This window comes from Rhineura floridana, chromosome 3, assembly GCF_030035675.1.
Source record: "Rhineura floridana isolate rRhiFlo1 chromosome 3, rRhiFlo1.hap2, whole genome shotgun sequence".
NCBI lineage: Eukaryota > Metazoa > Chordata > Lepidosauria > Squamata > Rhineuridae > Rhineura > Rhineura floridana.
This window is the reverse complement of record NC_084482.1, coordinates 20,335,854-20,473,073: the sequence shown is the minus strand read 5'-3', so window position 1 is coordinate 20,473,073 and position 137,220 is coordinate 20,335,854. Positions and strand designations below refer to the sequence as shown.

At 43.9% G+C, this 137,220-nt stretch overlaps 3 protein-coding genes and 1 long non-coding RNA gene across 15 annotated transcripts; 3 read left to right on the top strand and 1 right to left on the bottom strand.

The window, feature by feature from the left end:
• Nucleotides 1-10,580: 10,580 nt before the first annotated feature.
• On the top strand, nt 10,581-39,174 carry PRIM1 (DNA primase subunit 1). Of its 2 annotated transcripts, none has more exons than XM_061614872.1 (13): nt 10,581-10,807; nt 12,171-12,328; nt 13,117-13,223; nt 15,424-15,497; nt 16,569-16,705; nt 23,961-24,019; nt 25,180-25,289; nt 26,989-27,080; nt 29,147-29,279; nt 29,620-29,689; nt 34,721-34,812; nt 35,914-36,012; nt 37,627-39,173. In XM_061614872.1, exons 1-13 carry the CDS (start codon nt 10,621-10,623, stop codon nt 37,644-37,646), a joined length of 1,338 nt encoding a protein of 445 aa, XP_061470856.1. In that variant the 5' UTR covers nt 10,581-10,620; the 3' UTR covers nt 37,647-39,173. The 2 variants fall into 2 exon arrangements, with proteins under 2 accessions (XP_061470856.1, XP_061470857.1); XM_061614873.1 differs by lacking the exon at nt 10,581-10,807 and adding an exon at nt 10,995-11,372 and having other exon boundaries at nt 37,627-39,174.
• A 4,145-nt stretch (nt 39,175-43,319) lies between these two features.
• Nucleotides 43,320-64,732, top strand: NACA (nascent polypeptide associated complex subunit alpha). Of its 11 annotated transcripts, none has more exons than XM_061614861.1 (11): nt 43,320-43,534; nt 45,165-45,236; nt 47,833-47,949; nt 51,550-51,609; nt 52,833-56,963; nt 59,202-59,287; nt 60,383-60,460; nt 61,165-61,311; nt 61,624-61,752; nt 63,498-63,620; nt 64,611-64,732. In XM_061614861.1, exons 2-11 carry the CDS (start codon nt 45,167-45,169, stop codon nt 64,623-64,625), a joined length of 4,956 nt encoding a protein of 1,651 aa, XP_061470845.1. In that variant the 5' UTR covers nt 43,320-43,534; nt 45,165-45,166; the 3' UTR covers nt 64,626-64,732. The 11 variants fall into 11 exon arrangements, with proteins under 11 accessions (XP_061470845.1, XP_061470844.1, XP_061470848.1 ...); XM_061614860.1 differs by having other exon boundaries at nt 47,818-47,949; XM_061614865.1 differs by having other exon boundaries at nt 43,331-43,534; nt 47,818-47,949; nt 53,679-56,963.
• Nucleotides 64,733-72,991: 8,259 nt separating this feature from the next.
• LOC133379485 (uncharacterized) lies at nt 72,992-80,157 on the bottom strand. Its single transcript, XR_009761186.1, has 3 exons — nt 79,832-80,157; nt 74,273-74,419; nt 72,992-73,691 (listed from the first exon to the last, which is right to left on the bottom strand). It is a non-coding gene; the product is annotated as an uncharacterized LOC133379485 (long non-coding RNA).
• A 191-nt stretch (nt 80,158-80,348) lies between these two features.
• On the top strand, nt 80,349-100,295 carry PTGES3 (prostaglandin E synthase 3). The gene is made up of 8 exons (XM_061614859.1): nt 80,349-80,656; nt 94,342-94,455; nt 94,565-94,634; nt 95,604-95,702; nt 96,908-96,997; nt 97,180-97,242; nt 97,882-97,906; nt 99,127-100,295. Coding segments are annotated over exons 1-8 (483 nt in total). The 5' UTR covers nt 80,349-80,654; the 3' UTR covers nt 99,147-100,295.
• The last annotated feature ends 36,925 nt before the right edge of the window (nt 100,296-137,220 follow it).

The window sequence follows — 137,220 nt, the reverse complement described above, 5'->3', positions numbered from 1 at the left end:
GCTCCCAGCCTTCTTGGCCCAGGCCCAGCTTTTCATGGAGTTACGACCAGAGGCCTTCCCAGATGATAAGACCCGGGTGGGATTCTTGATTAACCTGTGCACCGGGGCCGCAGCTAGATGGGCCACGCCCCTACTCCTCGAGCGGAGCCCTGTGCTCAACGACTTAGCCACCTTCACCAGAGAACTGAAGGCTATGTTCGAGGACCCAGTCCAATCAGCTACAGCCAACCGCTGCATACGCCGGCTGCGGCAAGGCCAATGCCCCTTGGGGGAATATGTAACAGACTTTCGTTTATTACAACAAAACCTGGGCTGGAACGAAGCAGCTCTCATGGACCAATTTCAGGAGGGGTTGTCGGATGAGCTTCTGGATGAGCTAGCTAGGGTGGAGCGCCCTTGAACCCTGCATGCCCTCATATGCCTGTGTCTCCAGATTGACGGGAGGCTGGAAACCAAGCGTGCTGCCAACCGACCCCGGCCAGTCTACAGAGCATCAGCCCCAGTGGCTGGGCCCTCGGAGCCCATCGGCAAGGACCCTACACCCCCGGCAGAACCGATCCAGCTGGGAGGGGCTCGGCCACATCTCTCTGCGGCCGAAAAGCTGCTGACGCCGGCAACAGGACCTCTGCCTGTATTGCGGGGCCCCGGGACATTTTGCAGCCCAGTGTTCCGCGAAACGACCCACAGCCCCTGCCTCGGCAAATGTCCATGCCCTGGCCTTCACAGGCCCCTGAGCCGGGGCAACCTCGTGGTTCAAGGGGCCTGCCACCTCAGTTCCTCACCGCCCAAGCATCTGACCGTGTTGATTGCACTGACAGTCCCCGGAAGGGGGACCCTACAAGTACCCGCCATGCTGCACTCGGGATCCACCAGCAATTTTATGGACGTGTCCTTTGCCAAGCTCCACGGGTTCCTAGTCAACCCATTCGCCGCCCCCTCCTGGTGGAGACTATTGATGGCCGGCTTCTTGCCTCGGGCCCTGTAGTACAGGAGACAGTGCCGCTCGACGTGGCCCTGGGGGAGCACCAGGAAAGCCTCCAGTTCTACCTGGCTGCCGCACCCCACTTCCCAGTCGTGCTGGGCCTGGCGTGGCTCCAGCGGCACGACCCCATCGTCCAGTGGTCCACGGGCCGGCTGACCCTCGGATCCCCCTATTGCCAAGCCACCTGCTGGAGGCCAAAGGAGCGCATCCTGATGACCCGGGAGGCAAGCTCCGCGCTCGAGGCCTTACCGGAGCAGTACTGGGAGTTCGCGGATGTGTTTGGGAAGCAAGAGGCAGACCAGTTGCCGCCCCATCGTCCTTACGACTGTCCCATTGATCTGCTACCCGGAGCCAAGATTCCCATGGGCCGGCTTTACTCCCTGTCAGAACCCGAACTGGCAGCCCTCAGAGAGTTCCTAGACAAGAACCTGCGCCGAAGGTTCATTCGCCCTTCCCCGTCCCCTGCAGCCGCCCCGTCCTCTTTGTCAAAAAGAAATGTGGGGAACTCCAGCTGTGCAATGACTACCGCGCCCTCAACCAGATTACAGTTCGGAATCGCTACCCTTTCCCCTCATCCCAGAACTGTTAGAGCGGCTGCGGGGCGCTCGCATTTTCACCAAACTAGACCTGAGAGGGGCCTATAACCTGGTGCGTATGCGGGAGGGCGATGAGTGGAAGACGGCCTTCCGCACCCGTTATGGGCACTTTGAGTACACCGTGATGCCGTTTGGCTTGTGCAACGCCCCTGCCGTCTTCCAGCACTTCATGAACGACATCTTCCGGGACCTCCTAGACTGCTTCCTGGTGATCTACTTGGATGACATCCTGATCTACTCGCGGAACCCCTCAGAACATAAGGAGCACGTTCGAGCGGTGCTGCAGCGCCTGCGGGAGCACCGCCTCTTCGCCAAGCTCGAAAAATGCGCCTTTGACCTCATGACCATGGATTTCCTAGGCCATCGGATCTCGCCCTCGGGTATCCAGGTGGACCCCGCCAAAATTGAGACCATCCTTCACTGGGCAGCACCGCGAAGCCCCAAACATGTGCAGCGCTTCTTGGGCTTCGCCAACTATTACCGCCGGTTCATCTCCCACTTCTCCGAACTCACCACGCCCATCTCAGACCTGCTTCGAGGCAAAGAGAAGTTTGTTTGGACCGAGGCCGCTCAACAGGCCTTCCAGCGCCTCCAACACGCCTTTACATCTGAACCCATCCTCCAGCAACCCGACCCTACCCGACCTTACATAGTTGAGGCCGATGCATCTGATAAGGCAGTGGCAGCGGTCCTACTTCAGCCGGTGGGGAGCAAGCAGTCCCTGCTCCCCTGTGCGTTCCATTCCCGGAAACTCAACGCTTCGGAACAGAACTACACCATTTGGGAGAAGGAGTTACTGGCCATCAAAGTAGCTTTCGAGACCTGGCGTCATCTCCTGGAAGGGGCACGCCATCCGGTCCAGGTACAAAACCTGGAGCACCTGCAAAGCGCCCGACGGCTGAACCAACGCCAGATCCGGTGGTCCCTGTTTTTCTCCCGGTTCCAGTTCACAGTCACCTACCTCCCTGGCCGCCGAAACACCCTAGCAGACGCGCTCTCTCGCAAGCCGGAATACCGAGCCGAGCAGGTCGATCGCCCCCTTCGCCCAATCCTCCGCCCAGAGAACTTCGCCGCTACACACCAACCACAACTCCTCCTGGACCGGGTGCAGGAGCAGCAGCAAAAGGAGCCCTATGCCCTGGCCCAGCAGCGAGAGCTCCAGTCCGGGACGGCCGCCCGGGACAGCCCCTTTTCCTTGCATCAGGGCCTCTTGTACCACCGGAACCGGTTGTACGTTCCCCCGGGAGCTCTGTGGGGAGAGGTGCTCCACCTCTGCCATGACAGCCAGCCTGCAGGGCATTTTGGAACGTATAAAACCCTCCACCTGGTCCTACGGGATTTCTGGTGGCCCCGGGTCCAAGTGGACGTCAAGGACTATGTAGCGGCCTGTGATACCTGCCAGCGAGCCAAGAGCCACCCCGGCAAGCCCCCGGGGCTCCTGCTCCCACTGCCTACCCCCCCAGGGCCCTGGCGCTCGGTCTCCCTGGATTTTATCACGGACTTACCGGCCTCCCGGGGAATGACCAACATCCTCGTAGTCGTAGACCTGTTCACCAAGATGGCCCATTTCCTCCCCTGTGCCGGCCTACCCTCTGCCCCAGAAACTGCGCAACTGTTCTTGACCCAGGTTTTCCGGTTACACGGCCTCCCCGACCACCTGATCTCTGACCGAGGAGCCCAGTTCACCGCCTGGTTCTGGCAGGCCCTGTTTCGGGCCCTGCACGTCCAGATCCACTTGTCCTCCGCCCACCACCCTCAATCAGATGGACAAACAGAACGTACCAACGCCACCGTCGAACAATACCTGCGGTGTTACACCTGCTTCCAACAGGACAATTGGGTGGATCTGTTACCACTGGCGGAGTTCGTGTATAATAACTCCGTGCATGCCTCCACGCGCCAGACCCCATTCTTTGCCTCTTACGGCTACCACCCCCGGTTCTTCCCCTCAGTGCGACCCCCGTCGCTGGTCCCCGCTGCGGATGTCATGCTGCAGGAGTTGCAGGCCCTGCAGGCAGTCCTGAAGGAGCAGCTGGAGCAGGCCAAGGACGCGTATAAGCGCTTTGCTGATCGTCACCGCCAACCAGGCCCGCCGCTGAACGTAGGCGACCGGGTATGGCTCTCAACCAAATTCCTGCATTTGCAACGGCCGTCTCACAAGCTGCAGGCTCGGAACGTAGGTCCCTTCCGGATCACCCAGCAAATTAACCCGGTGGCATTCCAGCTCCAACTCCCTGCCTCCTTCCGCATTCACCCTGTCTTCCATAGATCACTGCTGACTCCCGCTCTCCCACCTCACCCCTTGGGTAGTCAACCACGCCCCCCCCACCGATACAAGTAAACGGGGAAGAGGAATTCGAAGTGGCGCAGATCCTGGACTGCCGGAGGCATCAGGGCCGCCTCCAGTACCTCATAGACTGGCAGGGGTACGGCCCTGAGGAACGTTCGTGGGAAGAGGCGACGCAGGTGCATGCCCCTCGTCTGGTCCGGCGCTTCCACCAGCGCTACCCGGATAAGCCGGGCCCCGGCGGGAGGCAGAGGGTTGGTCGTGGGGCGGTGGATGGTGTCATGGCCCCGTCAGAGGACTCCTCAGATGAGGATGACTCGGGAGTAACAGCAGCAGACCCAGGAGCAGCAGACTCAGAAGGAGACATGGAGGAGGCATGGTTAACGAGCAAAGTCAAGGAAGCTCTTAGAGGCAAAAAGTCTTCCTTCAGAAAATGGAAGTCTTGTCCAAATGAAGAAAATAAAAAAGAACATAAACTCTGGCAAAAGAAATGCAAGAAGACAATAAGGGATGCTAAAAAAGATTTTGAGGAGCACATTGCTAAGAACATAAAAACCAACAACAAAAAATTCTATAAATACATTCAAAGCAGGAGACCATCTAGGGAGACGATTGGACCCTTGGATGATAAGGAAGTCAAAGGTGTACTAAAGAACGATAAGGAGATTGCAGAGAAGCTAAATGAATTCTTTGCATCTGTCTTCACAGTGGAAGATATAGGGCAGATCCCTGAACCTGAACTAACATTTGCAGGAAGGGATTCTGAGGAACTGAGACAAATAGTGGTAACGAGAGAGGAAGTTCTAAGCTTAATGGACAATATAAAAACTGACAAATCACCGGGCCCGGATGGCATCCACCCGAGAGTTCTCAAAGAACTCAAATGTGAAATTGCTGATCTGCTAACTAAAATATGTAACTTGTCCCTTGGGTCCTCCTCCGTGCCTGAGGACTGGAAAGTGGCAAATGTAACGCCAATCTTCAAAAAGGGATCCAGAGGGGATCCCGGAAATTACAGGCCAGTTAGCTTAACTTCTGTCCCTGGAAAACTGGTAGAAAGTATTATTAAAGCTAGATTAACTAAGCACATAGAAGAACAAGCCTTGCTGAAGCAGAGCCAGCATGGCTTCTGCAAGGGAAAGTCCTGTCTCAGTAACCTATTAGAATTCTTTGAGAGTGTCAACAAGCATATAGATAGAGGTGATCCAGTGGACATAGTGTACTTAGACTTTCAAAAAGCGTTTGACAAGGTACCTCACCAAAGGCTTCTGAGGAAGCTTAGCAGTCATGGAATAAGAGGAGAGGTCCTCTTGTGGATAAGGAATTGGTTAAGAAGCAGAAAGCAGAGAGTAGGAATAAACGGACAGTTCTCCCAATGGAGGGCTGTAGAAAGTGGAGTCCCTCAAGGATCGGTACTGGGACCTGTACTTTTCAACTTGTTCATTAATGACCTAGAATTAGGAGTGAGCAGTGAAGTGGCCAAGTTTGCTGACGACACTAAATTGTTCAGGGTTGTTAAAACAAAAAGGGATTGCGAAGAGCTCCAAAAAGACCTCTCCAAACTGAGTGAATGGGCGGGAAAATGGCAAATGCAATTCAATATAAACAAGTGTAAAATTATGCATATTGGAGCAAAAAATCTTAATTTCACATATACGCTCATGGGGTCTGAACTGGCGGTGACCGACCAGGAGAGAGACCTCAGGGTTGTAGTGGACAGCACGATGAAAATGTCAACCCAGTGTGCGGCAGCTGTGAAAAAGGCAAATTCCATGCTAGCAGTAATTAGGAAAGGTATTGAAAATAAAACAGCCGATATCATAATGCCGTTGTATAAATCTATGGTGCGGCCGCATTTGGAATACTGTGTACAGTTCTGGTCGCCTCATCTCAAAAAGGATATTATAGAGTTGGAAAAGGTTCAGAAGAGGGCAACCAGAATGATCAAGGGGATGGAGCGACTCCCTTACGAGGAAAGGTTGCAGCATTTGGGGCTTTTTAGTTTAGAGAAAAGGCGGGTCAGAGGAGACATGATAGAAGTGTATAAAATTATGCATGGCATTGAGAAAGTGGATAGAGAAAAGTTCTTCTCCCTCTCTCATAATACTAGATCTCGTGGACATTCAAAGAAGCTGAATGGAAGATTCAGGACAGACAAAAGGAAGTACTTCATGAAGGACAAATTCATGAAGGACAGGGCTATCAATGGCTACTAGCCATGATGGCTGTGCTCTACCACCTTAGTCAGAGGCAGCATGCTTCTGAAAACCAGTTGCCGGAAGTCTCAGGAGGGGAGAGTGTTCTTGCACTCGGGTCCTGCTTGCGGGCTTTCCCCAGGCACCTGGTTGGCCACTGTGAGAACAGTATGCTGGACTAGATGGGCCACTGGCCTGATCCAGCAGGCTCTTCTTATGTTCTTAGGAGCCTCCTGAGAATCCAGCTCCTTCTCCCCCTCAGCTGCAGAGCACCCCAGAAACAGCAGAGTCCCTGCAGCCAGACACAGACAGTGAACAGGATACTCCCCCCTCACCTGCAGAACGTAGACAGCAGAAGGTCAGGCAGAAGAGAGGCAGGCCTGTCTCCTTAAGGCCCATATGCTGAGGACTCACACCTGCTGTCAATCTTGCTCTTTATAAGGCACACCTTGGCTGCAGCTTGTTGCTGACTGCAACGTCCGGTGTGGCTTGTGTGTTCCTAGTTTCCTGGCACCCTCTTTCGGACTGACCCCTTGGCACTTGATCCCGGACCTCTACTGACCTCACTTCTGGACTTCTGACTCGGTAAGTACGCTTCGGACAAGCCTGGCCCTTATCAGCTCCCCTCCTCCTAGACCTGGCAGATTTATGACCAGACTGCCGGCTAAGGACTTCGCTTCCCTGCCAACCACCCAGGAATTTCCAGCCCCCCACCGGCACTGCTGACACAGTGTAGAGCTGACACTCAGTATTATCTACACATGGACTGGCAGAGGCTCTTCAATTGTTTCAGACAGAAGCCTTTTCTTGCCTTACCTAAACATGCCAGGGATTGAACCTGGAGCCTTTTGCATGTAAAACATGTCCTCTCCCACTGAGCTATGGCCTTTCCCTAAAGTTTCAATGCTGATTGTTTGCATGCTCAAAACCAGGTCTGCACAACAGTCTATCAACCACGTATGATGCTCTACCAGGGGCTTGACAAACAGGAACAGCTCCCCCAGTAGGGAAGAGCCACATCAATAGTACTCCTAGCAGCAGCATCTCTGCTGCTTACTGGGAGGGGCAAGGTGGCAATAACGTTGTGGTGTACTGGCAGAAGCACTAGATTGGCTCCGCTGATGTTTCTGCACAGCCCTGACCTCACTGCCGCCTTGCCCTTCCCAGTAAGCAGTGGTGATGCTGTTGCTGGGAGACTCCTTTGAAAGCCAGTGTTGTGTAATGATTAGGATGTTGGACTATGACCTGGGAGACCTGGGTTCAAATCCCCACCCAGCCATGAAGCTCGCTGGGTGATCATGAGCCAGTCACTGTCTCTCAGCCTAACCGACCTCACAGGGTTGTTGTCAGGATAACATAGGGAGGCGAAGAGATAGAGCAGGATAAAAATCAAATAAATAAATAATATAAATCAAATAAATAAAGAGAACCATGGATAGCGCCTTGAGCACCTTTGAGGAGGAGAAGATAAATGTAAAAAATAAACAATAAATCTTCCGAACCCTAAAGGAGACTATAAAAACAGGAAGGCTGCCAAGCACCCAGAAGGCCAGGAACACATAGCTGGTGGGCTGTGTTCAGCAGGGTAGTCCGTTCGCTGTACAAGCCTGCTGTACCTTGATTTTCTGTAGCCCAGGCTGGTTGACTAGCTGTTCAGCTACAAGTTCATCCCCAGTGAGACAGTAGCGGTTAGAGCAAGAGTGTGTGGGGAAGTGTTTTCACACTCACTAAGGGCCATATTCTGTCATGGGCAGCCTTCCAGGGGCTGCATGCCAGTGGTGGGTGAAGGCAAAAGTGGGTGGATGATCAGATGTGGGTCTTACCTTTGTACAGAAGTAGGCTAGATTCCTGCCATGCAAGAGCCAGAAGTTTCCTATGCAAACATCTCTCCGTCCAGGAAAGCAAGATACATTATCACATTGCAAGGGCATCTTCTAGCCTGGCAAAATCACTTAAGACAGGCATGTAGCAGGGCTGGTGAGGAGTGTGGTCTAGGGACTCTCCTGAGGGCCAGATAGAAAGGCTTCAGGGTCACATTTGCCCTCCAGGTTTGAAGTCCCCCACTTCTGACAAGAAACAGCAGGACTCTTGCAAGCGGGGACTGTCTTCTCTTTTATCTGTTCTAAGGCACTTAGAGAATGTTAGGCAATAGCTAACCATAATATATACCCTTGAATAAAAACAAAATCAAATTAGTAGTATTCAATCAAAGCAAAAATGACAGAACACTTATCAGGCCTGGCGCTAGCAGGTTGTCAGGTTGGGCACTGGCCAAGGGCCCATGAGCCCACAGGGGCTCCTTGCCACCAGCAGCACTGGACCTGGTCACTTCTTCCCGCCACCCATCTTAGTTCTAAACCGCCCAGAGAGCTTCAGCTATGGGGCGGTATACAAATGCAATAAACAAACAAACAAACACACAAAGAAATAAATAAGTTGCTGTGGAGGCCTGCCAGTGTTACCTGGCGTGACTCGAGCAAGTGAGTGATGCGAGGCATAAGGTAGGGGCACTTGCTCGCTCACACCAGAAAGCAGCAGCAGCAGCGGCACCTCTTTCTTCTTTTGCAGAAGTGGCCAGCAGGCGAGGCAGTAAAGGATGGGTGAGAAGCAGGGAGGCTTTCGCTTAACTCCTGAGAAGAGGCACATCTGCTACTGCCACTGCTGTCTCATACAACATGAGTGAGTGCCCACCCCTTCACCTCGCATCACTCACTCAAGTTGTGCCAGGCAACAAACACCTCCCTCCTTCTCACCTCACTTTTCCTGCTTCAGAGACCTGCCACACGCTGGCAACTCCTGCAGCTAGGGATGGGTGAGAATTGCGATTCAGTTCGCATTTCAAGCAGAATTTATCACATTCGCACTTTCTGAAACAACATGAGAACTGAAACACAGCCGTCCTTTCAAAATCCGCATATATTAGAATTTTGGGATGCAGTTCGCCAACTAAACAATATTTATAAAAATGCATATATTAGGGGAAAGTGCACATAAAAATGAATACATGAGTGAAAATAACATGCAAAAAGACATGAAATGATGAGGAATGGCTTGCAAAAATGTGCACCTTTGTCAAACCTGCCTACAAAAATGTGCTTATTTGGAGAAATTTGCACTAAAACGGTGGAGAATTTTCATGAGGATTTAAAAAAAAAAATATCACAGATCGCTGCAGAAATGTAGAGAACTGAATTTAACAGGAAAAATGAGAAACTGAGAGAACCAAAACAGACTGATCTTTCCATCCCTACCTGCAGTCCACCAAGCGCAGCACGAGCGAGCAGCAGCAGACCTCCACCAGGGAGGAGTGTGCAGTGGAGAGCCCTAGAGGTGTCTGTGCAGAGGGTGGGACAGAAGAGGGTAAGAGCATGGAAATGGAAAGGGACTGCCTTCAAGTCCATCCCGACTTATGGCGGCCCTATGAATAGGGTTTTCATGGTAAGGGGCATTCAGAGGGGGTTTACCATTGCCTCCCTCTGAGGCTAGTCCTCCCCAGCTGGCTAGGGCCTGCTCAGCTTGCCACAGCTGCACAAGCCAGCCCCTTGTCTGCAACTGCCAGCTGGGGGGCAAATGGGTTCCTTGGGACTCTGCAGCTTGCCCACGGCTGCACAGGTGGCAGGGCACGTAACCCCCGAGCCACTCCCTGCGGGGGTGATCTTTAACTGGCCCTTGACACCCAGGAGACACGATTTGTGAGGCAAAAGAGAGAGGTGTTGGGGGAGGAACAAGGAAGGTTGGGGATAATAGGAGGGGTTGGAGAGAGAAAGTAAGTGTTGGTATGAGTCAGAAGGGGCTGGGGACGGAGAAAGAAAAAGTGCATGGGAGAAGAGGGACTGGGGTGTGGGAAAATGGAGGAACAGGAGGGATGAGGGATTGGTGAGATAAAGATAGGAACGAAAATGGGGGCGTGGGGCATGAGAAGAACGGGATTGATATGGGGGTGGGAGAGGCTGATGAGTAAGAAAAATGGGGGTAGGATGAAGGAAAAAAGTGGGGTAGGGAGCAGGAGTGGCTAGTGAGTGTGTGCATGAGAGAGAAAGAACAGGTGTTTGGGGTGTGAGGGTGGAAAGAGAAAGGGAGAGGTTATGGGGTAAGCAGGAAAATGAGGGGTATGGGGGTGCGAGGGAGTAAAGAGGTACAAGATGAATGGAAAAAGCTACAAGATGAATTGTTTGTTTATTTATTTATTATATGTATATCCCGCCCTTTATCCCAGTAGGAGTCCAGGGCGGCATGAATGGAGAATTAATGGAGAGTTACGGTAGGGGACGGGGTGCATAACGTGTTAAACTGATGGCGGCCGCCACGAGGCAACATCTGGGTGCCCTAGAGACAAGAGGACACTATGCCCAAGGGTCCCTAGAAACCTGGAGCCGGCCTTATCTGCAAATACATATATAACCGATCTCTCGCTCTGAGAAAAAAAAAACTACGGAAAGGTAGGGGGGAAATTAATTAACCACTGGAGGTCCTCAGAGGCCGGTGTGGAAACAAGCGGCTTTTCCCCTTCAGTTTCTCGCCCGGACTACAACTCCCACAAGCCCTGAGCCTGGCACGGTTATGACGAAAGGAGTGGCTGAGTGGCTCTTGGAGCCCTCGGGGGTGGAGCCCGATTTCTCCCGCGCATTCGCCCTCTCTTCGGACATGGCAGATTTCGAACCCAGCTGTTTGCCTGACCTGCTGCCCCTGTATTATCGCCGCATCTTCCCCTTCAGCCTTTACGGGAGGTGGCTGAGCTATGGTGACGGTGAGGGAGGAAGGGAGGAGGCGTTTGAGGACCCTGTAGACGGGGAGGGCGCTCAAAAAAGGCAGAGCGAAAGGGAAGGTCTACGGGAAGTACCGCTGGATCGCACGGCAGAGGTGGGGAGGTTATGAAAGCCCCTAATTGGACGGGGGGCGGGGCTTAGTCCCAGAGCCAGTTTTCCGTGCCAGGATTCAATCCTGGGACAAGAGTACCTCTGAGAATATGCAGAGCTCGGTTACTCGTGAAAAAAAGCACACGGACAACGACTACCCTGGTGGGGTTGGAGAGGGGATGGGCTTTGGAAGCCGACAGTATCTTGGAGACCAGTTGCAGCTAGATCTCACCCTTTGGGCACTAAGCATGACGCGGCTGAGAAAGGGCAGGATGGAGTGAAGGATAAGGGAGAAGACGCTGGATTAAGAGAAAATGGGGTTGCCAGTAAAATGCTTTACAGCAGGTTCAGGGCAGACTTCTTTAAGACTTCTGTAATTAACTTGAGGAATCCACTACTGCAAGATCTGACGGTGAAGGGTTTTAAGAAAAGGATTCAATGAATTCATGGAGGAAGGTCTGTCAACTACTGGCTAAATGGAACCTCCATGTTCAGAGGCTGTATACCTCTGAGCACCAGATGCTGGAGACAAACACGGGAGGGCTGTCACATTTATGCCATATTTGTGAGCTTCCCACAGGCAACTGGGCAGGGTGGCTGCTTATATGTCACCAAAAAGAAAAAGAAGACACAGATATGCATAACATCTGCACATGCTTATATACATCTGAAAATGCAAATTTAGAAATAATTACTATAATTGAAATGGAAATGCAATACATGTCATCATTGTGGGGACGACTGTGATCAGGTGATCTGTTGGGCTGTTCAGTCTGCTGTCTGGGTACTAAGTGCGGATGGGTAACTTCAAGTGCCCCTTCTGCTTTCCCTTCTTATGGTTCTTTATCTTTAAACTGGGATTGGACTGGACAGCCCTTCAAATAGCAGACACCTTCATACAGAGGGCTGTCCTTCAACAATTAGAGGACTGACCTTTGTATATTAGGACCCTACATCTGGCTGGCCACTGTTAAAAACAGAATGCTAGGATTGTATGGACTTGCTTTAATTATTGGCCAGGCTGACTAAGGTGTAACGATACTCAGCATTTATATGGCATGTTTTGAGTGTTCCATGTGCTTCATGTTTATTACCTTAACTTCTTACAACAGCTTTGTAAAGTAGGCCACTCTATTATCTCCCATACTGCAAAGAGGCTGAATCTTGGAGAACGGTATCTTGCCTAAGGCTTAGTCTCTTAATCACTATGCTGTACTATATAACTAGGATGTGATCTTCTGCTTCCTTTTGCAGCGTCAAAAAATTACTTCAAACGACGGGAGTTTTCATTCACGCTCCGCGATGACATCTATGTGCGGTACCAGTCTTTCAACAACCCCCAGGAATTGGAGAAAGAGATCCAGAAAATGTGTCCTTACAAAATTGACATTGGGGCTGTGTATTCCCATAGGGTATGGAATAGAATGCTATAAATCCAGGATGGAGAACCTGTGACCCTCAAATGTTGTTGGGTTACAACTCCCATCATCATCCCTGTCCACTGGCCATACTGGCTGGGGCTGATGGGAGTTGGAGTTCCAACAACATCTGAAGGGCCACAGGTTCTCCATTCCTGCTACAAAAATGATTTAGAAAGAATCTTCAACAAAGCTTGCAAGGGATAGGGTTCACTATTTCATTGACTAAACGATTCTTGGGTCATTGATCAAACGTTATTTTACTGCAACAGTAACTGGAATATGATCAGACATTATTTTACTGCGATAGTTGCAAAAACCCAAACAAGTGAACTGTTATGAAGCAATGAAATAAAATTCTTTTTTATTTATTTATTAAATTTATATCCTGCTCTTCCTTCCATCTTTTAAAAACATCTTTAAAAACAATTCTTTGAAAACATATTTAAAAACATCTTAAAAACAATTCCAACAGAGACCCAGGCTGGGATAAGGTCTCTACTTAAAAGGCTTGTTGAAAGTGGAAGGACTTCAGTAGGCACTGAAAAGACAACAGAGATGGCACCTGTCTAATATTTGAGTGAATTCCAAAGGGTAGGTGCCACAACACTATAGGGTTCGCTTCCTATGTTGTGCAGCACAGACCTCCTGTTGAGATATTATCTGCAGGAGGCCCTCATCTGCAGACCACAGTGATCGACTGGGTATATAAGGGGTAAGATGATGTATTGTAAACAATTATTATTTCTAAGTCATGTTTGTTCCCTCTCTGTTCCCTGCAGCCCATCCAGCACAACACTATACACATGGGTGCGTTCCAGGCACAGGAGAAAGAGCTGGTGTTTGACATAGATATGACGGATTATGATGATGTTAGACGATGCTGCAGGTATATTGATTACTGTTCTAGGATAGTTATTTGGGGTTAGGAAGCCATTTTGGTCGTGGGCAGGATATTGTATCTGCATGGCAAGAACAGGGAGATGTGTAGAGCATTGGTTCTCCATTAACTGATCACTCTGAGTCCTGCTCATCCCTTCTTTCTGAACTTTACAAGATGCTGCCCACGTCTATGGTTTTGTTGTTGCAACAACTACTTCCAAGTGTTGGCAGTTTCTGAGCCTTGACATCAAGTAGGAGTCGACAGTGCAATTTTCTGTAAGTCTTCTTGGAAGTCGGGCTGCGCACACACCATACGTTTAAAACACATTTAAAGCATGTTATTTCCTCCAAAGAATCTTGGGTTTTGTAGCTTACCCCTCAGAGAGTAACAACCTACAGTTCCCAAGATTCATTGGGGGAAGTAATGTACTTTAAATATATGGTGTGTACACATACAGACGTTTGGGGGATGGTGGCCTGGGAGAGGGCATTCTCTGTGGCAGCCACTAAGTTGTGGAATTCCCTCCCCACAGAGGAGCATCTGGCACCTTTACTATAGAGTTTTCAGCAAATGCTGAAGACACACCTCATTAATCTGGTCTTTGATATCTGAGATGTATTTTTTCAGGACCCATCCTATTCCTGTGAATGCAATTTGTTTTCATTGTTTTGAAATTTTAAACTGTTGTAACCCACCCTCGGACCTGCTGGTGAAGGGTGGGTAATAAATTTAATAATAATATTAATAAGTCTCATTACGTTTGATGGGGCTCACTTCCAGGTAAGTTTGTATAGGATTACAGCCTGAAGGACTCTGAAAAGCAATTTTCCTGGAGCTTGGAAGAATATTGGTAGTGCCATGCTGGGCCAGACCAAAGGTGTGTGAACCCAAGTGCTCTGCCTTCTGATGGCATGCAAGGAAGATTGCAAGTGGGCAAAATGATGAAAACCACCTTCTGTTTTGTTCCGCGCAACTAACAATTGGAAGGATGCCAGATATAAACTTTGGAGTTTTCATTCCTAGCTATCATTTATCTATATTTATTTTTAAAATTCCAAGGCTGCAAGCTGCTATACGGCGTCTAAGGCAGCTTGCAAATGAATGAAGTATTTGTTTTTCATTTCATAAAGTCATAATACCATGACATAATACCATGACGATTGGTGGGACCTTCCATCATTAATTTCTCTAATCCTTAATGAAAGAAACATAACTTTAGTTGGTCGCCATGTGCATCCTGATCTTATGCATGTTTAGCTGGAATGAAATCTCTGTGTGTTCACTGGGGCTTACTCCCAAATAAGTGTGCATGAGATTGCAGCCTGTATTGTGTAGATTAGTGAGGTATTTCATGAAAAAATACTTCCTTTTGTCCATTCTGAACCATCAGCCAAAAAATTTAATTGGATTACCTTGTACTCATTTGACCTCCAATTTTCCTTGTTTTGTCTGAGAAAGCGATTCAGCAACCTGTCTCCAGTGCTTTCTGTGGTCTGCTTTATGCACCCCAAAGGTTGCACAATATATTGCTTATAATTGCATCTTTGTGCTGAGCAGTACAGTTTCTTTTCCTAGTGCCAGAAAATGCTAGCACAAATATTTTGGGAGTGGTGTAGAACCAAACCATATCGTTGCCCACTGGGCGCAAGAACATGCAGTGTCCACTGTATGGATGGAGTTTCAAGTGATAATTGCTCCTCTTGGTCAGTGAAATAGCCTCTTCTTATATGAGCCACCCCTCTCAGGTACAGATCCTTTTCTGTAATAGTCCCAAGTCCATAGAATAGCCTCCTTGATGAAGTTCTTCAGTCCCATTTGTTGTTAGGCTTTTTTGTTTCAAAAAAATACACTGCCCACCTTGGCTGAAGTGCAAAGATCGTGACTTACTTTCCAGGTTTTTTAAACTGACATTAAGCCAGAGTTCCTAGTTTGAACATAACACAAAACTCTGGCTTAAATGCAAGTTAGGATCTTTGGCTTAATGGGAGCCAGAGTCTTTGCACACAAAGCAACGCAAGTCAGGAGGAGTGCTCAGCTCTGACACTCTTTCATGGTTTTATAAACCATGGCTTATGAAGTCTGGAACAATTGTCTGAACCAGGTCATTGTGGTTTTTATATGGTTCTGTAAGCCTCCTTGAGGTGAGAGCAGTGGAATAGAAATCATTTTTAAACTAACAGGGGATTGGGGCTTTCTGTGTCTTCAGCTCTGCAGAGATCTGTTCCAAGTGCTGGACTCTCATGACCATTGCCATCCACATCATAGACCGAGCACTCATGGGTAAGTGGCTTACAGCCATGCAGTCACTGTTGTCAGACAAATCGGCTTTTGAGGCACTTTACAGGGTAGTGTAAGCAAAAGGCAGATGAGTCCTTGTTCCAAGGAACTTCCAGCCAATAAAAAGAGGCATGGAAAGTTTCTGTAGTATAAAGTTTAAAACTAGATGCCATGCTGCAGGTTGTGGTTAAGTATGGATCCCAGATTTGAAAAGGTAGGAGGAGAGATGTGAAGGCTGGGAACATTTCAGAAAAAAAAGTCACCCAAACCCTTTTTTTTTCTGAAAAATTGGGGGGGGGGAGAATGGGTTTTTCCCCCAGGTTTTTTTTCTAGAGGTTTTTTTTGGGGGGGGGCTTCTAATCTCTAGGGGATTATTCATTGCTGTGCTTTTTCTATCCCAGCAGACTTTCAGCTATATGTAAAGGAAATGTAAAGCTGTGGTTCACTTTGCATAATGAAGTTCTAGCACTGGAATGGTTTTCTTAACAGAATATGTAATCCATCTCTCTCCAACAAGGAAAGATTCATCTTCTTAAGTTTCTAGTAAATGTGATTCCAGCCAATTTCTGTAAGCCTCCCAGTTATGGGGACTCCCTGACTTCCCTTTGCACTCTTGCCTCTGTTTCTACTATCAAGCCATGCAGCTTAATCCTTTATGCATCAGGAAAGTACTTCCTTTTCATCTGCAGACTGGTCAACAATTGCATTGTCTCCTCCCTTTGCTCTCCTCCTGTATTTTGTGCTAATGAAATACTTCTCTTATTTTTTATAGTGCTATATTTTTTCAGAGTGGGAGCTGTGAACCAAGAGGTGGCTGGTGCAAATCACTCTTTAGCTATGAGCAAAGCTATGAGCAAAGCCCTTGGACAAGCCGCTATTCTCTGACTCTGTCTCTCTCCATCCCCCAATCTGCAATATGGGGATAATAACGCTGGCCTCCCTTACAGGATTGTTTTAAGAATTGCTGTGGTAATGCATGCTATGAATGCTCACAGTGTGAAGATTTATTTATTTATTGCTTTCAAAAATGCATGTTAACTCTTGTGCTGTCTGCTCTTCCTTCTACACCTCCAGAGGACTTTGGCATCAAGCACCGTCTCTGGGTGTACTCGGGACGGAGAGGCGTTCATTGCTGGGTGTGCGATGATTCCGTCAGGAAGTGGTCTTCAAGTCTCCGCTCTGCAGCAGTTGAATATCTCTCCCTTGTGAAGGTGTGGTAACATTTTAGACTGGAAGTGTCCATTGACACTGGAGGGCAGGGAATTAACAGCCCAATTAAGCTACAATCCTGGCCTGTCATATTGAGGCATCCATCAGGAATATGGAAGGACAGGGTACAGTGATGTGACTTGAAATGATTTTTAAGTATATAAACAGAGAAACAGGAGAAAAGCCAATGACCCGTCTAGTCCAGCATGCTGTTCTGGCAGTGGCCAGCCAGGTGGTTATGGGAAGCCCACAAGCAGGACAGGAATGCAGGATTGTGACTCCCAGCAACTGGCATTTGGAGAGAGAACGCCTCCAATAACCAGAGATAGAACATAGCAACTGTGGCTAGTAGACATTTATAGCCTTATCCTCCATGAATATATCTCATTGCCTTTTAAAGCCATCCAAGTTGATGGCCATTGCTATATCTTCTAGGAACAATTCCATAGTTTAATTGTGCGCTGAGTAAAGAAGTACTTTCTTTTGTTTGTCCTGCATCTTCCAACATTCAGCTTCATTGGATGTCCATGAGTTCTAGTATTATGAGAGAGAGAGAGAGAAAAACTTTTCTCTGTTTTCTTTTCTCCACGCGTCGCCTCTATCATACCCCCCATTACTCACTTTTTTCCTGAACTAAAAAGCCCCAAATGTTGTAACCTTTCCTCAGCAGTACTGGGACCATTAGGGGAACTTCTTCAAAGTTGGATGAAAATTTCAAGGTGTGCAGAAAAGAGGTACAAGGGTTTGAAATGCTTGTCTGCATTAGCACAAATCCATAGGCTGGTTATATGTTTGCACATAGCTTGCTTACTAGATAAATGTGGCTGTTAAATAAACCTACTTTGTACCTTGGTTGTTCAAAACATTTGTAAAACGATGTTCATCAATTTTCATAGGCCTTTTCTCTCTCCTATTTCGTATAAATCATGCTTTCTTATTTAACTAAGCAATCCTGTACACCACCGGTGGGGAACCTTCGGCCCTCCAGATCATAGAATCATAGAATAGTAGAGTTGGAAGGGGCCTATAAGGCCATCTAGTCCAACCCCCTGCTCAATGCAGTAATCCTAATTGAAGCATTCCTGACAGATGGCTGTCCAGCTGCCTCTTGAATGCCTCTAGTGGAGCCCACTACCTCTCTAGGTAATTGATTCTGTTGTCATATGGCTCTAACAGTTAGGAAGTTTTTCCTGATGTCCAGTCGAAATCTGGCTTCCTGCAACTTTAGCCCATTATTCCGTGTCCTGCACTCTGGGATGATCGAGAAGCGATCCCAGCCCTTCTCTATGTGACAACCTTTCATGTACTTGAAGAGTGCTATCATATCTCCCCTCAGTCTTCTCTTCTCCAGGCTAAACATGCCCAATTCTTTCAGTCTCTCCTCATAGGGCTGTGTTTCCAGTCCCCTGATCATCCTTGTTGCCCTCCTCTGAACCTGTTCCAGTTTGTCTGAATCCTTGAAGTGCGGAGACCAGAACTGGATGCAGTATTCAAGATGAGGCCTAAACAGTACTGAATAGAGGGGAACTAATACTTTACGCGATTTGGAAGCTATACTTCTGTTAATGCAGCCTAATACAGCATTTGCCTTTTTTGCAGCCACATCACACTGTTGACTCATATTCAGCTTGTGATCCACGACAATTCCAGGATCCTTCTCACATGTCGTATTGCTGAGCCAAGTATAACTCTGCATTTGGTTTCTTTTTCCTAAGTGTAGAACTCTGCATTTATCCCTGTTGAATTTCATTCTGTTTTTTTCAGCCCAATGCTCCAGCCTATCAAGGTCCCTTTGAATTTTGTTTCTGTCTTCCACGGTATGAGCCATGCCCCCCAATTTTGTATCATCTGGAAATTTGATAAGCATGCTCTGTACCTCCTCATTCAAGTCGTTAATAAAAATGTTGAAGAGCGCTGGGGCCAGGACTGAGCCCTGTGGTACCCCATTCGTTACTTCCACCCAGTTTGAGAAGGAACCATTGATAAGCACTGCATACGATTCTGTAGCCAACTGTGGATCCTGCTGACAGATGTTCCATCCAGCCCACCTTTAGCTAGCTTGCTAATCAGAATATCATGGGGCACTTTGTCAAAAGGTTTGCTGAAGTCAAGATATATTATGTCCACAGCATTCCCACAGTCGACAAGGGAGGTTACCCAATCAAAAAATGAGATAAGATTAGTTTGGCAGGATTTGTTCTTCATAAATCCATGTTGGCTCCTAGTAATCACTGCATTGTTTTCACGGTGCTTACAGATTGACTGCTTTATAATCTGCTCCAGAGTTTTTCCAGGGATTGATGTTAGGCTGACTGGTCTAGTTCCCCAGTTCCTCCTTTTTGCCTTTTTTGAAGATAGGGACAACATTAGCTCTCCTCCAGTCATCTGGCACTTCACCAGTCCTCCATGATTTTGCAAAGATAATAGACAGCGGTTCTGAGAGTTCTTCAGCCAGTTCCTTCAATACTCTAGGATGCAGTTTATTGGGCCCTGGAGATTTGAACTTGTTCAAAGTGATTAGGTATTCCTTGACTATTCCTTAGTCTATCAATCTCAAGCTCCAATCCTGCCCCTTTTATTTCATGCTTCCCGGGAGGGTCACAGAGCCCTTTTTGGGAGAAGACTGAGCCAAAGTAGGAATTGAGCACTTCTGTCTTTTCTTTGTCGTCTGTTATCATTTTGCCATCCTCATTGAGTAGCTGTGCCACTGTTTCTTTTCTCTGTCTCTTACTATGGATGTACCTGAAGAAAGCTTTTTTGTTGCTTTTAGCATCCCTCACTAACCTCAGCTTATTCTCAGCTTTAGCCTTCCTGACACCATCCCTGCAATTCCATGATACCTGTCTGTACTCTTTCTTTGTGGTCTGGCCTTCTTTCCACTTTTCGTATGTGTCCTTTTTTGTTTTCAGGTCATCTCTAAGCTTTTTGTGAAGCCACATTGGCTTCTTCTGCTGTTCCCCCCTTTTTTCCTAGTTGGTATTGCTTGCCATTGTGCGTTTAGAATTTCCTTTTTTAGAAACTCCCACCCATCTTGGACTCCTTTTCTCCTTAGGGGCGCTTGCCATGGAACCGTACTTACAATTGTTCTGAGTTTATTAAAATCAGCTTTCCTGAAGTTCAGGGTGCGCATATGGCTACTCTCAGCTTTCGCTTCTGTTAAAATCAAGAATTCAAGTATGGTGTGGTCACTTTCCCCCAGACTTCCTATAATTTCCACTTCATCCACCAAATCATCTCTATTGGTTATGTGTGCTGGGGCTGATGGGAGTTGTAGTTCAGCAACTGTATTTCTTAGTAGACATAAGAACATAAGAAGAGCCTGCTGGATCAGGCCAGTGGCCCATCTAGTCCAGCATCCTGTTCTCACAGTGGCCAACCAGGTGCCTGGGGGAAGCCCGCAAGCAGGACCCGAGTGCAAGAACACTCTCCCCTCCTGAGACTTCCGGCAACTGGTTTTCAGAAGCATGCTGCCCCTGACTAGGGTGGCAGAGCACAGCCATCATGGCTAGTAGCCATTGATAGCCCTGTCCTCCATGAATTTGTCTAATCTTCTTTTAAAGCCGTCCAAGCTGGTGGCCATTACTGCATCTTGTGGGAGCAAATTCCATAGTTTAACTACGCACTGAGTAAAGAAGTACTTCCTTTTGTCTGTCCTGAATCTTCCAACGTTCAGCTTCTTTGAATGTCCACGAGTTCTAGTATTATGAGAGAGGGAGAAGAACTTTTCTCTATCCACTTTCTCAATGCCATGCATAATTTTATACACTTCTATCATGTCTCCTCTGACCCGCCTTTTCTCTAAACTAAAAAGCCCCAAATGCTGCAACCTTTCCTCGTAAGGGAGTCGCTCCATCCCCTTGATCATTCTGGTTGCCCTCTTCTGAACCTTTTCCAACTCTATAATATCCTTTTTGAGATGAGGCGACCAGAACTGTACACAGTATTCCAAATGCGGCCGCACCATAGATTTATACAACGGCATTATGATATCAGCTGTTTTATTTTCAATACCTTTCCTAATTATCGCTAGCATGGAATTTGCCTTTTTCACAGCTGCCGCACACTGGGTCGACATTTTCATCGTGCTGTCCACTACAACCCCCAGGTCTCTCTCCTGGTCGGTCACCGCCAGTTCAGACCCCATGAGCGTATATGTGAACTTCAGATTTTTTGCTCCAATATGCATAATTTTACACTTGTTTATATTGAATTGCATTTGCCATTTTTCCGCCCATTCACTCAGTTTGGAGAGGTCTTTTTGGAGCTCTTCGCAATCCCTTTTTGTTTTAACAACCCTGAACAATTTAGTGTCGTCAGCAAACTTGGCCACTTCACTGCTCACTCCTAATTCTAGGTCATTAATGAACAAGTTGAAAAGTACAGGTCCCAATACCGATCCTTGAGGGACTCCACTTTCTACAGCCCTCCATTGGGAGAACTGTCCGTTTATTCCTACTCTCTGCTTTCTGCTTCTTAACCAATTTCTTATCCACAAGAGGACCTCTCCTCTTATTCCATGACTGCTAAGCTTCCTCAGAAGCCTTTGGTGAGGTACCTTGTCAAACGCTTTTTGAAAGTCTAAGTACACTATGTCCACTGGATCACCTCTATCTATATGCTTGTTGACACTCTCAAAGAATTTTAATAGGTTACTGAGACAGGACTTTCCCTTGCAGAAGCCATGCTGGCTCTGCTTCAGCAAGGCTTGTTCTTCTATGTGCTTAGTTAATCTAGCTTTAATAATACTTTCTACCAGTTTTCCAGGGACAGAAGTTAAGCTAACTGGCCTGTAATTTCCGGGATCCCCTCTGGATCCCTTTTTGAAGATTGGCGTTACATTTGCCACTTTCCAGTCCTCAGGCACGGAGGAGGACCCAAGGGACAAGTTACATATTTTAGTTAGCAGATCAGCAATTTCACCTTTGAGTTCTTTGAGAACTCTCGGGTGGATGCCATCCGGGCCCGGTGATTTGTCAGTTTTTATATTGTCCATTAAGCTTAGAACTTCCTCTCTCGTTACCACTATTTGTCTCAGTTCCTCAGAATCCCTTCCTGCAAATGTTAGTTCAGGTTCAGGGATCTGCCCTATATCTTCCACTGTGAAGACAGATGCAAAGAATTCATTTAGCTTCTCTGCAATCTCCTTATCGTTCTTTAGTACACCTTTGACTTCCTTATCATCCAAGGGTCCAATCGTCTCCCTAGATGGTCTCCTGCTTTGAATGTATTTATAGAATTTTTTGTTGTTGGTTTTTATGTTCTTAGCAATGTGCTCCTCAAAATCTTTTTTAGCATCCCTTATTGTCTTCTTGCATTTCTTTTGCCAGAGTTTGTGTTCCTTTTTATTTTCTTTATTCGGACAAGACTTCCATTTTCTGAAGGAAGACTTTTTGCCTCTAAGAGCTTCCTTGACTTTGCTCGTTAACCATGCTGGCATCTTCTTGGCCCTGGCGGTACCTTTTCTGATCTGCGGTATGCACTCCAGTTGAGCTTCTAATATAGTGTTTTTAAACAACTTCCAAGCATTTTCGAGTGATGTGACCCTCTGGACTTTGTTTTTCAGCTTTCTTTTTACCAATCCCCTCATTTTTGTGAAGTTTCCTCTTTTGAAGTCAAATGTGACCGTGTTGGATTTTCTTGGCAATTGGCCATTTACATGTATGTTTAATTTAATAGCACTGTGGTCACTGCTCCCAATCGGTTCAACAACACTTACATCTCGCACCAGGTCCCGGTCCCCACTGAGGATTAAGTCCAGGGTTGCCGTCCCTCTGGTCGGTTCCATGACCAACTGGTCTAGGGAATAGTCATTTAGAATATCTAGAAACTTTGCTTCTTTGTCATGACTGGAACACATATGCAGCCAGTCTATGTCCGGGTAGTTGAAGTCACCCATTACTACCACATTTCCTAGTTTGGATGCTTCCTCAATTTCATATCTCATCTCAAGGTCTCCCTGAGCATTTTGATCAGGGGGACGATAGATCGTTCCCAGTATTAAGTCCCTCCTGGGGCATGGTATCACCACCCACAACAATTCTGTGGAGGAGACATGTATAGGATTGCACTGTTATAATCAAATGTGATCCAAAGGTAGTTGAGATTTCTAAGTACTCAGCACCATTTGATTTAGCTGCTGATACTACCTGTAAATAAAAAGCAAATTTGGGTCTTATTAAGGTGACCAGATACCAAAGAGGACAGGGCTTCATTATCTTTCATATTGGTGTGGAAGAGGGAATATTCAGCAGGTGCAGCTTTGGCCTACAAGAGTGGGAAATGCTGTACCTTCCACATTGTCCTCTTTTATACCTCTGTGAAAGGTGCTGAAGTCATCCTGTGCATTCAACATAGCCCACTGGTCTTCATCTGGTGGGCCGAGGTCTGACCTAAGGTGAGTCATAAAGGCAGTGCTACTGTCGTACAAATATATAGTAAAAAATTAATAAATTGATCCTCAAATGCATGCTTAGGTTGAAGATGGGCCCCAGGTTTGAAAAGCTTGAAGAGTACTGTCATAGCCCATATAATCGCTAAATAATCAAGTGTGGTGTTGTTGTTAAAAATATGAATGTTGTTTGAGCATTTCCTGGGTTTTACCTGTGAAGATGATGGCTGGCTGAAAGTTTAGCTCTGGTCTTCTCTAGGCTGGCGGGAGCAAAGGAACATAGGAAGATGCATTATATTGAGTCATGCCATAGGTCCATTTAACTCAGTAATTGTCTTCTCCAGGGTTTCAAGCATGAGTCTTTTCCCAGCTATACCTGGAGATGCTGGAGATTGAACCCGGGACTTTCTGCATGCAAAGCATGTACTCTGCCAGTCAGCAATGGCCCTTCCAAGGGAGGGAGTTAACTCTGATCCTGATGCTGAGCTAAGGGTTGGGTGAGCCAGCAGTGTAACTGATTACAGATGAGGAGGGATTCTGAAAAAGAGCTGTCGAGGCAGAAGACTTGGCACAAAATTCCAGTTCATTTTGTAAACCTTGTGGGAATTACTGCTGTGAATGCTATGGAGTTTCCAGCTCTAAATGGGAAGGGGGGGAGGAACCAAGCATAAACCAAATCTCATTTTTTCATATTTTTTCATGCTTTTTAGATGCATTTGTAATCCTGTTGTCTGTTTTGTGCTACTCTTACAATTGTATGGCTTCTGGCTTAATTTTTTAATTTTCATTTTTGTAAACTGTCCTGGGAATATAATTGAAAGGCAGTTAAATAAACAAACCTAGAATAAATAAATATTAATATTTCACAGGGTGGTGAAGAGACCATCAAGAAGGTGACACTCCCAGACAACATTCACCCTTTCATCAGGTCAGTTGGGGAAACAACCAGAGAATTTTTGACATGGGCTAGCATAGAGAGTTTGCACATCCTGAACTGGCTATTTAGCAACCCTTCAGTCTTAAAGCATTTGTTAAGTTGTGCTGAGAATCACTCTGGCATTAGGAGATATGGACTACATTGCATTGTGGGTATCTGATGGAGAATATGAGCAGGAACTATAGATGCAACTATCAATGAGGCTCAAGGACAGGCTTTCTTCAGTGGTATTCTGTTTCCCGCTGAGATTTGAACCACTTTTACCAGTGATCTGAGAAGAGCCCAGTCTATACTTGGAAATTTGAACCACGAGAAAGCCCTTGGGTGCTCCTAACACCATGAAAGGGGTGGGCTGCAATTAATGTAGCTCCGAGGATGATTCTTCAGACATGGAGTAGAGAAAAAACTTCCAAGGCCTGTTGAAGATTCTGCATAATGACCAGAAAATGTGCAGAATTCCCTCTGTGAACAGATTATGTATACATTCTCCCTAAGGCCTGGTGAATATGCATAATAGCTGGCTGTTATGCACACTAACTGCTAAACTTACATTACCCCAACATATATACACACATGTATAAATATTTCTGATTCTGAGGCCATACCTGCAGTCGTGTACATTGTTTTGCAGACAAGTGCTGAAATGAATGCATCATACTTATATGATCTGCACAGAACAAAGAGCTGCTTTTTTCTCCGTTTTCATCTAGTAATGTTTGTGTTGTTCTGCTACAGCTGGATGTGGCGTTTCTGCAAAATGATGCCACGTTACTTTGCACCTTTTTTCAGCAGCGCAGTTTTGCCCAATACTAGGCAGGAGCATATGAAATGCCAGTGACAAGCTGCATCTGCCAAAATTCCCTCTTCTACAGAGTATTACTTTTTTTTAATTGGAAATATTTATATGCCACGTTTCAGAGCAAAGCACAGCTTAAAAAAGATAATTAGCCTCATATATGTAAGAGGATAATTTAGCTTCATATACATAGCGGGAACACTGTGCTTCCAGATGGCTTATAGTATAGTCTATGTGCGGTGCATCTAGGCCAGGTCCTTGGTGATCTTCCTTTTTACCCATCCACCTGTGAACCATTTTGTCTATCCACCAAAGTTATTCATCTGTCTCTCTGATATTCTCCTCTCTGTTGCAGTGAATCAATAAACGTGGTAATGCGTTACTTCAAAGAATATGCACTTGTTGAGCAGGACATACTTGGAAATAAAGAAAGCTACGAAAAAGTGTTGGCTTTGGTTCCAGAGAATATCCTTTCTGAAAGGCCTAAGGAGCATAGGATGTGCCAGAGAGGAGATCTGCAACAATGCACTAGTAACATGCCCATAAAATCAGGGATGGGGAATCTGTGGCTGTCCTCATGGCCAATGGTCAGGGATGATGAAAGGTGTAGTCCAACAATATTGGGTCACAGCTTCCTCATCCCTGCCATAAATGGTCAAGTATTTGGGGGCAAAAATTGAGATAGCCCTAGGCTGCTACACCACTGGTGCTTGGGTTGATGCTGGGGTCAGGAAGTAGTTTTCTCCTGTCTGCTTTGTAGGTTTTGCAAAAACGTTTGCATCCCTGGTCGAGGCTTAAGGTTCTTTGTAGCCTGGAACCACCCACTTCCCTCATACTTTAGATGGCAGAGGGACCAATGATAGGGCTTCAGCTGCTGAGCAGAGCATATGGGCAGGCTTTTATAAAAGCGGAGTATCTGGTCTCCAACCATTTAGGGCAGCAGAGTGAGAGATGCACAAAGAGGATCAGTTGTGGCTGTAGAAAAATCCAAGGACCAAAGAGACAGCTGCACTGGACAAATAGATATGGGTCCCAACACATTTCAAGGGAAGTCTTTTATCAAGTGAAATCAAATACTTTTTTTAAAAAATTGCTTAGGACAATTTTTCACCTAAGCAGACACTTTCTGGGAACCTTATATTTGTGCTGCTGTCTTCTTTTGTTGTTCTCCACAGAATTAAGGAGCAGGACCCTGAGTTGGTAGAATGGATCATACTGCTTCAGGTTGCAAATCACAGGAGGCCTGTTTTTGAATGTTCTTACATGTGGGGGGAAAACCCAAATCTCTCTCCAAGTGGGGTGGGGGTAGAATTGCAGATAAGGGAGAAAAGGGTTCTAGGCCAGTCCTTTTCCTGCAGGGCTAGTTTTCTTCTTGCAGGGAAGGTTTTCCATAATGGAACACCTCAATATGTGACATGCAAGCAGTCTGAAATGGTGCAGTCCACCCCAAGACTTCATCTCCACTGTATTCTGCTGCAGCACACATACACCATGACTTCAGGTGTGGCTAGGGAAAGGTCTGGGAGGTAAACCAGAACAAAGCCTGTCGCTGCAAGGAAAGATTAAAGTTTCACCCCAAAGCAGACTTACTTACAAGTCTGTTGCCCGTTGAGGATCAGATTGTCTCTCTGACATCCATAATAACTAGGCTTATGTACTGGCAGCTGGGCTGATCTGCTAGTGACCTACCTGACCATTACAAATTGCAGAGAGAGAGAGACCTGCCAGGAGGCTACGTGCAGTAGATTTTGAGCACTTGTGGTTGGGGGGGAGGGTAGACCTATGGGGCACAACCCATTTACAAATTATGCGCAGCCTTTTTCAAATGAATGGGGGCAGTGCCTTATGTTAACGTATGTGTGTGAGAGAGAGGGAGAAGTGGGGGGATTTAGATTTTCTGTGTCCATGATGGCTATGTATGGTTTCCAGGATCTGAGGCAGTATCCCTCTGAATACCAGCTGCTGGGAATCACGAGTGGGGAGAGCGGTGCTGTGCTCATCCTGCCTGTGGGCTTCCCATAGGGATCTGGCTGGCCATTGTGAGAACAGGATGCTGGTCTTGATGGGCCTTTGGCCTGATCCAGCAAGGCTTTTCTTTCGTCTGTATGCCTCAGGCACCAGAATGTCTTAAGCCAAATGTGAAGCTCCTTAACAATTTGGTCACCAGTTCGAAATGAACTCCTACTGGAATTCCCTAAAAAGCTTGATTCAGTCCAGCGCTGGGAACTTTTGAAAAAAGCAGTGGACAGACACAATGTAAGTAACTGAGTTGCTTGGGGAGTGGGGCATGTATGTGAGTCAAAGGAAACTTTTGCATGAGACCCCAGGCTGCCAGCACAGGGTGATGGGGAGCAATGCAGCGTAATAAGAAGCTAAAAACGTTTCACTTCCTGGCTAAGGGTTGGAATTGACAACTGAGTTCTGAAGCAATGAGATTTTGTTCATACTGCTGGGATGGGCAGAACATTTGAATCTGGGAAACATTGTGCTTTATATTCTTGTGGGCCAGTGCACTTTGTCCATCATTCCAGAGAGGGCTGCTGTAATGTCCAGCATGGCTAGAGACCAATGCCGACTCTGTGATCTCTGGAAAGGCATCCCTTAATGTGGAAAGGCAGTGCATGCAAACCCTCTCAGTCTGGCTCTGACCTCCTTGGGTACTCCGTGCAAAGTCACAATGACAGCGCATTGGGGGCACATGCCATTCTTGGGAGGGGGAGGGGGCCTGACAAAAGTCCTACCCTGCCGCCCTCTAGAGCTTACCCTCCTGGGATACTTTCCATGTAATAGTCTAGGATTGTGGTGGGAAGAGAGTGGAAGCTAGCCGCTCCCATGTGAAGATGTTTTTATTTTCCCAAGATTTTTTAACATCTAGAGATTTTAGTACCAATTTTGTTACTCTGCTTTCATGCTGCTTTCCCCCCACCCTGCTGTTTTAACTGATTTTTAAATAATTGTTTGGGTCCCAGCTAAGGCTCCAGTGGCAGAAGTATTACATAAACAGTTCCACTAGCAGTAGCGAGATGCTGTGGCCAGCAGAAGGGGGCCAAGATTTTTTGCCAATCTGCCCTCATGTATCTAGGGATATAAGAAGGCAGCGATTTCTGTTCCAGTCTGTATCCATCACAACCAGCGCCGTTTCTGTTCCGCCACAGTTCGGTTTCCACCAAATATGTTATTCTCCATGCTAATTTACATAGTTTACATTAAATTCATAACTTACATAATTAATGAAATAATTATTTCCACACCTTTCATTTAAAGGTAAAGGAGACGTCAAAACAATGTAACAAAAAGTCATGAATTGCATATTGTTTGCGGACTTAAAAAACAACAATGTGAAGGAGCACCAGTCATATTTGCTTGACTGATCTCCTTTCCTGAACACAGACAAACATGGGAATTGCATCCATCTCCACTTCTGCGTCCACTTAATGCAGAATTCTCCAACATCCTTAGCTGTCGGTCTTCTGCTCCTTGATAACCTACTCTGGAGAGTTGGGGTATAAGGGTAGAAACACACTCACTATTCTGCCAGTTCCACCTCTCTCTTCTGAAAACAGGGATATCTGATGCTAGTTAAACCCTGCCCCTTTTTACTGTAAAGCCTGGTGGGGTCAGCTCAAGTGCATTTTTTTAAAATTCAGCTTCAAAGAGATTTCACAACTGATTGGCAGATCAACCCGTTCCCCCTCCCCAGGTGTGGCCAATGGAAATGCTTTGCTGTAGGCGACTAGTGTCCTCACAGCCTAAGAGGCAGCACAGGATGAAGAGGAGGTGAAAAACCTTCTCTGGCCCTATTCTTCAGTGGGAGCCTCTGTTAGATACCAGTTCTCCCTGCAGACAGAGAGACCCCTTCCATTCACAGAGGGCTGGTTAGGATCAAAGCATGTGCTGTTGGTTTTAGTTATAATTTCTGTTGAAAGGTGGTATGTGTATACATGATTTAAATGTCACCCACATGCCACTAGATGGCTGTCTCTGGATCCCTTTAATACAGGGATGGGGAACCTGTTCCTCCTCCATATGTTGCTGGGCTCCAACTGCCATCATCCTTGATCGTTGGCCATGATGGCTGAGGCTGATGTTCAGTTGGGAATCCAACAACATCTGGAGGGCCACAGATTCCTCACCTGTGCTGATTTAATCTTCCCCATTACAAAACTGTTTGGCATTGCAGTCATAGCAGGTGTCCTCTTGGGTGCTATTGTGGCACAACGCCTCCTCCAGGACAGTAGCCTTCCTCTAGGAAAGGGGTCACGTATGCATGCCTGCAAAAGATCTTTCAAAGTATGCTTTACCATTTCTCGCTTTCTTCCAAGAACACACTTAAGAAAACAGCGCACACTGAATCAGAGATCATGCTTCAGTACTGCTTTCCGCGGCTGGATATTAATGTTAGCAAAGGAATCAACCACTTGTTGAAGAGCCCCTTCAGCGTTCATCCCAAAACAGGTTGGTTGCATAATGCTTCAGCTTAACTTCCATTGGTCAAGATGGGAACCTAATAAGGATTTGGATGGGATTTCCATCAGTGAGTTGAAGTATCCCCATAGGCGGGCCAAGTGCACTGCATGAGCTTGGGCTACTCCTTGTCTCTGCCTAACTTACCTTTCAGGGTTGTTGTGAGGATAACATGAGATGATGATGCTTAGATTGCGCTGAGCTGTTTGGAGGCAGGGTGAAATTAAAAATGTGTCAGTCAGTAGTAGTAGTAGCAGTACATTGTTTTTTCAAAAGCATGCAGAGTTTTCTCTTTGCTGGTAATCAGAACATGCTTATTTCCCCCCTTTAGGACGTATTTCAGTTCCAGTTGACCTGAAGAAACTGGATGAATTTGATCCGTTCGCTGTTCCCACTATAAGGTATGAATGATCTGGCTTTGGGCAATGTCATTGGAGCACAGGGGCGGTGGAATGCAGCACACGCCGCCACTTGTCAAGTCTCTTGAAGCACGGAGCAGGAGCAGTCTGTTCAGTTCCGTTACATAGTTCCGGGGTAGCCAGTGTGCTGCCCTCCAGGCGTTGGTGCACTACAGCTCCCATCAGCCCCAGCCATCATTACCAACAGTGAGGAACAATGGGCACTGTAGTCAAGCAGCATCTGGAGGGCACCACTCTGGCTACTCCTGTCCTGACGTAGTTAAACCCTCCGATTACTGGGCCAGGGCTTAGGATGATAACTGCAACTTGCCTAAACAGAAGGATCCCTGTTCTCAGAGCTTTTTTTTAACCGGGGGGAGGAAACTCCTGTTCCTTATTCCTAATTTCCTATAACCCTTGCCTCTCTTCCCCTGCCACAACCCAACACTCTTCACTGTTTGTTTGATTGATTGATTTCTTACCTGCCTTTCATCATAAGGCCCTGCTACCCCCTGCAAGGCCTTGGTTCCAGCTGAAGCCAGTTGGGGCTAACAAGGAAGAAGACAACTGCCAGAGGGTGGGGAAGAGAGCTCCCCTTCATAGAAGCCACCCCTAGCCAAGGCTCCCCACCCACCCACTGTCAGGTTTCTTTTAACATGTGCCGGGGTAGGAGTAGTTGGGGGCCCGCCATTGAGGTAATATTGGGCAGGGGGCGTAATAGCGGATGGAGGCAGACTGGCCGTTACAGGGGAAGGGATATAAGACATCTTTGTGCTTGCATCCCTTCGGGTCCCGCTTCTAACCCTCAGGACACTGGTAGCTATGCTGGGAACTCCCTGGATCTTACTGTCCTGCTGATGAATGCAAGGTCAGTGACTAATAAAACCACTTTAATTCAGGACTCAATCCTGGATGAATGCGCTGACCTTGCTTGTATTACCGAAACCTGGCTAAATGACCAAGGCAGAGTAGGCTTCTTCCAGCTCTGCCCACCAGGTTTTGTGGCACTCCAGTGGCCTAGATCCAGGGGACCGGGAGGTGGGGTTGCAATTGTTTGCAGGGAATCTATCTCCCCGTCAGGTACCCTGTCCCTAACACCTCCAGCTTTGAGTGTGTGTGCCTGGCGTTGGGTCAGGGAGAGAGAGTGGGGATTCTGTTGGTGTACCGTCCACTCCACTGCCCAACAGTCTCCCTCCCTGAGCTGGTGGAGCTGGTCTCGGCATTGGTATTGAGGTTCCCCAGGCTGATTGTTTTCGGTGACTTCAACATACATGCCAAGGTTAGACTCACAGGCCCGGCTCAGGACTTCATGGCTGCCATGACAACCATGGGGCTGTCTCTATTATCATCTGGACCAACGCATGTGGCAGTACACACACTTGATCTTGTGTTCTGTTTGGGACAGGAAGAAGGTGAACTGAGGGTGGAGGGGTTCTTAGTGACTCCGTTGTCATGGACAGATCACCACCTGACAAGGTTTAGACTTTGTGCCCCTGGTAACATTTGCAGGGGTGAAGGGCCGATTAAGGTGGTCCACCCCAGGAGACTCATGGATCCAGAATGTTTCTTGAATGCTCTGGGGGATATTCCCAGCATGGCTGGCGATACTGCCGAAGCCCTGATCAATCTCTGGAATACGGAGGTGACCTGGGCGGTGGACACTATTGCTCCAAAGTGCCCTCTCCCACCAGAAAAGGCCCATAATACACCTTGGTTTACTCAAACCTTGGGCCTGATGAAACGGCAGGGATGACGGCTAGAGCAACAATGGAGAAAAACTCAGTTCGCTTCCGATCGAACACAGGCTAGAGCTCATTTTTGAGCCTATCATGTAGCAATGATAGCAGCAAAGAAAAGGCACCTCTGCCACCGTTGCGTCTGCTCAGTGTCGTCCGGTGATGCTTTTCTGGGTAGTCCAGGGTCTTTCAGGCTCTGGCCCTACATTAGACTGAGCCCTCAGTCGCTTGCTGTGACATGTTTGTGAGGCACTTTGCAGATAAAATTGCTTGCATTCGAACTGACTTGGACTCCTCATTAACTACAGGTGTGCCAGATGTCCCCGAAGCTTCCTCTTGTCATTTTTCTATGGATTCTTTTCAGCTTGTGAAGCCTGAGGATGTGGACAGGATTCTGGGAGAATCGAGGGCCACTACTTGTTCCCTTGACCCTTGCCCATCCTGGTTAATCAAATCTGCCAGAGGGGGAGTAGCTGACTGTTTTTTTTAAGGGAAGGTTCTATGCCAACATTGTTGAAGGAGGCTGTGATAAGACCTTTGTTAAAAAAAGCCTTCATTAGACCCTGCGGATCCTAACAACTTCTGCCCAGTCTCTAATCTCCCCTTTCTGGGCAAGGTGATTGAGAGGGTAGTGGCTGCTCAGCTCCAAGTTTTCCTGGATGAATCGGACCATCTAGACCCTTTTCAATCAGGCTTCAGGCCTGGCCATGGGACAGAGACTGCCTTGGTCGCCCTGCTTCATAACCTACACCGGGCATCAGACGGGGGAGTGCATCCCTGTTGTTGGTGCTGCTGGACCTCTTGGCGGCCTTCGATACGATCGACCATGGGATCCTTCTGGACCATCTAGCTGGGATGGGATTGGGAGGCATTGTTTTACGGTGGCTCCAGTCCTACCTGACAGACAGGACCCAGAAAATGGTGCTTGGAGACTACTGCTCGACCCCTGGCTGTTGGCCTGTGGGGTTCCGCAAGGTTCCATTCTGTCTCCCATGTTCTTTAACATTTATATGAAACCTCTGGGAGAGGTCATCAGGAGACTTGGGGTACAATGTCATCAATATGCTGAAGACACTCAGCTCTATCTCTCCCTACCACCTGATTGCAGGGAGGGAGTGCTCATCCTAAATCGGTGCCTGGAGGCTGTGAATGGCTGGATGTGGGCTAACAAACCGAAACTTAATCCAGACAAGACAGAAGTGTTGCTGGTCAAGGGAAAAACTGCATCAGGGACGGGGTTGCAACCTGTTCTGGATGGGGTTGCACTCCCCTTGAAGGAGCAGGTCTGCAGTTTGGGAGTCCTCCTGGATCCTGCCCTGCTACTGAATATCAGGTGGCTGCGGTAGCCTGGAGTGCTTTTGGCCAACTCAAACTGGTCTACCAGTTGCGTCCATTCCTGGAGGCAGTTGACTTGGCCACAGTGACACATGCATTGGTGACATCGAGGCTTGATTATTGTAACGCACTCTACGTGGGGCTGCCTTTGAAAACAGTTTGGAAATTGCAGTTGGTCCAAAATGCAGCAGCCAGAATATTAACTGGAGCACTGCGCAGGGAGCATATCACCCCTGTGCTTTATCGACACCACTGGCTCCCAATTTGTTTCCGGGCCCAATTCAAAGTGCTGGTTTTGACCTTTAAAGCCCTAAATGGCCTTGGACCAATGTACCTGAGGGACCCCTTACGCCCATATGTACCTGCCCGATGTTTAAGATGATCTGCCTCTGGTCTCCTCTGTGTGCCTGGAGTGAAAGAAGTTAGATTGACAGGCACGTGGGAGAGAGCTTTTTCAGCTGTGGTCCCCAAGCTTTGGAATACTCTACCCCAAGAAGTTCGCTCTGCTCCCTCCCTGTTGGTTTTCCGGAGACTTCTGAAAACGATTTTGTTCCGGAGAGCCTTTGGGAGGGACTGAAGGTAAAGCCTGACGCTGATTTTATGCCTTCTATTAAATTTTACCTTTGTAGTCCCTTTTTACCAATCCCTCTCTCTCTCTCTCTCTCTCTCTCTCTCTCTCTCTCTCTCTCTCTCTCTCTCTCTCTCTCTCTCTCTCTCTCTCTCTCTCTCTCTCTCTCTGTGTGTGTGTGTGTGTTGTAATTGTATTTTATGTATTGTAATTTATTTTAATGTTTTTGTGATTTTACTGTTTACAATTTTATTATGTACATGTTTGATTTTATTTTTGTAAGCTGCCCTGAGTGCCCTATTATAGGGTAGAAGGGCGGGATAGAAATATTTTAAATAAATAAATAAGGTCCTGGGATGGGTTACAGCAATATAAAAATTCAATATTAAAATGTGTGAAAGCAATTTATTATGAATCTCCCTTGATTTTTGTGCAGCTCAGAGCTGGGGAACCTGTGGCCCTCTAGATGTTGTTGGATTCCAACTCCCATCACTCACAGACAGCCAATGATCAGGCATGATGATGGGAGTGGTAGTCCAACAATATCTGGAGGGCCACAGCTTCTCCATTCTTGGTGCAGCCTGATCACAGGCACTAGTGAGCTTAGGAGTGCTTAACTCTGCATAGGACTGAGCTGTTTAAAGAATTCCACCCTATAATCCTGAAGGCATTTGTGATTTGTTAATGTATTTTATTGGAAGTTGTAACTGCTGCTTTTTGTAAATTGTATTGTTTTTATTGATGTACTTTTATATTTGTGTTTTTTGTAAGCCGCCTTGAGGGCCTTTTGGCCAAAAGGCGGGGTAGAAATAAACAACACCAACAACAAGGTGGATCTGAGGAAATAATGCTTCCAGGAAATAATGCTTCCGGGAGACTTCGACATTCGTAAAGAGAAATGCAACGATATTTTAAAAATCCTAAACTGAAAGATCAAAGCTTAACATTAGCTTCTGAATTTTAACATCCCAGGCTGCAAAAATGCCTATTCCCGACTTCCAAATCCAAGCACATTTTCTTTTTTAAAAAAACTTTTATCAACGTTTTCCTAAGAAATGCCTCCTTCCACATCAGGCGGTATATAAATTTAATAAATAAATAAATAAATCGTAGTTGGAAGACCCTTTTCCAGGTGTCCCCACCACTGGAGTCAGGTGGGTTGATTCCAGCTGCAATGCCCCATTCACAGCATCTTCTCCCCAGGGAGGCTTCTCTGGCGCCTCCTTTACTGTCTTTTCAGTGCTGTGTGCTGCCTCCCCAGAACCTGGGTTTTGTTTTCGTTTTTACCAAATGTATCCAGTATAATTAGCGTGTGCTAATGTTGTCAAGCATTATAATGATTTAGTGATACCTTCCAAATCTTGTGAGATTCCCACTGTTTCTTTTTTGTTTTAGCCACCTCTGTCACGAGCTGGACACGATTAGCAACAACAAGGGTGATGCAAAGGAAAATGAAGGAGAGCCAGAATGCTCTCGGAGGAGCAGAGGTGAGTGGAAAGACAGCATGAGATCTTGAGAAGTCTTTGCCTGCTTTCAATGCTGTTCTTTGTTGTCCTCACGGATGTGTGTGTTCCACGGGGGTGTGTGAGAGAGGAATTAAAAGGCTGTACCAATAACAACTGAATTCTGCAATGGGATGCAGTGGAGCTAATTAGCGTTACATAGAGAATTATGCAAAACAGGAGATGCTAATTAAGAGCTAGGAGTCATGCAGGGCACTGAAGCCCTACCTGCAATCTCTGAAACTGTGGGGAATTCAGCAGGTCTGCTTGCCAGGAAGGAACTGCAGCCTGCCCCGTGAAAAGGCAGGCTGGAATGAGAGTGCTTTCCCCAACAGTCACTGGGCAATTATGTAGCCCTGTAATGAGCTTGCTCCCACCCCTCAGGTAACATCTCACACACATTGAGGGCCAAACCAGACATGTGCATGTTGATAGCCTAGGTTTGGCTATAAAGTGGAATGGCGGGATTAACTTTTAACACTGAACGGAGCACAGATGGAAAAGATGTGAGCGACTCTCGCAGCACCTTACCTTCTTGCATTCTGCTACTTTAAAACTTTTTCTACATGCTGGCTCATTTCCAGAATGGGTTGTGGGGGGGAAATATCTTAAAGCAGCAGCACGCAAGAAGGTCAAGTGGGGGAGAAGACTGGTTTTGCTCCCACCTCTAGGCCCTTCTGTTTCATGTTAAAAGTTAATCACCCTCTCTACTTTATAGCCAAACCAGTGACTGTGTGTTTATAAAACACATGCTCATCTGGTTTGGCCTTCAGCCTTCAGAAGTGGGCTCTTCACAAAAAAGATCTTCTAATGCAGAAAGCTGGAGCTTTCAGGGGCTGACACTTCACAGTTTTCTGTTACAACACAGCTGGGGAAACCTGTGGCCTTGCAGTTGTTTTGGGCTACATCTCCCATCATCCCTGATAATTGGCCATACTGGTTTAGGGCTGATGGGAGTTGGAGTCCAGCAACATCTGGAGGCCCACCGGTTCCCTCAGATCTGTTTTACAGTGATTTAGTTAAGCGTGGAAAATGAAACAGCTTGACAATATACTTTGTTTGTTTCCCTCCCTGATTCTTTTATAGACTACAAGAAAACCAGCCTGGCTCCATATGTGAAAGTCTTTGAACAGTTCCTGGAGGAAATGGAAAAATCTGACATAAAGGAACGTCTCAAGGCTAGTGGTAAGAAGTTGAGTCAGAAAGAGGATGTTGGCTTGAGCTGCCTGTAACAGTTCCCAAATGTTGGTTGCCCCTGTTGGTTTAATCAGTCTAGGGACTTGGGGAGGGTCTTAGACTCTACTTTTTTGAGAGCAGGGTCCCATCTGGGTCCCTATGTCTCCAGTGTCCTACAAGCCAATCGACATGAAAGGGGAGCATGTTAGCCACTGAGAAGAATCTTCTAACATGCTTCCTTGACCTTTCCTGCTGATTGGAACCAATCAGAGTGAAAGGAGGTGAGTCAGCCACTAAAAAGACTCTTCTCAGTAGCTGTCTCCTTTCATGCTGATTGGCTCCTAGGGATGTCTGTTGTTGAGGAAGAAGGCATTCACAAGGATTTCATTCTCAACCCAGCAGCAAAACAAAATAATGGGAGGACGATAATGAAGGGATCCTGCACTTCTGAATTTGCCACTACACTGCTGAGTTTAATAGGAGACCCACAAGTACTTGGCTTTACAAGGTGTTTTTATTTACAGAACATCTCCATTTTACAGAACAAATGTACGGCAGCTCCATTGCATCCCTTGTTTTGACATTTGATCTGGTTGTTCTCGTATGTCTTGATTTGGAGTTTGGCTCATTTTGCTCTGTGACTTAAACATATGGTAAAACCACACATAAGAAACATGGGTCTTACCACCCAAAACAGCTGCCCTGTGTCCCTCCACCCCACCCTGATGTGGTACAACTTCCCTTGATGCCACTGCATGGTCCTTCTCTGCTTCACATGATTGGCTGCAGCTAGCAGAGGACAGGGAAGTCACACAGCACAGTGATGTCAAGGTAGCAAGGAAGATTGTATTGCATGCTACAGAGCAGGGAACTCAGCATGGGGCTATTTTGGGTAACAGCACTGTACTTTCATTTGTTTTTTCTTTAAGGACCCAGGCATACCTTTGTCATCATCATTGTGTCAGGATTACAGTTTATTTCCCTAATCATCCTGGTTCTTTTTTTATCTACTGCAAAAAAATAAAAATAAAAAATCCATCGTTGCTCAAAATCCAGAACCATTGTACAAAGCCAACTTAATGTAGATGTTTGTTTCTGTAAACATTCCAATGGGGTGTGTGTGTGATTAGTGACGTGTTCCTCTCCTTCCATTTGTCACCTTTTCCCCATGGCCACCTAAAGTTCTGGAATACCAAGTGTAACTTAAAAAAAAAAAAGCATGCAGAGCTGTCATTCCAGCATGCATGCTCGTACAGCAGGATTTCACTGGCTGGAGTAGAAAAGAGGAAAGGGAAGGGTGTGACTTGTAGGAACTGAGCTCTCCATCTGAACACATCTCATCACTAGTGTGGAAGGGAAAGAACGCAATCCTGTTTCAAAAAAGAATGAATGAATATGATGGTGTGGACAGTCAGTTGCAGTTTTGCAATGGAAAAGATTTTTTGGGAGGGGGAAACTGCGAATAACTCACTATAAAAGTGGAAGGGCCCTAATAGTGTGTACTCCCACCCTTCCAGGCTGATTCCTGGGACAGAATTTTTCCCATCCAGCCATATAAAGTGTTGAACGACATATTGGATACTTTCATACTGTGCCTTAACAGAGTTTCTTTCCCCTTTTTAGACATGCAGCTGGATTTCTGAAGGTTGTTGGACTTTTGATGTGCTGTAACTATGACTCTTTCATGCAGCCAGATAGCTGTGATCATCTACTGTGGAACTTTCTAAAGGCTGTTTATTTTAACATCTTAGAAGGAATTTCTTTCATGTTATCCTTTTAGGTTTTCTTTATATTTAAAGCTCTGTTGTCTTATAGATAATTAAATTTTCATAATTAAATTTTTCAAAAGACACACAAACATTGTTAGTTTGCTTACAGTCTGAAATGGAGAGGAAAACCAATTCCAGTTTGCAAAAATTCTCTTGGGTGGTTGCACAGAGTCAGAAGGTCACTTCCAGATGACTGTTTGTGGGGAGGTTAGATGACACTGGCTACTTATTGAACATCTGTTCTGATTTGTTTTTCAGGGAGGTTAAATAACTTTGCGACAAGCAATTGCTATCCCTTCCAATTTGGGGGCAGGGGGGAAGGAAGAAGCTTTATTGCACAAGAGCACCAAAACAACTTTTAATAGCACAGCTTGAATTTGCATGTGACTGAATTCTATCCTCAAAATAGCTACACTCTAGAAGCTTCCAGGGTGCTTCCACACTAGGCAGTTAGTTTGGAATTGCCACACTTTCTTCACTGGGGTGTAATCATTGTTAATCAGGGGGCAAAATCGGGGCCCATACCCATCATACCAAATTCTGGCCTATGCATCAACCTTCACTTGATCATTCAATCCTGCCTGGTTCAGTTGACTCAGCAGCAACCCAGTGCTCTCCTCTGTCCACTTCATGCCATAGTTGCTATGTGTGTAGGCCTAACATGGAATGAATTAACAGTCGTCATAACCCTGGCCACTGCCCAGCAAGTACTTAACAGAGTGGTGAAGCCACATCTGCAGCCATGCTGCTCAGGTCAGAAGGGGCAGGGTAGGCAGATTGCTGTCCCATCCTGGAGCTGGTCCAACGATTGGGCCTGATGCTGTCATGTGATGGCCGTGGGGCCAGCTTGGGATCCAACAGATGCTGGGCCAACAGCCCCACCCACAGAATGCAACACTTGGGCAGAAGAGGGAGTTCTGCGTTGATGGAGTGGTGCTGAGGGCAGCATGGCTGGGTGCAGGGATACCTCTACCCAATCCAAACCTCCCCCACCAGCCTGACGCAAAGAGGGTTTTGGACTGCTGTTCACAGGGCGTACATACAGCAGCAGCATCCATCAGTATTATCCTCTGTTTTTGCAGGGGCTGTGTCTTTTCTCAGACTGCAGAAAACCTGACTTTTTTTTAGATAAATGGAACAGTAGCACAATCTCTGCAGGTGTGAAGAGCTTAGTGTTACGCTTCTGTCTTTCTGAGATGCGAAGTATGGTTTCAACATGTGCAGTGAACATTCATTATAACTTTTTCTGATTGGTTTCATGTTACTGCTCTTCTTTTCATATATCTTTTATCTTTAAATTCACGCTAAAATGCTAAATGTGTGCACAATAGTACTTAACCGAAATAATTTTGTTAGTTTAAGAATTGGTTTTTATTATTATTATTGTTATAATGTATTAAAGAAAATTGCTACCTTTCCAGTCACCACTTCAGCAGTGATTGTTTCTTTTTTTTCCCTAATGCACATTTCTAATCCAAAACTAACATTCACTAATAGGCAAAAAAATCCTAGCGGTTTAAGAACATACCTATAGCCAACAGATATTTCTATCAAATTTTTTAAAGTGGGGAAATTGTGCAGCTGTAGTGAATGCACCAGGGGAGCAGGAGACCTGACCTCCTCTCTGAGATATTGGACTCCCCTACAAATTTGTAAGAATGCAAACACAATATGGGTTGGCAGGGCCGGCGTAATACGGTAAGCAAGGTAAGCATGGCAGGAGGGCGCCACGCTTGAGGGGCGTCAAAGGTACTCTAAGCCCAGGAAAAAAATTAAAAACGCCTAGAAAATATAGTAATAAATTACTACAAAATGTATATTTAAAATCCGCTACAATTTCTAGCCCTGCAGGACCCCAAGCATGGAGACGCTAGCCGAACAGCAGCCCTGCCACTGGCTCGCAGCATTTTCCCAGCTGCTGGGCGCCCCTACAATGCAGCTGGAGGATACAGCCCCTCCCCTCTGCCCCATGCTTCAGTCCCAGGGAGGAGCCTGGGAAATGTAGTCTCGTTCTGGCGATTGACCAGAGGGCTCTCCCTCCCTACACGAAGGAGAGGGAAAGGGGAGCAGAGGAACCACCCACACAGTCCTGACCTGCTATTAATAAAACTAGACCAGTGTTGATTACGGGCATCACGAGATCGGATCCGATCAAGGCAAGACAGGCATGCCAGCGCTGTGACCGAACACTGCTCTTGTTCTTTTTTAAGCAAGTCCTCTTAATTCAAAGGTAGGAATCTTGGCATGACAAAATAGACAAAGGCCTACAGGGTCCAAGATGAGGGTGGATGACCCCTGCTTTGTCTCCTGCTTAAGTGCAGAAGAAATAAGTAGAGCTGAGCTCCCCTTGCCCCCAATCTCTCTCTGTACACAAATAAGATGCCCAGATCACACAACTGGGCGAGTGAATGAGACCTTTACACTTCACAGCTGTTTAGGGCTCATTCTGGAAGCAAAACTAATCACCATTCCCCAGGAATGGACAGGATCAAATGGTTCCTTGGGACTCTGCAGCTTGCCCACGGCTGCACAGGTGGCAGGGCACGTAACCCCCGAGCCACTCACTGTGGGGGTGATCTTTAGCTGGCCCTTGACACCCAGGAGACACAAGTGGGGATTTGAGCTCACAGACTCTGGGCTCCCAGCCATGCTTTAGCACAAATTATTTTTTACAGACAAATAAAAGGGTGCCCGGGGGGGGGGGTAAAGGTGTTGCTCAGTTCAACTGATCCTTCCCCATCCATCATGGGCAGAACATGGCAAGGTATGAGTATGAAGAAAGCACAATACCTCCAGTATGAGAGAATCACTTGCAATTCTTCTTAAAGCGTACAGTGAAAGAGTGGTTATTATTTAACACTAAGATCTGCCCAGTGACTGCAAGCTCCTTTGCTATTAGCAAGTGTTTTTTTATAAGCCCTGGTGTACAAATGCAATCAAGGACAGATAGTGGTCACCACTGGCACAGGAATGATTTGAAAACCCAGTTCTGCATGTGAAATAGCTCCTTCCATGATTCTGGAAGTTTTTAATGCAACATTTGCAAAGTGGGGTAAAGATTCCTATGTATAAAATAGTGAGTAGGAAACAGGAACCTCCTCCTAAAGAGCAGCAGACTCATGGTATAAACTATGGGGGAACACAGCCTCTTTTTAAGGAGCTGTTTCTAGATGGAGGAGATGGAACTAGGTTAGATTTGCTAATGGTCTGATTTGGGCACAGGATCAAATTACAGCCTGGTAATCCATATGCTAGCATCAAATATTAGTATGATTAGTGCTATTGTTTTTACATTTATATCCCACCTTTCCTCTGGGGAGCTAAAGATGGTGTATATGGATCTTCCCCTTTGTAGCTTATCCTCACAATAACCCTGTGAGGGAGGTTAGGCTGAGAGATGGTGACAGGCCCGAGGTCACCCCAGTGAGCTTCCTGTCTGTGTGGGGATTTGGACCCTGATCTCCCAGGTTCTAGCCTGACAACACTAACCACTGCACCATACTTCCCCTTACAATATGTGGTTAATTCTTACCATATGTGGTAAATAATGCTAAATGTGGTGGGTTGTTTTTGTTTGTTTGTTTTTACAAGGGCTACACCCCAAGATTTGGTAAATAAGTGGTAGACTTGGAACCATCACCTAGTTCCCAAAATAACTGAAATTTAGAGATTTCTCGTGAAATTGCTGTCAGTCCTGTTAATACGTTCTTGCATGGGATGTTGATTGGGACATTCAAAACAAATATATCAAAGCATATGTATAACATTCAATTCTCATTTTAGTGTATTACCTGTAAGATGATATCTAGGAAGAATATGTACCCACTTTTTCAAGAGAAAGATTGTAGGAAATTCTTATGTTTACAGAAAGGATCCAATAAAACATGTCTTCAGCCATTACAAAGTTTTAACAAGTTCTCATTTTTTTTATTGCAGAGAAGCATGCACACCTTTTGCCAAAATTTCACTTCCAGAGTTTTGTTGTATCCCTCAGGTGCAAGCAGCACCAACACTGTTAGAGTTTGGGTGCCAGGTAAAAACATGACCATTCACTCATGCATTTGGTTAGAGTGGTGATCTTCACGAGGGTGATGGAGCAATGTTGTTAGTACACTTTTTTTTTACCTTAAGTTGCATTTACATTAACTATTGTTTTATTGTATTGTTTTAATATTTGTTTCCCACTCTGGGATTGTGTAAACAATGAAGAGCAGGTTATAAATAAATAAAGCCCTTTATTAACAAACAGACATACAGAAATATTGATAAAATGAATAGGGTGTTATGGTTAAAATTGTGATTGCACTCATAACTGTGCAGTTGCTGAAGTCTGCCACCTCTTTTTCCAACTTTTGTGCTATAAAGCCTTTCCAGGAAATCATGTTCGCCATTATTCACCATATCTATAGTAAGAATTTGCTGTTTTTGGAGCTGTGGCATCTTTACTCAGGGTATACAGCCACAAGTGGCAACAGTAACGGAAGGTTTCATTCAGAAGCATTTAAAGCATCCTCCTGCTCAGTGGCCATGAGGTAAGAAACAGTGGAGGCCCACGAAGAATATGCAAGCCTCAACAGCTGTCCTGAACATAGGAAACTGCCTAATAGAGTCAGAACATTGGTCCATCTACCTCAGTATTGTCTACTTTGACTGGCAGGAGCTCTCCCAGGGATTGAACCTGGCACCTTCTGCAAGCCAGATGCTTTACCTCTGAACTACAGTCCTCCCCCTTCAAGAAAATAAATTCCACAGATATAGCTGTCTTTGATGTCAAAACAAGAGTCCCGGAACAGGATAAATCTAAACTGACATTGGAAATTGTTTTGTCAGTACAGCAAGTAACTGTTTTACTTTTGGTGTTTATACTTTCCTTGTATTGCTAATTTATCACCAAGGTCTGATACTTGGGAATGGATCCATGTGTGCTCTACTGTATTTTGGGGGTTCTTTTTGTAAAACACATTCTCTCAAGGATAGTTTCCAGAGTGGAAATCACACCAGATTTGTGGGCTGCCAGGATTATCCAAACAGCATTTCCTGCCTTCGTCCTTGGTCTATCCTGGTGCCAGCTCTCAACCACCACCTACTAGGCAGCAGAGTCCACTGAGGATTTCTGGAGACAAACGAGTGGTATCAAGCAGCTAGGATTTTCTCAGCCCACAAAGAAGGCAGGTCTTTCCTTCTGGGCAGTTTCTAGGAAGCAGCTCCAAACTGGCTCTCAGAGCAGCTTACCAAAACAAAAACAAAAACCAGTTCTACGATGGTTCCTGCCCTCAGGGCCACAATCTAAAAAAGATGTGACACACGAAGAAAAAGGAAGAGGAGGGAGGAGGAAAAAAGGAAGCTCAAGCACAAACTGTTAAAAGTTACAGCAAATGTCAACGACGGTTCTGACTGTCTTCCCTTTCCCCACACAAGACACATTTAGTGCCACACAATGTGCCACACAAGACACATTTAGTAAAGAAGAATCGCTGGATTAGAATATCCGTTTTGTGCAGTCAATTATTACAGGTCCTTGTGCTTTTTCTTCCCATGTTACTGTAGCTTTTGCTACTGCTACTGCTACTATGAGAGACGTGCAGCTCTCGTAACATCTCCCAGCGCGAAGACAACGAGTAAGTAAAACTAGCAGCAGCGCCTCCGCCGCATGGAAGAGCCCCGTTGGGACCCGGAAGTCGCCCTAGCTTGCACCGGAAGTCGCCCTCCCTTCCCTCTCGCTGTCTTTCTGCCTCCATCTTGCGTCCGGCTCGTCTAGTACGGTAAGTTTCGTCGTTCGTATCCGCCGCCATCCGTCTCGGGACACGGTCAAACTTGGCTGGTGGGAAGTTGCCGAAGCTGAGAAGGGCTTGGGCCGGTCAAGGGGATGAGGCACTGGCGGGCGGGTCGAGCCGGGACTCTGGAACCAAGCGACGGTCTCGCAAATAGGCGTCTTGGGCCAATTAGCCTCGAGTTGTAGGGCCTCAGCAGGGCCTTGGAAAAGGCCTTCGGGTTAAAGGGAAACGGTGGCTAGGAGCCCTGCCAGGGAGGACCAGTGGGCTTCGGGGAAAGGGAGAGGCAAGGGGAACAGAAGTAGGTTTGGAGGGAGACTCAACTCTTCTGACGTTCCCTGACTGGGCAGGCGTGTGTCTCTTCCCTTCCATGAGCGCTGTTGTTAGAAGTAAAAGGGCATTCGGCTCCGTTGGGATTGGGCCTTGCCCTCGAAGTATAGGGATTGACGCCCGGACAATCCTGTACCAAATCTGCCACCTCGTCGGCCAACCTTGAAAGGGGCGTACGTAGGACAACACGATTTGCCAGGAGAGTAAAAGCGGGGTCTTGCCTCCTCTTTACTATGTTGTCAAAACAGTCTTCTAGGAAATTAGTTGCTGACTAGGGTTCTAGTCACCTGGGGGTGGGGTAAGAGTTGAAAAGTAAAAGTTACAGAAAGAATGGTAGTGTTTGATTGGTGGCAGTGTTGGGACATGGTCTTAATACTTAGTGAAATGAAGGGAGTTGAGGTTTATTCCACCATTCAGTTAGTTATTTCTGGTGGGCTGACAAGGAATGGATGTTATGGCTGGGAGAAGGTGCAGCAGTGTGAGGGAATTCATGCAATAGATCTCACTGTGCATTTATTTGGGTCCATGAAAGGTTGTAGTGGTGGAGTTGTAGTAAAGCAAGCAAGAACCTTGCCGGATCAGACCAAAGGCCTATCTAAACCAGTGTTCTGTTTCCAGTAGTAGCCAATTAGATGTTCCTGGGTATACTGTATACTGCAATTGGAGATGATTGTTTAATCTCTAATCAGGGATAATAGTATTTAATTGCCCCCCCCAATGAGACACATCTTGGGTTTGTTCTAAGTTTAGTCACTGTTTTATCCTTTCACAGCATGCCATATTCCCAATCTTGCTTGTCCTACAACTTGGTTAGGTGACGGTAGAGGTTGTGAATCAAAGCTTTGGTAAATATTCAGTGACATAAGTGGTTCAGTGATGCTGGAGCTAGACAGCTGTACCAACTCTTGCAGTTGTATCAATAGTTTGTACACTGGTCACATTTAGATTAACTTGTGGTCCTTCATTTTCTGTTTATTGTTCAGTGGAGATGCTCTTTTATCCATTCAGTAGGGAAATGAGGACAAGCTAAAGTTTACAAGAGAGAAAGGTTCTAAATACTTAAAACTTCTACTTGAATGTATGTATAAACATTTTTCAGCATGACTACCTTGAGCAAATTGTACCTGGCAGCAATGTTCATTCTCTAGGAAGTGATTCAGCTTGTTTACATGTAGCTTGCCTAGATATTCTGATTGTAGAGAAGCAATATTTTTGTTAAATATCCTGCAATTCTTTTACACTAGTTCTGTAGGGAAAAATGACTGAACTTTACTTTCCTCCCTTCTCCCAGAAATGCCTGGTGAAGCCACAGAAACTGTTCCAGCGACGGAACAAGAGCTGCCACAGCCTCAGGCTGAAACAGGTTAGTGGCTTTGGATGATTAATACATATTCAGAAAGGATCCTGAAACTCGTCCAGTCAGCTAGTTTAACAGAGGAGGTAAAACTAGGTGGGAAACTAGAGCACACATATAATTGAGGGCTAGTGTAGCATAGTGCCTGAGAGACTGAGGCTGCAATCCTATACACTTACCTGCTGGGAAAAAGTCCCTTTGAACTCAGGGCTTACCTCTGTGTAGGCATGAATAGCAATGCACTGTTAAAGAGGACATGAGTAAGTTGCATTGTAAAAGCCACTGTTTCATCTTGCCTTTGCCATGAGCTTTCAGAGTAGCCCTAGAGAAGCCACTGTCTTTCAGCTATCCATCTGCACTATGTGAATAATAACGCATGCCTACCTTACAGTGTTGTTGTAAGGATTATTGAACTAATGCGTGGGATAAATAAATGTTCTATATAATGTTAATTTTGACTTCGAGAGGTTGAGATAAATATTTTGAGATGATTGGCCTCTTCTGCCTTTACTAAGTTTGCTCTCCTCCAAGTCGGATGAGTTGCATGGTCTCTGTCTGGAACATGGTAGTAGCATGCTTGAAGTGAATTGCAAGCTGGATAAACACTGCTATCTAGCTTTGTTTTGGAGGTTTTCAAGTACAATATGTTAAAAATACTAACTAAGCTTCTGGTTTTTTGTGTGAGTTAACATGGTGTGATTACCAAATGAAACACTAGAGAAATGTGGCCCTTAACCTAGGTCAAATGCTTGATACTTGTTTTCTTTTTGGCCTTTGTGCTAGAGTAAACAGTGCTTGTTTTAGAGGATCTGTACATGAATCATTTCCCAGTCATTCTCCCATGTTAACAAATGATGTGTAAGATTTCTTCAGGAAGAAGGAGACAGACGGCTTAATAAGAAAAGGATGCAGCCTCATCATATTCCTAAACCTGTGTGACAGCCAGGAATTGGACTGTGTGGCTTATGATAAATCCATAATTACTAAGTAGCTCTTAGGTTTCTTTTTACAAATTGGTGGTGGCTACTATTTAAGGTAGGATAGGCTGTGACTCTGGCGTGACTGCGAAACTTCGTAAGGGGCAAACCCTTTGATCTCCGAAATGTTAAAACTTTAAATCTGCTTGACAAGTAGATAATTTGCTAATCCACTCACTGACTCTGCCTGTCTTAAGCACAGAGCAGGGAAGCACATTGCCTTGTTACTTGAAGCCAAAATGTTACAACACAATTTGGTATTTAACAAGCATCCTGCACTTGGCCTAAACATACAGCTGATAAAATGTATTGGCTGTGAGAGTGCCTCGTTCTAGTGGAGTAGAATTATGAACTGTTACAGCTTTTAAAAATCTGATTGTATGCTGAAGTGTGTGTGCATGTGTGTGTGCACGTGCGTGCATGCACGCACGCACATACTTCTTACCTGGAGCCTACTAACTTTCAACCCTCCCTGTATATTATGTTTCCAGTTGTCTGTCTTGAAGGTGTCATGGATGCTAGTTTAGCTGAGAACCACATCTCCTTGTTTGCTACATTTCTGCCTTGAAGCTTAGGGGACACTGCATGACTTTGTGACTGGGTCTGTCCTACACACACCTACGCATGGGGATGCTGTATACTGCATGACTGGTAAATGGAAAGATTTCTTCTAAGGGCTGTGTGAGTTTCCCTTAGAGAGGAACCACAGAGTTTGTTTGGATAATCAAATGATGCTGTATAGAATAGAGCAGTGTTTCTCTAAGGCAAGCAGCAAATTAAGCAAAGTCTACATTGGTTTTCAGCTTTTCTTCTGTCCCAGTAGATGGCTATGCCAAGGCATTGTTCCAACACCCCTGTTGCAGAGAAGAGATGGCTGCAAGTGCCAGTGTAGATATTGGCAAAGTGTGATACTCTAGGTAGAGTTCTGTGAGGAGATGACTGGGGCATAGCAAATAGATTTTGCTTTGCTTCAGTCAAGCTTTGCTGCTGGTTCTTCCTTGGATATAAGAAGTGGCAAAACACACAGCAACTCTGGCAGAGCCACCCACACTGAACCTGGAAGCAAGTTAGGAGGGGACAGAAGAGCACTGGCACTATCAGTTCCAAATCCAGGGCACCTGTCCACTCTTGTTCAGACTTACCACAATCTGGTGCACGGGGTGCTGTCATGGGACCTGGCTGCCATTGAGGTATAAACTGAAGATTGTTTGCTGTTTCCTCTCCCTGTGGTAGCTACATTTTAAAAATGATCCTCTATTGACTTCTATCTGTTTCATCCTATAGTGAGGTGGTTGCATGCATGATCACTGTAACACTATAAACTTGACCCAGATTTTTTGTGTTATGGTTTTAGTGTGATGACACTTATTTCTGATGATGGCTAGGGAGGATAACTTCTGTTGTCTGATTGTTCTCCAAAGCAGAAGATTGCTCCTATAATGCTTGATATGTGAGGGCTTGCTCTTAGTCCTAGTGCCATTTGTCTCTGGACTACTGGAGATAACGTGCATCTTTCCCCATGTTTGGATGCTATTGATCGTTAACCACCTCATGTGACATGTGCAGGCTGTTGGGTTTCCTGAGTGGTATCTGAACAGTTGACACTATTTCAGTAACTCTACCCCCAGTTCCTGGGGCCCCCATGGAAGTGATGCGGACAGCTGAGGAGTCCGAACCAGCTGCCACCAAGAATCCTGAGGTGGCAGGCAAGGGTTCTCAGGCTGGGACTGCTCTGGAGCCTTCAGGTAGGTTTCAAGTTAAAACAGCAAAATGGGGTTGAAATGACTTCATTTTAATTTTTTAAAAATGAAATAATACAATGAAATCAGGGCTCCAGAAGTGCCAGCTCTGTTTAAACTGAGATCTTGTTTGCTGCCGTTTAAAGAACTCAGAAAAAATGCATAGCTGGAACATAAATTTCTGCTGATTAAATACAAGAATTGCTGTTGGCCAGTATGGTATGTGGGTCTGTTACCTTGTTTAAAAAGGTGTTTTCGGGATTTGCTTCAGATGTCCCTGGGTGTAGTACTTGAGGCATATAATTTATAGGAGACCTACTAGAAATGTCACAACTCAGTGATTCCAAGTTTCAGATAAATTGAGCTGTAAGGAGAGAAAGCAGCCATAAAGGTTAAACATAATCCTTAAAATGACTATTAGTTTGAATGGCTATACTTTCATGGTACCCTTTTAGGCTTGCTCCTCTTTTTACCTAAAATGTCACAGTTTAATTTTGAGAAATGCTTCAGCTTTCTTAGCATGAAGCTTTTAACTTCCTGGCTGTATCTAGATCTTTCCCCTTCTTTGTGCAGCTGGAGGTGTGTGTGTGTTATCTGTGCTTTAAATTCTTTTGCTTTACCACCTTATACCTTGTTTTCCAATTACTGTCCAAGAACTGGTGCACAGCAATGGGCAGCTGGAGACCATGCACTCCTTAAAGTGCACAGTTGAATAGCCAACACAGAGTATATTGTATGGGGATTTCTTTGCCTTCTGTTCAATACTGCCTACTAGAAACAGGAGCAAGAATCTGCAATTCAGGGTTGTTCAGTAGCTCATTCATTGAAGCCAGTTCTTTCAATTGAGTGGAGGCTTCTAGCATTCTTACTGGAAAATCTGGAAATAGGGGAGCTCTTTGGGGAAGGGCCGTAGCTCAGTGGTAGAGCTTCTGCTTTGCATGCAGAAGATCCCAGGTTCAATGCCTGGCATCTTTAGGTAGGGCTGCGACAGACTCCTGTCTCAAACCCTCGAGAGCCACTGCCAGTCAGTAGACAGTACTGAGCTAGATGGATCAATAGACCGACTCAGTATATTCTTCTATGTTTTTCAAGCACAACTGATGTGAATTTTAATATACAGTTGATAGAACTTTCCTAGCTTGCAGACCTTCTCTTTCCATACAGCAGACAGGATTAGTGTAATCTGAGCATTTGTTCAATCAGGCATTTGCATAACCCTTCTGCTGCTAAACCGCTAAGTGTCTCCCCTGCCTGCTGTAAAGTCATGCAGCCCATGATTAGAGGGAGTTATCACACTAGTAAAAGTCTTTTTTAAACTTAATTTGCCTTTACCCTAATTGCCTTAATATCCCATGCAAGTAAAGTAATGCTCAAGTTTCTACAACAAAGGCTCTTGCCATATATGGAGTGAGAAGTGCCTGATGTCCAAGCTAAATTTAGAAAGGGAAGAGGTACAAGAGATCATATCATAAACATACGTTGGATAATCGAACAGACCAAGGAATATCAGAAGGAAGCCTTTGATTGTGTAGATCATGAAAAACTATGGAATGCTTTAAAAGAAATGGGGGTGCCACAGCATCTGATTGTCCTGATGCGCAACCTATACTCTGGACAAGAGGCTACTGTAAGGACAGAATATGGAGAAACCGATTGGTTTCCCATTGGAAGGGGTGTGAGACTGGGTGTATTTTATCACCCTAGTTATTTAATCTATACGCAGAACATATCATACAGAAAGCGGGATTGGACCAAGATGGAGGTATGAAAATTGGAGAGAGAAGTATAAATAATTTAAAATATGCAGATGATACCATACTATTAGCAGAAACCAGTAATGATTTGAAACAAATTCTGAGGAAAGTTAAAGAGGAAAGCACAAAAGCAGGACTATAGCTGAAAGTCAAGAAGACTAAAATAATGACAACAGAAGATTTATGTAACTGTAAAGATGACGAGGACATTGAATTTGTCAAAGATTATCAATACCTTGGCACCGTCACTAACCAAAATGGAGACAACAGTCAAAAAGGCTAGGACTGGGGAGGGCAGCTATGAAAGAATTAGAAAAGGTCCTCAAATGCAAAGATGTATCACTGAACACTAAAGTCAAGATCATCCAGACCATGGTATTCCTGATCTCTATGCATGGATGTGAAAGTTGGACAGTGAAAATAGCAGGTAAGAGAAAAATTGACTCCTTTGAAATGTGGTATTGGAGGAGAGCTTTGTGCATATCATGGACTGTGAAAAAGACAAATAACTAGGTGTTAGAACAAATTAAACCAGAACTGCCACCAGAAGCTAAAATGATGAAATTGAGGTCATCGTACTTTGAACAAATCATGAGAAGACAGGACACTAGAAAAGACAGTGATGCTGGGAAAAACAGAAGGGAGTAGAAAAAGAGGAAGGCCAAACAAGATTGATTCCATAAAGGAAGCCACAGACCTGAACTTAAAAGATCTGAACAGGGTGGTTCATGACAGATGCTTTTGGAGGTCACTGATTCATAGGGTCACCATAAGTTGTGATGACTTGAAGGCATATAACAACAACAAATGTATGGATGTGAAAGTTGGACAGTGAAAAAAGCTGATAAGAGAAAAATCAACTCATCTGAAATGTGGTATTGGAGGAGAGCTTTGCGCATACCGTGGACTGCGAAAAAGACAAATGACTGGGTGTTAGAACAAATTAAACAAGAATTATCACTGGAAGCTAAAATGGTGAAACTGAGGTTATCATACTTTGGACACATCATGAGAAGACAGGATTCACTAGAAAAGACAATAATGCTGGGGAAAACAGCAGGGAGTAGAAAAGGAGGAAGGCCAAACAAGAGATGGATTGATTCCATAAAGGAATCCACAGACCTGAACTTACAAGATCTGAACAGGGTGGTTTATAACAGATGCTATTGGAAGTCGCTGATTCATAGGGTCGCCATAAGTCGTAATCAACTTGAAGACACATAACAACAACTAGTCTTTTTCCTACTCATCTGCTAGTGTAGCTGGGAAGGACCCTTGATCCCCTGAAAAAATATTTTCTCATGTTGCATTGCAGAGCTCACATTACAGAGAGATTTTATTTTTTCTGCCCTTATCTTATGAAGGCCAGTTCCAGTATAATGCAAGTAGTCTTCATGTTCATATTTAAATTGCAAGGTTATAAGATCTCATGCAGTCAAACACCAATGTGGCCCACACTGGGCTCTTTTTGCTGTATGATCTTGCTGAGCAATGTAGTTCTGCCTTCATTTAAATCAATTCTCATCAGTGCAGATGTTTCTAGTGCAACTACCTATTCTGTCTGCATGTGCATTTAAGATTGGTTAATCTGCCATTTAAGGCTTTGATGGAACAACGTTTTGAGCAACTGATGCTATGAACATTTAGGTGGATGCCAGCAGTGTAAGTTGAACCTTAATTCAGGACTTGTCTAGGTTTGAATTATGCCAAGCTTGAAGTGGAAGGCAACTTAGTTTGGGAGTGGGCAGCTCACAATAGATCTAATTGTTTTCACCAAACCAAGACAATAGATTGTTCTGGTCCCTTGTTTATTGTTTTGCTCTTTAATAACCTATTGCTCTTGCTCATTTAGCTCCTGGTGCTCCTGAAGCGCCTGCAGCCTGTTTTTCTCAGCCTCCTATTCGAGCATCAGGTATTTGCTCTTATACCCTGTGCGTGCCTTCTTAACAATGTTTTGCTGTGCTGTGCTGATGCAGGTATATTAACCATAGCATTTAGCAAGGTGGGTTTGGTGATTGTAGACACCAAGGAGTTAAAGTCCAAGCTTCTGAGTAGTAGGTTGTATCCAATGCCAGTCCTACTCTGAATAGGACTAGCATTAGCTAGACCCCTCTGTTCTTAGCTCTTCCGTTGACATAGTTAGATTATATACAATTTACTGTATGGAGTGCCAACTTCCCCCTGGGGTTGGCAAAGTCCATGAGTAAGATGAGGAGATGATGAATTGATCCACAACCTAGATGATCAGAGCTGAGGGTTTGACTTTATGCTATGGACTTCTGCTGTTGGTGGGTTTTCAAAATTGGTGTAAAAAGTTCTGGGTACTTTTCATTGTTGTTCCAGTGGCTATTTGAATAACTTGGTGGGATTTTGTGTTTGCTGGGATGAACTTTCCAAGTGCCAGGGGATCACTTCTCTTGGTATGCCTGCAGCTCATTGTTAACAGTTTACCTGCAATCCAGCGGCTACACTTGGAAATTGTCATGTGACTTGTTTGAAGATCTTTGATCACACCTGCTTATACTTTGGCTGAACCTCAGGATAGGTGGCAAACTATGCCTCCAAACTTTGTTTCTGTAGCCAGATTAACTTGGTAGCAGCTTTTGCCATTATACATGGAACCTATACTGCAAAGCAATTTTCAAACAATGGCAGACTGACATTTTACTGTTCTGGTCAATCCTATGCATCTGGACACAACATGGAGGGTTAAATGCCACTGTTTTAAACATTGCAGCTTGTTTCCTGAACTAGCTGTTTTCTCATCTAGAATTAAGTTATATTGATAGCATGTGTTAAGGAAGATATCTGGAAAATTGAGTTGGGATGTGTTGTAAGAGATCCCGTGGGAGTGGTGACAACTAGGTTGAGCTTATCTGTGCACTGTGACATGTTTTCCGGTAGCTTGATCCTGCACATGTCCTCTAGAGGAGCATTGGCTCTGTGGGAAGAGTTACAGAGACGTGACTGATGGGGGTGGGGGCATATAAATGTGATGTTTTTCTGACAGCAGCTATAGCAATTTCTACCCCACAGGTAACTGAGCTGCATTTCTATATGGGTGGCTGTAGATAATTCATTTTTTCTTCCCCCTGTTTTTCTTTTCATTATTGATTCACTTTTTCTCTCCTTTAGCTGCTGTTTCTGGCTCCTCTGTATCTAGCACTGCTCACCCTTCCTCTCCATCCCATGATGCTGGCTTGCCCTTTGCTGGACTCTGTCCTTTCAGTACTCCATTGGCACCTACTGGCCTTGCTGCCTCACCTGGGCAGCTTTTCTCCTTTGTGGCTACTCCCTCCTCTGTCTCCCGAGAATCACTCTCTCCTGGCCCTACCCTGTCTCCTAGTGTTCCAGCTGTGGTGGCCCAGATTCCTTCCTCTCCTCTGAAGCCTCCAGATGTGGCTGATTCTGCACAAACAGTTACCCCCTCATCTCCAAGCACTGCATTAGGGTCTGTGGCTTCTCCCCGATCCCCAATAATTTCCTCTGGGTCTTTTAGTTCAGCTCTTCCAGCCTCCCTTGCAGGCCCAGCGCTGACAGCGTCTGCAGCCCCCATTTCTCAGTTGCCATCATGTCCTCCTGTTCCAGCTCCTTTCATTCTCCCAGTCGCCCCTGTTTCTCATCCTCTGGTCCCAGGTCCCACTGTTCTCCCTGTTATACCAAGCACTTTTCACATTCCTCTCAGCTCTCCTGTTGGTCCCACGGCCCCTGCCACTGCTCCTGCCCCTGTGGCCCCAACCTCTGCTCCTTCTCCTGGTCCAGTTTCTGTAGTTGCTTCTCCCACATCACCGTTACCTGTTCTTAGCCCTGTAACCCCTTCTCTGATTCCTGGTACTCCTGTGACCCCTGCTCCTGGCCAAGTGGCTTCACCTCCTGTGCTCTCTCCCCACGTGGCTAAATCTCATAGCACTGTGGTCCCACCTGCTTCTCCTACACTCAAGAATTCTGTTACAGCATCTCTTTCTCCTCTACCCCTTGCAGTGACTACTCACAGCTCTGCAGCCTCTCCAGTGCCAGCATCTAGTCCTGTGGTTCCTCCAGGGTCTCCTGTGGGATCTGCTTGCCACCCTATGACTCTTCCTTTGGCATCTGTTCCTGGCCCTGTAGCACCTGCTTCCTGCCCCTTGGCCTCTGTGATGTGCCCTGGTACTCCTCCTGTGTCCCCAGCAGGGCCAGATCCTATACAGTTGATACCTGCAGCAGCACCCATGAAACCTGCTTCTAGCCCTGTGGCTCCTGCTTTAGCACCTGTTTCCAGCCCTGTGGCTGTTCCTGTGGCTCCTGCAGGGCCATCTGTGAAACCTGCTTCTGCTTCAGCACTTGTTGCTGGCCCTGTAGCCACAATAGGATCTGCTTCTTGTCCTGTACAATCAGTTTCTAAGTCTGTTGCTCCTGTTTTGGCATCTGTTTCTGGCACTATATCCCCACCTGTGTCACAAGGAGTACCTGCTCCTATACTATTGGCACCTGCAGTACCACCTGTGAAACCTACTTCTCCTGCATCTACTTCTGACTCTCTAACTCCAAAAGTGCCTGTTCCCCAACCTGTGACTTCTGGCTCTGTGCCTCCAGCAGGGTCTGCTCCTGGATCATGGGCCCCTGCTTTGCCACCTGTGAAACCCCCTCCTGGCCATGTAACTCCAACAAGACCTGCTTCTAGTTCTGTGGCTCTTCCTTTGGCACCTATATCTGGACCTGTAACTCCTTCTGTGGCCCCAGTTGGGGTCACTCCTAAACCACTGGCCCCCGCAGTGCCTCCCGATTCTCTTTTGGCACCTACTGCTGCCCCTGTGGCACCTTCATCCCAACCTTTGGCTTCTCCCTCTGGCCCTGTGACCCTACCAGGACCTGCTTCTAGTCCTGTGCCTCTTTCTTTGGCACCTTCTGGATTTGTAACCCCACCTGTCGTTACAGCCGAGGTTGCTTCTCAGCCCCTGGCCCCTGGCCCGCCATCAGTGAAACCTGCTTCTCCTCCAACACCTGCACCTCACTCTCTAACCCCAGCAGCAGGACCTGTCTTCCAGCCTGTGGCCCCAGCAGGGCCTGCTTCTAATCCTGTGGCTCCTCCTTTGGCACCTCCTTGTGGATCTGTAACCCCTCCTATTGACCCAGCCGGGTCTGCTCCTAGAGCACTGGCCCCTGGGGTGCCACCTGTGAAACCTGTCTCTCCTTCGTTTCCTCCTGTTAGCTCTGTGGCCCCAGCAGGGGTGCCTTCTAGTCCTGTGGCAGCTGCTGCCCAACCTATGGCTCCTCTAGCAGCCATTTCTGGCTCCCTAGCCTCTCCTGTGGCTGCAACAGTACCTGCACCTAAACAAGTGGCACCTACAGCTCCACCTGGGATATCTACTTCTTGCTCTGTGGCTTCTCATCCCATGGCTCCTCTTTTGGCACCTGTCTCTGTTCCTGGGGTTCCTCCTTCCTGCCCCTTGGCATCTGCAGTGGCACCTGTGAAACCTCCTTCTTTGGCACCTACATCTAGTCCTGTGGCCACAGCAGAGCCTGCTTCTAGTCCATTGGCACCTGCTTCTGGACCTGTAGCCCTTCCTGTGGCTCCCACAGGGGTCGCTCCTAGATCACTGGCCCCCACAGGACCACCTGTGAAACCTGCTTCTGCCCCTGTGGCACCCCCGTCCCAGCCTGTGGCTCCTCCTTTGGCACCCGCCTCTGGGCCTCTGGCACCTTCTGTAGTACCAACAGTGGCTGCTTCTAAGCCAGTGGCCCCCATGGGGCCACCTGTGAAACCTGCTTCTGTCCCTGTGGCTCCTCCATCCCAGCCTGTTGGTCCTCCTCTGGAACCTGCATCTGGGCCTCAGGCATCTCCTTTGGTCCCAGCAGGGGTTGCTTGTAAGCCAGTGGCCCCCACAGGGCCACCTGTGAAACCTGCTTCTGCCGCTGTGGCTCCTCCTTTGGTACCTGCCCCTGAGCCTCTGGCGCCTTCTGTGGTCCCAGCAGGGGTTGCTTCTAAGCCAGTGGCCCCCACAAGGCCACCTATAAAGCCACTTCCTGCCCTTGTGGCTCCTCCATCCCAGCCTGTGGCTCCTCCTTTGGCACCCGCCTCTGGGCCTCTGGCACCTTGTGTGGTACCAACAGTGACTGCTTCTAAGCCAGTGGCCCCCATGGGGCCACCTGTGGAACCTGCTTCTGCCCCTGTGGCTTCTCCTTTGGCACCCACCACTGGGCCTCTGGCACCTTGTGTGGTACCAACAGTGGCTGCTTCTAAGCCAGTGGTTTCTCCTTTGGCACCTTCCCCTGGGCCTCTGGCGCCTTCTGTGGTCCCAGCAGGGGTTGCTTCTAAGCCAGTGGCCCCCACAGGACCACCTGTAGAACCTCCTTCTGCCCCTGTGGCTCCTCCGTCCCAGCCTCTGGCCCCTCCTTTGGCGCCTGCCTCTGGGACTCTGACACCTCCTTTGGTCCCAGCAGGGGCTGCTTCTAAGCCAGTGGCACCTGCAGTGCCACTTGTGACACCTGTTCCTCCTCTGGCACCTACATCTGTCCCCATAACCCCTCCTGCGGCCCCAGCAGTGCCTGCTTCCAGCCCTGTACCCCCTACAGTTCCTTCTTTGGCCTCCGCAGTTTTCCCTGCAGATTCTGCAGCTGGCCCCAAGGGATCTTCAGTAGCATCTTCTAAGCCTCCTGTTGTTTCTGCTTCTGGCCCAGTAGCCTCCCCAACGTCACCTGTCATCTCTCCTCCTGGCTCTGTGGCCATTACTTCCCCATTGGCTGTTTCCACATCATCTGCAGCCTCAGCCTCGGCTCCTTCTCTTCCCCCGGTGACCCCTAGCCCTGCCCCCAGATCCCCAGCTGTCCCTGTTGGCTCTGCTGCCTTGACCTTGGATGCATCACAGGTCCCTGTCACCTCTGTTGGGGATAAGGTGCCTCCACGAAAAACAGTATCTTTGCCTCTTGCACCTGCAGATCGTTCTGTTTCTGCCACAGCTGTAAGCAGTCTCCCTCAGCCTGCTTCCCCTCCTACATCCTCTATAAAAAAGCTAACTCCCTCTGCTGTGCTTTCTAAGCCATCACCAGCTTCACCTGCATCTGGTCTAGCATCTGAAGTGCCACCCAAACCCCCCACCCCTGTCTCTGCTGTCACTGAAGACGACGAGTTGCCACCTTTGATCCCTCCAGAGGCGCCTGCTGGGGAGCCGCCTCTGCAGCCAGTCCTGGTGGATTTCTCTCCTAAACCAGCTGCGGCCCTTGCTGAGGCCCCAGCAACTGCTCCTCTTCCTCCTCCTGCCAAACAACCTGCCCTGAAGAATGACAAGGGTATTTGCCTCCTTAGTTTGCTGTGTGCATGGATATCACAGACTGATCACTGAATACTAACCTGTCTGTACAGGCAAGGGTCCCCAAGTCTCCCTGCTTTGTGTGTTAGCCTAGAAAAGTAGTATTTAGAAGTGAATCTAACATAGCCAAAGTAAGTCCAGGCCGAGCTATAACCAGGTATAGCCAGAGCCAATTGAAAATTCCTTTCATGTGAGAAATCAAGATGTATGCAGTAAGAATATATGTTACAAATGAGAGTCTGTTGACATGCTGAGCATGTTGTGAATGTCTTCTAGAAGGTGTGACATCAATGTTACCTTGGCTGAATAGCACTAATCTAGAAATACTAATCACAGCTTTGTGTTCTGTAGCACTGCTTCCCTCTCAGTCCGCTGTCTCCAATTCTGGTACTTGGCGTGTGATTAGATATCCAGTACATCTTGTTAATTATAAGTGCTTTAAGTGTGATGTTCATAGATTCAGCATGTGATGCCAACTCTGCGTTATGTAATGTTTTATCCTGGCTCTGGAAGAAACTGCAATCTAATGTCCACTCTTATTGTGCATTGTCTGTAGTTATTCTTGCAACTAGAAGGACACAGAAATATCATTTTTTACATTTGGAGTAGGTTCTCTGTTTAATATATCTTTAATAGAGAACCTACTGCAAATGTAAAGAATTGTTTTTTTACTGCAAAGGTAAAAAAATCAATCTACATAAGACCAAAAATAAGTATGTGGTTCAGTTTAGCTACCAGTCACTTCAGTGTAGTCTGGCGCATATGCAACTACTGAGAAAGGTATTGGGGGTTTGCATAAGCTGGAATTATGTGATGAGTTCATTGGCAAGTGAGAGTGTAGTAGCACTTGTTCCATGAAAAGTGTGGCCTAGATATATTCCATACCTTTCATAGGTGTTGATCAATCACATTTGTTCCCTCCCACTTGCATCACAATCATTTGCATGCTGTAGCAAACAGGCATGTGAGCCAGCAGTCCACTAAGACATGGAAGAATAATATGCTGCATCCAGAAATATTGGTCCAATGGGGGGATTGGTGGTTCTCTTTCAAAGAGGCAGTGATGAGCTTCGTTAGGGTCTTGAGGTGAAGTCACTTACAGAACTGAGCTTTTAAGCTCTGTGCCATTTCATTATTTTGAAAAGGTAAGGAAATAGCAACATGCAATTGAGTCCTTACAAACTGTCTTCCCTCTTTTATAATGTCTCAATTCAAATGTGATGAACCCTTACCAGGAATATGCCATGGCTCCTTTGCTTCCATCTCCCCCTCCCTCCCCATCTTGTGGATCCTCCTTCCATGGTTTGTGATAACCAGTTTGCCATGACTCTCTGTGAACTATGGGTTTGCAGACCTGTCATTTGGAAACTATGCTGGCTAGTACTAGGTGTAGCTAGCCAAACTTGGGCATGATGGCAAACTGTGATCACAAACTATGGAAGGGAACGAGATAACACCATGTGATGGGGAAGAGGAGGGAGTATGTAAGTCTGAAACACATTCAGTATCTCCAGATCAATGTCTGAATGGAGCCAGGGCTAAGCTGCCACTTTTCCTACATGCAGAGGTGCTGTCCCAGTCCTGAGAATGCAAGCAAGTCCCTGCTCCCAGGAACTTTTTTCTTTCTGGTACTTTCGTGCTGTGCATCTAATATTAACTTGCCTAGACTATCCACACTTTCCCAGATGTTTGCTTTTAAATGGAACTCAAAAGATTTTTTTTAATCATTTTACCTAACCTCTCTCTTCATGCACACATACTCATCACCAGTAAGCAACTGAATGCAGTGACTTGTCCATTTTAACAACCTCAAAGAAATATTTGTCTGAATTGATCTTTGAAAAAGAGCAAGATTTTATATACGCTGGGTTGCAGCCAAAGCTGAGCAAAACCCAGAGCACCTGTCAGTTGCTGCACAAATTGAAACTACTGTTACATAAAGCACTGCCATTCCAACATTATTTGTTCTCTGTAGATTGCATTCTTTCCATGTCATTTGCTTTGCTACCTGTGTTGGGAGTAAATTTCTCTACCACTAGATAATTCTGAAGTATTTTTTTTTGTATTGATAAGGGTTTTTTTATGAGCATTGTCACACTAAAGGAGAGATAGATTCTGCATGACCCAGTGGCAAAGCCATTCGTGTTTTGCTTGGGCTTGCCTGCCACACCTAGCTGAAGCAAACTGAGGAAAAAATTACGCATATTTGTTTCGGTAGGGTCTGGGACAGAATCCGACAGTGATGAATCAGTGCCAGAACTTGAAGAGCAGGACTCTACGCAGGCCACAACACAGCAGGCACAGGTGAGAAGGCTCTGGGAAGAAGCAGGTGATAATGGGTTGTATTTAATTGGCATTGTGAATAGGGCTACAGAACACTAATCTTGGAGAAATTATCCCTAAACCCAAAAAAACTCAGGTCAGGATGCCCAGTATACCATTTACAATGTATGCTTGTTCAACCACATGCACTCTAACTAGCATCTTGGTCCTAGGATGGTTTTGCATCCACACCACTGTGTTTAATGCCCAATAGGTAGTAAGCATGGGGTCTGAAATTCTGTGCTAAAAACCCCACGTTTGAAAGTACAAAGAAGCAAATTCCATAACAAACTCTAAAAATTGTAAAATGTACACTTTTAACAGCTTTCAGATTCTTCAGAATAGTGAAAGGCTGGAGCAAATTTGCCATGATGAAAAAGCTCCAAAGTCTACAGTTCATAACAGCCTTAAGATTTTAGGGGGCATTTTGTAGACTGAATTAGATAGACCAGACTAAGAGCCAAGCCTTTCAAGTCCTACTGGGACAAAGAAACGAACAGTGACTGTTCTTTCATATTTTGAAAGTATAAAAGCAAGCAGTTACTTGAATCTGTCACTGAACTAAGCTGGCTTTCAAATCCTTAATATATGGATGAACAGCTATTGATATGAGACTTGTGGGGTTTTCTATTGTTTCCAGACTTCTCTCTTGTGATATCCCCCTCCCCATAATGTTTTGCTTAATAACCAGCTGAGGAAAACGTCAAAGTTTTCTCACTACATTGTGACACCTTCGTTGATCCTAATAAGGATATTGCTTTTCTGTGAAAGTCATGGTACAGCCACTAAGATCACCTCTCTGCATGCTCTTGTGGTCCTTACTTGGCAGTTAGATGTACTTCAGTGTTTAAAGTCATGCTAAAACTTGGGACTGGAGTCATTCTTTTGGCATGCCTTGCAAATCCGTCTCTGCTTGGTTTTGAAGAACTTCTAGTATAAATATGCATGTGCATATAGAGCAGTTCTCTCTTGTTCCCATTATAGAAGGAGGCACGCTAAATCTTGAGTGAGAAAATATATGTTTGGGGCCTTTTTGGTGGGGTTCCTTTTACCCATTTTGAGTCTTTTCACTTGTAGCTTGCAGCAGCAGCTGAAATAGATGAAGAACCAGTTAGCAAAGCAAAACAGAGCCGGAGTGAAAAGAAAGCACGGAAGGTAAGACAAAGTTGATGGAAATAACTGATTAACACAATTCCTGATGTTTTGCTGATTCAGCTAGGAGAGGGCAATAGCTACTCAAACCTTTTGTCCCAAAATATTTTATGCATACTCCTTTGAGCAAATTACTTGGGATAGTCTTCCAGGGCTTATTTTACTGCAACCAGCAAAGGGATTGATCTCTACGCCCATTTTCTCTTTGTGAAACGGCAATCTTCAGTTTACCAAAGCAGTTGAAGGGGAGAGGTAATCCAGAACAAGTTGCATAGTTGAGTATGGGCCCATTCTTCAGGGATTTCCCCCCACTCTGCTCAAGAATGTCATAAAGCAACAGGTAAGTTCCAAAAACAAGCTTGTGTCAAGCTCCCCACCCAAACACACACACACACACACAGAGAAGTTTTATTTTGACTAAGAAAAGCCAAGCTCGGCTCTGTTTCTGTAATCCTATCCTCATTTTACCGAACAAGCTGATGAGAATTCGTGACACTGATAGAAACAGACTGTAGTTCTGGGCCTTCTTCTTGGGAAATGGCTCTGAAAGTTTCTTTGCATTAGTCAAATGAGAAAAAGTGCATCCTGTACTACTGAGGTAGTTGTAACACTGTTAGTAATACCCTTTATAAATAAACGAGCCAAGCTGAGCTCATATGCTCATTGTCTTACCTCCCCCTCCCCCCAAATCTCCTTTTGTTTTTAAGGCAATGTCCAAGCTTGGCCTTCGTCAGGTCACAGGTGTAACCAGGGTTACTATCCGGAAATCCAAGAACATCCTGTTTGTCATCACCAAACCAGATGTCTACAAAAGTCCTGCATCAGATACCTATATAGTATTCGGTGAAGCAAAGGTGAGCTAAGCTCAGGGATGCCAGGCAGGGGAGCCATGGCCATCCATTTTTGCAGCAACATATGATTTAGACTTTTGGGGCTTACACTTTGAAAAAGGGAACAGCTATGTTAATGCAGTTTTCCTACCACTCTGGAGGTGTGGAGTCTAAAATTTCATTGATGGTGCGGGAGAGGAAGTCTATCTGCTGGAAAAGCTGTAGTCCTAGTCAGTAGTTCTTGTGGAGGCTTCTCTTCTGTTTTGTCTTGCTCATCATTAGTTTCTTCAGTTGTAACAGCTTCACTGACCTCTTTTCCTCACCCATCTCTACCAGATTGAAGATCTCTCACAACAAGCACAGCTAGCGGCTGCTGAGAAATTCAAAGTGCAAGGAGAAGCTGTTTCAAACATTCAGGAAAACACACAGACTCCCACTGTACAAGAGGAGAGTGAAGAAGAGGAGGTATGCCACACACTTTGTGTATGTGTCTAGCAATTCAGGCGTTGAGACTGACAGTCATAGCCAACTCATAGTTGCTGGTCTTTTTAATGTCTGTCATGGTACCTGAGACAAGAGTATTCTCCCCTGCTGGTTGGGAATCACTTGGTTTCAGACAGAGGGGATGGGATTAGTACATTCTCCCAGGTTATTCTTCAGGTGGGAGTGCAGGATACAGCTCGGTGCTCCTTCATGTGGTCTCATTGTTCTCACTTGCTCCTGTTGGGCAGCCTGCACCAACCAACCAACATCCTGCCCACTCTTGTGAGCTTCCATTGTACCCCCAAGTGTATACCACACAGAAGGTATGCTTCATTCCAGTTTTTGTCCACTTTTTAAGTACCTCAGTGGCCTGCTTTACACATAATACTAAGTCATGGTTTGTTTAACAAACCATGGCTTATTTCTCCAAGGGTTGGTTTGTTTTCCATCTTTATTTAGTTTATAATACACCCTTTACCCCAAAGGAGCCCAAGGCAGCAAACACATCTATAATAAAAATACAATTAAAAATAAAATAAAAACATTTTTGAAACATTTTAAAAATGTAAAAACAGTGTCTTATGCCTTTGTAGCCTGATGAGTGCCTGAAGTGCAATGGTCAAACAAACAATGGTTAACGAGGAGGGGTTCTGGGTTCACACATAATGGCAAGCCATACCTAAGATTCATAAGCCAACAACAAACCAAAAGTTCAAATTGTGATTTGTTTGCAGGAAAGAAACCATAGTTTAGCCTCTGGGCAGGGTTCTTCTAATGCTAAGTCATGGTTTAATAAACCATTGTTCATAATGCTATCCCTGATTTAATAAATCATAGCTTAGCATGATGTGCGAACCAGCCCGGTAGGTAACCAGCACATACCCAACTTATTCTTACTTGACCTGCAGTCAGAGAGTTGTTATGCTCCCAGCTCTTCCTTGCCAGCATCCCATCTTCCTGGTTGAATTTGGGGAGGGGGACCTGAGCTCATTCCGAGGTGAATAAACTCCTAGGTTCCTCTCCTTCTCCCTCAAATTATTGTACTTGGTGCCACATTTAGAAATAATAGAGCCAGCTGTTATCTCATTACAGATACTGACAGGGAGGAGTGATGACTCAGTGGATGCATTTTCGATGCAGCCATCCATTCCATTAGCAGTCATGCATGCCTTACAGAACACTAGTGACTATAATTGTACTTGGGCTGGGCTTGGAACACCTCTTGTGGAATGAGCTGGCATACATTTAGCTGGCTAACAAGCAGGAACAACTGTCAGAAGTAATTCTTTACCATTCCAAATTTGCATTTTATTGGCAGTGTGACTGACATTGCTCATTTCAGTTCAGGCAGCCCACTAATCTGTCGCTGCTAAGGAGATGGAAATGAGCAACAGACCCTGGTGTAGGCAGACACAGAACTGAGCCCAGGCCACGGTGTGGTGTTAAAACTCTGAGCGTGTGTAGAGAGCATGTTCACTTGCCCGTCCTGTTTTCATCTCTCCTTTCTTGCCATTCAAGAATTGAGAGCAGGTGAGTTCTTCAAGCTCACCAGGGAGTCTGTGGCAATAATTTGGGGTTCATTGTACCTTCTCTCCTTTGTGGTAGGGAGCTATTATGGCTATTGTAAAACCTTTGGAATGGAACTTAAGGATCCATGCCATTTCTCTCCTGCTTGGCAGAAAGAGGCTTGGAACAGCTGTACTGAGAGATAATTTCTTCCTATCCAGGTTGACGAGACTGGTGTTGAGGTGAAAGACATTGAGCTAGTGATGTCCCAAGCGAATGTTTCCCGTGCAAAAGCCGTCCGCGCCCTGAAGAATAACAGTAATGATATTGTAAATGCTATTATGGTAAGTTCCTGGTTGAGTGCTGTTTGTTACAGGACCCCTGGACCCAGAGCTTGGAGAACAGTTGTTGAAAATTTCATGGACATTTTTATGCCACTATTTCACTGGATTTATCAACTTGTTGGAAAGGCGTTGTTTTCTGTCTGTTGCCCCACTACTTCTGCTTTTCATCAGTGACCTACAGCATGTAACTACCTCTCAGTATTGAAAAGGTGCATGGAAATGTCGGGTGCTGTACAATACATTTTAATACCCATGTTTTCAAGTGTATCCAAACTTAGCTTAATATTTACTAACTGATTGATTGCAAGAATATAGATTTGGCCAACTGCCCCTGTACAAGTGGCATTCACTATGAAACATCCTTTTTAGTGGTATTTGTATATTCTATCTTGAGAGCGGGTTATATATTGAAAGATGTCATATCAGCAACTGATCATAGGCTTTTGTATGTGATTGGTAATGGTACACAAAACTGTTGTAGAGGAGTGTCAGAGCAAATGTATTTAGGTATACACTTCACACAGATTTAATTACCATGGTTTAGCAGTGTAAAAATACTGAAAAGTGTCTTACTGGTCTCCCAGCAGAACAACAGTTCCCAAGATTCCAGGGGGCAGGGAGAATCTTCTGAGTTAAACCACCTGAAGCTTCTAATGAAGATACAGCTAGAGTGTTTCCTTGGGGGACAGATAAATGCATCAGTGCTCAGTGTTATATCCTAGGCAACTACTTGGGAACCAGGCACTGTTTTTTTTGTCCTCATCTGATTGCTTTATCTGGCAGCTAGGGTTATGCTTTCTGTGTTCCTCATCTGCTCTATCTCGCATCACAGGCAGACATAACAGTAGCCCCCCAAGGTCATTTGGCTATGCAGGGTAGATAAACAGGCTGCCTAGTTTGCAGTGGCAAAGTTGCCATCAATTCCACATCCCATTACCTAGGGGTAAACAGAGAAAGTTTCTAATTCCCTTTTTTTCTGTTTCTTTCCAGGAATTGACGATGTAGCCACCTAGGAAGGGGAACTTTTTGATTGTTTCAGAGGAGAGTAAATTGCAACTGAATTAAATTTGTACTATTTCTATCAATTAATAAAAGTTGTGGTTTAAAAGGTTTCACACATCTTTATGGTTTCAACAGCACATTAGATTAAATTCCTAGTGGGAGGAAGGGCGAGATATAAATTTAATAAATAATATTCACTAGAAAAATTACTTGTGGTTGATGATCCTAGTCTCATCAGCTGCCATTACTTTCACCTATTTACTGAAAATATTTTACTAATTCTTTTTTTTTTTTAAGTTTGCTGACCAGCTGTGATGCCAGAAAACTTGGGCTTGGTGTGAATAGCCCTTTATTAAACACAGTATGTGTTGTTCTGTTTTCTAGCTCTGAAAAGTTGAAGCTGTCATATCTAGTGTTTGTAGTTTAGAAATTTCCTGTTTTAATGGTGTCAGTTCAGGCACTCGTGCTGGGGAGAATTGGGTAACACTGTGCAAGGAACAGTTTGTCCTGTTTCACTGAGCCAAAGAACAACTTCTGCCATTATTTCAGAGGTTTGGGTTGGTGTAATCCCCCTTAGCTAGTGCTACCTCATATTTGGGCTCCTGCCATTGCTTATCATTTATTAATGTACAGCCAGAGTTCGTGGACACAGACCCATTACAAACAGTACAATAACGGTATGTTTAGAATATTTGTTTTTGTTAGGAAGTTTGGTGCATAGCACTACTATGTAAACATAGCCTATTTTTCTTATTCATTTATTTATGCAGAATTAACTGGTGGAGAGTGGAGTTTTGGGAGAACTAAAAATATTTCCTGAGAGGGAAAGCACCTGGGAAAAGAAGGGTAACGAAGCTCCTCTCCACATGCCCTAACCTTCCCTTTGTTTAAGATTGCAACCTCCCAAGGCTTCTTCTGATTTAAAAAATTAATTTAAAATAATCAATGTAAATGTGTGCATGAGAAAACGGGACAAGACAATGTGAGAGTCACCATCTATGATGGAAAAGCATGTTGCCAAGAGATCAGTTCAAAATCGGCAGCATTGCCTCCAGCCCCAAAATAGTTGCCCCTTACAATTTAATCCTAACAGTGATTAAATGAAGACTGCAGGACCTGTAATACATTAGTTCTTAACATTTGTTTGGGTCACAGACACCTTTGAGAATCTGATGAAAGCTATGGAACCCCATGAATAAATACAAGTTATTGGAAATTGGGAGGGGGTTGTGCCAGGTTCATAGACTCCCTTGAAGCCCATCCATGGACCCCCAGTTAAGAACCCCTACTGTAGAGGTTGAGTAAATATGCATAATTCATCTTATATTGTGTAATTGTATTTGAACTATTTGCATCATTCTAGTTTTGCTAGTCAGACAAAGCTATGCAGGATGCTACCCACACATCTTTGAAGTATATTGTTGCAGCCGTAAGGGCTAGAAATGTGTTTTTCCTTTCGTTTAATAAAAGTGGAGAGGTCAGAAAAATGAATTCTGCACACAGAATCACATTCTCTGCTCATACCAAATAACTGTGTACACACAGCTCTGGTTAACAACCTGTATTGTACTGTTTCATTTTTCTGCAAAGTGCAGAATATGCAAGAGTTAAAAGAGTCGGAGAGGGTTCAGGACACCTAGCATTGTAGCCTTAAAGATTAAGGAAATTCCTATCTTGCTGATTTGCCAAGAGTTTATATACTAAAAACTATTAGATAATTGTAAACGTGGAATATATCATTTTATACATTGTTATTAAATTTATTTTTGCCTTGCCTTTTGGCCAAAAGTCCTCAAGGCGGCTTACAAGAAAATAAGCACAAGCATAAAAATACATCAATGAAGGCAATACAATTTACAATTAAGGTGACAAAATACAATATGTCTCTGGCTGATCCCCAGCACAACATGCTACATTTTGCAAAACTGATTTAATGACTAATTTTAGGGGACATAAGGGCAAACGTAGCAACCTTGTGCATTATTTTTCTCCATCAGATAATAATTTTCTTAACATTTTCAGAAGAGTACAAGAATAAATGTCATGAGTTTCTTTCCAAAACCTTTCCTAAGGGAGGGATGTAGAGTAATATGATACATTATACTACAAGTGAGGCCTGCAAGCAAAGCACTATGGCGTGCTTCTGTTTAGTGTGCCAGTCAGCCACGCCTTCTTTAAGATACTCTGTTACATTCTTTTCCAGTTTTCTGCTCTCCTCCCCCCCCCTAATGGACTTGGAGTTTGGACTGGCTCTTTAGTTTTCCCTCCCCCCAAAATTCTATTGGAAGCCTTGGGATTCCTACTAAATACAGTGTTCTGCAGTTCTATGACAAATACATAAATGGCAACTTTCAGGAGGTTTGTTAGTACTTCCCATGAAACATGCGGAAGGCAGCATTTGAAAATGCAGAGAAATAATTCCTGAGAACAGATGCATAAAGAAATAGAATTGACTGAAATTTGATTTAATAAAGGGGCAAAGCTGAGACTTCTTATCCTGAATGGGACACGTAGTTCTAAAATCAAATTCCTTTTAAAAACCTTCAGCATTTAATTCATTTATTGCAGTACAGTACATATCTGTGTGTGTTATGTGCCTTCAAGTTGCTTATGACTGATGGCAACCCTATGAATCAGCGACCTCCAATAGCATTTGTTATAAACCACCCTGTTCACATCTTGTAAGTTCAGGTCTGTGGCTTCCTTTATGGAATCAATCCATCTCTTGTTAGGCCTTCCTCTTTTTCTACCCCCTTCTGTTTTTCCCAACATTGTCTTTTCTACCGAATCCTGTCTTCTCATTATGTGTCCAAAGTATGATAACCTGAGTTTCATCATTTTAGCTTCTAGTGATAGGTCTGGTTTAATTTGTTCTAACACCCAATTATTTGTCTTTTTTGCAGTCCATGGTATGCACAAAGCTCTCCTCTAACACCACATTTCAAATGAGTTGATTTTTCTCTTACCTGCTATTTTCACTGTCCAACTTTCACATCCATGCATACAGATCAGAAATACTATGGTCTGGATGATCTTGACTTTGGTGTTTGGTGATGCATCTTTGCATTTGAGGACCTTTTCTAGTTCTCTCATAGCTGCCCTCCCCAGTCCTAGCCCTCTTCTGATTTCTTGACTATTGTCTCCATTTTGGTTAATGACGGTGCCAAGGTATCGATAATCCTTGACAAGTTCAATGTCCTCATTGTCAACTGTAAAGTTACACAAATCTTCTGTTGTCATTACTTTAGTCTTTTTGATTAACTGTAGTCCTGCGTTTGTGCTTTCCTCTTTAACTTTCAACAGCATTCGTTTCAAATCGTTACTGGTTTCTCCTAGTAGTATGATATTGTCAGCATATCTTAAATTACTGATATTTCTCCCTCCAATTTTCACACCTCCATCTTGGTCTATTCCTGCTTTTCATATGATATGTTCTACATACAGATTAAGTAGTGTGATAAAATACACCCGTCTCGCACCCTTTCCAATGGGGAACCAATTGGTTTTTCCATGTTCTGTCCTTTCAGCAGTCTCTTGTCCCGAGTATAGGTTGCACATCAGAACAATCAGATGCTGTGGCACCCCCATTTCTTTTAAAGCATTCCATAGTTTTTCATGATCTACACAATCAAAAGCTTTGCTATAATCGATAAAGCACAGGGTGATTTCCTTCTGAAATTCCTTGCTCTGTTCCATTATCCAATATATGTTTGCGATATGATCTCTGGCACCTCTTCCCTTTCTAAATCCAGCTTGGACATTTGCATTTCTCGCTCCATATATGGCAAGAGCCTTTGTTGTAGAATCTTGAGCATTACTTTGCATGGGATATTAAGGCAATAGTTTGATCATTACTGCATTTCCTGGGATCCCCTTTCTTTGTAATTGGGATGTATATTGAACACTTCCAGTCTGTGGGCCATTGTTTAGTTTTCCATATTTCTTGACACATTTTTGTCAAAATGTGGACAGATTCAGTCTGTGTTAACTTGTAGCAACTCCATTGGTATGCCATCTATTCCTGGTGATTTGTTTCTTCCAAGTATTTTAAGAGCAGCTTTTACCTCACATTCTAAAATTTCTGGTTCTTCATCATACGGTTCCTCCATGAATGAATCTTTCATGCTTTTATAGAGTTCTTCAGTGTACTGCTTCCATCTTCCTTTTATCTCGGTGAGCCAGTGCGTTCCCCTGTTGATTATTCAACATCCCTACCCTTGGTTTAAGTTTCCCTTTAATTTCTCTGATCTTTTGGAATAGGGCTCTTGTTCTACCTTTTTTATTATCCTCTTCTATTTCTATACAGTAACTATTGGAGTAGTTTTGTCCCTACATACCAGTCACTGTATTGTTACATTTAGGGTTCTAGCCATGTTTCTCTCTACTTTTGCTTTTGCTTTCCTTCTATCTTTAACCATCTTAGCTTTTGTCAAAGTCATCCATTGAGGTCTTTCTTGTTTTTAATTAGAGGTATTGTCTTTTTGCATTCTTCCCTGATAATGTCTCTGACTTCAATCCATAGTTCTTCTTTTTCTCTATCAACTAAGTTTAAAGCCTCAAATCTGTTCCTTATTTTTGACCTTTATATTCTTCTGGGGTGTTCTTTAAATTGTATTTTGGCATTATGATTGCTTTGTTGTTGTTCTATATCTTTACGCTGATTTTCGATATTACCAGTTCATGATCTGTATGACAGTCTCTCCTAGACTTGTTTTTGCTGAAAGTATGGAACTTCTCCATCTTCTGCTACCAATTGTATAATCAATTTGATTCCTATATTGACCATTTGGTGATATCCATGTGTAGTTATCTTTTCAGTTGCTCAAAAAATGGTTGCCAGAAACAAATCATTGGCTTCACAGAATTCAATGTTTTTCTCCTGCTTCATTTGTCTCATAAGCCCCATTTCCCCACAATTCCTAGTTCTTCTCTGTTCCCTACTTTTGCATTCCAGTCCATGATTATCAGAACATCTTGTTTTGATGTGTGATCAATTGCTATACTTCTGCCTAAAATCTCTCCACTTCCCTCTTCTTCTGTGTTTGCTGTTGGAGCTGAAACTTTGATGATGGTTATGTTAACAGGTTTCCCGTTAAATCTCATTGATATCACTCGCTCAGACCTTGAGTTATAGCTCGCAATTGCATTTGTTACTTCACTGCTCACTATTAAAGCAACCCCATTTCTTAATTTATCATTTCCTGCATAAAATATTTTGTAGTTGCCTCATTAAGTGTCCCACCCATTTTAATTCACTCACGCCAAGTACTGTAATGTTGAAACATTCCATTTCTTGCTTGATATCTACTCAGAAGCAAGTCCTATTGAGGTCAATTGTGTAAGTGGTTATAGGATTGCAGCCTAAGTGTAGATGGGACTAAACTGCCCTTCCTAGATGGAGCAAAATTTAACATTGCATAAATAGTTGGAAAAGCTTGAAGCCAAATGGCACTCCCAAGAATGATGCTGGCTGAACTGTTTTCCGAAGAGTTTGAAGTCATTGTGCACCTTCAGTGTTGTGGTAAACAAGGTAAACCTGATTTTAGTATAATTCAGGAGAAAGCATTTCTAGATCTCTTAAGAAGGGTGCCCCATACGTCATAGAGGTAAAGATGAGAACCACATTGTCCCTCGTGTAATCAAGGAAAATACTAATGGTCTTGAAGGTCCATGCTGGGTTAGATCCAGAGAACCATGAGCTGAAGGAAAATAGCTGCCAGTCCTTGTTCCACAGACGCTTGTGCAAGATTTCACACAATGCTTACACTGGCATAAGAGGTCATGCAAGTAGAACATGATTGGATTTAGCTTCACTTTTCTTACTCTAGTTCTGAGATGTAAAATAGCTCTTCTGCGAGAAAGGAAAGTGGAAGAATCTTTCGATCCAGCCCAGTATTATGTAAAAATAGAGTAGAAAATGAACAGACAACACTCCACACCCTAAAAGGCGGTAACAGTATTAACAGGTTTATCATGAAGATCTCCGATTCTAAATTCAGTAGAGGAGTAAGTATTTTTAATCAAAATCAGCAACCCCTTATCAAAGTTAGTATTTGGCTATAACAGAGCTTTGACATAATGGAACATCATGGGATTTTTCAGAACCCTTGTTGCAGCAAAATCAAGGAAGCATCTTGTGCCACCTTAAAGACCAATGAAGTTATTGTGGCTGTCCACAAGGATGCACGCCACAATAAATGCGCTAAGTTTTTAAGGTATCACAAGATGCAATGTTAATTTTAATAACAGGATCCTTAGAAGCTCTTCATACTTGAAAGGATCCTAACAGCCCGTTCTTAAGAACAAGGCAAATCATTGCAAAGTTGCCTGCCATCAGAATAACACAATCCACTTTTATGATCTAAATTTCAAATCAGACACCATCTAATTTCTCCCATTTACCACTCTAAAGTTGTTTAAACCAGTAGTGGCTTACCTGTGGTACTCCAGATTTTTTTGGACTCCCCATCTGCCCCAGCCAGCATGCCCAATGTCAGGAATGTTGGGAGTTCTAAACCAACAGCCGAGAGCCACAGGTAAAAGTGTTCTTCCATGTAGCCAAGGAAGTTAAAAGCTTACCAGAAATGTGGAGATAGAGCTGATCAAGCATTGAACCATAAACCCCAATTCCCTGGATACTAATGGGATTGTGTCATTCCTAGCATGTCCCTTACTGACCTGGAAGCTGGATTAACATATATGTAAAGGGAATGTAAACTGAGTGGTTAATGTGCGTATAACTGGCCATTGTGAATATTCATCAGACCTCATGTAGAATGTGCACATTAAACTTACATGAAGAGGAAACTGCGCATTTCCTGACCAATATTATATAAGCCTTGGGAAATGTGCATATATCCACTGAACTTTTTAGATTGTCTGACTATTATGCATAATCTCCTCTCCATAAACCTTAGGGAATATGCGTATCTCGACTGAATTTTGTACATACTCCAGCCGACATGCATAATCCACAACAGGCTTTGAATGTGGATATCTAGGCTGAATCCAAGGAAGTTCACTTGGTGTCTTTTTGGTGCCAAGCAGACCTTTTTAGTAGACTATGATTTTAATGTAAATTTTTATATTTTGATACTGGAGTTTTACATTTGTACAGGAATCTGCACCGCCACTGCTGTTTTTCAGTTATAAATTGATGTAATTTATGTCTTCGTGCTTTTAAATGGTACACTATTCTAAAACTTTCAGCTGAAGAGCAGTTTTTAAAACCCTTGCTTAAACAAACAATGTTACGGAATCTATCCAACGTGTCCTACACCCACATTACCTGCTTTGTCACAGACCACAAAATATGATATTCAGGGGTGTATCCCCAAAACGTCTGTGTGAGACCCAAGAACTTCTGCAGGGCACCACATAATTCACATTTGTAGCATGTTCTACTGCAATAAACGTTATGATTCACACATGTAATGTGCATTGCATACCAATACAACACACCTCTGAGCTAATTAGCTGTATGTCTGGCAGCTTAGTGGGGGGTGTTGTTTTTTCCAAAGGCTACTACAGTTTCAGCAGTCTTTGGGAGAATTACATTCTCAAAAGCTAGTGGGCTGCTTCGACCATTACCTAACACATAGTATGAAGGGGGAGGCTGATCTTATCTCTGCATAGTTGCTTGAGTCCTTGTGCTTTCCTCTCTCCTAAGCTGAGGTGCAAAGAGCCCTCACATGGCTGATGGGTGGCAATGCTCATGCTTGGCTCCCTCCCTTGACACCCATGGGTGTAGGTAGGGATCATAGAGCAGTACAGTTAGAAGGGGCCTATAAGCCCATTGAGTCCATGGAAGGATCTGTCAATGTTGGTGCTCCATTTCTCATTATTCCAATAATAAATTTAGTTCTCCACATTTCTGCAGCAATTTGTGGTTTTTTAAAAATCCTCAATGAAGCTAAATGCTCAAGCCTCTGGCAGTCTGTCCCAATGGAGTATTCTTCACAGCACATAGTTAAACTATGGAATTGGCTCCCACAGGAGGCAGCGATGGCCACCAGCTTGGATAGCTTTAAAAGATTAGACAAATTCATGGAGAATAAGGCTATTATTGGCTACTAGCCATGTTGGCTATGCTCTGCTTCCACAGTTGGAAGCAGTATTCTTCTAAATACCAGTTGCTTGGAATCCGCAGGAGTGCTCTTGTGCTCAGGTACTGCTTGGCGGCTTCCCATGGGCATCTGGTTGACCACTGTGAGAACAAAATGCTGGACAAGATGAACCACTGGCCTCATGCAGCAGGCTCTTCTTATGTTGTCAGGAGAAATTCCATACAGTTTACATGCAAAGGCAAACCGACCAAATCATACTTTCTGAAAAAATAACATAAACCAAAACCACAGCCATCCTTCAAAATTTGCCCTTCTCCAAATTGCGCAATGCACTGCTCCAGCCAAGTAATGTGCACAAAAAACACATACATGATAAAGGGTGTTATATTTAACAAATATAACACAAAAATGCATATTAGTGGAAATTGTCTTGCAAAGATGTGTACATTAGGCAAAACTGCATACAAAAATGTGTATATTAGGAGAAATCAGCACTAAAATGACAAGTGAATTTTCATGAGGGCTAAAATCACAAACTGATGTAGAAGTGTAGGGAACCGAACTTAAGACTGAGAAATGAGAAACAGAGAAACCAAAAAGGAGAAGAGGCAGTAGCTCAATGGTAGAGGGTATGTTTTGCAAGCAGAATGTTGCTGATTCAATCCCCTGCCATTTCCAGCTAAGAGGATTTTCACAGGGGCTGTCCCACACTGGAGATGGACAGCCATCTCTTGGGGATGCTCAAGCTTTGGATTTCCTCCATTGAAAAGAGGGCTGGACTAGATGACCCTACAAGCTACTCACACCCTCCCCCCAGGTCTAGGATTCAATGGAGAAGGGCTAGATGGGCCAATGGCCTGAATGTATACAGCAGCAGCATCAAACCACTGGCAGCCCATACACCACAGTGCTTCCACGTTGATGTGCCCATGTTGGATGGATCCCCGACAAAGAGCAGGTTCATGGCAGTTCTCACAGCTTGCTTTAACTTGGTACTTGCCCCCTTGGCAAAAAAAGAGAAAGGAAAAAATAATAATGCTCTTTAAAGGCAGTAAAAATAATCAAAAATGCATTTAAAAAAAACATTTTCCCTCTTCCTGCATTCTCTCAAGCCTCTGGCTGTCCATCCCAACTGAGATGTTTTCCAGGACTTCTAAGCATGCTCTGGCTTTGGCAAATCTCTCTGTGACACCCATGATGTTTAACATCCTCCCAGATTGAGCTGATAGTCAGAGAACCCTCTCCTCTCTTTGTGTATGAAGGGACAGAGGGGGTGGGGAGTTGGACTCAGTGGAAGCTTTATCTGAGTCCAGTCTCTTCCTTCAATGAAATGTGTGTTGTGAGGGAAAGGGGGGGGCAAAGGAAGAAAAATAATCCAACTCCTTCCCCAGACCCACACAATTCCTTGTAGATTTTTACCTGTTTCTCATATGTTACATCGTTTTAATCTAAGGGTGAGGGTGTAGGACCCTGTGCCCCCCACCAACCACTGGAATACTTGAGGCTGCAATCCTAATCCAACTAAGCTGGGAGTAAACCCCACTGCCAAGGAAGGGGCAGGGCTACAGGTCAGAGGAAAAGTACCTTAAGGCAAGAAGGCTTTTTGTACATAGTTCCCAGATAATTCATTGGCTATTTCTGCTCACCAGCTCTTCAGCAAAGATGAAGAGTGCTACAAACGACAGGAATCACATCTGCGTCTCTTCCACATCTAGTGTGGCACAAAATTTGCTAGAATGTGCAGACACAAAAAGAAAATGGGCAAAAAACATTTAAAAGTGCAGCAAATTCTTTTTCTGCAATTAGTATACTGGGGCAGCCCTCTTGAGCTAATAAAAATGTCAAAGTGGCACTCAGCAATTTAGAGTTATGCACTCCTGGCCTACACAAGGCATCAAATTAACCCTAAAATGTCATGAGCCTGACTATAAACTCAGGAAAAATAAAATGCACAACACAGGAAAAGGAGATGGCGAGATGTTTATCTGTCAAAAAGGTTAACATAGTAGATATTACAAATTTTTAAAACCATTCTACACCCATTCTCTCTCATTTTCCCTTTTCTTTCTTCCTCTTGTTTGAAAGACAGTAACAGAGGGACATAATGGCCCATCTGGTCCACCATCCTGTTCTCACAGTGGCCAACCAGATGCCCCTATGGCAAGCCCCAAAGCAGAACCTAATCTCCTCTCTCCATGATCTCCAGTTGTGTTGTGGGAATAGTATTTGTGAATAATTGTTTGCATTTTAATTGTAATTTCTGTAAAACAATCTTAATGTACAAATACGTCACCTGGCAGCACCCATCCCATCAGGCTGCATCACAGGAAAGGAAGAGGAAGAATGTAAGGCACTCCACCAGCACAGCTGAGAGGCCAGCAACTTTTAGTGCAACCTCTCCTTGAGGTTTTCCACCAAACTAGTTGTTAGAAGGATTGGTCCCCAAGTCTGCTTATTTCCTCCTCCTCCCCAATCCGTTTCCCTTTTGTATCATGTCCTTTTAAATGGTAAGCCTCAGGGTAGGGATTCTCCTTTTGTAGTGATCTGTAAGACACTCTGGGAGCCTTTTTTGGTTAAAAAAAACCCCTTAAAATAAAAATAAAAAATACTTAAGCAAACTGACACGGGCCTCTTTCTGGAGAGACAGGGAAAGGGACTGCTTGTTCTGGAAGAAAAGCAAAGGCCAGGTGGATAGGAAAGGGCCAGCCTCCAAAATCTCTTGGATATGTTCAAGTTTAAATTGTGAGAACAAAACCAAACCCACTTCTGTATTTTAAGAGTATTTGCTGCAGTTACTTTTCAATAGCTCACTAGTACAGTGCCTGTTATTATGATGGGCAGTGTGAATGTGAAGGATTTGTAAATTTTAAAAGAAGTCTCAAAAGGCGTAAACAACCTCTCTAGTTACTCTGAACACCAACACACTGTACCTCCCTATATCCCTGTCGGTCAGTGAGGATCACTAAATCCAATACACTATTTCCCCTATTACACTTACTATGGTAGAAATTAAAATGGTGCAATCAGGGAGACTTCTGAGATGTGGGCTAAACCTGCTCCCTGCAAAAACACAGTAAGGACTAGAATGTTAAGTTCTCCAGAGGAAAGTGTGATCTGAAACATGGGATGGGGGCTATGTCTCTCCCTTTCACATCCCCAGCTATAAGTGGTGACCCTGTGCTGTACTCAATAAAGAGCAATGTAAGAGTGGATTTGTACTTTTCAGTTATTCTAATTTAGCTGGGACAATCATGATTTTCAGAGCTCTATTCAATCCGCATCTGGATTTCAACAAAGCAGCTGTTTCCCCCTCCTCCCTTGCCTATGATAGCTAATTCTGAAGCACAGGAAACAGGCCCCACAGAGGCCTCTCTGCTAAAGCTGTATATAAAATTCTTTTTTTATATGCTGATATCTGATATTTGCACACCAACTCTGATATTAAAACTATAATTTTTGATCACATAATCATAAGTGAAACAAGCAAATAAACTTGCATTAAACATATTATTTTAAAAGTAAGTGCTGATACCACTACCCCCACCCCTATGGACTTCCCTCCCAAACCCTCACTGCTAAATGCAAATAAATATATTTATTATTAGCTAGTTTTCTCTGCTTCTCTGAACCACCAAATTAAAGGAAAACAAGGCAGAACTGTAACTGAAGTCTGCCATGGGGAGGACAGAGGAGAGGAGCAGTTTGCGCAAGGGAACTTGGTTCTCCTTTCCACCAACTCCCTTAATTTATTGATAAATTAATAATAAATAAATTACAATGGGGAGACTGTAGATACTAATTGGTGAGCTAAAAACTCTGCCTCTGCATACATGCAGAGAACTGTTATTTCTGCTTTCAGTTTACTAACCAATCTTGGGCTAGCCACTTATTGCTGTGCCTCAGTGTTTCTTCCTCCTCTGTACAATGGGATCCACATTCTCTACAAGTATAGAAGCAGTATAGTTTGTATATGTCTATTCTATGAGTTGCCTTAGTAACCTGTAACTTGCCTTGTTTTTGACTGAAATCATATGCACATCTAAGCCCCCTTCACACATGAATCACACATGATTTGGGGCATGGGCCATGCTCTTGCCCCCACCCCCAGATTGTCCATTGACTATTTGCAATGAAGAGGCCCGTGTGTGAGCAACTGACTGCTTGCACATAGGCTTCCACGTGATCAGGACTCCCTCCCCCCCACCCAGTCCCAATCATGTGGAAGCCTTCTTCATAGCAATCAGTCCATGGCAGCACATGGATGCCTGGGAGCAAGGTTAGCAGCATGCCAATGCCAGTAATAATCACAATGCCCCTTCACAAAAGAGCCTACTTTATGGTAGCACCCCATTTGTGGAATGCCTTCCCCACTGACCCTTTTCTTATTTCTACACAAGTGTCAGCACCAGGCATGTCCATGCCCTTAAGTGTGCACATTATGGAGATTGTACTTCTGTAAACGTCTGGGCTCCTGCCAGGAGGAAGGGCAGGATATAAGTCAAATAAATGAATAAAGCAGAAGCATCTACTGAAGCCAGGCTAGGGCCTTCTCTATCGGCTTGGTGAAGATTGCCTCCAACAGCACACGGTCAAATTGAACCTTGACAGGGTTGCCAAAAACGTACTGCTGTAACTCAGTGATGGCAAAGATGATGGCCAGAGGTTCCTTCTCTATCTGTGCATAATACTATTCGGACCTGGTGAGGTCCTCTAGACATGAAGGCAATCAGCAGTTTCTGCTGTAGGAGACATGCACCTAAGCCATCTTTAGCTGTATCAGCCTGGACTTCCAATTGCAGAGCAGGGCCATAATAGTGTGGCACAAAAGCGGAGGCAATGGCCTGCTTGAGTTTATTCAAAGCTAGCTGCTGTTGTAGACCTCATTGCCACATGATACCTTTGGAAAGCAGTATCCTAACCAACACTGTCAGGCTGGATTCATTGTGAATGAACTGAGCCAAATACTGAACTGTCCTGAAGAGACACTGCAACCCCTTTTTATTATCAGGTGGGCATTTTAGTAATGGCATCCAATTTACTGTCCTCGAGCTTCATTCCATGGCTTGGGCAATGAGACCCATGTATTTCACACTATCAACCAGATATTGCATCTTGCCTTTGTTGAACTTGACACCTGTGGTGTGGGCCTGTTCAATGATTTGCGTCAGGATGATGTCTTCCCTGCAGCAGCTACAATCATATCATCTGCTATGATGCAGACACTCAGGATGTCTCCAGAACATTCAAAGTTCTTCTGAAGACCACCTCATCAGTGAACTGAAAGGGAGTGAAAACCGGACCTAGCCTCTTTTCCAGCCACGCACAGAAATAGGGCAGTTTGGAATCTGCCATCTATATACTTTGAAGTGGGTCCCTTGTGCATCTACTCAAGTTGTACACCTTTCAGTTAAACATGCATCACGGCAGGCTTCAAGAGTACAGCAGAATGGTTGCTTTATTAAACAGATGATAAACAGGACTAGCTCTAAGGCCAGCTTACACAGAACTGAACTAATAAAGGGCTGAAACACACACCACATAAATCCCACCCATTGAGTCACAGGAGGAGCAGTGGTTGCAATCAATCTCCTTTTAAACCTTTGCCATATAAAACACCCAGGTAGGATGCTAGTTTGCCCAGACTAGGTAAAAATATGTAGCTTTCTGTAGTAGTTTTAAAGATTGCTGTTTTATTTATACATTTTCTACCTTTGGTGTTGTTTTGATATGGAATTGTTACAGTATTAAATTGTATCCCACCGTGAGATTGTTCATGATGAAGGGTGGGCAAGAAATATATAAAATATAGAAATACATTTGCACACGAAGGGTGCTATATCAGAGACTAAATCCCATTGAATTCAATGGAATTTGCTTCTATGTAAACATGCTGAGATTTGCATCAGTTGTCATTGACAGCCCTTTTTATATGAACCACTATGGAAATACCTCATCATGGGCAGTATACTATTTCATTAAATAAATTTTTAAAGAACATAAGGAGAGCCCTGCTGGGTCAGAACCAAAGGCCCATGTAGACCACAATTCTGTCCCACAATGACGGCCATAAGCCTATGGGAACTCCCTAAGCATGACAGGAGCGCAATAACACTCTCCTGCTCATATTCCCCAGCAACTCGTGTTCAGTTGCATACTGCCTCCAATACTGGAAGGAGAACACAGCCACTATGGCTAGTAGACATTAAGGATGTAAAAGGATATTCTCCATTTAGCACTGTATTCATTGCATACAGCACTGTTTCCATTCTGCTGCAGTTTGTCTTCCACCAAAAACGACATTATTTGTCTCACCGTCCACTGTGACAAAATTGTTCTTATGTTACTCTACCCCATTCATTTAAATGCAAAGGAAATGCAATGCAAAAGGAAAGGAAAACATAATCCATTACATATCATTTGTGGACTGAAAATAATTCCAACACCAAATACCAATCATATTCACTGGTTTTTCGTTCCAGACATAGGATGAGTAAGTGAACATTGGCAATTTCTGCTCCCATTTTCATCAAAATTCCCCAACACCCCTAGTAGCAATTGACAGCCATAAATTTGTCTAATCCACTTTTAAAGTCATCCCAACTGGCAGCCAGGTGATAACAAATTCCATAGTTTATCTATGTGCTGTGTGAAGAAATCCTTTTGTGTGTCCTTAATCTCCCATCCTTCAATTTAACTGGCTGACCCCAAATTCCAGTATGGTAAAAACCTCTCTATCCACATTCTCTGCACCATGCATAATCTTATACACCTCTATGGTGTACCCACTTACCTTCACCTTACTTACCCTCTTTTCTAAACTAAACACCATGGGATTAAGCAAATCCGCAGAGGACAAAGCTATCAACGGCTACTAGCCATGACACCTGTGTACCATCGCTAATAACGGAGGAAGTACTTGTCTGAACGCCAGCTGCTGGGGAGCGCTAGTGGGAAAGTATTGTTGCACTAGTCTCTTTCGCCTTTCTATAGGCCTTTGGTTGGCCCCAGGGAAAATAGGATACTGGAACAAAGATGGGCCTTTGTTCTTACTCAGCGTCAACTGTTTTTTCGCAGCATATTTATGCATGGAGTGAGGTTTCTAATTTGCATTGGCGCGCATGACTACACAAAATTAGCACATACAAATTATTTCGGATTCCTCAACTTGCGCGGATTTACTTTAGGGGCTAAAATTTGTCCAATAGACAGCCTGACCCTTCTTTATTCAGAACTGTATTCAATGGGTCTTACTCCCAAAAATGCGCGCACGGCATTGTGGCCTAATTTAGAAGACGTAGTCCTGGCCAAACACCCGAGCTGGCACTGGTAACTAAGAGCACAGTTCTTTCTCTCTGGCGCATGCGCTTGAGAGTAGCTGGAAGCTTGGAAAGTCTGGAGAAAGCGAGAACATGCGCGAAAGTTAGAAGAGCGCATGCGTCGTTGCGTAGGTTGAGGCGGCGGGCGGCACTTCTGGTTGGAGGTGGAGAGTAAAAAGGTTCTAGAGAGAACGTGCGCGAAAAAGAACGCTGCGCACGCGCATTGGGAAGAAGTGTTTAAAAGCGCATGCGCAGCAGCCAAAGATGCTTTGGCTCTGACTATGCGCGCCGTTGAGGAAGGCGAAGCGGCAAGTGTGGCGGTGAGTGATGCGCATGCGTCGTTCCAGCGTCTGGCTAGAGAGAGGCTAGTGGAAGGAAGGGGGGGGTGGGCATTTTGCTGCGTCACGAGCCGCTTGGAAGCCGCCGTTGCTGGAGAAGAAGCGAGAGGGAGAGCGCGCGCGCGTGGTGCTTTGTGGGTAACAGGCCTGAGCCTTTGAGCTTGAGAAGGAGTCCCTGCCTCCGCCGCCTGCTCCTCACCTTTGCTAAGAGCCCTCCCGTCCCGCCTTCGTTTTTCCTGCCCGAGTCCTTCGGAGAGACGGAGAAAGGGAAGAGAACACGAGGAGCCGCTGCCGCCGACAACGCCGTTCGCCATGTGAGTGAGTGAGGCGGGGTGGGCTGGGCCATGAAGGGGCGAGATGGGTTTGGATAAGATTTGAGCCTGGGCAGCCGGAACACAATCGGCGCTAAACCAATTCCATCCCCTCCCCCTTCCTCACTCCTTAGTCACTGTAGGCGAAGATTGCCCGTCCCGGGGGGTGAGAGAACAGAGAAAATACGGCGTCTCTCTCCCCATGATGGTATTTAAGGAAGGAGTGGGGGGAGAAATCGGCCCTAAACGTGGTGCTTAACTTGTGCCAGGGCTCAGCGTATATTTTTCAGTGGCCCACAGAATCTTAGAAAGAAAGAAGTGAGAAAAGCGCCCCTGAGCAGGTACAGAGTGCACTTCCTTCGCCACTGAGTGGCTGCTGAGAGGCTCGGCACCACCACCATCACAGTTTGGGTATTATGCAGAAAAGCTTCTCAAATCAAGAGTGCCATTTCCAGACAGACTTGAACGATAATATTAATACATATTGCCTTTTAGAAATTAATGGGCGCCTGATGGGCCCTGCGTTAGGGAGTTAAAAGTGCTGGGAAGGTGGGAAAATTGGTTGTGTAGCATCCGGAGTTTCAGAACTGAACCATGTGCTAAGCAATACCGGGAGGAAAATGGATGCTTGCCTAGGTTGGGGGTGAACCCAGAAATTGACTTTCATTTTAGGAAGAGCTCTGAAGTGGCTTTCTTTAGGGATTCAGGGTGGGGGCAAGCCTAGGAGAGGGAAGGGCATAAAGGGAGTCAAACAGGAAGATTTGAGAGGGAAAGAAGCACATAATGTGAGATCAGGAGCTGAATATAACAGGCCTAGTTCTTTATGGGATCAAGTTGGAAGGTTGTGACGTGTTAATCTTGTACATTTAAGAATATAATACCCAATTTGGGTGCCTGGGTCATAGGCTCACTGAGAAATAAGCATAGGAAGAGTGCAGGCAGGGCTTAGGAATGGAAGTAAAGATGGGCTAAGTAATGGGCCTGTAACATGCTAAGGGAGTCATTTCACTTGAGGAATAGTGAAAATGAAAAGTTTGTGAGCAGACCTACTTACACTTGGCAACAGTTCCATGTAACCCTTTAAAGGCAGAGAGAGAGAGCGCAAACCACATGGGTAAGGGCCAGAAGCCTTTTTGTGGGCAATAACATGCTGCATTATAATTTGAAAAAATGAGAGTATATGGAGGACAATTTATAGTGTTAATTACCTTAGAATAACTTTGAATCCTCTGTGTTTTGGGCCTTCTGTCTTCCTTTAGCCCTCGAAGATGGGAGCATATCTAGTCTAGACTTCTGGTCCTGTCAGGTGTCTAAAGGAGAGCAAAAGGCTTGCACTTGTAGTCTCCCCTAACATCTTTTGGCAATAACAATTTTAATTTTGTTAAGGTGAAGTTGTCATAAGCACCTGTAATTGCTACTCAGGCTTACTAATGCTCATTTTCCTACAAATGGAGGGTACTGTTGACCTTCCTAGGTGCTCTCCAGCTTAGAATATATCTTTTTTTTCCCCCAAAGTCGTGGAGTGACAAAGTTTGTTCCAGTTTTGAGTGCGGCCTCCCATTGTGCATAGAAAAGATGTGAGGAAAAAATTCCAGGAAAAGAAATGATTTTTGAGGCAGGTGGATGATGGAAGGGGACAAACAAAAGGGTTGAAAAACACTATTCTAGGCAAAATCATTTTTAAATTAAAGGTGAAGAAATTGGCTAAACATATTGCCTGAAAGCTGTTAATAAAATAAAAATCTGTTTGCTATGGAAAAATGTGTGCACATAACTTCATCAGTCTTGAAATGGCAAAAGATGAATTGAGTAACTGAGACATTTTGTCTTGAGTGAAGATTTTTAAGTAGTCTAGAAGAAAAAGAGGATCTATTGACCAAATGACAATGCCTTGCTAACAGTGACTTACTTCACAGGTAATGACAAACCAGAAATTAAACCTTTATGCCTAAACCCTACACCGCCCTTTCCCCAAATTTTCCCGGGTTTGGTCAAGCCATAGTTTTCCCACTTTATTGGTATATCAAATAAACAGCCCCTCTAAAGATAAGTTAACCTCTCCCATAGTTGATGCTGATTGAAATCTCCTACTTATGAATGACTTTTATGTGGATCCAGAGTCCTTAACTGAAAGCAAATGAAATCATTAGCTGCTGCCACATAGTGCTGTCAAGAATACTTGTGCTGAGCAGCAATCTGAAAATGGAATGCTCTTCTGGCTTGTATGTACTTGTCACTTTAAATATACTGGTTATCTGTCCACAAAATAGTCCCCGAAGATAGCTGCTTAAACACTCTAGAAATACACAGAAAGGAAGATGGCCTGGAGTGCCCTAACATTCATCCAGTTTGGTACATGCAGTGGCTTTGCATTTCTCTCCACCCACCCCTCAGTCTTGCCTGTGCATCTTCTCCATATCTTTTGTGGCCTGCCATTACATTTTAATTGGTATTAACAACTATTAGTGTCAGCTGGAATTGCCTTGGAATCATGGCTTGAAGTGGCTTTGCAAGCCATGGTTTGAGAAAATCCTAGTTAGTTCTTACTCTGATTCTAAGCTAACACAAACTATGGTTATACCAAACCATGGTTTGGAAACTGAGAAATGGTATCTGAATTGAACCATGGACTTGAACTTGTGGTATTCTAGTAGATCTGTATAATATATTCTCTGGTAGGATCAGAATAGACATAAGTAGTTAAATCAAAATGAAATTATTTATTATTTGATTTATATTCTGCCCTTCCAGTAGGAGCCCATAAATGGTTATCCCATGTAAACTGAATGACAGTTATGGCAGGTGAGAATTTGTATATACAAAAAAGGTACTTCCATCACACTATAGTGTGACCAAGAATCTGAACATACGGCAGCAAGGGGCAGATATAAGTGTGCTCTTAAGTTCTAAAGAACAAAACTAACTGGCAGAGGCTAAAGGGCCTATAGGGAAGAGGGGAATTGCTTTGCCCTTTCCAATAAACAAGTAGGGGGATTTCCCATTGCAGTGTTGTCCTTGAGTAAAACCATTTTACTCTCTCCTATATGTGAATAGCTGCCATTTCCTCCATGGAAAAAAATGAAAGCAATACATTTGGTCATTCTGGTGTGGGGGAAATCCTGTCTCCGCTCCTGATAGTGGATAGCTCAATATCCACAAATTGGGACCACATGGGGAGAGATGCAGCTGGTCTGTATGTAGAGCTCATCCATGCTTTGTGTCCCACAAAGAGCCCTTACTATAGAGAAGAGACTGACTATGCCCCTTGCCCATCATCATTGATATTTTGCTAGCTTTAATACAATCCTGATTTGCCATTATCTTTATGGATGAGCTGATGAACTCTTCTACATGAAAGTAGCTCATCTGGGTTTGAAACTTCAAGCTCTGAAGTATTGCTGAGATGCTTCTTGTGAAGGAAGTACTCTTCTACAACAGAAAAAAATTCTCCACAAACCCTGATTTACCAATACTACACTGTCACCCTTTGCTACTTGAAGGCAACAAGCATTCCTAGCAATTTCAAGAGCAGAAACAGTCAGTGCAACAAGGTAGTGGAATAGGCAGTTTTAAGTACAGCAAGGGCTGAAATGCGGCTTCAGCACTTGCCAACAGAAGCATGTCCTGGTAAGGATATGTTAAAATGATACAGTACAGGCTTTGGGGGAAAGAACAATGAGGCTACCATGTGGACCCATAATACTCAGTGTATTATTGTGATGTGACTAAGTGCAAGTGCGGTATGGCAAGATTATGTTTATGCATGAATGTAGGTTTTGTGGGGGGAAGTGCAAATTTAGTGAGACATGTTTGTGTGCATGTGTGAACTGAGATACAGTGTACATGGCAGTGTGGTTGGAGAACCTACGAACGTAGGAAATTGCCTTGTATTACATCAGACCATTGGTTCATCTATGTCAGTATTGTCTCAGTGATTAGCAATGGTTTTGCAGGATTTCATTCAGGGTATTAGTCCTGTTTAGACATGCCAGAAATTGAACCTGAGTTCTTTTGAACACAAAAAAGTATGTGTTCTACCACTGAGTAACAGCCCTTCCACTTGTAGCTGGAAATGTGTGCATCTAACATAGGATGTGTGGCTGCACCTGTAAAGAAGTGAGAGATGTGTGGATGTGAGGAAATGGGCTGGCTTTAAGGAGCAGGTGAGACTTTAGTAGCCATCCTGCTTAGCACATAGTCGGATGCAAACCAGCTGTCCACTCATCTGAGGTTTAATTTCAGATTATCACCTGTCTTCTGTAATTTGTTTTTATGAAAGCCTGCCTAAGCCTCTGTGGATAGAGCAAGTTATAATCACAATTGAATTGAACTTACCTTGCACCAAATTCAGTTTAATTTTCTGCTTTATCCCAAAGGTTCCAGGTTGGTACTGATGTAGTGTAACAAGAAGTATAAAAATAATGAAAATATTCCCCCAATGTGCTTAGCCCCACCAAATACATAAAGAAAGAGATGCAAAATTATTGTAAACCATGCTCAGTTTTGGCCTTTGTTGGATCTCAGTAGATATGAAGCAGATATGAAGAATGTTTCCCTTACTATTTTGACTGAAATATTAAAGTAAGGTCTTGAGGATGACAAAAGTTTGTAAAACGTTTTCTAAGATTTAGAGAGCATAAGCCAAAGGCATTGCTTTATAAATCTATGGATTTTGAGTCTGAATCAAAGAACAGCTCAGGACTGCCCATCAGTGGTGGTGCTATTGTAGAGATCTGTTCAATATCTGCAGTCAGCTAGAAGAGATAGCAATACTATTTGGCTGTTTAAGCAAACTTTGGGGAATTTGTTCAAATATATAGATATAGTAGATATAGTGAGCATAACGGAGACCTGGTGGAATGGAGAAAACCAGTGGGATACGGTTATCCCTGGATATAAACTATATCGGAAGGACAGGGAAGGACGTATTGGTGGCGGAGTCGCTCTATACGTGAAAGAAGGCATTGAATCCAGCAAGCTTGAAACCCCAAAAGAGGCAGACTCCTCCACAGAATCGTTGTGGGTGGTGATACCATGCCCCAGGAGGGACTTAATACTGGGAACGATCTATCGTCCCCCTGATCAACATGCTCAGGGAGACCTTGAGATGAGATATGAAATTGAGGAAGCATCCAAACTAGGAAATGTGGTAGTAATGGGTGACTTCAACTACCCGGACATAGACTGGCTGCATATGTGTTCCAGTCATGACAAAGAAGCAAAGTTTCTAGATATTCTAAATGACTATGCCCTAGACCAGTTGGTCATGCAACCGACCAGAGGGACGGCAACCCTGGACTTAATCCTCAGTGGGGACCGGGACCTGGTGCAAGATGTAAGTGTTGTTGAACCGATTGGGAGCAGTGACCACAGTGCTATTAAATTAAACATACATGTAACTGGCCAATTGCCAAGAAAATCCAACACGGTCACATTTGACTTCAAAAGAGGAAACGTCACAAAAATGAGGGGATTGGTAAAAAGAAAGCTGAAAAACAAAGTCCAGAGGGTCACATCACTCGAAAATGCTTGGAAGTTGTTTAAAAACACTATATTAGAAGCTCAACTGGAGTGCATACCGCAGATCAGAAAAGGTACCGCCAGGGCCAAGAAGATGCCAGCATGGTTAACGAGCAAAGTCAAGGAAGCTCTTAGAGGCAAAAAGTCTTCCTTCAAAAAATGGAAGTCTTGTCCGAATGAAGAAAATAAAAAAGAACACAAACTCTGGCAAAAGAAATGCAAGAAGACAATAAGGGATGCTAAAAAAGAATTTGAGGAGCACATTGCTAAGAACATAAAAACCAACAACAAAAAATTCTATAAATACATTCAAAGCAGGAGACCATCTAGGGAGACAATTGGACCCTTGGATGATAAGGGAGTCAAAGGTGTACTAAAGAACGATAAGGAGATTGCAGAGAAGCTAAATGAATTCTTTGCATCTGTCTTCACAGTGGAAGATATAGGGCAGATCCCTGAACCTGAACTAACATTTGCAGGAAGGGATTCTGAGGAACTGAGACAAATAGTGGTAACGAGAGAGGAAGTTCTAAGCTTAATGGACAATATAAAAACTGACAAATCACCGGGCCCGGATGGCATCCACCCGAGAGTTCTCAAAGAACTCAAAGGTGAAATTGCTGATCTGCTAACTAAATTATGTAACTTGTCCCTTGGGTCCTCCTCCGTGCCTGAGGACTGGAAAGTGGCAAATGTAACGCCAATCTTCAAAAAGGGATCCAGAGGGGATCCCGGAAATTACAGGCCAGTTAGCTTAACTTCTGTCACTGGAAAACTGGTAGAAAGTATTATTAAAGCTAGATTAACTAAGCACATAGAAGAACAAGCCTTGCTGAAGCAGAGCCAGCATGGCTTCTGCAAGGGAAAGTCCTGTCTCAGTAACCTATTAGAATTCTTTGAGAGTGTCAACAAGCATATAGATAGAGGTGATCCAGTGGACATAGTGTACTTAGACTTTCAAAAAGCGTTTGACAAGGTACCTCACCAAAGGCTTCTGAGGAAGCTTAGCAGTCATGGAATAAGGGGAGAGGTCCTCTTGTGGATAAGAAATTGGTTAAGAAGCAGAAAGCAGAGAGTAGGAATAAACGGACAGTTCTCCCAATGGAGGGCTGTAGAAAGTGGAGTCCCTCAAGGATCGGTATTGGGACCTGTACTTTTCAACTTGTTCATTAATGACCTAGAATTAGGAGTGAGCAGTGAAGTGGCCAAGTTTGCTGACGACACTAAATTGTTCAGGGTTGTTAAAACAAAAAGGGATTGCGAAGAGCTCCAAAAAGACCTCTCCAAACTGAGTGAATGGGCAGAAAAATGGCAAATGCAATTCAATATAAACAAGTGTAAAATTATGCATATTGGAGCAAAAAATCTGAATTTCACATATACGCTCATGGGGTCTGAACTGGCGGTGACCGACCAGGAGAGAGACCTCGGGGTTGTGGTGGACAGCACGATGAAAATGTCGACCCAGTGTGCGGCAGCTGTGAAAAAGGCAAATTCCATGCTAGCGATAATTAGGAAAGGTATTGAAAATAAAACAGCCGATATCATAATGCCGTTGTATAAATCTATGGTGCGGCCACATTTGGAATACTGTGTACAGTTCTGGTCGCCTCATCTCAAAAAGGATATTATAGAGTTGGAAAAGGTTCAGAAGAGGGCAACCAGAATGATCAAGGGGATGGAGCGACTCCCTTACGAGGAAAGGTTGCAGCATTTGGGGCTTTTTAATTTAGAGAAAAGGCGGGTCAGAGGAGACATGATAGAAGTGTATAAAATTATGCATGGCATTGAGAAAGTGGATAGAGAAAAGTTCTTCTCCCTCTCTCATAATACTAGAACTCGTGGACATTCAAAGAAGCTGAATGTTGGAAGATTCAGGACAGACAAAAGGAAGTACTTCTTTACTCAGCGCATAGTTAAACTATGGAATTTGCTCCCACAAGATGCAGTAATGGCCACCAGCTTGGACGGCTTTAAAAGAAGATTAGACAAATTCATGAAGGACAGGGCTATCAATGGCTACTAGCCATGATGGCTGTGCTGTGCCACCCTAGTCAGAGGCAGCATGCTTCTGAAAACCAGTTGCCGGAAGCCTCAGGAGGGGAGAGTGTTCTTGCACTCGGGTCCTGCTTGCGGGCTTCCCCCAGGCACCTGGTTGGCCACTGTGAGAACAGGATGCTGGACTAGATGGGCCACTGGCCTGATCCAGCAGGCTCTTCTTATGTTCTTATGTTAAATACCAGACTGAATGTAACCCTTAGATGTAACAAGCCCTTGAGTAAGTTAGTATTTTAAAACTCCTTTGAATCTTTATGATTAGTACCCAGATATGAATGCATTAGAAAACTGAAATAATAGTTGCATCCTTAGCTCTGTAGTTGACCTGGTGCTCTTTTTGATTTGAAACTTCCAGACCTCTTCTTCAGAACACACTGCAGCAAACCGTTCTAAATAGGAGGCACTTGGAAGATGAATGAGAGCCCTCCCAGTAGAATAAAATAAAAAGCTGTCTTTTAATCATAGCATTTGGGCTAGCTGGCATTCACAGATTTAATGAAAAGTCATTCAAAGAGGAAGTTGAGGTGCAAGAATATTTGTTGCTTTTGGATAGTTCACTGTTTGATTGCAGCAGCTAACCTGTCATGCTGACTCTGTTTATGTCAAGACCACGGCAACAAACGTTGACTGTTCTGTGGCCTCAACACACACTGTTCTGTTCATCAGAACTTATTAATATGTTACAAATTTGAAATTATACGTTTCTGCTTCCTATTCAAAATATGTGGTAGTGCACAGTATCCTGGTTCCTACAAACTCAAGATCCCACATGAGCACTTTGGAAGTGGGGTCTGCCGTTCTCAGGGTTCCGTCCAATGAAGCCATTGCACAAGCAGAATATCTTTTGCTTCCACAGTGAGATGCTTCTTCCTCGGGCACACACCCCTCCAAATCTGCTCTGGGTTTCCCCCCAACCTTCTGCAGCAGATTGGGGGAGGACAGAGGGAGGGGAAGTGCCATTGGGTGAATGGCAGTCATTTTGCTCAAGCAATGACTGTTGGATTCAACCCTATGTCTAAAAACTCTTTTATTGAAGCCCCTCTTATGAAAACTGGTATCCTTATAGTAGCAGCCTTTTTTAAAGAATGTTGCCTGTATGCAAATGGCAGCAGCAGCATGAACATGGAGGAGCCAATTCTTGCAAGGAGCAGCTTTTCGTGAGTTCTGTCATGCTGTAAGTCCTCAAGCATTCTCGCATCATAAGAGCCTAAGTTTCTATAATTTAAGCATATGATCACACATATTTTTCTTGATTAGGAAGTTCCAGGTATGACTGACAAAATTAACAAATACTAAAATATATCTGACTGGAATAAGATTAATAATATTAGAAAGACAGTGTGCGGCACCTGTGAAAAAGGCAAATTCACACACACACACACACACACACACACACACACAAGAACTTGGGGGCATCCCATGAAGATGAGTGCTGGAAGATTCAGGACAGATAAAAGAAAGTATGCCTTCACAGTGCATAGTTAAGCTATAGAACCTGCTCCCAGAGGAGGCAGTGATAGCCACCAATGTGGATAACTTTAAGAGAGGATTAGACAAATTAATAATGGAGGATAGTGGTATCAAAGGCTACTAACCATGATGGCTGTGCTCTGCCTCCACAGTCGCAGGCAGTATGCTTCTGTATATCATTTGCTAGAAACTGCAGGGGGCAGAGTGCTCTTGTGCTCAGGAGGGCTGTGGAGTCGGTACGCCAAACCTTCGACTCCGACTCCTCTATTTTTCTGCTGTCCGACTCTGACTCCTCCCAGAATTGTTTCCAACTCCACAGCCCTGGAAAGGGCTGTAAATGTCTTTTTAAATTGGAAGCTCTCATAGGAGCATTTTTATCGCTGCCTGAATATGCGCTGATCTTGGCATCACAGCATTTGTCTTCATCTGGATCCTGTGTCATACACTGACACACAAAATGTTTTCCATCTTGAGTTATGGTGAAATGCTCAACTGCAGCTGACTTCATGGGAAGCTTCTTTGACATTTTGAATTTATATATTAAAAAAATTGTCAATCAAAAACTATTTTCAAGTTGGAGTCGGTACATTGCTTCCGACTCCACCCAAAATTGCTTATGACTCTGACTCCGACTCCACAGCCCTGGTGCTCAGGCACTGGCATGATCCAGCAGGCTCTTATGTTGATGCTTCCTTAAATTCTGAGATTATGGGAACGATGAACTAGATGCCTGAATCCCAACAGTAAAAACTGCTAATATTCCTGAATGCATACAGTCTTATGCTTATCAGTGTTTCATTATGAGATGACAGTTCATGCTTTCTATTTCATTTTTTTCTTGGATAACATTTTCTTTAGCTGTTCTGCTTAAACAAATGGGACTAGCACTGTTGACAGAATAAAAATAGCTAAAATTATTCACATTCTAATTTGTTAACCAGTTTGAAGCAGAATTATTGAAGCAGAATATTATGCTTTCACGCCCAGCACAGGGCCTTCTGATTAAACTCCCAGGGGTCATCATTGCTGTGCTCCACTGCAGGGTACAGGCCTCACCCATGAGTGAGGAGAAGCTCATATGAGGACAGTGCACTTTAGTATTATACAGCCACGAGAGTGGCTATATACTATAGCCAGCATGGGTTTTTCGCATTCTGCAATGTTAAATTGAAAATACCCCCCATGCCATTCTGATGCTTCCCTTAAGCTCGTTTCAGAAAAAAACCTTACAAAACTTATAGTCCTCAACTCAGAAACGCTTACTTAACAACCCTCTAAATTTGCAGGGTGATGCAGACAACAGTCAGAGAGAATCGAGAGTTCAAAGTGTAAGAAGAGAGAGGGAAAATAGACCCCTTTTGGACTTTTTTCTAGCAGAGTTCTCATAAGTGTTGAAATTAATTAAAAATCAGCTGTGTTCACTGAGTACCTATAATGCTATTACTGAACTTGCGCCATACTCTGACCTTCATCTTCTGCAGTTTAAAGTTTAAAAAATGCCTAGCTGATTTTTAATTAATTTAAGAAATTTTACCTTGAACTCAGTGATAATGTCGGGCATGCTCAGTACCAGCTGCTGGGCTTGGCTAATCGGGCCACACCCACGCCAGACCTTTATTTCACTTTAGACAGTCTTGGCTTCCCCCCAAAGAATCCTGAGAAGTGTAGTTTGTGAAGGGTACTCAGAGGAGACTCCTATACCCCTGACAAAGCTCCAGTGGCCAGAGTGGTTTACTGGGGATTGTAACTCTGTGAGGGGAACAGGGACTCGCCTAGCAACTCTCAGCACCCTTCACCAACTACACTTCCCAGGATTTTTGGGAGGACGCCATGACTGTCTAAAGTGAAATAAAGGTCTGGTTTGGATGCGGCCAGGGCAGCTTTGGTTTAAATTTGGGTGGGAGGCTACATATGCCTGCTGTGATGAAAAGCAATTATACTGTTCACAATGTTTTCCTTTTGGAAAGAAAAGGGGCTTCCTCTCTGCCCAGTGCCCATTCTTCCTTCTCCTCCCTCCTTCTTGACCCTTCCCTCACCCTTCCTTTGCCTCTCCCTCCCTATCCCCATCCCCTTCTAATGCCCTCCCCCTCCCTCCCATGGTCAGTTTTACCTATCATAAGCATGATTGCGTGGGAGTAAATCCCATTGAACTCAGTAAGCATGCAAATGATCAGACCTGCCTTTCACTCTCCTCTCCCTTCCTCCTCCTCTTCCTTCTTCCTCTTCCTCTGCCCACTCCCTCCCTCCCTCCTCCCCCCCAGTCAGTTTTACCTATCCTAAGCATGATTGTATGGGGTAAATCCCACTGAACTCAATAAACATGCAAATGATCAAACCTGCCCTCCCCTTCCTGCCTGCTCCCATCCCCCTCCTCCCCCCTGCACTTCCCCCTCCCCATCCCCAGTGGTCAGTTTCACCTATCCTAATTAGGATTGCAGGGAAGTAAATCCCACTGAACTCAATAAGCATGCAAATGATCAATCCATTCTCAGCAAACATGCACAGCATCCCATTTCTTACCTCCTGGATTAAAAAGCAGACACTAGTAGGCAAAAAACCTTGCGGTTTAAGAATGTACCTATAGCCCATAGATATTTCTATCAAACTTTAAAAAGCAGGGAAATTGGGCAGATATAGTGAATGCACCAGGGGAGCAGGAGACCTGACCTCCTCTGTGAGATATTGTACTGCCCTACAAATTTGTCAAAATGCAAATACAATTTGAGTTAGTCTTTCACAGTCTAATCCACTTCCTGTGTAGCTTGGAAGAATTTGGTAACGTGCCTCTGAGTATATGGTGAGTGGTGGCAATACCTGCAATCAGCCCAAAAAACAGAAAGAAGACATGTGCTGGTCTTGTTTTAGCTGGGAAGAAGCAACAATATTAAAACAGTTGATATAGTTCAGATAGTCATTTTAAATATGTTTGACTTCGCAATTTTAGTGAAGTTTCCTATAGGAAATCATTTTCTTTTGCTTCAGTTTCTGTGAATATGTGAAGTACAGCAACACTTTGCAACACTAAAAAAAAGCTCCAAAAACAATTGTGGAATAATGGCACTGACTGTTCTGCAGAATAGTTTCCATAATTTTCTAGGTTAGATTCTTTGTAGAAACAGTAGAACACAGGAAAGAAGCAAAGTAAGAAGAACACCAACAAACATACAAAAATGTAATTCTCCATCTTTGGAGATGGCGGGTGTTGCCACCACTCACCGTATGTTCAGAGGCACGTTAACAAATTCTTCAAAGCTACAAAGGAAGTGGATTGGACTGTGAAAGACCAACCCAAATTGTGTTTGCATTTTTACAAATTTGTGGGGCAGTACAATATCTCAGAGAGGAGGTCAGGTCTCCTGCTCCCCTGGTGCATTCACTAGAGCTGCCCAATTTCCATGCTTTTTAAAGTTTGATAGAAATATCTGTTGGCTATAGGTATGTTTTTTGCCTATCAGTGAAGAGTTTCATGATGGCTACTTAACTATCTACTTAGCACAGGTACAAAATTGTAATCACGTGTGGCAAAAGTGGTGGCTAAAGAAGTGTACTAGGAAATTAGGAACAGTTCTCCTTTGGTATTGACTGCTGTAATGCAAATCCTTAACAGAAAATTCAGGCCATAATATATTGCCTTTTCTGGAAAACTTGGTTGTGAACATGTTGGTTGATTGCTGCTGTATTTCTGAAACAAACGGTTCAGCAGCAGTTCACAAACATTTGGGTTCAGCTCCTGTTTGAATTTATCATTTCTAATTTGGTTCCTGTTCAGAAGTTCAAAAATCGAGTACTGCTCAAAAATTCTGATCAAATAAACCAAGCGTTATATTGACCTGCCTGTGACAGAACTTGCTGCCCTGAGCTCCTGCTGGGAGGAAGGGCGGAATATAAATAAAAGAATACATAAACTTCTCTTTAGGCTTCGGGGGGTTTTGGGTGACATTCTTTGATGCAGCAGCGGTTGTTCATTTCAGCTTTTCTGTTTAAACATCTACCTTTTCTTCATTTGAACGTGCTAATCTTGGACCTCCCTCCCTATTTGTGAGCATTTCACAAAGACAACAGGCACCATCTTTATGGTGCTGTTTCTGTCTTGTGTGTGATTATGCAGCTATGCTTTGATCATATAATAGAATTTAAAATGGTGTGCAAATTGCTTAGCTGTCATATTGGGAAAATGTGTTGAAATTAAAGTTACCTACAAAATAAATGTTCCCATCCAGTCAAACATCTTGCTTGCAGTGAAATCTTGTTCATGCCTACTCAAAAATAAGTCCCATTGAGTTCAGTGAGACATTTTCCTATCAAGTGAGGATAGAATTGCAGCCTTGGTTGCTAATCATAAGACAAATGGTCATTGGGAACTATCGAAAATTCCTAGGCACAAGCTGGTGGGGCGATGGGAAACTCCCTGGACACTTTTGAGACAAGTAGCTGTCTGGCTAGATTTTCCGAGTTCTGTGAATACTGTTGCAATCTTGCTTTGCTGTATATAAAGAAACATGTAGCAAAGTAGTCTAGTAGGAAAAGCTGCTAATGGTTATAAGAGCACCATTAGTACTTGATCTGTGTCACTTATTGCTTTTATGTCAAGCAGAGTGCTGCTTACCTTTTTTAAATTAATACTCCAATGATCTTTCTAGGCAGCCTGCTTCTGCGAAATGGTATGATCGAAGGGACTACGTCTTTATTGAATTTTGTGTTGAAGACAGTAAAGATGTTAATGTAAATTTTGAGAAATCCAAACTTACGTTCAGGTAAGCAAAATATCTGAAAGTTGACCATGAACAGAAATTTTGCTTCAACTCAGTCTTGTTCTCTCAAGACATTATTAAGAATAAATGTTTGTTTTTTATGTTCCTACAGTTGTCTTGGAGGAAATGATAACTTCAAGCATTTAAATGAAATTGATCTTTATAATTCAATTGATCCAAATGTAAGTTGCCTCATTGTTCTACAGCATGCTTAATTTTAGCATGTAAAAAACCATACTAGGCTATATACCTATAATTCTTGTTACCACTTAATGTGCAGTTTGATCATATTGAAGTGGTTAATAGATTGTACTGAATGCTCTGCATGTGACCTCCTGGGAAAGCTAAATACGATGTAATGCTTGATTGGGTTTGTACCCAGTAGTCAAGGTTTTGTACATAAGTGTAATTATAAACTTCTAAAAAATGGTAATTACTATTAGGGAATAGAGTACACAGATGTTTCTGTACATAGTTGCCAAATTTCTGTTGCTGTTAGTTTCAAGGCACTTAATTGAGAAGCCTATATCATTACACCTTCAGTGTTTTCCCCACACCACTGTTCCTAAATCCTTTTGGACAAAACTGCAGTGGAAGCAGGATTGCAAAGCTCACAATACCAGCAGATTTTATAACCAGTTTGACTTTGACATTATGCTTAGATTATTGAGGTAGGGGTTCTTGACAAATGTTGGGTGGCCAACTCTAGGCAGATTGAGTACTAACATATTGGATGAAAAGTTCATATAAGAAGCAGCAGTTAGTAACAGGGCTTAGTAGATAAATGTCACTGTAGTAACTACAGGGTCCTCCTGTATGCAAATGAAATCTAGTTCTCATAAACAAGGCAACAACCCTGTTTCTCATTTGTACAATTTCAGGCTACAGGTAGGGACCCATGTGACTGAATGCTCCATATTCTCCCAAAATACTTGCATGGAAGATATTCCATGCATCAAGAAAACTGGGATGTTGGCAAGAAGCCTAGTGCAAGGTTTTGAGGGGATTTTTTTGTATGGAGGAACATTCAGTCATATGTGCACTCATTGGTGCCTGAAGTGGTACAGCCTAGGAGCAAGTTCACCTCACCTGCCTTTTGAAGGAACTAGGCTATGTTTACTATGTTAAAGGTACTATATTCTTCTTTTCAGGAATCCAAACATAAAAGAACAGACAGATCTGTCTTATGTTGTTTACGAAAAGGGGAATCTGGCCAATCATGGCCACGGTTAACAAAAGAGAGGGCAAAGGTAACCCTTTATTCATGTATTCATGATAGTTGTCTAACCTCTGTGTTAGTGATTCTCAGATTTTTGAATAAGCTCCTGTTAGAAACATACTCTGCTTTCTGGGCACTATCTACCTGTTCTGCATACTTGCAGAGATTTTCACAGGCTGCCACAATGCACACTGAGGGCTGCTTTGTGTACATTCTGTGGATTTGTGACACTTATCTAATACTTGTATTAGAAGAGAACATCTCTGAGCCTCTTTCTCTCTCTGCATCTCCCAAAACAATGCACACAGAGGGTGGTGTCCAACAAACTTGTTCATCAGTGCAATGATTTCTGCTTGCGCAACAGAACATTACCCCTCCTCTCCCTGCATGCACCCTTCCCAAAACTGCTCCAGAGGGTTCATCCAAGAACAGATTTAAGTGGTGCATGGGGGGAGTGGGGAGTTCCATTGTGCTAGCAGTAATCCTTGCACAAATGAAACGAGTTAGTTGGATGCTGCCCAGAAACATAAAAAGTATAGCAGTAGACTTCCTGACTGCTTTTTCTTAAATCATGTTGGAATGAAGGTCAGTAAGGGAGCTGTTGCCTCCACAAATCCAGTGTGGATCAGTGAGGATATTCTGCTGAGTGACTGCAGCCCACCCAGTTCCTAGCTGATGATGAAGGCTCCAGTTCTGTGCTTAGACTCCCTGAAACTTTGTGCCCCTGCTCTAGAGTCTGAAAACCAAGCCTATAAATAAATAACAAAATTAAATGCTCTCTATTTTGTACAGATACAATTATCGCTTCTCCAAGTAGAGTGATAACTTCTCAAAAGGTTTTCAGTAAGCTTCCCTTAGTATAGAATACTCTTGAGGGTAGAAGAGAATGAGAAGAATGTGTTATTTCAGTTGAGGGCTTATAAGTTTTCCATATTCTTTATTAAAATGGAAATGCACTGCCTTCAAGTCGATTCCGACTTATGGTGACCCTATGAATAGGGTTTTCATGGTAAGCGGTATTCAGAGGGGGTTTAACATTGCCTCCCTCTGAGGCTGAGAGGCAGTGACTGGCCAAAGGTCACACAGTGAGCTTCATGGCTGTATGGGGATTCGAACCCTGGTCTCCCAGGTCAGAGTCCAACACCTTAACCACTACACCACACTGGCTGTCATTCTTTATTAACCCCCCCTCAAAAATATGCCTCACTTGCATGTAACCTTTTTTCATATCTGCAGCTGAATTGGCTCAGTGTTGACTTTAACAACTGGAAAGACTGGGAAGATGATTCTGATGAAGATATGTCCAATTTTGATCGCTTTTCTGAAGTAAGTGGAATATTCTACAGTTGATGACAATTTTACATAAATTATTAGGCATTGATCTTGTCTTTGCTGAGTTTTGATGGTTGACATGAAAAGGAGCCCAAATAACTATTTTTAGTTGCTTGAGTTCAAAACAAAACAAACATGACAAAGACCTCCACTGAATATTCCCTTTTGTAATTTAGATGATGAACAACATGGGAGGCGATGAAGATGTAGATTTGCCAGAAGTAGATGGAGCAGATGATGTGAGTAGCTTCCCTATAATAGGCACTGGACTCTTAGTGTCCTGGTTGAGGTTGATGTAAAAATTGACATTTGTATAATATCATTACAGTAGGGCCCCGCTTTTTGGCGTTCTGCTAATACAGCAGCTAAAATTAGAGTAAGGCCCCACTCATACGGCGCTTGTTCCACTTTTACAGTGTTTTTTTGGGTGTCGGGCACCATTTTATTGAAGGAGTTCCGCTTTTCAGCGGGTTTTGCTTTTAGGCGGGGGTCTGGAACGTAACCCGCCGTATGAGTGGGGCCCTACTGTATTTGGAAACTGTATTTTTCTATTTTTCTAACTTGTATATCCCTGTATCTAAACTCTACTTACTTTATATTTCATCTGGGAGGAGAGAACTGTGCTTAAAACATGATACTTTGAACACAGTTGCATAAATTCTTAGGCCCAGATGCTCTTTGTGTCAACATATGGCATATGTTTAACTCCATATCAAACTAAATGTAACTCCTGCTTTCAGGACAAAGACTCCAGATTTGTGGTTACTTTTCTATAGAGATCTACACAAAGGGATTTTTCAGGTTTTGTTCTATGACTGCAAACCTAGCCTGCTTTTGGAGCTGGCCTTTCTTGCTAACCTGCTGTCCTTCTGTTCTAGGATTCACCAGACAGCGATGATGAAAGTAAGTTGTCTATGCTTTATTCTGCATTTATTTGCCATACACATCCAGAAGAGTTAGGCAAAATTCTTGGCACTTCTCATAAATGTTTTACTAAGTTATGCCTCCCATACCTCACTAACATTTGCATGACAAGCAGAGATTACCAAGGGCCTACTAACCTGCTATGCTACTTGGATGGTGTAGAAGAATTTTCCCCTCAAGGTAACAAACTTTTCCTTGGGGAAAACTTTCTTTGCACTTGCATCACCATCACAAGGGGAATAGGGACAAGAAGCTCTTGACTGATGGCAGGGCATAGATTCACCTGTTGTGTTACCTACACACTTTGTCAGGAATGAAGCTGGTCGCGTTAGATCCTGTATTAGGAATGGGGTGGCTGATTCTGCACACTTATAAAGCCTGAATGACTGGGCACATGGGTGAAGTGGCAAATAACTTGCTTCCAGATTTCTAGTGTCAAGATGGTAGAGAACTTGTAAACCAAAAATTAGGAGTTGACCACTGCAATCTCATTTTGCTGCACACTATTGTGAACGCATGATCCTTGCTTCATTCTTACCCTGCAATTACAGCTTTGATGGGTTTCTTGTATAGACTGTAGTCCTAAGGTTATGTTTACCAGGAGTACCTTCAGAATTTGCCTCAGAGAGACATAAGACAATAAGGTTTCAGAATTAGCCAGAATTGTAATCTTTGCCTGTAACATAATTAAGGACCTATAAACATTAGCCTGGCTGGTTAGACAGCCTCTGTTTGGGTTCACTACAAACTCTTTTCCTTCCTCCCCTTCCCACCAATCCTTTGGCATGTGGAGGAGACACATTTTTCACTTGCACTGTGATAGAGAAAATGTAAAACATTGGGAAATGTACTGGTTAGTTTATCCAAGCAGTGTGTTCAGGGGTGGGGATATGTGTTAAACGCATACTTCTCACCAGGTATAGTAGTCCATTAACGTAACACATCTTTGGAGGTGGGCTGTTCTTGAATATGGTTAAGGTCCCATCCCCCCCCTTTTACAATAACATTTAGCGGAGACTTCCCCAACTTGTATTCTTCAGTGTTTTTGGACTACAGCTCATCCCTGACATGGTAGCTAGGACTGATGGGAGCTGTAGTTCAAAACAACTGGAGGACACCAGATGTTGGTGAAAGCTGCTTATGTACATTAGTTCTAGCACTGTACAGTATTCAATATGTTTTGTTTTAATTTTTTTCAGAAATGCCAGACCTGGAGTAAGGAAAACTGATGTCTTTTGTGGTTTAGGGAAAGAACTTCATCACAACATTTCATAATTGAGATAAGAATTCCTGAGTTGATAGCTCTAAAGGCAGAAAATGCATCCTTTAACTCATCTTCAACCTGATTTAAGCAGCTTCATTGATTATTGGTGCGTACCATTGTCAGGGCAGTCTTAAGCTACGTGAGGCAATAATGTTATGCATGAAAGGTTTTCCAAACTTCCAAAACAACCACAAACATAAACAATTGAGGTATAGGCAATCGATACAAAACAGTTGCAATAAAAGGGTTTACAACGCCTCTTTGCCTCATAAGATACTACAATGGGAAAATTCTCAATTTACATGAAGTGGTAAACATGTACTTTCCCCCTCACATTGTGGACTGCAGATAACTTTAACGTTTCAGATTTTATGCCTGGAACATAACTGGCTGAAGCAATGTTTTAATTGGCTTTCAAAATTTAAACTGGTAACATGCTGTACCTCTAGGGGTGCCTTCAGGGTATGTTCCACTAATGTTTAATGCTCTTCACTTTGTTGTATTTAATCACTAGTTAGTGTTCAAGATATCCTAGCTAAAACTAGCAACCCCTTTAAAACTTAAAATAGGTGAAGCCTGTACATTTGGTTGTTTGATCCTTAAAGCTCTTGCATCTCTTAATATGGAGGGGTAAGGGCCTGTACGTTGTTGCTTGTCAATCTGTACATTTAGACCAAATTGTATTTGCACTGTTGGTATGAAAGCGAGTGACAAAATGTTAATACACTATTGGATCTTCTTTTGGGTTTTTTTTTTTGACCAGCTTCTGATAAGCCTAAAAACCTCAATTTGTGTTCAAAGCAGTGGGGATTTTTTAATGTCTACATTATTTCTAATAAACTGTTGAAGATTCCATGGCTGTCAACTGTCTGGCTGGCTGTAACTTCATGTATTCTTACTGTTTGTTGGAATGGAATACTTAATTTCTAGTTGGAATGATAGGATGGGATTATTTCATCTGTTTGAAGGAGGAAAATTGTAATATTCCCAAGCAAGCATTTAAAAAATAAAATAGGATCTGTAAGTTGTGGGTGCACTGACAACAATTTAAAAAAATGTTGTGATTTGACTAAAATAAAAGCAAGTTTTGTCCTCCTTTAAAAACGGTGAGCTTTTGCATTTGACACTTGGTTTCTGCAATACTTTAAAAAAACCTTCTCAAGCTAAGTACGTGTGAGTGGGGTGGAATGTTTAGAGTTCACAGGAAAAGTCTTTTCATAGTACTCTAATACTGAAAAAAGTAGCATTTTCTTAAGGTGCACTTCAGTACTCCCAAGAACTTTTCACATGTACCTCCAGAGGCACACATTTGCATGCTACGTTTGGCTTTTGCAGTCAGGATCCTCAGTTTAATTGTAGCCCTTACATATGTATTTTTATGAATGCCAAATTAAGGAATTTGGAAACTAAGTTATTTAGAGGCTGTCTTCCCAACTAGATTTTTCCCTTTAATAGTGAAAGCTAGGCATGGAATGCTGTTAGACTTCATGCTCATTTCCAACTTAGCAGCTGTCTTCAAACCCTTAATGACCTAGGTTAAGTGTTAAAAAAACTGTTAAGAGACTGTTGCTTTGAGGTTGCAAATAGACATGAGGTGATTACTGGCTCATAAAAGATAAACAAGGTTTATGCCCTGAGAATGAAAGGTCAGTTCTTGTCTGCAGTCCCAGGGCAGAATGGACTCCACCAATGAGCCAACCTTGCTGAATTGCTTGCTAGAGGTACACTTCAGTTTTTAAAGGCCATCTTAGGAGTCTTATACCAAAATCAAGTCCCATCAAAAGCAGGAGTAGAACAGGGAGAGTGCCTACCTCAGTAAATCTGAATCGCTTCTTGGATTCAGAAGCATCTGATGAAGTTGATGTTGGCTTTGATATGCTGGGTGACCAACTTGCATCTGATGTGTCTCCACTTATGACAGTTCCTGAAAGACTGAAAGCTTTGTATAGAAAGTTTGGGACGGAAGGAAGGGCAGGGAGGAAGACAAAGAGCAAAATTAGAGGCTGAAGGAAGGACTGGGACAGACGGGGGTGCAGAGAAGTGAGCTTAAGGAGTAAGTTAGTAAGGTTGCAGAGAAGGAATTAAGGAGCTACTAGGAAAAGTTTAAATTTTAATAGGCTTTTCTGTGGTTAATACAGCGTTGTTCACCTTGAGTTTCTATAACTAAACGAGATTTGTTTACCCCTGGTAGAGTCAGTCCATGGGCTAACCTGCAGCACACAGAGCACGACCAGCAGCAACATGAGGCACACAAGAGCTGCGGACTGGATTATGTCAGGTCTGCACTCCTCCTTTTGTGCTTTGAAACGGCCTGTTGTGGAAGGAGACAAAACTACACCAAGACACTTTGGTGGGCTTGGATCTGCATATGTTGCACCAAAGCTAGAAGGCATCATCTCACACTTCAAACTTAGTATGCAGCATGCTTGCCAAAAAGGGTAGCTGTTGCAGCCCTTTAAGAGGTTGAATTTAAGAACACAAGTATATTGAGGCCAGGAGCCTTGAAAGTTTAGCCAGATGCCATAGTGTGCTTTCCAGCTAGGATATTGCCTCTTGCTTCCTAGCATCTAATCAATAATAATACTATCTGAACCTAGGCAGTGCCCTTTTCAGGCAGATTATAGCCTTAACTTCCAAATGTTATAAACCACTTTCTAGCCTTCTATGCTAGAAAGTGAATTCCATTATTGAACTGTACACAGGCTTGTATCATGTTCTGAAGTCATGGAATCTGATCTGGCAAAACAATTTTAGCACCCTGGGAATTTCTGCCATGTGAAAGGCATGGGTGGGGAACCTTTTTCAGCTGCATTGCCTTCTGGGGAACCTTCCCAGAGTATCATTCTAGTGGGGCCAGAGACAACTTACACACTTCTTTGCACATCGATGTGTCTATACAATTCTGTCTTCTCCTCCCCCAGTCTTCTGCTGCTCATCTTCCTTAGCTCCGCCTTGCATGGTAATTAATTTTTTTAAAATGCTGCCATTGGCACCAGTGCAAAATTTTTCAAAAAGCCTAATCCCTATATATAAGGTATGGGGGGGCATGTAGTGTGCAGGGAGGAGGGGGTTAACTTTTTTCATCCCTCCATGAAAATCCCTCACCTACCCACCCACTTGCAGCAATTAGGCTTTTTAAAAGCTTTCACTGATACCAACAGGAGCATTTTCAAAGTAATTGCTGTGTGAAGTGCTGGAGCTGAGGAGGGGAAACAAGATAAGTAAAACCTCATGTTGGAAGCCAAATTAACCGAGTATACAAAACAAACAGATCTGGATACCTTGTGACTTTTTAAAAGGGAAGGTACACCTTGATCCTAGAATCTCTGGGGAAATATTTCATCTTTAAGCCGTTCTATAATGGCGAGAGAATGTTAGTGTACACTGAGAAAAAATACTTTGGATTTGCTATCCTGGCAGCTAACTCATATTTTGAGTAGATGCCTACTTAATCAAAATCTGCACTAGGCATTGGACAGGTGGCTGTTGCTATTATGTGCCTTCAAGTCGATTACGATTTATGGCAACCCTATGAATCAGTGACCTCCGAGAGCATCTGCCATGAACCACCCTGTTCAGATCTTGTAAATTCAGGTCTGTGGCTTCCTCTATGGAATCAATCCATCTCTTGTTTGGCCTTCCTCTTTTTCTACTCCCTTCTGTTTTTTGCAGCATTACTGTCTTTTCTAGTGAATCTTCTCATTATGTGTCCAAAGTATGATAATCTCAGTTTCATCATTTTAGCTTCTAGTGGCAGTTCTGGTTTAATTTGTTCTAACACCCAATTATTTGTCTTTTTTGCAGTCCACGGCATGCACAAAGCTCTCCTCCAACACCTCATTTCAAATGAGTGGCTTTTTCTCTTAGCCGCTTTTTTCACTGTCCAACTTTCACATCCATACATAGAAATCGGGAATATCATGGTCTGGATGATCCTGACTTTAGTGTTCAGTGATACATCTTTGCATTTGAGGACCTTTTCTAGTTCTCTCATAGCTGCCCTCCCCAGTCCTAGCCTTCTTCTGATTTCTTGACTATTGTCTCCATTTTGGTTAATGACTATGCCGAGGTATTGATAATCCTTGACAAGTTCAACGTCCTCATTGTCAACTGTAAAGTTACATAAATCTTCTGTTGTCATTACTTTAGTCTTTTTGACGTTCAGCTGTAGTCCTGCTTTTGTGCTTTCCTCTTTAACTTTCATCAGCATTCGTTTCAAATCATTACTGGTTTCTGCTAATAGTATGGTATCATCTGCATATTTGAAATTAATTATACTTCTCCCTCCAATTTTCACACCTCCTTCATCTTGGTCCAGTCCTGCTTTCCGTATGATATGTTCTGTGTACAGATTAAACAAATAGGGTGATAAAATACACCCGTCTCACACCCTTTCCGATTGGGAACCAGTCGGTTTCTCCATATTCTGTCCTTACAGTAACCTCTTGTCCAGAGTATAGGTTGCACATCAGGACAATCAGATGCCATGGCACCTCCATTTCTTTTAAAGCATTCCATAGTTTTTCGTGATCTACACAGTCAAAGACTTTGCTGTAATCGATAAAGCACAGGGTGATCTTCTGAAATTCCTTACTCCGTTCCATTATCCAACGTATTTTTACGATATGATCTCTGGTGCCTCTTCCCTTTCTAAATCCAGCTTGGATGTCTTTCTTGCTCCATATATGGTAAGAGCCTTTGTTGTAGAATCTTGAGCATTACTTTACGTGCATGGGATATTAAGGCAATACTTCGATAATTACTGCATTCCCTGGGATCCCCTTTCTTTGGAATTGGGATATATATTGAATGCTTCCAGTCTGTGGGCCATTGTTTAGTTCCCCATATTTCTTGACACATTTTTGTCAAAATTTGGACTGATTCAGTCTCAGTAGCTTGTAGCAACTCTATTGGTATGCCATCTGTTCCTGGTGATTTGTTTCTTCCAAGTATTTTAAGAGCAGCTTTTACCTCACATTCTAAAATTTCTGGTTCTTCATCATATGGTTCCTCCGTGAATGAATCTGTCATCCTGTCATCTCTTTTATAGAGTTCTTCAGTGTATTGCTTCCATCTTCCTTTTATTTCATCTCAGTCAGTCAGTGTGTTCCCCTGTTGATTATTCAGCCTCCCTACTCTTGGATAAATTTCCCTTTAATTTCTCTAATCTTTTGGAATAGGGCTCTTGTTCTTCCCTTTTTGTTGTCCTCCTCTTGCAAGGATCCTCGCAAATCGCCTTAGAAGATTACCTCAGAAGACATCCTCCCTGAATCCCAAAATGGTTTCTGCCCTTCCAGGGAGACCGCAGACATGATCTTCACTGCACTACAGCTTCAAGAAAAATGCAGGGAGCAAAACCGACCTCTGTATATGGCGTTTATTGATCTGACTAAGGCCTTCGACACTGTAAATTGAACTGCTCTCTGGACCACCCTTCTGAAAATTGGATGCCCTGATAAATTTGTGAATATTTTGCGACTTCTCCATGACAACATGACGGCAACAATTTTGGACAACGGTGGCTCAAAGTGATCCATTCAAAGTGGGATCAGGCATCAAACAGGGATGTGTCATTGCTCCGACCTTATTTGCTATTTTCATTGCTATGATTCTACACCTTGTTAAGGGGAAATTTCCCACTAGTGTGGAAATCACATATCGAACAGATAGAAAGCTTTTTAAACTCAGTAGGCTGAAAGCAAAAAGTAAGGTAATTACAACCTCTGTTGTAGAGCTTCAATATGCCGATGATAATGTAATCTCTGCACATTCAGAGGAAAATCTTCAAAGTATCCTAAATGTGTTTGCAGAAGCATATGAAAAGCTTGGCCTCTCACTTAACATCAAAAAAACCAAAGTGCTTCATCAGCAGGTGCAAACCAATCCCTCTGTAGCACCTTCAATCCAGCTTAATGGTGCGACACTGGAGAATGTTGATCACTTCCCCTATCTCAGCAGCCATCTCTCTGTAAAAGCTGACATCGACGACGCTGAAATTCAGCATCGTCTGAGCTCTGTGAGTGCTGCATTCTCCCAAATGTGAAGTGTAGAGTGTTTGAGGATTGGGATATTCACAGGGAGACCAAAATGCTTATTTACAAAGCCATTGTACTACTGACCTTACTGTATGCCTGTGAAACATGGAGCATTTGTAAACGCCATTCCCAACTTCTTGAAAGATTCCACCAACGCTGCCTCCGGAAAATTCTGCAAATTACTTGGGAAGATAGGCAAACTAACGTTAGCATAGAGCTTCGGCTGTGGGGCGGTATACAAATGCAATTAAATAAATAAATAAATATTTGAAGAAGCAAAGACCACCAGTGTTAAAACAATGATCCTCCAACATCAACTTCACTGGACCAGCCATGTTGTTCGAATGCCTGATCACCGTCTTCCAAAGCAGCTACTTTACTCCCAACTTAAGGATGGAAAACGGAATATCGGTGGACAGCAAAAGAGGTTTAAAGATGTTCTTAAAGCGAATCTAAAAAAAATGTAACGTGCATCAAGAACTGGGAAGCCTTGGCCCATGAGCTTCCCAATTGGAGGTCGGCCATTATCAAAGGAGCTATGAACTTTGAAGAAGCATAAGTACAGGGCAAAAGGGACAAACGAACTAAGTGGAAGGCACGTCAAGCAAATCCTCATCGTGACCATATTCCATCTGGAAACCTATGTCCTCACTGTGGGAGGCTGTGTGGATCCAGAATTGGCCTCCACAGTCACTTACGGACCCACTGTTAAAGACCTTATGTGGAAAACAATCTTACTCAGCCACAAGTGATCGCCAATGAATGAAAATGTCCTTTTCTATTTCTGTACAATAACTATTGTAACAGTTTTCTTTGTCTCTACGTACTAGTCGCTGTATTGTTGCATTTAAGGTTCTGAGCGTGTTTCTGTCTCCTTTTGCTTTTGCTTTCCTTCTCTCTTTAACCATTTTAAGAGTTTTTTCAGTCACCCATTGAGGTCTTTCTCTCTTTTTAACTAGAGGTATTGTCTTTTTGCATTCTTCCCTGATTATGTCTCTGACTTCAGTCCATAGTTCTTCTGGTTCTCTGTCAACTAAGTTTAAAGCCTCAAATCTGTTCCTTATTTGATCTTTATATTCTTCTGGGATGTAATTTAAATTGTATTTTGGCATTATGATTGCTTTGTTCTTCTTTAGCTTTACTCTGATTTTTGATACAACCAGGTCATGATCTGTACCGCAATCTGCTCCTGGTCTTGTTTTTGCAGAAAGTATGGAACTTCTCCATCTTCTGTTTCCAATTATATAATCAATTTGATTCCTATATTGACCATCTGGTGATGTCCACATGTACAGTCATCTTTTAGGTTGCTCAAAAATAGTGTTTGCAAGGAACATATTATTGGCTTCACAGAATTCAATAAGTCTCCTGCTTCATTTCTGTCTCCCAGGCCCCATTTCCCCACAATTCCTAGTTCTTCTCTGTTCCCTACTTTTGCATTCCAGTCCCCCATGATTATCAGCACATCTTGTTTTGGTGTGTGATCAATTTCCTCTTGTACTTCTGCATAAAATCTCTCCAATTCTTCTTCTCCTGCGTTTGATGTTGGAGCGTAGACTTGGATGATGGTTATGTTAATAGGTTTCCCATTTAATCTCATTGATATCACTCGCTCAGACCTTGAGTTGTAGCTCCTAATTGCTTTTGCTACATCACTTCTCACTATTAAAGCAACCCCATTTCTTCTTGGTTTCTCATTTCCTGCATAAAATATTTTATAGTTGCCTGATTGAAAATGTCCCATTCCTGTCCATTTTAATTCACTCACCCCAAGTATTGTAATGTTGTTACATTCCATTTCTTGCTTGACAATTTCTAACTTTCCCTGGTTCATGCTTCTCACATTCCATGTTCCTATTGTGTGTGTCGTACAACTCCGGACTCTCCTTTCGCCTCTGTGCGCATCAGCCTCTGGGCTTCCTTTCGGCTTTGACCCAGCTGCGTCATTAGTCACAGCGCTATTCGTACTTGTCCTTTGTTCTTTCCCAGTATTTCGGTGAGTGCCTTCTGACCCGAGGGTCTCATCCCCCAGCACTATCTTGTGTTGCATTTTGGATACTCTGTTCATAGGGTTTTCGTGGTAAGAGATAATCAGAGGTGCTTTACCATTGCCTTCCTCTGAGTTTGGATGCATCCTAGTCTGGTGTCTCAGCTTTGACCCTTCCACCTTGGGTGCCCCTGCTAGGAGTCTAGCCTCTTGGTCTAGACTCCTGACAGCATTGCTCTCAGCTTCTTCAACACTCTCAAACTCCCTCACCACATTAAGGTGTGCATCCTAAAGGGGGGACAAATGGTTAAAGCAGGGAAAATAAAGTATAATTTGTTATGCTTACAGAAAGCCCTTTAGCATACAGAGGGCATGAACTGATTTCAGTTCTGACACAGTTAAGAATTTGGCTACAAGTTAGACAGATGTCTCATCCACGTGTAACACCAACCCAACCCAAATTGGCTAAACATGAAGAAGCAAGTGTGCTGGTGCAGTTAGAAAGCCATGGCTGTTTCATTCTGCTGCTGCTGTGCTACTAGGTTCTAAGCCACAGTTCGGCTAAGCATTGTGTGTGAACCCTGGCTTGTGGTTTGTCTTTGCTCCCTCTCCCCCAGCAAATCAGAAACAATAAGCCAATAACAAACTTCAGTAACGGTTCATCATTTGTTTGGAGCAAGACAAGCCATGAGTCCTGGTTTTTGTGTAACACTAAATGAAACCAAGGCTTGGCTCCCAGTGGCATGGCAGCAATAGGGCTAGAGGAGAAGTGGCCATGATTTTCCGACCGTGTCAACACACTTGCTCATTCACACTAAACTATACTTTCGCTTAGGGTTACATGTGAATCAGGTCAATGTGTTTGCACATAGCTGCTGAAGAGTACAATCAGGGTAAAAAAAAAGTGACAAATGCAGGCTTGAAAAACGAAATGTTTCTGATCTTGCTGAGAGTAAAGGCCTATTGTTGCTGTAAGATTTTTAACCTTTAATAGTTCTTTTAAGGTCAGCAGTAGCCAGGAGGAAGGTGACTAAGAAGGCCACTGCACTCAAATCTGTAACTTAAGAAATTTTACACTGCTTTTCTGAGATTCAGGATTGTTGTACAAGGATCCTATAAACAAAAAGAATGATTGCAGAGTTTGGGGTTTTTAGTGTGTGTGGAGGGGAAGACAATCCTTAATAAAGAAATTCAATTTTTTAAACAAATGTCCATCCCTGCATTTTAAATAAAAGCCTAGATGCAAATGGAAACTTTCAAGGAATAAGAGGCCATAATTCAGCAAGGCTCTTGGCCCCTCAGCCATTTGTTAAGTCCCCTAACCTGGTCACCAAATAATGGCTTAAATAAGCTGAGGATAAGTTAATGGCAGGCTGCTTTCTACCTTGTAGCCAGCAAGCCTTCCTGTTCTGTAAGCAAGGATCAGTATCTGCATTTTACCCTCCTGGGCTGTAGATATTTCATGGTGCTCCCCTTGACCTGTGGCAGTTCGGGGGAGGAAAAGCAGAGGATTATCCAACATCCCTTTTTGGGAAAGCAAAGGTACTCGTTTATCGTTGGTACAAACCCCCTTCTACTTACTGTATCCTTCCTCTCTTGGCAAATGGCTAAAAATTGCTTTTAAAAATACAGCTCTGAGGACCTCATGTGGTAAATTAGGGAAGAGTTGCCTTTAATAGTGGGACACTTGGGGTCGTATCTGATGCTGGTCCTACTCACAGTAGACACATTCACATTAATAGACATGACAAATTTAGGTCCATGAATTTCAACAGGCCTACTCTGAGTAAGACTAGCATTGCATACAACCCATGGTGCTTCAAAAGCTATAGCCCACCAGTTCCTAATCTTTTTTTTTTCCATGGACCACTTGAAAGGTTTTGAGGGTCTTGGACACCTTAATGATATGTTTGCCTATTGTAGCAATTGTAATTTACTTACTAATTTATATCCTGCCCTTCCTCTTGAAGGAGCCCAAGGCAGCAAACACATCAGCAAAACATTGTAACAACTAAAAGCATTCTAAAAACAATTTAAAACATTCTTCCATCCTGAATGTTGCCAGGAACAGTCTCTTTCAACCATTAAATGCCTGGATGAACAGGAATGTTTTCAAATTCTTCCTAAAAGTCAAAAATGATGGAGACAGATGCACCTTACCAGGAGTCACCACTGAAAAAACCCTGTCACAGATCAACACTTGCACTCACTGATCCGCTGGGAAGGTGCATGTGACGCCCTTCCTTGGCTCTCCCTGTCAGGTTCCTACCTGCTCGTGGTTACTGCCTGTCACTAGGCACCACCAGGGACTCCACCAGTCCGGACTGTCCTTTTTTATGGTTTCTCTCCCTGCTCTAGCATAGACCTCACTAGAGCACCACCAGTCACATCCTATAACCCGTATTCCCAGAGACTCTGCCTGAGTCTATCAGGTTACCTCTGTGACTGCGTGCTTAAGCTGTCCCAATCCCTTTGATCTATACAGAATGCATATAATCCTGGTTTGCTCTGAATACTTGTGGTGTTATTCTTCCCTTCCCCGCTGCCACCATTTGTCACTCTTCAGCCTTGGTATTTACCTTACCCTCCCTTCTGGTCTGTGAAACCCCAGCCAAGGATCAGGCCTTTGGTAAACCAAATACAGTATTTATTAAATAACAAAGATAACAAGATTACTTTATAAAGGCACATAAGCATATGGTTTCATCTATTACTATGATACTTGACTTATCATAAACTAGAACTCCCACTCTCTCTTTCTCCACACTCTCCTGACATCCACCTCTCAAACAACTCTCACAAACCCACCAAAACAACCCTCTCACGTCCTCCCCAGATTTAACTGTCATCCTTCCATTTATACTCTTCGCCATTCTCAACACTCAGCCAATCATCCAGCATTCTACTGCCCATTCACTCCCCCCTCCTCTTTCATTCCACTTACCATGTATCTCCTATACAAACAGCACTTACCATATATACACTAATACAGGAACATCACAGTGCACCCATTGTCCCAAAGCAGCTGGTAACAGCAAGAACATCCTCCAATAATAATAGATACTGGGTTATATCCAAAGGTGTCACTTAGCTGACGGTAAGGTTTCCATCAGCAGAACAGCGAAAGAAGCAACCTTTGGCAATTCCCTCTCCCCTCCCTCTGTCAGTGGCTCCATGTCCCCTAAATCTGCTGCAGAGGGTTGGGGGGGACGGGGACTCCAGAGCAGATACAGGAGGGCACAGGAGGCTGCAGAGGCAAGGCGGGATCACTGAAAATTAATTCCCTCTCCATTTTCCTAATGGTAGAATAAGGAACAACACTGTCGGATACAACCTATCAACATTTGGACTGAGTCATTTATACAACTTGAGGAACTATCATGATGATCTATATTAAGAAAGGCAGAATGGGGGAAATAATCCCATAAGGCCTTAACTCTCACATCCATGTGTGCCTGTCTTCCAGAAGGGTGAATTGATAACACTCTTAGAGAACTACCAGTAGTGGATAGAATGCCCTCTTTACTCTCCCAAGAAAGACATTTATGGTAAGAAAATTACTGTTTTCTCTGGTAGAGCAAGGAAGACATTCTAGATCCTTCGGGATATGTAAAATAGGTGTTTCATTGGGTGGGTTGTCAGGTGTAAAGGGAGTTCTCCCTGATTGAAAACTCACTGCGAGGTTCTTGCCAAAGGTTGAATCTGCAAAGGCAAACATTCACCTTGTGGTGTAGTGGTTTGTGAAGGTACAGACAGATAGCCCGTGTGGCTGCCTGATAGACCTACCCCAAAAGGCGGAACAGCCAGCCATCCCCCTTATGGAACAAACAGCCTTATTTGCCTAATGCCTCATATACCACGACAGGTGTTGTGATTATAGAGTGTCAGACTGGGACCTGGGAGACCAGGGTTCAAATTCCCACTGGGCCATGAAGCTCACTGGGTGATGTTGGGCCAGTCACTGTCTCTCAACTTAACTTACCTCACAATTGTGAGGGTAAAATCAAGGAGGGAAGCAGGTTTTATGCCACCTTGAGCTCCTTGGAGGAAAGGCGGGATATAAATAAAATGAGTAAGTCATCTTGACAGTTGGTTTAAAAACTTTTCTGAAGGAAGCCTCCTGTCAGGATTTGAACAAGGCCTCCAACTTTCTATCCTGTCTTAAAAGCACCAAAATGCCCTTCTTACATCCAGCCTCTTTTCTAATGTATTTATAACTCATCTTTCAACCGAAAGATCCCCAGGGCAGTACATAAACAATTCACTGAAATGCAACACGGCACTATCACATAAAATCCCATAAAACAGTCCAGAAGAAGAAACCAATTCTCTAAATCACTCATCTCCATAGGCCTGAAGGAAGAAATGTAACTTGTCATCTAAAAGCAGATAATGAGGGGGCAGTTGTATCGCTAGTAGGAGGAAGTGCCACATCCAGGGTGCCATAACCAGAAAAGGCCCTGCACAGATGGTGGAACTACAAACAGGGCCTCTCTTCCAAATCTTAAAGCATGGGTGGAAAGGTGCTACTTCTAATATGCCACACCTTTTCCTGTGGGTGCACAGGATTAGGGCAGATGGAGGAAACTACCACATCTTGTGATCTATAGAAAACAAAGTTAACTTGAAAAATAAATGAGGATTCTGGACTCATCACCAACTTGTTTTTTTTTTTGAAACATGCACAGCTCTGGGTTAGAAGAGAGTGCTCCCAATCTGGACACCACTTGGCTTACTTAACAGCCATAAAAGAATTGTCTTCATAGTAGTAAAAGACATAGTAAACTGAACCCTGACAAAACCGAGGTACTGTTTGTGGGAGACAAGGGAAGGTTAAGGGATTTGGACCTGGTGCTCAAAGGGGTACAACTGCCCCTAAAAGACCAGGTCCGCAGCCTCGGGGTCATTCTTGACTCCAAACTGTCCATGGAAGCTCAGGTTTCGGCTGTGAGCTGGGCAGCACTGTATCAACTCCATCTGATACGCAGGCTACGCCCCTGCCTTCCCAATCATCTACTCCCATTGGTGGCACATGCCCTGGTCTCCTCTCACCTAGACTACTGTAATGCACTCTACGTGGGGTTACCCTTGAAAACAGTCCGGAAGCTGCAACTGGTTCAGAACACGGCGGCGGGCCTGATTAAAGGCAGCCGCCGGTGAGATCACGTAACTCCAGTGCTCAAAGAGTTGCACTGGCTACCAGTTGCTTGCCAGGCCCAATTCAAAGTGTTGGTTTTGACCTTTAAATCCCTACACGGTTTCGGCCCAGCCTATCTGAAGGAGCGCCTCCAGCATTATCAGCTATGCCGCCTAACAAGATCAGCCTCAAAAGACCTTCTCTGTCCCACCAGTCAAAACAGCTAGACTGGTGAGGACCAGAGAGAGGGTTTTTTCTATTGTGGCCCCCACCCTATGGAACTCCCAAATGATCTCCGCCAGGCCCCCTCTACAATGAGTTTCCGCTGGGCCGTGAAGACCTGGCTCTTCAGGCAGGCCTTTGGGGTGGGCTAGATTTTACCATTATCGCTTTTAGATTTTAATGTTATTGTATTGGTGTGTCATTTTGTGTTATTTTGTACGTCGCCCAGAGTGGCTGGATGGCCAGCCAGATGGGCGACAAAGAAATCGAATAAATTAAATTAAATCCCCAACAGAGCATTTAGCAACCAGTTTAGGTCCCAGGCAGGGAAGTGATGGACCACAGGTGGATTAAGCAAGGCCACACCCTTCAGGAATTTATGGCATATACATGGTAGATAATTTTACTCTGTTTTTATTTTGCTTTCTAAAAATCTTACTTTAATGCTGTTGTATTCTTATATGACTTTATATTAATTTTCCCCCAATTACATTTTGTGTAAACCACCTAAACTGCAATCCTAACCATGTCTACTCAGAAGTAAGTCCTATTGAATCCATTGGCACTTACTCCCAGTAAGCGGGGTTAGTATTGCAGCCTTATTTTCATATTAAGCAGTATGTCAAGTTTATAAAGAAAGATATTCAACTAAGTCAAACTCAGAATTGACCCATTAGAATCAATGGACTTACTTTATTAATATCAACAGGTCTACTTTGGATATCGCCTAAAAAAAAGAAGAAGAAAACCTGCCTATATATTGGTGGTAGCTATAGATACATAGCCCTTTCCCCCCACACACACCCCTCCCAGGATCCTGGGGGGCTGCAGACTGTCTTCCCAGGGTACTCTTGCTTAGGCTGTTTTTGAAACCTTCCTATAGAAACTTATGGATTGAGGAAACCTCCTGTTTGGGGGTTTGTTGTCTCTTGTTGCACCATTGCACAAGACATCAGAATATCCAGCCTACCATAACTAAAGATTGTCAGCCTCCATACTTTTAACTAGCATCGGTGGCCCTCCAGATGTGGGTAGACTACAACTCCTATAATCTCTGCCCATTGGCCATGCTGGTTGGACTGATGAGTGTTGGGAGTCCAACAATATCTGGGTGCCACAGGTTCCCCTTTCCTGAACTAGAAGAAATGGGAATGAGGATGAAGGATGCTTAACCCTGGGACACTGTCTCCACTGTGCTCTTCTGACTGACAATTCCACCATCTCCAGGAACCAAGATTGTCAGGATGATTTCTGCCTCCTGAAGTTTGATCTGGATGAGCACTCTGATAATCAGTCTGGCTCTAGAATGCCCCCTTACTCTCCCAAGAGCATTTACAGAAAGAAAATGTTTTCGTGGACAGAACAGGAGAAAAACTCCCAGTGTACTTAAGTGACAATGAGAGTCCCCAGATTGTGACAACTGGCTTTTGGGTTGCCTGCAGAGTCACAGAGGGCAGATCATTAGTGAGACCTCCTGTTCTCAAGAAATTAAGAGGCAAGTCAGCTGCAGAAAAGAATGACACAACTACAGCTACAGACATATCACTCATACTGTTACATCATCTTCATCATCATCATTGTTATTAAGTCCTTCATAGAAATATAGACCAGGGTAGTTAGGCATTAAACTCTTTAAAACAGTTGATGGACATGATGGATGCAGTGAGAGCCTAGAAAGTGAAATCCCTGCACCAATCAAAGGGACTTTGAATTTGGGAACATGCCTTCTATATTACTGGCCCATAGCCTTTGTAAAAAGCATCTGTCACTACATTAGTACCTTCAGGAGCCCAAGGCAGCAGACAAACAAGCAATAAAACATCTAAAAATATACAATTCCAATACAGTCAGTCTCCAGTGCAATGATGATGTGAGGGAAGCAGTCACTTCAGCCGATAAGATTAATGAGGCCTTTGCAATATTCAGAAAAGCAAATGTTCTGATAATGGTGCCTGTTACCACTGTCATCTTCATAAAAGGAGATTTTCAGCTGTCATAGGTGGCCCTCTCTTTCACCATTCCACCAAGAGCAACGGTTGTAATATGTTTGAGAATCACTATTGTAAAAGGGACCTACAGAATTTTGCCATTTTTAAAAAATATATCCTTGATTAGAAATAGAATCTGTTTTCATCACTTGGACTGTAATTTGCTCAGCATTAATTTGTCCAACATACTGGGGTCAGTGCTGGCCAGCCAAACCACCAAAGCTGCTGTGACGCACTAGAAAATACTAACCAGACACATTTTGGAATCTGCAACTAAATTTCAAAGCTGAAGCCAACCTGGAAACCACTAGGGGGCAATCTGCACAATTGTTTGAACCAGGTCCCCCCTCCCCATTTTAAGATTTCATATTTGTGTCTTATTTCTATGTATAGTTTGAATTTTTTACTGTAAAACTGCCCAGAGAACCTTTGTTACTGGTCAGTATATAAGTAATGTAAATTAATAAAATAGGTTGCTATTTGTCAGTATTTGATTGAATGTTTCTCCAAACCAAAATAAAAACCCTTGCACTGCCATCGGGGACCTGACGTAACATATCAAGGCTCCTGTGGGGGATATGGCATTACACAAAATGAGACAGAATACAATCGTTGCTGCTGCTCTCACCACCACCCCCGCTTACCAGGAGAAGTCAGCTACGTCCTCCTAGTTTTGCTGATAAAGGCATAAGAACTCAATTTTCCTCAGTGCCAACCCTAACCCAAAGCCTAGGCTGGTATCTTGTACCAACGTACCTGGGAGTAAGCCCCATTAAACACTAAGAGCCTTACTTCTGAACTACAAATATATGCCATTGTACTGTAAATCAATACAGTTAATTCCTAATGAGTGCCTGGTCATCAGATCCTGCACAGCAGGAGACATGCCTGAGTCTCTTTGCAAAGTTTTCATATTTTGCATTTGCCATTTGGAGAGGGGATTCTTTCAATCAGCTGTACTTACTGTGTAGTAGTATTCACAGGAAATAACTTCTAGTACCTGATCTCGGACAAACCCACCACAGGAAAGATGCATTCTAGTTGCTAGGAAAGAAGAAAAAGTGCCCTAATGGGGAGGAGAAAACAGCAACTCTTTAGGACTCCAGGAACTCCTTTTGCCTGGCGTCCAAACAACTCACTTATCAACTACAGTTCTGCCTTCACTCATTGGCTAAAAACACTGATAGGTGGGAGCAGCAAGACTGGCTCATTTCACAGACATTACTGAGAAGGATACCTAGATTCATAGCTTTCTTTCTAGGAGGGCTAGAGACTTGCTTTTTAAAAAAACCAAAAGTTCAGAATCTGGGGACCGATGCCAACAAAGGCTTTCATGGGCCCTATTCCAGCTCCTGCCTTACCCACTCTCCTTGCTGTTCCCACTCTTTTCTTCCTGCTGTTCCCACTTCTTCCTCTGTGCTTTGCTGCTGTGCTACGGTGGCTGCTTTTGAATCCCAAAGGCCTGCTTTTGAGAGATCTTTCTAAGAATGCTTCCAGATGGTTGCTATTCAGTTATAGACTTGGCAAGTTCAGGTTGTGCAATTAAAGTAGAGTTAGCACCCTTGTGCAAAGAACCTGCTCCACCACCCCCTCCCCAAAAAATCAGACTTTTTGTGATAAGGAAAGTGACAGGAAAATGCACTGGAAAATGTGGGATAACAATTACATGATAGGACATCATATAACCCCCTCTGCAAACAAAAGAGATGCTCAGCAAATAGCAAGCCCCATGTAAGCCAGGGGTTCCCAAACTGGTCTCCGTGGTCCGTGGCATGTCCATATTAAATAATCATATTGATTTTTTAATTGTAGTTCTACTGCTTCTTTTATTTCTTATGTTTGTATTTTATTGTAGCACAATTTGAATTCCATAGAATGCAGTAAAAGACAATACATAAGAAATAAGAGAAACAATAAAAATACAATCAAAAATCATATAGCATCTAGCACAGCACATAACAATTGCTACATCAGGTAGAAAAATCATGATGTGATCCACCAAGACCCTCCACAATTTTCAAGGGGGCAAACGTTTGGGAACCACTGGGATCACCTCCACACAAACTTTATGAAAACAAATCAGGGTGTATGTTCAATAAACATGGCAGGTTACATCCAACAAAGTCATTCCATGAGCAGAAAGACTTCCGCTCACACAATGGAACTTCCGTTCCCTTTACATGCCGTCCCCCTGCACCCTCGCAAATCTGCTCTGGGGTTCCCCCAATCATCCGGGGCACATTTGCGGGGTGAGTTCAGGGCACAAAGAAGGAAGAGAGGGAAAGCAAGTTTCATTGCAGACGTGGAGTCGTTTCACTTACACAATGATTTCATTGCATTCAACCCAAAGTTTGGACATGACCTAAGATGCATTGATGAATACCTCTTATACAACAAAGGCTTATAATCTGGGCAGAGGGTGTGGCATCCAGGCAGTCTGTTTTTAATTTGTTTTGGGTGAAGACAGGTCTCACTTAAATGGTGTATTATTTTTTACACATGATATACTTTCGTCTTCACATTTTAAATTACATGTGTGAACATGCTCTAGGGATGTAGGGAGCATGTGCTGGTAACCAGCGTTCTCCATGATTGGCTTTTCCTTGAGTCAGGCTACATCACACTGAAGATTTCCAGAACCTTGAGAGGAGAAGACTGAGAGGAGATATGATCAAGTACTTCAAGTACTTGACTTTTCGTCATCACACAAAGGAGGGCCAGGATCTCTTCTCGATCATCTCCAAGTGCAGGACATGGAATAATGGGCTCATGTTATAGGATAACAGATTTCGGCTGAACATCGGGAAAAACGTGCTGATAAACAATGGAACCAATTACCTAGGGAGGTGGAGGGCAGCTGGACAGGTATGCTTTAAGTTGGATTCCTGCATTGAGCAGGGGGTTGGACTTGATAGCCTTATAGGCACCTTCCAACTCTACTATTTCTATTAACCAGTTTGTTTGGGTTTTATCTAAAAGAAATTGCCAATTACTATAATGAATTTGGTGAGTGTTATTTCAAACAGTTCCCACCACTTAAAATACTATGCCTGGTTTCAAGATTTGTAACTATGGTACTTTTCTGTTACAGGTTTCCTTGCATCAACTGTGCTTCTCAAACCTTCTACTATTACATATATATCCTGCCTTTTCTTCAAGGGCTTAAGCTGACATACATGGCTCCCCACCTTCTATTTTATCCTCCAACAACCCTGTGAGGTAGGTTAGGCTGAGATATAGTGACTGACCAAAGGTCACCTGGTGGCCTTCATGGGGATTTGAATCCAGGTCTCCCCAGTCCTAGTCTGACAGGCTAACCAGTACACCACACTGGCTCAGCTACTGAAAACTGTGTGGCTTCTGCCCTGAACATGTTACAATCGAAATGTTTGTTTTAACATGGGGAAGGGATTAGTAATGGCACAAAACCTAAACGACTTGCCTAAATAGTGTGTGTGTGTGTGGCAGAGGAGCAAACTGAACCCGGATCATAGAAACATAGAAGAGTTGGAAGGGACCTATAAGGCCATCAAGTCCAACCCCCTGCTCAGTGCAGGAATCCAAATCAAAGCATTCCCAACAGATCTTCATCACAAAAAAAAATCCCTGTCACCATCTCCTCTGATCACACACAACTGAAGCCAGCTCTCCCTTGATCATAATAAGTTCATTCTCTTCTTTAAAGTTTTAGGAGCACTGGCATGTTAGCCTTTTCTCCCATTATTGGCACCATTCATTCCTTTATTATGATGATTCCTGATCACATTTCTCAAAATATTGCATTCCCATTCTTCCTCAGGTGTCATCTTGTGGATGATGATTTTGTTGGAATTTATTTGTAGAAAAGTGGGATAAAAATAATTAATTAACTGCTGGGGTGTGTGTTTTTAAAGCAATATTTTGGAACATCCATGCCAGGTGTAGCACAGTCATTTCAAGTCTAGTCTATTGTCTCACCTCGTTTGGAGGTGTGGCATGTGCTTGGGTGCAATGTGTGATCATACTTCTTTTTCCATTATCTGGCTGTCATTCCATCATTGACACCATCAGACTTCTATGGAGTTGAAACTGGAGGAAGTCCAGCTACTGCATGCGCCTTCAAGGCAAAATTTAAGGGTAATTGACTAAAGGTTTCTCATATTCACCCCTGATTGAGACAAGTAGATTCAATGCCCCTGAAGTAAAAGCTTGACTATTTCACTTTTTTAAAAAAATAGGCTATGCCACGGTTGGTATTCAACACTAGTCGTACTCAGCATAGACCCATTTAAATTAACGGACATGATTAACTCAGGTTCATTAATTTCATTGGATCTATTCTGAATAGGACTTAGTTGAATACAACTCCGTGTTTGCAACCTTGACAGTGCACACAGTGCTTCTGGTGGAAAAAACAAAACTCATCCCTCCCACCCTCCATGGAATAGCAAACACAATGGTGTTATTAATATCCATATTTCCATTTTGAAAAATAGAACATCAGATAACTGTCTGTAAGTCAGTAAGACCAGGAATAAATGGACAGTTCTCATAACAGAATGAAAGAAGTGGAAGTCCCATTTTAACCTGTTCATAAATGAACTGGAGTTAGGGGTGAGCAGTGAGCTGGCCAAGTTTACTGATGACACCAGATTGTGCAGGGTAATAAACATGAAAATGAAATTGGGTGAGTGTGCAGTAAAATGTGTGGGTGTGAACAAACTGGTTCATCCAATGATGCTGAATGCTGGAAGATTTTGGACAGAAAAAAGCAAGTTCATAGTTAAATGATGAAATTTGCTCTCACAGTATATAGGTGAGTGATGGCCACCAACTTGAACTGCTTTAATATGGGTTAGACAAATTCATGGAGGATAAGGTTATCAATGGCTACTATCGATGAAGTCTATATATTGCCTCCAGTATCAGAGGTGATATGCCTCCAAATACAAGTTGCTGCGGATCACGAGTGGGGAGTGCTGCTGGACATGTCAACAGAGGGTCACCAAAGTGAAGGTGATACAAGCAGCACTTCTCCATTGCATCACGTGGAGAAGTTGTGCTCTGTTACCTGTGGACACAATGGCACTCTTGATGTTCTCTGCCTTCACTCACTGTCTGAACTGCCCCCTACTCAATTGGCCGTGAGATGATGGAGATGGTTACCTTTTTTCTTCCTTGAAAAGTACATAAAGCTGAAGGAAGAACTTCAAAGAGTTACTCTCTTTCCCATTTCCTTTTTTAGCTGTATGTGCTTTTCAAGGCTCAGATTATTTCTATTGGATCTAGATTTTACCCAGATCCCTTAGAAAAGTAAAGTGTCTGTGTGTGTGTGTCTTCAAACTATCCTAAATGTCTTCGCAGAAGCATATGGAAAGCTTGGGCTCTCACTTAATATTAAAAAAACCAAAGTGCTTCATCATCAGGTGCAAACTAGTCCCTCTGTAGCACCATCAACTCAGCTTAATGGTGTGATGTTGGGGAACGTTGATCACTTCCTCTATCTCGGCAGCCATCTCTCTGTAAAAGCTGACATCGATGCTGAAATTCAACATCGTCTGAGCTCTGCGAGTGCCGCATTCTCCCAAATGAAGTGTAGAGTGTTTGAGGATCGGGATATTCACAGGGAGACCAAAATGCTTATTTACAAAGCCATTGTACTGCCAACCTTACTGTATGCCTGTGAAACATGGACCATTTATAAACGCCACTCCCAGCTTCTTGGAAGATTCCACCAACGCTGCCTCCGGAAAATTCTGCAAATTACTTGGGAAGACAGAAGGACTAATGTTAGCATTTTGGAAGAAGCAAAGACTTCAGTGTTGAAACAATGATCCTCCAACATGTCATGGCCCCGTCAGAGGACTCATCAGACGAGGATGACTCGGGAGTAACAGCAGCAGACCCAGAAGCAGCAGACCCAGAAGGAGAAACGGAGGAAACTCCTGAGAACCGAGCTCCTTCTCCCCCTCAGCTGCAGAGCACCCCAGACACAGCTGAGGCCCTTCAGCCAGACGCAGACAGTGAACAGGTTACTCCCCCCTCACCTGCAGAACGTAGACAACAGAAGGTCAGGCAGAAGAGGGGCAGACCTGTCCACTTAAGGCCAAAACGCTGATGACTCACACCTGCTGACAAACCTGTTCCTTAAAAGTCAAACCTTGGCTTCAGCTTGTTGCTGACTACAACGTCAGGTGTGACCACTGTGTGTCTTCCTATCCCCTGAACCTTGACTTGGACTGATCTCTCGGCAAACTAGACCCGGACCTTCACTGACGTCTCTTCTGGATTTCTGGCTTGGCACGTAAGCTTTGAACGGCCTCTGCCCTTATCTTGCTTCCTCCTTGCTAGCCTGGCAGATTTATAGCCAAGCTGCCGGCTGAGGACTTACAGCCTGGCAATTACCAAGGAATCTCCAGCCCTGCCTGCACCCCCACCGACACTGCTGTCTCAGTGAAGAGCTGACACAACATCAACTCCGTTGGACCGGCCATGTTGTTCGAATGCCTAATCACCGTCTTCCAAAGCTACTTTACTCCCAGCTTAAGGATGGAAAACAGAACACTGGTGGACAGCAAAAGAAGTTTAAAGATGTTCTTAAAGCGAATCCAAAAAAATGTAACATGAACATCGAGAACTGGGAAGTCTTGGCCCATGAACGTCCCAAATGGAGGTCGGCTATTATCAAAGGGGCTGCAGACTTTGAAGAAGCATGAATACAGGACAAACGGGACAAACGAGCGAAGTGGAAGGCACATCAAGCAAATCCTCATTGTGACCATCTTCCATCTGGAAACCTATGTCCTCACTGTGGGAGGCTGTGTGGATCCAGAATTGGCCTCCACAGTCACTTACGGACCCACTGTTAGAGACCTTATCTTGGAAGACAATCTTACTCAGCCACAAGTGATCGCCAATAAATTTTGTCTTTCTGGGGTGGGGGGCTGATCTGGAGGACCATAGAGAGAAGTGACCAGAGGCAGTGGCAGCCAGGGCACTCACTTAAAAATCCAAATGTGCCCATGGGCCCCAAAAAGGTGGTAAGCCCCGCACTACAAGAAAGAAGGAACCTATTACTCCACTGTGACAACCAGCACACAAGACTGTTCCTGTACTTGCTGTGTTAATTAGCAAGAGTGAGCCTGTCACTATGTTTTTGCTTCACAAACTTGACACAGCTGATCAGGAAATGTAACAAAAGGACCTGAGGACCTGAATGTTCCTTAATGACTCCAGAATATGACAGCTATCAGAGTTGGGGGAAGAACAGAGAGAATGCAAGAAGTACTTTGGATTTGGGCAGAGACTCAGAGACAGTGCAGGCAGAAAGCTGAGGTGGAAGGTGTATCTGTAGCAGATATAACCCCCTCCACAAAAGGCAGTCATCTGGGTGGAAAGGTGGGGGGGTCTAATTTTTTGTCCTTGCACCATAGTCTCAATTCAACACCCCTCCCCCCACTGCTTGTTGTTGTTATATGCCTTCAAATTGATTATGACTTATGGCGACCCTATGAATCAGTGACCTCCAATAGCATCTGTTATAAACCACCCTGTGCAGATCTTGTAAGTTCAGGTCTGTGGCTTCTTTTGCGGAATCAATCCATCTCTTGCTTGGTCTTCCTCTTTTTCTACTCCCTTCTGTTTTTCCCAGCATTATTGTCTTTTCTAGTGAGTCATGTCTTCTCATGATGTGTCCAAAGTATGATAACCTCAGTTTCATCATTTTAGCTTCTAGTGATAGTTCTGGTTTAATTTGTTCTAACACCCAATTATTTGTCTTTTTTGCAGTCCATGGTATGCGCAAAGCTCTCCTCCAACACCATATTTCAAATGAGTTGATTTTCCTCTTATCCGCTATTATCTGCAAAAGCTAAATTTATTGGCTAAAATGTTTAAGCCCATCAATTTCCTCCTCTGTAATTATTAGTAGCTTGGGAGTGGCGAGATTTAAGTCATGGAACTGGTGCATTACTGCTTTTTTTGTGTAAGAAAAAAGACATCAAGAATTTCAAACATGGAGCTCACATGCCATGTCTAGTTTTACCCTCAGTTGAACCATCTCCAGCTGATAGAAAATTAGAGGCTGTGCCACCTGCTCTAGAAGCCTATTTACTTCCACTGTGCTCTCTTTCCTCTGTTTTCCTGTGTTGATTCACAGATTGTAAGCCCCTTGAGGCAGGGACCTATGCCCTCATACTTTTGCAATGCACCATGTTCATAGATGAAATAACAGCAACAGCACTGCCTCTCCATTGAAAGAAAGCATCACTGTTAAAATGCTGCTTAGCCTGGTATCCCTACATCTGGGGAGGCAGCTTGCTGACTGCACTTTCATTGACTTCATGTATATCGGGGTCTTTTATGAGGCAATTGACCAGACATTGAGAAGGGGAATTTTAAGTTTGCAAAGGGCCAGGCAAAACAGTTGTGGTCATTATGGGATACTTTGCAGGTGGGGGGAATTGGGCAGGGATTAAACTCAGGGGACTTAAACACCAAAGATTTATTTGTTTGTTTGTTTAATTAATTAATTAATTTTATATCATGCCCTTCCTCCCAGTACGAGCCCAGGGTAGCAAACAAAAACACTAAAAATACTCTAAAACATCCTAAAAACAGACTTTAAAATATATTAAAACAAAACATATTTTTTTTAAAAAGTTTAAAAACATATTAAAAAGCAATTCCAACACAGACACAGACTGGGATAAGGGCTCTACTTAAAAGGCTTGTTGGAGGAAGAAGAAGGTCTTCAGTAGGCACCGAAAAGATAACAGAGATGGTGTCTAATAATTAAGGGGAGGAAATTCCAAAGAGTAGGTGCCACAACGCTAAAGGTCCGCTTCTTATGTTGTGCAGAATGGGCCTCCCAATAAGATGGTATCTGCAGGAGGTCCTCACCTGCAGAGGGCAGTGATCGACAGGGTATATAAGGGGTAAGATGATCTTTCAGGTATCCTGGTCCCAAGCTGCATAGGGCTTTGTATACCAAAACCAGCACCTTGAACTTGGCCCTTTAGCTCTTGGGCAGCCAGTGCAACTCTTTCAGCAGTAGGGTGACATGTTGGCGATACCCTGCTCCACTGAGCAGTAGAGCCACTGCATTTTGCACCAACTGCAACATCCAGATCATAGAGAGCATTACAATAATCCAGCCTGGAGGTTACCACTGTATGGACAGGCTATCCCGGCCCAGAAACAGCCACAGCTGTCTTACCAGCTGAAGCTGGTAAAAGACACTCCTAGCCACTGAGGTCACCTTGGTCTCTAGCAACAAAGATGGATCCAGGAGCACCCCCAGACTCTTTCAGAGGGAATATGATCCCATCCAAAGCAGGCAACTGACCAATTATCCAAACTCAGAAACCACCAACCCACAGCACCTCTGTCTTGCTAGGATTCATAATCAGTTTATTGGCCCTCATCCAGCACACCACCAAGTCCAGGCATCGATCCAGGGCTTGCCTGGGCTCTCTTAATTCAGATGCTACAGAGAAATAGAGCTGGGTATCATCAACATACTGATGACACATCGTCCCAAATCTCCTGATGACCACTCCCAAGGGCTTCATATAGATGTTAAATAGCATTGGGAACAAGATGGTATCCTGCAGCACCCCACAGCACAACTGCCAGGGGGATGAAAGACAATCTCCCAATGCTATTATCTGAAAACGAGCCTGAAGATAGGATTGGAACCACTGTAAACAGTGCCTCCAATACCCATCTCACCAAATTGGCCAAAAAGGGTACCATGGTCAATGGTATCAAAAGCCGCTGAGAGATCAAGCAAGAATAACAAGGTCACACTCCTCCTGTCCTTCTCCCAATAAAGGGCACCCATCAGGGAGACCAAGGCTAATTCAGTCCCATAGCCAGGCCTGAACCCAGATTGGAATGGGTCAAGATAATCTGTTTCATCCAAGAGTACTTGCAATTGTCACGCTACAACCCTCTCAATCACCTTCCCTAAAAAGGGGGTATTTGCGACTGGGCAGTAGTTGTCACAAACCAGTGGGTCCAGGGTAGGATTTTTCAGGAGCAGTCGGATCACCACCTCTTTCAGGGTGGCTGGGACCACCCCCTCCCGCAACAATGCGTTGTCCACATCCTAGATCCACTTGGTCAAACTCCCTAAGCAAGCTTGAATAAGCCAAGAAGGGCAAGGGTTGGGAGGACACTATGCTGGCCACATCATCACAAACACCTTATCCACGTCATCAGGCCGTATCAACTGAAATCGATCCCAAGAAGTTGCAGCAGATGCTGCACTGGACACCTCACTGGGGACTACAGTAGATGTGGATGGGCATCAAGAGTGTTACGAAGGCGAGCAACTTTACCCTCAAAGTGCCTTGCAAACAATTCACAGTGGGCCTCCAAAGGGTCTAAAACTCAATTTCCTGGAGTTAATGTCAGAAGACCCCTGACAATACGGAAAAGCTCCACTGAACAGCTACTTGAGGATGCGATGGAGGCAGAGAAGTGGGCCTTCTTTGCCACCCTGACTGCTACACAGTAGGCACAGTTATGATGTTTTACTCATGCCCAATCAGCCTCACAGCACATCTTTCTCAATAAGATAACAGTATGAGGGGAACTTTGGAAAGATGATATTGCAATAAGATGATAACAGTATTATGGTACCTTGGAAAGATCTATGTAGCGGTGAATTTCATTTATTGAGAACAACCAATCCGAGTAGATATCCTTATTTTAAATATGTTTGAAGACACCTTGAATTTTTTTTTTTTAAAGGAAAGGTGGGTATAAATATTTTACAGCAAAAACACATATTTATCTGAAACTGCAGCTGGAAAATCCCTGAGTGATTATTGCAGTCCTCTGGTATGTTTACCAGCATGGAGGGAAAGGGAAGGCATAGCTTGGCCTTAACAGAGGCATGATCTGGAGAGATCAGTAGGAGATACTTTTCAGAGCATGGAGATCAACATTATCACCTGCTCTTGTTTGTGCATTATTAAGCTGCTGCAGAGAGGGTAGGCTGAAAAGCTGGCAAGACAACAGTGGAAGTGCTGAATCCAGACAAATGTCTTGTAATACGGCTTTGCCTAGGGACAGTTGCTCTGCTGCTGTTTGATCAGGAGCCTCCTTTTACAAGCTGATGCTAGGAGAATACACAGCGGTTCCAGTGAAATCAAATCCCAAACATATGTTGCAGAAATTTTAATTAGAGGGATTTGGGACACAAAAGGCCTCTCTGTAGGCTTTTGCAAGCATCACAGGAAAAGGTCACATTAAACAGTAACATCTGCAATACACTCAGATTGGATGCGTAGAGAATCAGTCATGCTACGTGAGTATTCAATGGTCAAATATGAACTACCATGTGAATAATGAATTGGGAGCCTCCCAATGTCATTCTTCCTGGTATTCCTGAACTTTAAAAACTGATCCTTCTCCAATAATGCCACTTTTAACTAGTAGCTAACAGGATAGCCAGCTGGCTGTGGAAGAAGGGGGAAATGCATTGGTATTTCCTGTGCTACAAAACCTTATGCCGTAATCTCTTAGTCTTCAAGGTGTGACAAGACTCTTGTTTTTGATGCAACAACACAGCTGCCTCTCTGGAATTTGTTTAATTTTGGTGTATTTGGGTGGTCTTAAAAAGGCAGAAACTGGGCTAGTAAATAAACCCCAAAGTGACTTTAAAATTATGAATTTTTAATAAGGTGGAGATTTATTTACCTGCTGTTATCTGCAACATTCTGGTACATATACTCATGTTTGGAAGCTCTTGTTCTCTAATAGATAAGATAGGGATTGTTGTTTTTATTTTGAAAATGAGAATCACATGATTTCAGCAACAAGCACTTGTAGGAAACAAAAAGTTCAAATGGCAAAAATCAACAGCACTGCCCAAACCACAGCTCTCAGTAATATTTCCCCCTAGTTCTATGAATTTCCTCTGATAGCTTGTCTATTTTTAAAAAAAAATTCCTTAAAGGTTTTTCCACATTTGTTGAAATGTAGACTTTGATATGTCTTGCCACTAGGGTTGCTAGGTTCAATCCCTGAGACTGATCCTGTACCTTTAGGAGAAGAGAAAGTCAGCCAAGGGCAGGTGTTCTTGCAACCCTGTAATAGAAAAAACCACAAGGTGGAATTCTCCCTCTCCCCTGCACAACCTCAGGTCTTTTGTATCTTTAAAAGTTGTGCAGGAGGGAGGGAGAATTCCACCTTGTGTTTTTTCCCATTACAGGATTGCAAGAACACCTGCACTTATTTATTTATTTATTTAAAATATTTATACCCCGCCCTTTTTCCGAGGAACTCAGGGCGGCTTACATTAAAACATTAAAACAGCAATAATTAATAAACATGATATTCAGTTTAAGCAATTTAAAATGGAATTAAATAAACATAGGTTAAAACTAACTACATTGGTTAAAAGCCCATCTAAATAGAACAGTCTTCACCTGTGCACGAAAATTTGATAATGAGGAAGCCAACCGGACCTCAATAGGGAGAGAGTTCCACAGTCTAGGGGCGGCCACCGAAAAAGCCCTATTCTGTGTCTCTGCAAGATGAACTTGCAGGAAGGAAGGGGTAATAAGTAGAGTCTCGCTGGAGGATCTTAAAGTCCGAGCAGGTTCATAGAGGGAGAGGCGCTCTGACAGATAGCCTGGACCTAAGCCGTATAAGGCTTTATAGGTCAAAACCAGCACCTTGAATTGTGCCCGGAAACAAATGGGCAACCAGTGGAGCTGATACAACAGCGGGGTTGTATGTTCTCTATATCCCGCCCCAGTTAACATCCTGGCTGCAGCTCTTTGTACCAATTTCAGTTTCCGAGCAGTCTTCAGGGGCAGCCCCACGTAGAGCGCGTTACAGTAGTCTAATCGGGATGTAACTAAGGCATGTATCACCGTGGTCAAGTCTGACTGGTCAAGGAACGGGCGCAGTTGGCGCACCAATCTTAATTGAGCGAAAGCACTCCTAGCCACAGCCGAGACCTGTGCCTCCAGAGTCAGAGCCGAGTCCAGGAGCACTCCCAAACTGCGAACCTGTGATTTCAGGGGGAGTGTAACCCCATCCAGCACAAGTTGAATCCCTATTCCCTGCTCCGCCTTCCGACTGACGAGGAGCACCTCTGTCTTGTCAGGATTTAATTTTGGCTTTCTTTTCTCCTAAAGATACAGGATCAGTCTCAGGGACTGAACCTGGCAACCCTACTTGCCACCTATTTGGGGTCAGGGCTCCTGTGCTTTTATTTACTACATTTATACAGGCGGTCTCCTATCCAGGCACTGACCAGACCTGACCCTGCTTAGCTTCAGCAGGGTGCTGACCTCATGTGCCTTCAGACCATAGCTTGGCACCTTTTAGCAAATGTGTGATACAAGGCAATTTTACTAGCAATGGTTTCCCTATTATGGCATTGCAATGAAAGGGATCATCCCCTGTTGAATGTTGCCTGTTATGGTCAGACAGTTTTTAAAGGCCAGAAAACAGGTGACATTCAGGTAGGGTTGCCATCTTTTCAACTTACCCCTGTAACCATGGCTTGATCAACAGGAATGGTGGGGAACCTCATTTCCAGGGGCTGAAGGTGGCTTCTCCAGCCCTGCTCCATGTCCTCCCTGAGTGTTTTTGCCTGACTGGAACGTATCCTTTAACTAATATTGCCTCTTGCTTGCCAGGATGGAGATGTGTGAGTGTAGGCGTAGAAACCTCTGAAATGTGTATGTCTGGAATGTGGATTATTGTACCAAGGGAAGCATCACATCCATTGTTCTGCTCCCTTTCAACTCTGGCCACACCCAACACTGGCATGTGACCTCCAAAACGTTTGCCATGAGTCAATGCAACCCTTGGGCTTAAAAAGGTTTCCCACTCCTGATCTCCACCAACTACTTGGTGTTCATTTATTTCTCCATGTTGTAAAAACCTTCACCTGCTAATTTCTGTAGATCAAGCCTCTATTAAAAGGCACAGCCACAGAGGCTGATTGAAAAGTTTACAGTTCTAGTGTCTGAGAAACGGGGTTTGGAAGGGGAGCATGGAAAATGACTGGGAGTGATTTGTGGGTGATGCTATTCTATCCCTTCTAAGTGCAATTGTAGCTATTTTCTCTTTTTTAATTTAATTTTTAATTGCAATTTCATTAAAGAAAAGAAAAACTAGAAACAAAAACAAAAAAGGAAAAAAGAAAGGAAAAAACCCCTCCATCAGCTCACATTATTTATTTATTTTATTGCATTTACATCCCACCTTTCCTCCAAAGAGCCCAAGGTGGCATACACACATGGTTCTCCCTCTCCCAATTTTATCTTCACAACAGCCCTGTGAGGTATGTTAGGCTGAGAGACAGTGACTGGCCCAAGGTCACCCAGTGAGCTTCATGGCCAAGTGGGGATTTGAACCCTGGTCTTTCAGGTCCTAGTGTGACACTAACCACTACACCACACTGGCACACACCCATTTAAACATCAACACATCCATTTAAGTTTGCATCTATACATATATATACATATACATGTATATACATCTATATATGCCATCCAAATGTCCAAATATGTATCCAGGTGTAGCTGGTGTTTATAGAAAGTACACTCAAATGTAGCAAGAGTGTTTAGGTAATCAAACCATTGTATAAAACTTGGTGGGTATTTGTCCTTCCAGGCTCAAAGTATAAGTCTGCTGGCGACTATTAGGGCATGTAACATCCATTCTTGTTGCCCTGCTGTCAATCCCCATGCAATGGGAATATAATTTAAAAGTGCATCAATATCCACAAATATCAAGGATCTTGCACATACAAAGTTAAGACAGATAATGTCTTCAGACCAAAAAGAAAATATAACCGGACATGCCCATATCATGTGCCTCAATGAGGCATTTCCAGTATTGCACCTCCAGCATCTATATGAATTAGTGACTTCCTATAAATATTATGTGGAGTCCAGTCAGTTATTTCTTTTGATTTTTGAGGCTTTATCAAATATTGCTTTGAATTTAAAAAACAAAGCAAAACACCTTTGTGTTTTTTTCCTCTTTTGTCTTCTGGGCTAGGAACATACTTGATCTTCAAAGCTTTGAAAAGCTATCAAAACTATATAATTGTGGTCATGCAGTTATCCAGCTATCTTGGCTGTGGATGTACAGCATGATTTTTAGTAAAGGGAATAGTAATTTCTGCATCTCACAAGGAAAACTTTGGGAATTAATCTTATAAAATATCTGTTGGTGGTTCTGTATTCCCACAATGCACTGCATAACTCAGGCAAAGATGGCATTGGCCAGATCCCGCTGGGGTTCTATGAGAAGAGGAAGAAATCACAGTGACTATTCTCTGATGAGTGAATCCCTTGGGAAGTATAGACAGTCAAAGTGAGCATGGCAGGAAGCAGCAGCAGCAGCAGAGAAGGTTAGTGAGTAACTCTGAGGGAAGATCATCAACACTGTGGAAGTGATGAAAAGACATGAGTACCTGCCCAAGATGCCCACCCAATCTGAGGCGGACAATGTCTTTGATACAGGGCTGCGGGATGTCCAGCCCTACCTGTACAAGATTTCTTACCAGGTCACTGACTCATTTGGAACCTCTGTCACTTCAACTATGCGGCACTGCACCTCATTAAGGATATCCTGGCTGTCTGATGCCTGTGAGACTGTAGACCTGACATTATTGAGAGGCAACTCATTATTTAATTATTTATTTACATGTCTATTACACTTTCATAAAAGTGTATTTATAAAGGTAAAGGTGTCCCTGCACTTGTAGCGCGAGTCGTTTCCGACTCTTAGGGTGATGTCTTACGATGTTTACTAGGCAGACCGTATATATGGGGTGGGATTGCCAGTTCCTTCCCCGGCCTTTCTTTACCCCCCAGCATATGCCGAGTACTCATTTTACCGACCATGGATGGATGGAAGGCTGAGTGGACCTCGACCCCTTTTACCGGAGATTCAACTTCCTCCTTCCGTTGGAATCAAACTCCGGCCATGAGCAGAGCTTCGGCTGCGTTACCACTGCTTACCATTCTGCGCCACGGAGGGAGGTTAAAAGTGTATTTACGACATGTAAAAGTAAAATCAGCAAAAGGCATCCATAAAAACATAATTTAAAACATTAGTAAATACTGATTGGTTAAGGAGAACATTCATATTACAAAGGCCTGCCTACACAAAATAGTTTCCTACCAAATTTCTACTGGTAGGGAGTTCCACAGGGCAGGGTCTGCCACACTAAAGGCTCAGTCCTCTCTAGTGAAGGCCAACCTCAGGGGTGTGGGGAACCACCAGAAGTGCCCCATCAGAAGAACTCAGAGATCAAGGTGGAACATAAGGAATCAGATGGTCCTTAAGGTACTTGAGGCCCAAGTTGTTTAGGGCTTTGTGAATTTATGGTTTTGCAATGTTTTGTGAGAGGGCAAGATATAAATACTTTTATAAATACATAAAAATACAAGTACCTTGAACCTGGCTCTGTACAAATTAGCAACCAGTATATTTAAAGCACACTGAAAGCACGTGACTTCCAAAAGAATCTTGGGATCTGTAGTTTATAACTCACAGAGCTACAATTCCCAGCACCCTCAACGAAATACCATTTGCAGGAGTCTCTGGGGGACGCCACGTGTTTTCAGTGTGCTTTAAATGTATGGTGGCTATGAAGCCAACATGATGCTGGACTAGATGGGCCTTTGGCCTGATCGAGCAGAGCTCTTCTTATGTTCTGGGGGTGGGGTGGGGGTGGGGAGAGAGATTGCAGAAAATCAGGAGGCAGCACCTTCTGGGAGTAAGAGCTCTCTGGGGATGGCATTCCCCAGCCAGGCTGCCACTACTGAAAAGGTCTTCTCTCCCAAAGCTGCATTAGATGAAGTACGGTGAGAGAACATGGTGCACATGTTTCAAGAGTATTTCTGTAATGTGGCCCATATGACTGCTCCAAGCTTGGTGGTCTCCTTGAGCCCTAACACTGCATTCAGATCAGATGCCTTGATTTCATAATTTTGGAATCTTTTGCAAATGGAAGCCTGCCAAGGCTGGGGTTACATTTCTTGGGGAAATGGGTGCCTTTCCTCCTGATAACCCACTCCATATCCTTGATATGGCTTTGAGAGCAATTGAATCTCATTACAATTAATTTGAGGATAAGCAATATGGAAGAACTCAGGGCCTGGGTGCCTGCCATCAGTTCTCATTTAAGATCCTAAAGGAAAAACAAATTCCCTGTTCAGAAATCTCACCTAGTGCCTCTGTCAGATGATGATGGTGATGATACAATACTCAAAGTCCCAGCAGGCAGGAAGTCTCTTGGAACTATCCCACATTGATTTATACTGAGCTCTGTCCAAATCCTGGAAATAATTCTCTCTGATCAGGTGTCTCCCCTCATGCATTTTCTGTTGCAGGAAAGAGAAAAGATGTGAGGATAAACTTCTGCAGTAGTTTGCTCTACAGTAGTTCGGGCTACAGGTCCTCCTGGTTCCCTGCAGAGCAGCACACCAAGAGCACAAAGAAGGGGGGGCAAAGAGTCATGCTTCTCCCCTCTCACTGTCACTGTTCTTGCCACTGGACCTGTAAACAAAGGAAAGGGAGAAGGATGTTTTAGTGAGAGGGAGGAATAGAAGAACAGGGAGAGGAAAGCTGTTAATTCCTCTCCGCATTGGAGTTTAAACTGAGCCAGAGAATTTGGGTTAAACTGCCTCTCCTTTGAGGCGGGCGTTTATGAGCCTCTTCTGAACCTGAGCTTGGCTCCCTGACATCTCTAACAGAGAACCACCATGGCAATATGCACCACAGCTGGAAGAGAATCCTTATCTTGACATCACTTAAGCCCTCCCCATCTGTCACTGACCCTCAGCCACAATCCTGTTCAGTGAGCACTTATGCTGCAGCCAGCTCAGCAAAGGGCTGCTGACGGGAGGCTGTTTGAGCCTTTAAGAAGAACAATTGTGCCAGAAGAGGTCCTCTGCAGTCTCCTTCCAACCCAGCTCACAGATGAATACCACTCTCTCCAGCAAGGACACTTACTCTACTGGGGCAGTTGTCCCCACAGTGGACTTTCTCATGACCTCCTGTTGTGCCCTAGTGACGGGGACATGGGTGCCAGGGATCTCAGTGGCTGAAGATGACCAGAAGAACCAGAATGTGGGTAAGATGGTACAAATTGCTGTCCTGTGTGTGCTGTTTGTAACTGTCATCTTTGGAGTGTTTTTCTTGGGGTGTAACCTGCTGATCAAGTCGGAGAGCATGATCAACATGCTGGTGAAGGACCGGAGACCCTCAAGAGAAGTCGAGGTGGTTATCATTGAGACTTAATTCTGGAAGCAGCTGAGGGAGGGGATGATATTCCACCAGCTCGTTGGAGTTCAAATATGCTTTGCGGAGTTGCCTATTAGATCCTTAAACGGCAGCTCTTTAACAGACGCTAAGAAAGGAGATAACAGGATGGAAGTGGATTCATGTGGAGCGAGACGTCTTCGTCTCTAACATTATCTGGTAATCTGTGCTCTTCCTAATTATTATTTTTTTCTCCCCTTTGGGTGGATTCTCCTTCATGTAGAATCTTTATAGAGCCTGTGTTGCAAAGGCTGTTCAAAAACTCCAGACCCTGGACAAAGGAACTGCCGTCCTGCCCTGAAATCTTCATGCATGGGTTCTGAAGCAGCCATCAGTATGTTTTTGTGATTCATGTTAAAGCCTGCACCTGACTGAGGCTGAATCTCTGTGCTGTTATTGCAATTCTGGTCTGACTTAAGGAAGAAGTGCAGCCACACCCTAAGAGAGAAAGAGAGAGAGAGAGAGCGCACACACAGAGACACTTGAAATGCATCCAGATCATTTGAACTCTGCCAAATTGGCTGCATGCCAGAACTACCCCCATTCGTAACCTAAAATGGACAGTAAGCATGGTCATCCCTCTGCCGAGAGACCTGTACTATAAGCTATTTCATTGTGTTTAAATTTTGTGTAAATCTAGCGAGGGTGTGTTGCACTGCCAACAGTGATGGATTGTTTACTGCGTCCTTTCCAAAGCTATTAAATAGACGCAGAAATGGTTCTGATTTCTGTTCAGTCTTGTCTCATGTCCACACTCCCTCTGAAAGTCCTGGATGCTCAGGTTCAAAATGAGAAAGGCTCGGTAGTGGAGCATGCTTGTGTGAGGGATGTGGCGATTCCTGCCTTCTCCAGCAAAGGGTTATATTGGGGGTAAGAAATATATTTTCGGCTGAGGCCATGGAGGGCTGGGTTGACAAGACTAGGGTTGCCATATTCCAGTTCCACAAATCTGGGCATGCTAATTTGCATAGTATGCAAATTATTTGCTAAATATGCAAATTAAGCACAACAATGGTTGCATTGTCCAGTTGTTGTGTTTTTGTGCCAGTTGTTGTGTTTTATTACCAAAAACTGAGGGGAGATGTGAGGACTTTTTTTTAACTTACATTTTCAGCCTTAAATGCTTAGACTCTAGTTTCCAACACTTTGGAATATTTATTTACTTATTTATTTAGAGGATTTATATCCTGCCCTCAGGGCAGCTTACAAAAACAATAAAAATACACAGTCAATTAAAAGCAGTATTGTGACTGAGAGGTTTTCTTAGCAACAATTAGGAAATGTGAAATGAATGCAACAACGTGTAACACAGATAGAAATCAAGATTTCAATATTATGGGTTCAGTCAATAATCTTATCTAATCAGCTTCAAAGCAAGTAGTGCTGTCATAGAATCCTTGACGTACCTGAAGACACCCAAGCTTATGCTTATGCTAAGCAGTAAATTGAAGATCAGCAAGTAAATAGGAATGATGTATTCTATCTTTAGAGCAGAGCTTGGAAAAGTTACTTTTGTGAACTACAACTCCCATCAGCCCAATCCAGTGGCCATGCTGGCTGGGGCTGATGGGAGTTGTAGTTGAAAAAAGTAACTTTTCCAAGCTCTGCTTTAGAGTATTTAATAGGCCACTAGAAAGAACAGAACCTTGGTGTGCAGCAAGGCTTGCCTGAACTTCAGAGTATTTTGAGTATACAATGTGTAGGAACCCTGCCAAAAATAGTAGTAGTAGTAGTAAAAATATTTATATACTGCTTTTCATCAAAAAGTTCACACACACATATATATACCCATCCATCTATCCTTGGAGAGGAAATGAAGTAGGGTGATATTGGGTGGGGAGATGCCTGCCAGTCATTTGGAAGAAGGAAATGTATTAAAAAATTAGCCTTTTTTGAATTGCTAAACAGAGGCCCTGCCGGGCAACAGGATGAAAGAGGCTGCATTCCAATTTTACTAGGGAGTAAGCACCAATTAACAGGGTGGAGCAGGGCCGAAAAATGCAAATGCTAATACCTCAGCCTTTTCTACAGAGAGGCTTGCTTTTATATTTGTATTTGTTCGAGGAGGGAGCATTTGGTGGATTCAACCCCCTTTATTCCATCCTTCATTATGGCAGGCAGACCCATTGGGTTGCATTCATCATTTAAGACACATACCCTGAGACACAGAGGCAATTGAGATGAAGGCTGCTTCTCCTTGCTGACTCAGCCAGAAAGTCTATGGGTAAGGGGTGGAGCTGCGTGTGTTGATCAAGTGAGCATGTGCAGTTTTCTCAACTGCTGGATTCTGCATATGCAGCAGGCAGGCAGGCTGAAATTCTTGATTTTCCCAGGACAGCTGTGGTGTCCCTCATTGGCTAACAACAATGTAAGGCGGGAATAGGCTGATTTCTCACAAAATGGGCAGAAAACTTCCTCCCCATTTTGCCTTGTATCTCTGGCTCCACAAGGGCTAGAGCAGCCTTTCCCAACCACTGTGCCTCCAGATGTTGTTGGACCACAACTCCCATCAGCCTCAGCCAGCGTTGCCAATGGTCAGGAAAGATGGGAGTTGTGGTCCAACAACATCTGGAGGCACACTGGTTGGGAAAGGCTGGGCTAGAGACTTGCTTTTTTTTTTTAATGAAAGCTGGGTATCCAGGCCACCTAATGTACTAAGCAGGCACCAGGTAGCATGGCTAGAATCCAGGTAAAACCCAGCTAACTGGGCAATAGGGCAACCCTAGAGAAGACTGAGTCCTTATGTCTTGAGGTGTAACACTCAGCCTATGCTATGAAGACTTTTAATAGGTGCTGTGGGTTGGTGGTTCCCGAGTTCGGATAATTGGTCAGTCGCCTGCTTTGGACGGGGTCGTACTCCCTCTGAAAGAGCAGGTTTGTAGTCTGGGGGTGCTTCTGGATCCATCTTTGTCACTAGAGGCCCAGGTGACCTCCGTGGCTAGGAGTGCCTTTTTCCAGCTTCAGCTGATAAGACAGCTGCTGCAGTTTCTGGACCGGGATAGCCTGACCACTGTTGTACACGCACTGGTAACCTCTAGGCTGGATTACTGTAATGCGCTGTGTGGGGCTGCCCTTGAGATTGGTCCGGAAGCTGCAGCTGGTGCAAAATGCGGCAGCGAGACTGCTCACTGGGGCAGGGTATCGCCAACATGTCACCTTGCTGCTGAAAGAATTATTTATTTATTTATACCCCGCCTTTCGGCCAAAGGCCCTCAAGGCAGCTTACAAAAAACACAAATATAAAAATACAATATAAAATACATCAATAAAACAATACAATTTACAAAATACAATTTATAAAAGTTAAATAACTACTCTTAGGCTAACAATGTAAAATGCATGACACATGAGGGAAAACGGACAGGGAATTGCACTGGCTGCCCATTTGCTACCGGGCCAAGTTCAAGGTTCTAGTTTTGGTATACAAAGCCCTATACAGCTTGAGACTAGGATACCTGAAAACCTGTCTTATCCCTTATATACCCAGCCGATCACTGCGCTCTGCAGATGAGGGCCTCCTGGAGATACCATCTTATCAGGAGGTTCATTCTGTACAATATGGGAAGCAGACCGTTAGTGTGTCAGCACCTACCCTGTGGAATTCCCTCCCCTTAAATATTAGGCAGACGCCATCTCTGCTATCTTTTGAAGACTTTCCTCTTTCAACAAGCCTTTTAAGTTGAGGCCTATCCCAGTCTGCATCTGTGTCAGAATTGTTTAATATGTTTATTAATAATGTTTTTAACCCTTTTTTAAAGTTGTTTTTTTAAAATGTTTTTAATGCTGTTTTGTTTTAATGTATTTTAAGATCTGTTTTTATGATGTTTTAAAGTGTTTTAGTGCTTTGTTTGCAGCCCTGGGCTCCTGCTGGGAGGAAGGGCGGGATACAAATTAAATAAATAAATAAATAATAGGATAAGTGCTCTAAGGAAGATTTAGACCAGGCTCAGTTATTTCTCTTGAAAAGAAGGACAATGGTTTTGGGTTCCAGTTCTACCTAAAAAGAAGTTGGATGACATGTTACGAAGACAGAACAATTTATTCCTTGTTGCCAAAGAAAGTATAAACTTGTGTTGCGCCTACCATTAAGTATCAAACGCTGGAGAAAAAGGACATTTTCTCAGTGTGTTGAAGTGATGCAGTTTCCAGTGAGAGAGTGAGAGTGACAAAGAGGAAGATCAGAGTTTCTAGCTGGTGGTAGCTGAACCTGGGGGTGAAGCCTTGGGGAGAAGGGATGTCAGGATCTGCTGCTTCTTGCATAAATATTTGTTTGCTTCCACTACACTCTGCATCTATATTTATAAATATAACAGATATTACAAAGACACTAGAAGTCTCAACTGCTCTATTATCCAAAGGAAACAAAACC

Coding starts and splice junctions, on each gene's coding strand:
- PRIM1 (XM_061614872.1), top strand. CDS start 10,621: ATGACGAAAGGAGTGGCTGAGTGGCTCTTGGAGCCCTCGGGGGTGGAG. Junction 16,706..23,960: donor AATATCTCTCCCTTGTGAAG/GTGTGGTAACAT, acceptor AATATTTCACAG/GGTGGTGAAGAGACCATCAA. Junction 29,280..29,619: donor CAGCGTTCATCCCAAAACAG/GTTGGTTGCATA, acceptor TCCCCCCTTTAG/GACGTATTTCAGTTCCAGTT.
- NACA (XM_061614860.1), top strand. CDS start 45,167: ATGCCTGGTGAAGCCACAGAAACTGTTCCAGCGACGGAACAAGAGCTG. Junction 47,950..51,549: donor GACTGCTCTGGAGCCTTCAG/GTAGGTTTCAAG, acceptor TTGCTCATTTAG/CTCCTGGTGCTCCTGAAGCG. Junction 60,461..61,164: donor GTGAAAAGAAAGCACGGAAG/GTAAGACAAAGT, acceptor TTTGTTTTTAAG/GCAATGTCCAAGCTTGGCCT.
- PTGES3 (XM_061614859.1), top strand. Junction 94,456..94,564: donor AAATCCAAACTTACGTTCAG/GTAAGCAAAATA, acceptor ATGTTCCTACAG/TTGTCTTGGAGGAAATGATA. Junction 94,635..95,603: donor ATAATTCAATTGATCCAAAT/GTAAGTTGCCTC, acceptor TCTTCTTTTCAG/GAATCCAAACATAAAAGAAC.